The sequence below is a fragment of the Engystomops pustulosus genome, chromosome 4, assembly GCF_040894005.1.
Source record: "Engystomops pustulosus chromosome 4, aEngPut4.maternal, whole genome shotgun sequence".
In the NCBI taxonomy this organism is placed as follows: Eukaryota; Metazoa; Chordata; class Amphibia; order Anura; family Leptodactylidae; genus Engystomops; species Engystomops pustulosus.
The window spans coordinates 141,729,491-141,858,467 of record NC_092414.1 but is presented as its reverse complement, the minus strand read 5'-3'; the positions used below and the strand labels follow the sequence as shown (position 1 = coordinate 141,858,467).

The window sequence follows — 128,977 nt, the reverse complement described above, 5'->3', positions numbered from 1 at the left end:
GGGGGCCGGTGCAGTGCTCACGCAGAAGGGTTCCAATCTGTCACCTGCAGATTTTTCTCCAAGAGTTTCTCCTCCGCTGAGAGGAATTATTCCATAGGAGATCGTGAACTGTTGGCGATTAAGCTTGCCTTAGAAGAGTGGCGTTACCTCCTGGAGGGAGCTCGGTTTCCGGTCAGCATTTATACGGACCACAAGAACCTTCTCTACCTCCAATCTGCTCAGCGACTAAATCCACGTCAAGCCCGCTGGTCACTCTTCTTCGCCCGGTTCGATTTCCTCATTCATTTCCGCCCTGCCGAGAAGAACATCAAGGCTGACGCCCTTTCTCGTGCCTCGGATGTTCTTGGGGAGGAACCGGCTCCTCAGCATGTCATTCCTCCTGACTGACTGGTACTGGCTGCGCCTGTGGATCTTCGTCAACTACCCCCTGGCAAGACATACGTACAACCTGCTCTACGTAGGAAGATTCTGTCTTGGGGACATTGCTCACGTGTGGCTGGGCACCCTGGGGTGCAGCGTTCTATCGCCTTCATTTCCCGGTTTTACTGGTGGCCAGATCTGGCCAAGGACGTTCGGGATTTTGTGGGTTCCTGTGCTTCCTGTGCCCGAAATAAGCCGTCACGTCTCAAGCCTGCTGGATCTACCGCCTTCTTCTGGCAATACCGTCATCTGGGTGGTGACTGACCGATTTTCGAAGATGTCCCATTTTGTCCCTCTTCCAGGTTTACCATCTGCTCCACATCTTGCCAGCCAGTTCTTCCATCACATCTTCAGACTCCATGGACTTCCCCAGCACATCGTCTCTGACCGTGGGGTTCAGTTTGTCTCGAAATTCTGGCGTTCTCTCTGCAACCAACTTCAGGTGAAATTGGACTTCTCTTCCGCTTATCACCCCCAGTCCAATGGACAAGTGGAAAGAGTCAACCAGACCTTGGGCTGCTATCTACGCCATTTTGTTTCTGCCCGTCAGGACGATTGGTCCACTCTGTTGCCGTGGGCAGAGTTCTCCGATAACTCCTTGGACTCTTCATCCGCGGGTTCTGCCCCATTTTTTGTTAATTATGGATTGCATCCCCGCCCTCCTCTGCCCCTGCCTGTGCCATCGGAAGTGCCTGCTGTTGAGTCCCAGCTGCCGCTGCTCCTCCGTCCTCGGCCGTGCGCGTGTCCCCGGCTCCTAGGGCGCGCGCGCACCAACTTCTTCAGATTTAAAGGGCCAGCGCGCCGCTAATTGGCGCTGGCCATTTCAGGTAAACTATTTATTCCTGCCTCTTCCTGTGATCCCTGCCGGATCTTTGTGCCCTGTGCCTTGGAGAAAGCTTTGTTTATGCCATGCGCTGTTTATGTGATTTTCCGTTGTGACCCTGGTTCTGTTTTTGACTTTGATCCTTTGCCGCCTGCCTTGACCTATTGCTACGTCTCTGACTCCGATCCTGTGCTGCCCGTCCTGACCTCCTGCCTGTCCCCGACTACGAGTTTGCCTGCCGTTTCTGTACCCCGATCTTGGCTGCCATCGCGGACAAGTCACGCCTGTGGAACGACCTGGTGGTACCACGCCGCAGCAAGACCAACCTGCTTTGCGGCGGGCTCTGGTGAAAACCGGGTATCACTTAGACTCCGGTCCCAGGTTGTGGCTTGTGTTATCGTCCGCAGTGGTCCAGAGGATCCACAACCTCGAACCCTGACAGTAGGTACAGGACCTAAGATGGCATCACCCTGGTCACATGACATGAAGTGCTGAATGGTGAGAAGAAGGCAAGCCGAGCAGGCCATGCCCCTTTTACTCTAGCTCTATCTTGGTGTATGCCAGGCAAGAAAACAAAGTTGATTTTATGGGGATGTGAGGGAAATAATATTTTAGCTAAAAAAAGGGTAGTATTTAGTTAGTAGGGCTCTATGGGAACCCGTCACTAGCTGCATTTGTGAAAAATGTTGTAACAGATTCCCTTTAATTCTTGCTTGGACAATTGTGAAATACAAACAAAACATCTGTACTCTATAAGTGAACTCTATATTATTGCTTGAAGAAATAACTAACGCATAAAACTGCATACTATTTTACAATTATTATTGCGACAACACCAGCTCCTCACCTTGTGGGCATGGAGGGGGCTTGTAGGGGTGCTTCCGTTGGCAGAGTGCTCTTTCTAAAAACCTGTGACATTCACCCCTGAATGTTCGCAGGTTTTTACTCAACCGGTTAGCTGAACCCCTTAAGGACACAGCCTTTTTTCGTAAATTTTTCGCTTCCTACCTTCAAAAATCTATAACACTTTCATTTTTCCGTGTACAGAGCTGTATGAGGATTTATTTCTACGTAACGAATCACGGGGATACTAAATTTATACATGCTTTATTGTGTAATACATTTAAAAAAAATAAAACTTTGTGTATGGAAAAATTTTTTTTGTACGCTAGTAACTTTTTGATACTTTGGTGTATGGATCTGTGTGTGGTGTCATTTTTTGCAAGATGAGCTGACATTTTCATTGCTACCATTTTGAGGACTGTACGACCTTGTGATCACTTTTTGCTAAATTTTTTATATGTTTCAAAATGGCAAAAAAGTATAAAATTATATTTTGATAGACCAGGAAACAGTGATACCTTGCATGTTTATGATTTAACTTGTTTATTTATTTTTATATCAGTTCTAGGGACAGGGTGGAGATTTTTTTAGACACCCATGGAACTTTAACCCTAGGTTGTCTGATTGATCCTACTATATACTGCCATCTATTACAATATGCAAATTGTGTTCTGCCTGAACGACACAGCCATGGGTCTTTGTATGACCCAAGGCTGTGACGGCAACGGATTGCCTTTCCCCAATGACATCACAACAAAGATGGCTGCGCCCACGTGCCGCTGGCTTATAATATCTCCTGGCGACAATCAAGGCAGTAGGTGTTTGCTGCAATATGCAGAAAAACCCAAGCCTGTATGATGAGGCCCTCTTCATATATCCTTAACAGCTCCATGACTTAAAGGAGTTAAAGGAAATCTACCAACAAAATCAAGCATGATAAACATTTACTCATAGATCCAGGCACCGTGACTGTGATCTTCTTATATTTGTTATTGATGGCCTCCTTCCTTCTTGACCCTTCACGCTCTGCGGCGGATATATGCGCCACAGAGCTATGAAGGGTGTATGAAGAGGGCTCACCCCGTCAGCCAGGGTGTCTGCTTCCCACACAGCATGGAATAACAAATAACATCTGCAAGTAAAATTTGTTACGCACAAAATAAGCCCTAACACAGGTCTGTACAAGGAAAAATGAAAAAGTTATGGATTTTTGAAGGTAGAGAGCGAGAAATAAGCGAAAAAAAACCTGTGTCCTTAAGGGGTTAAATCAACTTTTTAAATGATGCTTATGACCCTTCTCGGGAGCGCTACCATAGCCTCTATGTGTTGTAGAGCCACAGGCAGTTACACTATGCAGGAGAACATCTCACCCTCCCCATTACTTCCTCAGCACTTCCTCCCTCACTCTTCTTGCTGTAAATGCATGGCAGTAGAGAAAGTTTAAGCACACAGCGGGAGAGAGAAGGTGCTCCTTACAGTGAAATAACTTGTGAAGTTGCAGCATGGAAGGACTCTAGTAACACCCCCACAGAGCCCTTCTGGCTAAATAGTATAATATTGTTGATTTTAGAAGGAAGGGGGCTATGGATAAAAGATTTAAGAAGATTACCACAGTCACAGTGCCTGGATCTATGAGTAAGTGTTTTGGTTTATCATGCCTGAATTTGATGGTAGATTTCCTTTAACATCTCTTCAGATATTGCTATCAAGAGTTTTAAAGGGAACCTGTCACTAGAAGGCAGTTACGAGATAAAAGCAAATGTCAAAGTGTATCCTATGCTGTATACCCTCTCTGACCTGCCACCATGTAGCAAAATTACTCTCGGGTTTCTTTTGTGTACAGTAATGTTGAACTTATTTCATATGCTATATCGGTAAACAGTGTCTAGGGGGTGGAACGTCGACTAAAATAGCATTTGTTATATTGATTAGTAAATTACCCAGGAATGGCTGTGAGCGATGAAAAAAAACATTGGAGGCAATGCTGTTCTATTGTTCAGTACAACTACAGGAGTTGAGTTGCTCTAAGCAGATAATTACATAACATGAACTTTACTCTCTATATGAGGAAGCTAAAATTTTATTTTATTCCCCCACTTTTTAATGCATGCAGTTGTGTCCTGAATTTTTATTAAATAATATTATTCTGTGATCTGAAAACCATTTTTATTTGTTTCTGTAAGTGATTCTTAAACTTACAAAATACCTTATGCATGTTGCCTTTATATGCACTCACACTTTGTGATAATCACTGATATTTTGCCTTTAGTTCCTTGGGCTAAAAATACTGTAGCTAGTCCTACCACTGACTGGACTATTTCCTGGCAGTGGTTTTAGCTCGAGACATCATTCTGAATCATAAGATGAGAACATGTGTAATAACAAGAGTTGTGTAAGAAGGACACACATATAACTGGTATATGTCTGCACATAATTCCCCTAGGCACAGGGCCGGATTAGGGTGGTGAAGACCCCTGAGCGCAAACTGGAAGGTGTCTTCCCTACAATATATACAGCCCCAGTAATAAATATACACAGCCCCTCAGTAATACATATATACAGCCCCCCAGTAATAAATATATATATATATATATACAGCTCCTTAGTGATAATAATATACAGCCCCCAGTAATAAATATTCTAAGCTGGTAAAATACTGGAGGGGATGTACATCTCACCCAGATTGCTCAGATGGGAGAGATAAAGGAAATTCAGAATGTCTTTTTCTCAGCAAACAACTATGTTTGCTGAGCATTGTTTATGTGCTCCCCACTTACCATTCCCACCCCCTCCAGTCCACACCTGGAATAACTCGGGTGTCTGGGATTGTCCTCCTTAGCAAGAAATAAGAAGTCTTCTAGCAGAGCAGACTATGGTAGATCTTGGCTGGAAAGCCACAAGGGTGTTTACTTCTGCTGGAGACTCTCTTGGACTGTCTGAACTATTCGTTATTATAGGTGAAAAAAACATGGGCAGGTGTTTTGTTCTATGCTTTGCTTATGTGCTGCATTTGAATACTGCCATTGGAGTGAATAAAATTCAACAATTGGACTGCTAACCTTGGAGTCTGTGTCATTGCCAATCACCAGAGCCCTCAGATCCTGACAATATATACATCTCCGACAAAATACATATATACAGCCCCCAGTAAAATATAAAAATATTCAAACATATGCACATTATACAAAAAGGATTTCATTATACAGTAACCCATAACATTTAATCATCAAACAAATTATCTTTTTTTTGGAACCCTCTCTTTGAGCCTTATACCATCGATATCTATTATCACCCTATAGTAGGGTCGCTAAAAGAAATCCTGTGATCTGTTATTACAATATATGATTCTTACAAACGTTTGGTGGAGCTGTAGATATAAACTATATTAAAAGAAAATCTAAAAAATCAACATAGGATGTGTGATACGTTCTTCTCTACTAAATATTGGGGCTGAGTACCCGACGCAAGCACCATCCGCATTTCACTAGGAGTGCGGTACCCCTGTTTCCTGGACTATTAGGTAAAAGAGGTCCTCTGTATGAAGTCAGTCAGAGGGAAGTGGTTCTTTCTTGTTGACTGGAAGGGGTTCGGGCCAGAGGAGAGGTCTTGGGAGCCCAAGGATAACATCCTGGATCGTGCCCTTTTGCAAAGGTTCCTCCAGTTCAAAAAGAGGGGGAGGCTAAAGGGGAGGTATTGTCACGGGTGCTCCTGCAACCCATATCTCAGGTCCCAGGCACACCCGTGTACCTCCGTGTGCCCCAGCCGGTAACTCACCTGTCCCAGCTCCATAGGCAATCCCGGCGATGTCCGAGCTCTGGCTCTGTAGAATTTAAAGGCCCGCGCGCCAATAATTGGCGCTGGCCTGCTGCCTGCCCTGATAAATTCCAGCCCCTTTCTATGTCCCCTGCCAGTTCTTTGTGCTTCTATGTCTGAGAGTAAGCTGTATTCCAAGCCCTCTGCGATTATCGTGATTTCCCGTTGTGACCTCGATTCCGTTCCATGCTGCCTGTCCTGATCTATCGCTATGTCCCTGACTCTGCCTGTCCCTGACCATGAGTTTGCCTTACGTTTCTGTAGTACGCCTTGGCCTTGTTTCTGATCACAATGGTTTCACTGGAAATGCATCTGCGATCAGACAAGCCCCTCTCTTGCAGCCTTTGCCTTGTGTTTCAAAACAAAACACAAATGCTGCATGTGAATGTGAACACATTTCTAAAGGAGTAAGGTTAGGTTAAATGCAGCCAGCTATAGATTTGTGCACTATACTAAGAAAACAGTGTACAAGAGCAGTATCTCACATCATTATTTGACCCTTTTATATAAACTTCACATTTCTGTGTATTTCATATTTTCATAGTGTTGGAAGATAGACTGACCACATCTGTGAGTCATAGGGTAGGTTTGCTGAGATTTCAGCAGCAGGCCGTAACATGTCCACGCCTTGCTTAATCCCTAGTACTGCTGGATTACCCTGTGAACTTTTTTAAATGCCATAACAAAGTTACGAGCTCTTAAATGGGTTCTTAATTGATGTTAACTGATTTCTTATGGTTCTATATTTTTCCAGGCATACTCACGTTTCTAAGGAGTTGCTATTCCCTCTTGACTCGTTTTCTTCTTATCTACTTAAAGTACAAAACATCAAAAACTTCTCTGCCTACTTTCTCATTTCTGTCTTGGCTTAACCAGTTTGTCAGCAGAACAGTGGACTTCAAGTCTCTGCAATAGTAATCAGTAGAGGCACATCCACACTGTATCGTTCCTCCCATTCATGGAACTCTGTCATCTGGAAATCCTTTAAAAGGTAGCCTTGGGGCCTTATTGTAATGAAGTCCAAATCTCTGTTTAAAGGTTAAAGGGTGAGAATTGGAATAACATCCTTGGATATAGCTCTAAAGCATAATAGTTAGTCTGGGTCAGTGGGCCCAAACCTGCTGATACCATGGATCCTGCTGATACTTTTAAGTTCAAAACACCAAGTCTGTTTTTTCGGACCATGAACATTGTATTTGCACATCTGGACATCTCCTAAAGTTGCAGCTCCCGTGCATCAGTATGTTTCTTGCTGTATGAGCCTGCTTCTTGTTTTGCCATGGCTTTCTGTATTGATGAAATGATGCAAAAGGAAAGACAGAGTCACTCAGTATCACCCAGTGCCACCCAGCTGTCCAAACTTATTTGCCTAGACTAGTCTAGATGGTAGGTGACAGCTTGTTTACATTACTTTCCGATTCCAAAGTGAAAACACAGTAAAAAAAAAAAAACAGTACAAACAAAAACAAAAGAATGGTTTTATAAATACAGGCCGAAACCAAGAGGACAATGCAATACAGAATCAAGAGACAAATGGCTGGTCAGAAGACCAGCAAGGGTCAAAGATCAATGAATACGGAAGTTCAGAAAATTCTAGCAAAGCAGGCTAGAGGGGAAGGAATGTGAGTGGAATAGGCACATGTCCATCACAGCTAGCTTAACTGTCTGCAAGTCAAATGTTTGTGATAGAAATCAATTAAGACTGCCATACTTTATGGGTGCTGAGGCCCAAAGGGGCACAGATGTTACAGTACCTTCCCTCTGATTGGTCCCTCATTGGACCCACCAGGTTAAGAGGGCTGCAGTACACGGAGCTTGGAGGTCCGTGCCAGAGATCCACGTTCGCGCCTCAGGACTATAGCCCTTCCAATGAACAAGATACTGGATAGAGTCCTGGACCAGACAGGAATCCATAATGTTTTCAACTTCAAATTCCAGCTCTTCCAAGGCTATTAGAGCTGGTGTATTTGACAGTGGTAGGCAATTGTAATCTGAATGGATAATGATAATTTATAGGGTATGGACAAGTGTAAAGTGGAACAAATTTCCCAGATGGAACCTTGAGGGCAGGTTCTTACTAGACAACCAAACCCGCACTCCCAAAACGTGATCAGGACCAGAAGAACATTTTTTTATTAGTCTGATATTGTCTTCTATCTTGGGATTCAGTCAGATTAAAAAAAAATCCTGGGCCCAGACTATGCACAGTCATTTATATGTTAGTTCGGCAGTGGGGTACACAAACTCTAGATCCTGGCAAGAGGAGAACCTTGGATTAAACCCACAGTTACAGAAGAACAGAAATATTTTTGTTGAGGTGTTTGTTATAAATGGTGAATTCTGCAAGAGAAAGGACCCTCTCCATTTCTCCTGAACATCAGACACAAACACACACATCTTTCCTGGATAATTGCATATGCTCACCTGAAGCACCTCAGCATTTTTTCTACATGCAAAGTCTCTCATGCCTCCAGTCCATGTCATCGTCTACACATGGTGAGCTGTGTTCAAATTTTTTCTTTCTCCCATTACACACAGGAGACAGTCAGGGAGAGACTGCTACACATTATAGGGTCACTCAGCTAGGCAGGGACTTGTAAAACAGCAGCAATTGCCCTGGCCAGGGCACTGAGGTGTATAGGACCAGGTGGTAATCTTATTAATTGCCTTTATAAGGGCACTGCAAAGAATCACATCAGTTACAGGATATTTTTACTGATTATATGTCAGGGTTCGAGATCAGTGGATCCTCTGGACCACGGCGGGAGATGGTACTAGCCGACACCTGGGACCGGAATCTAAGTGGCACCTGGTCTTCACCAGAGCCCGCCGCCAAGTGGGATGATCTTGCAGGGGCGGGGTACCACCAGATCGTTCCACAGGAGCGACTAGCCCGCAGTGGCAGCCAAGGTCGAGGTACCTTAATGGAAGACAGTCTCGTGGTCTGGTCCAGGAACAGGGTCAGAGCAGACGGCAGAGATGCAAGGTCAAGTCCAATCAGGGGTCTGCAACGGGAGGTCCACGCAGATGGGAACGGGAACACAGACACATGGGAGAGAGCAACGCAGGAACACAGCAACACGGAGGAACTCTAGTAACACAGGAACAGGAAGGAACTCTGGCAACACAGGACTCAGGAGCAGGAACACACTGGAACGTAGGAATACTCAGGAATAGTCGCAAGGAAGCTTTCTCAATGGCGTAAGCAAAAAAGATCCGGCAAGGCAGGAAGGGAGGTGCCGGATTATAAGGTGGAGGTGTTTCAGCCAGCGCACAGCAGTCCGCTGGAGAAGGTGAGTCCGGGGAAGCGTCAGCCGTGGGGCACATGGAGGGACACAGGATCCGAGACAGGGATCGCGGGAGCACCCGTGACAGTACCCCCCAGCCTCTTCCCGGGCCTGAGAAATCGCTGCAGCAGGATGTTATCCTCTGGTCCCATGATCTCTCCTCAGGACCAAATCCTTTCCGTTCTACAAGAAAGAGCCGTCTACTTCTCACCGTCTTCATATCCAGGATCTTCTTCACCTTGAAGACATCAGTAGAATCTGCCTGTGGCACTGGAGGAGGGGGGAACTTGCCAGGCAAAGCGGTTGAAGATGACTGGTTTGAGGAAGGAAATGTGGAAGGAGTTGGGTATGCGCATGCTTGAAGGCAGCCGCAATTTGTAGGCCACCGGGTTGATGCAACCTAAATTATCCTTGAAAGGAGAAACCCTAGTAAAAGTGTGTCCTGTCGCCATGTCCTTTTCTCTTTAATATCTCCTAGAGATATTCAAAAAATAGCGATGTGGATGGGAGTGGGGGGACTGCATAAACTGTTCTCTCTTTGGACTATTAACTTGTCTTTTTGAAGCATGGTTTGGCTGGTAAATTCTTGCGTCGGTCCTTACAGATTTATATTTTTCTTTGTGCACTGCTAACACCACGAAGTATCCACACCATTTACATCCATAGATTATTGTATGTGTGGTGAGATGCCCTACCTTGTTGTCATATTATTTATCTTTTTTTCCCTGGTTCAATTTGATTTTCTACTTTTCTAGTCCCACAGAAAAGTAAATCAAGGCCGATGCTCAGTCATGTTCCTTTGACCCTACAGACCAAGCTAATGAACCTTAGCATAGTATTGATCAGCTCACATCATGTCTGTAGCTCCTGTTTTTGCTCAAGGACATGACTTCATGAAAGACTTTCATTCTAAATGCCAGAGGGCAAACATTCTATTTAGGAATAAATGCATTTTTATCTAATTGCTTGAAACTAATGGTGGCCTATGCTGCCCCCACAACATACACAGTTTGCCTCTTGTACCACAAAACAAGTTTTTTAGGCTAGTTGCCTTCTACATATGATTCATAGTCTAAGGCAGGGGCGGGCAATTCATTTTCCCATGGGGCCACATGAGAAATTGGAACGGTTTTAGAGGGCCAGACTTACGGTATGTACTTAACCCAGTTCTACCCAATACCTATGTACAGTATTCAGTATATAACCTATCCATACATGTAAATAAAACATTACAATGATCCAATGAAAATATGGAAGACCTTATTATTACATGTATATTATATATAATTATGGGGAGTTTATTCTCCCGTGGGCCGGTCAGAACTAGAGTCCGGATGTGGCCTGATGTGACGCGATCTGCAGCATAATACAGTAGCACTGAAGGGAACCGAAAAAATATGCTGAGGAGACCCCTTCCAGCTGAGGATGTTTTCATCACTTATTGCTGTGGAATTCGGGTGCAGAAATCAACAATGGACATCCCCTTTAAATAATAATAAGAAATATTCGCCTGTAATAAGACTCGTCTTATGGCTGTCATATACACCTTTTTGCAGCCACTGCTACATGTGGGGATTACTGCTGCTATCATAGCGAGGTGACCCGTTGGTAGCCCCCGCTCACACACAGCAGCAGTAGCTGGGCGGATCTTTTCCGGCGGAGAACCTGACGCATCGGGCTCCTCCTTCGGCTGCCCACACACACTCACACATACAGAGACGAGCGGCGGCTCTCGCGAGACCCAGGTGCTCGCTGCGGGAGGAGACCGAGGAGGAGCTGCGGATACCGGACCTCAGGCCCGAGAGACAGGACACCGAGCCCATCGGCTGTGTCTCCCTCTCTGTGCGCACATGGACCGCTGCGCCCTTCGCCCTCTGCCTGCAGCCCTCTTGTTAGGGCTGATGCTGGTTACCTGCGGCCTTCTCCCGGGACTGGCCGACGGCGCTCAGAACGGTAAGACTGGACGCGGCGCCCATGGAGAAGGTCGAGGCTGTCGGGAGCAGTAGCAGCACATAGGTGACAGCAGTGCATGTCCGGAGCAGTCAGTCATGTGTAGATGAGGGTGTCCCTGCAGATGGCTAGGTGCATGTATGATGTCACTGTGGCTTTCCTGTGATCTGTCTATATCTGCATAGCGGCCAATCTGTATCATGTCTTCATTGTAATATGTTTCATGTACTGCCCAAGTGTGCGATGTCCCTGTACTATATACCGAGGGTGTCTGCATCTGTGGATTCCTATACGTGCACCTGTTATACGAGGAGTGCTTCATGGGAAATCCATACATACCTCCTGCCTATAATGGCTTGTGGCAATTACAGTGTGGAGGTGTCCATATGCATTTAGCAGCTCTTGGTAAAGTGATCTTTCAGCTCTCTGGTGTTGTGTAGATCACCGAAAATAAAAAATGAAATATTCATGTGTTTACGAACCTGATGCCGAACACTAATTATTTATCAAGTCTCCCTTCAACCCATAGCGGAAAGGGTCACAGTTTTTCCAATGCAGCCCTACTAGAAATAATAGATGTGACATTGGCGTATTTTCCAATAGTCTACTATATACATTTCCTCTTTGATCAAATGTTTTTTTTTTTTTTTGTTTTTAGGAACCTGCCATCAGGAAGGCGATTTTTAAATGATGACAGGTTCCGATAGCCTCTGGTGTATTAATTTCCAAAAATTTTTTTACATTTCTTTAACATTACCTGGCTCCTTGCCAGCAACCTGTGCCGTGTCCCTGGGAGAAGGGCCGGTCGAATGAGAACTGATGACAGGTTCCCTTTAAGCCTTGCGGAACGATCAGTGTTATATATCCGTATGCCTTGACTTCATTCATAGGAACATGTGTATTAATATCAAATATCCAAGCATCTCTTTATTTATGCATGGCCAGGTTTGATAATTGCAGCAATTATTGCTGTGTTTAAAGGGAACTGTCATCATAAATTGGCTTAATAAACCGCTACTAGTATGTTGTCAAGCTGCTCAACAGCTGCTACATCATGTTTCTTTCAACTTGGTGGCGTTATCCAGAAAATCATCTTTGAAGTGAGATGTTAATTGGAGGTGGAGACATTATCGCTGAAGTCAAGCTCTCCCTGCCTCTGAACACTGTCTTCGCTGTAATGCGCCGGCATCAGGAAATTTGGTCAAATAATGCCTTGGATACAGGACCATCAATTACATTGAAGGAGCGTTCGGCTTTAGTATTAAACTCTCCACCTCCATGACTTCATAAAACCAATTTACATCTCACTTCAAAGTTGATTTTCTGGATGATGCCACAACACCAGACCATGAAAGAAACCTCATCTAGAAGTTGCTCATGCTACTTGACAGCACAATTACTAGGCTAATTTTCTGATGATGGGTTCCCTTCGTGTGGTTTCCTGCTGGAGCAGATGACTGAATGGCGCTAGGTTATACCACTCCTTGTCTGACCACTGGAATCTTCACACAAAGCTACAATGACAGCATAGCCCTGGGTTTATGCTACAAATCATCTTGTAAATACAAATGGGTTGGGCAAACTGGGCATACCCTGACATGGATATTGGCCAACATTGTAGATCAGTGAAAGATCAGTCCCTGGCTTCTGTGACGACCATTGTTTCTCCAGACATCACATGCAGAATGAGCTTGAAGGCTTTACAGGTGGCCTGTCAGTGGCACTGTCACTACCCTTCTAGAGGGGTAAGTCTATCATTTTATTCAGTTGCAGCCTGGATTGGGTTTATCTGCAGAAGTGGAAAATGTCTTCCAATCTGCATGAAAATGTGTGGTGACTCCTGGTCTGTTTGATTTGGCTGCAGACCATGTGCATTTACCCATAGAAATATGATGGAAGAGAAATGATACTTTGAAGGTTGATGCCGGTGGAAGGCAGAGGGATATAAATAGCAGCATAATTAATCTTTCCTTCTGCTATCTGCAATGTCTTGCTGAACTTCCAGATTAGAATCATTAACTGCAACAAGAGTATTGAATACACTGTAGGTTTTCTTTTCTTTTTAATTTAGGTCACAGTATGGTTAGCAGCTAAAATAGCAGAAAAAAAAGATGATGGCGATATTCACAAGCAATCTACTGAAATCCCGCTATAGACTGAGCAGTGTAGTACATCCACAAGCTGTGGAAAAATGAGTCAGGACATGATCCTTGACTCATTAAACCTGGCTATTTTACAGGCCTGGACAAAAATGAGAAGCAGATTCTGCTGGTTGTCTTGGTATAGATAGCATTTCATTACACCTATCTCTTCTTTCCAGTGTACCAATGCCATAGGTGCCATTCCTTACTGTGTAGGCTCCACTTCTGGTTTTACAAATGCTGCATTCACACAAAGTGTTTGTAACGTGATTTAACGTGATTTAAACATCAGTGTGAAGGGCTTTCTGTCCGTCACACTGTAATAGTGGAAACAGTACAATGTAATATAGTCTGTAGCTCCCGCTATAGGTGACTGCTGCATAGAGTCTCTCTGCCTGCATACATTATGCTTGGCTGCAGCACAACAGGCAGGAGCCTACGGTATGTGTAGCGCTGGACTGAAGGGGAAAAAAAAAGTATTATGTGTTTTTCTGGCCAGCCATCGGGAGCTACATAAAGAAAGTTTATAACACCTAGACCTTACATTCACCTTCAGTATTTCAATTCTGTTTTGCTCTACTGTAACAGAAGGGAAATTATTGCCCTGAAAATGGATAGCTGGAGCAGTATGAGAATATATGTGTATTCACATTGCATTTTAAGTCATCCACATGTTACAAATGTGAACACGGGTGTATCTGACCTAAGCACTGCTTTTTTTTTTCCCCAATCATGGATTACTTAATTTCAGTAATGATATTACATATTCTTTAGAATGCTATTACGGTCTTCCATATCTTTCCAGGGCAGTTTATATATGTTGTACATCACATATCCATATGTTTTATGACACTGACCTGTGCTCAGGTTTTAACATTACATTTTGAAGCAACATTCTGCAGCACATTTTCTACTCCTTCATCACTGCTGATTCTGCTCCAAGGTCTTTCCTTCCAAGGTCATAGTGGTTGCAGTGATTTAAGATCCCTGAGAGGGATGTCCCTGTGTGCAGATGTGTTCCATCATAGGAAATGGCACTCTGCAGCAGTGGTTAATCATCTGATGGGATCTTATCCACCAATATCCAAATGAATTCATATAATTTACATTTGACAAATCAGATAAAGAATGGGACATGGAACTATGATGGAGCTGCAGGAGTCGGTATCTCAGTATAAGTCATAGTTCACACGTCTCAGCCATATTAACGCATATTCTGCTGTAGGAGCTTTGTGCCGTTTTGTAGCTTTTCTGCAATACGACGGAGAAAGATCTATGGAAGAAACCTCATGTTCATTATAATGGAGGTTGTTTTAGCTAGCACTGTCACGCTGTACATTAATGTTTTTTTAAAAGATCACAAATGCCCTTAATAAAAAGCAAAAAAACATACGGGGGGAGGGTAACAAAAGGCCACCTCTTTTAAGGTCTTATTCACATGACAGCTTTAGTGCTTTGTACGGTCTTAAATAAACGACATGCAGTCACTGTTAGTACTATATGGCTCTGTGCTGTGTAATAATGCTGGGCTTCCTTCAATAAAGTAAGGCCACGTACATTGCGTTTTGAAATTCATTACCATAACTGAGGTGAGGTGATTTGCCTAATTCCATTGATATTAAAATTTGCGTTTACTAAATGCAGTGTAAACGCAAATGTTAACAGTAATTTATTGGACAAATCGCCTCTCCTTAGCTGTTGTGATGCGTTTCAAAAGCACAATGTGAACACAACCCGAACGTGCCCTAAAGGTTGACCTGATAAAACAATAACCTTAGGTGATTCCAATCACTGATCGATTTTCACTTCCAGTAATCCAGAAGATCCTAGATCTATCTGCAGCTACTGTTCTGTTCATGGTTCTGTGGAGAATCGCCATCGCCATGAGATTAGCATTGTGGTTGATGGCTAGAATGAGTACCTTTTTATCATTTCTTCAGGTGGCTTTCTTATTTGCCATTAGTTTGTGGCATTTGCTAAAAGTTTTTTTCTTTCCTACAATGAATTATCCCTAAATAGGTATTATATTTTTAGAAAATTCCAGTCACGGACAGCTGTGTTGTCACCCAAGATTGAAAAGGACAGGTTTAAAGAGGTCCCTGAATGTCCACTTATTTCCTCAAAGGGCATAAACCAAATGTATTGACATACTGGTGTGCGCCCCGTCTGGCAGGATCTGCTGTTCTTTTAGCTTCTTATGCCTTTTAAAATTATGTAAATAAGGCTGAGTGGCACCGGGTTCCATAGGTGCTAATTGAACCTGGAGCCCCTCCGGCTCATTTGCATAAATAAATAAAATCCTTAAAATTTAAAACATGGGCATAAGAAGCTAAAAGAAGATCCTGCCAGATGAGACACACACCAGTATGTAGGTGTGCTTGTTTTACAATCCTTGTTCCTGGTGGCAGATGTCCATTAAGCTGAAAGCTACACCATTGGAATATTTTTCATAGTGTCTTCTTTGTGATGCACATTAACTTGCTGCAAGTGTTGTAGATGTGGGTGATGATGTGTACCCCCACGTTATTTTAAAAGTGTATTAATGGTTGACATTATGACATTTTGTTGTGATGCATCTAAATCTATACAGCAGTATTTTGATTCTGTTCAGTGTGGTGGTGTATATATCTACCTACACAGCAATGTTCACAAAACTATGACAAGCTTGCATCCCAATACAGACTTCCATGATGGAGGCGAATAACAGAAATCAAATATTCATGGTAAATTGAAGTCCTCCTTATTTTATATTTATTTTTATTTATGTATTCAACAAAGTTTTAAAGTTTTGCAACAAAGTGCCACAATGAGCCAAACACTTACATCCCCCTCCCCCACAAAGTTCCAACCCTCCCAACAAAACAAATGGACAGGAAAAAGGACAAGGGAAGAAACAACTACGCAGGGAAGAGGGGAGCGGCGCGGCGCAATATATCCTGCAGCAAAACAATGGGACCTTCAGAATTAAATAAAAATCCCAATTTACAGTCCTGCCAGAAGCTGATCTCCTAATCACACAGGGGGAAGCCAACAGTAGTGTGTCCATAGCTTTAAAAATTTGAGTCCCTCTTGTCCTATAAATAGCTTGTTAATAAATGGCACATCTACTTTATCCAGGAAGGAGGCAGAGGCTGGATCCATCTCTGTGTTTAGCCGCCTGCGGTACTAACTGCTTTTTTACTGAGACCTTCCAGCAGCACCTCCTCATACATCCCAACACACAGCAGCATATTCCTAGGGAGACGTATGGGTAAAAATCCCTGGCAATGAGATCTAAGACGAGGGCAGGTTCATATGAGACTACTCGCCGCACCGAGGATAGGTGGCATCAGGCCTGACAATGAACATCCGTTAGTACATAGGTCCTGAAGGATCCTTTCCATTGTGCTTCCATTAGTTAGAAATGAAAAATAACACACAATCTGCCACAGAGATGTTAGTACGTTTAATGGGATATTCCTATCTGAGTCAGAAAAGTGCATAGTCAATGAGTGCCCATATGAAAAGCCCTGTATGCACAACTGTTCTGTATACCCTTTTGAAAAAAAAAATGGAAACACTCTACACCAGATCTACTAAAGGCTTTGCCCCAGTTTTCTGTTGGACTCTGCACAATTACCGTATATACTCGAGTATAAGCCAACCCAAGTATAAGCTGAGGCCCCTAATTTTACCAAAAAAACCTATATTTTTTTTACTCGAGTATTAGCTGAGTTTGGGTTGGTTTTCAGCACATTTTTTTTGTGCTGAAAAACAAGATTATGCTCAAGTATATATGGTATGTTATTTAGATTTAAAAAGGCATCTAAACCCTTCTTGAAACATTCTGCTGTCCCTACTGTTATCAGTGCCTGAGGCAGGCTATTCCACAGATTGACAGGTCTCATAGTAAAAAAAAAAAAAAAGCCCTGTCGCCTCTGGTGATTAAACCTTGTTTTCTCCAGACGGAGACAGTGCCCTTTGTCTTTGATTTAATCTGGAATATCTTTCCACCATACTATTATTATGTCCTCCCCTTAGTCGTCTCTTTTCCAGACTAAATAAATCTAGTTGTTTTAATCTTTCTTCTGAAACCATCCACACCCCTTATCATTTTTGTGGCTCTTTGTTGAACCCTCTCCATCTCCAGGGAATCCTTTTTATGGACCGGTGCCCAGAACTGGACAGCATACTCCAGGTGAGGCTGTTCTTTAATTTATGATCTACTAGTACCCTAGGTCAGTGATGGCCAACCTATGACACGCGTGTCAGTGCTGACACGCATAGCCATTTTCAGTGACACGCGGCCGCTGGAGAGTTAAGTTTCATCCTCGGCTCCTACACGGCCAGGTGCAGTAGCCGGGAGGCTGAGAGATTGTCCAGCACATTGTAATAAATAGATGATGTGGAAAAACCCCATATACTGCCATACTATAGTATGGCAGTACATGGTAGGATCAATCCCACAACCTAGGATTAAGGTACCCTAGAAGTTAAATAATTATACATATTTGTTATTTAAACTATAAATATCACAAAATTCTGTTTTTTTGTCAAGGTGACACACCACCCGAGATATGCTCGGTTTTTTGGCGATTTTTGACACACCAAGCTCAAAAGGTTGCCCATCACTGCCCTAGGTCCTTATCAACAAGGGACTCTCCCAGATTTACTCCCCTAAGGACATAAGTTGCCTTAGGATTATTAGCCCCCAGGTGTATAACCTTACATTTATCCACATTGAACCGCATTTGCCAAGTGGATGACCAAATACTGTTTGTCCAAGTCACCCTGCAGCCTATGAACATCCTCCATAGACTGCATTATACTACACAGCTTGGTGTCATCTACGAATTAATTCTATTAATTCCTACCTCTATATCATTAAATATATTAAATAATAGTGGGCCAAGCACAGAACCCTGGGTTACACCACTTATAATTGGTGACCATTCTGAGTAGGAATCATTGACCACAACTCTCTGGATACGATCCTTCAGCCAGTTTTTAATCAAATTACAAATGATTCCTGCCAAACCACTTGATCTTATTTTACCAATCAGGTGTCTGAGGGACAGTGTCAAATGCCTTTGCAAAGTCCAAGAACACAATATCCACAGCTGCTCCTCCATCCAGGGATCTGCTCACCTCTTCATAGAAGCAGATCAGGTTAGTCTGACAACTTCTATCCTTAATAAACCCATGCTGGCTGTCACATATTATACTATTAGATGTCACATACTCCAGTATGTAGTCTTTTACTAACCCTTCCAATTTTCCCCACAATGGAAGTTAAGCTTACAGGCCTGTAATTGCCTGGCGAAGTTCTAGAGCCCTTTTTAAGTATTGGCACCACATTTTCCTTGCGCCAGTCACTTGGCACCACACAAGACATTAGGGAGTGCTGTTTGCACTGTTTTTAGTAATTGTGGACCTCTGTGTTTGAAGTGCTGTCAATGTCTAAACACTGATACCTTGACCTAAATATGTAGTAACTTTAAAAAATTTTTTTTTTAAATATATAAACTTTTAGTTTTTTTCCTGTTTTTCATTGATACATTGTTTTAGATGACTTTGACCACATTTTTTCAAATCTTTTTATTGAACATTGTTGTAAATACAGACAGGGCTCACATGCTGTAATGACTTTATTTTTTGTAATGCACATTTAAATGGATGAAAATCTGTTAATGTAAAAAATTGACATTAAGCTGTATGTATGCAGTGCTCATTGCATTCAGATTTGTCCTGTTGGATATTAGAAGTATAAGATTTAGTGCAATGGAGGACGCTTGAACAGAAAGAAAGAAAGAGACAGTACTCAATGAGTTTTATTTCAGTTTTTTTTTTATTCGCCAAGACCAGCCATGAGTCTGAAGACCCGCAACAAGGTGACTGCCTGTTCTGTGCACTCCATGCTTTCTCAAGTCTCTGTCATGGAGGGTGTTTATACATATTCATCCACATGCTGCATTAAAAAAAAAAACTGAAGTGAGAATTCCACTACTCATCCAAAATGGGGGAGATGTATTAATCTATGCCAAAAAATAGAGTAATCTGCACCTGTAATGCAAATGAAAAATGAAGGTTTTACACCAATTTTAGACTGTGTCCCGACTTCTTCAAAAATGGGACATGTCCTCGGTAACTTTGGGATGTCGGTGGACAAAAAATAGCCTGTGTTCTAGAAAATTCAATATTGTGGAGCAGCAAGCTAGACCAACTAATAGGAGGTAAAAAGTATGACTCCCCAGTTTGTAGATGTGTCGAATAACTGGGTCAGTCCAGTCAGGTTTCCGAAGGCTACTTAATGGCCTTGCCTTTGGATAACACACTTGTTAGTGGTAAACTTTTTCCCCCAGTATTGATGATTTGCTATGTGGACTAAAATCTGTGCAGAATGCAACTTATACTTATATTATCTTTAATTGTTGTAACGACTGAGAAAGTACAATGGTTAGACCAATACTGTTTAACAAGATTCTTATCTATACAGTAGCCTTATGCCGCTGTTCAGTGATGGTTTAAGGGCACTGCATGGCTTCATTCACTCTGGTAGCTTATCATTTCAGCTTTCTTTTGGCACACAGTACACTGAAGGTGAAAATATAGCAAATGTTGTGTTGGATTTTCAGATTAAACGCTGTAAGCACATATTATTAAAAACACCCCAACCCCCTTCACTTCTCAAGGGCAGACAAGGTGCCTGCTTTACTGTTTAGCTGGCTTTGATACAAGGGCTGGAAAGTGAAACACAGGGTATTATCCATAGCCCAGCTGGCTGCCAGAAATCCACAATCTTTTATTAACTTTTTGTGCGCTTAGAAAGAGCACGGCTTTGACTCTGAGCCGTCGTAATGAGAATCAAGTCATTTAAGCCATTTGACCTGGACTTATATTTAGCTCATACAATAGTGGGTTTTTTTGTTGTTTTTTTTTAGGGCATGGACCATAGTGTATAAACCAATCCTAATATTTGTTGCCTTAATGTTCACATTAAAAACAAGCTGAACATTGCACGTATAAAAAAACCCCAAAGAACCTCGAGGATCAAGTGTGTCCGGTCACTACTTTCCTTGATCATGTGGAAATTAACCATTCTACCCAAAAATGATTAAACTGGAATGCATACATGCTTGCAACATCTCATTTGAATATTTATAAAGCCTGGCCTGAAGACTTTCATGGAAATTATTGATCAGTTTCCAAATTTTTATCTACATCCAAGGCTATATTCACACGATGCGCCATTTCTTTGCCTTGAAAAGCTGCCGTTTTGATCCATTTTTCATGGATGAGTTATATTCTTGTGAAAAACTGTTCAGCCAGGGCATTTTTCATTAGGTAGATGCTTGGGCGTATGGTTAAGGTAATTTATGGTAGTAGACTTGTAGTTGTTTCTTACTAGGGATGGAACTAAGGATTGGTCATTCCCGCCTTCGATTCTGCTAGCTCCAGTGACAGAATGCCAGCAATTGATAGACTCCTTGGAAAAGGAATCAATGAGCGTTAAAGGTTGTATTCCCTGGTTGTAGACCACTGGTATAGTAAATGATAGTAAAGGAAAAGATGTCAAAAAAAGATAGAAAATATAAAAGTTATATTAAAGTTTACTTGTACCCAAGTCCCCCAGTGTCCCACATCCTGGGGTTGTGTCTAATGAGGAGTGGTCATCCCCCTCTTCTCTACCCTATGTGCCTGCCCCTTGTCTCCTCTTCTTGCCACCTGCGGAAGGCATTTTCTACACCTGGCAGTCGGTATTTTCAAGAGCGGGGGGGAGGGGTGGTGGTGTTGGGATGAGGGAGAAGGGCATTATTTTTTTAAACCTGGCTGAGTATGGCGTAGTTTGCCGAGGGTTGGAGGGAAACTGCTCCTCACTAGACCCACCCCCGGACGTGGGACACAGGAGGATTGTGTAAAATCCCTTTTCATAGGCAGACAGTATGGTGTTGTATTATAGGGGTATATTTTAAGGATGCTCAACCATGTTTACCTTATATCAAAGTAGTATTCACACTATTGTGCTGTGTTGAAAGTAGGAATATTAAAATTGAGGCCACCTTAAGCAATCCTAATGACAGTTACTATGGCAACCTGGGGTTTTGACAAGCTAGTCATCTTTACAGCAACCCACAGAATTGCTCTAAATATAATTTTACATGAAGTAAACAGATACTGTGTGCGTTGGAGGGTAGGCCATTAATATGTATGTTTGGTCCCCGCTTTTGCACACAAGTAGCTGGTTTGATAGTTGGATCTTTATTCATAAGAAAATCAAAATCAACAAAGTGTGACATAATGAACCCGAGTCGTGAATGTTTTGGAGCTGAACTGGAATTTCTCTGGATCTTAATATGTATTGGCAGTGAAAGAAATGGCACACCCGCTTCACCGATGACCTTTTCATATTTGCACATTAATCTGTGAAATCTTTCTTGTGTGTCTCAGTTTTGTGCAGTTTTAATGTAATTGTTGTTTTGTGCGTGTGTGTTGGGGTTGTTCCTTGCTAAACAAGTGTTGTGTGTGATCATGCTCGCTGTGCCAGCCTTTCATTACCAGATTACAACTCAGCAATCAAAGCATCAGTAAGGTTGTGCGTGAAGCTAATGGAAGGAAGCTGCTAGGCAGCTGCAGAGGATGCTGCAATGCAGGGCAGGGTGTAGCATCAGGAGGGGGAGGTCGGAGCCCACATAATTGGACTAGGGGGTTCTGCTTGAAAATCAACTGCTGTCAAGTGCTACCATTATGATGATATAGTTTATGCTAAATTGTAAAAAAGCAAACCTAGACAGCTTGAAGGGTGTATGTGCCTTTCTGTGCCAGTGACTCGCCCCTTCTAAATGAATATAGTATTGATTCTATGATTCTCTAATTATATAAAGGGTGGCTTCCCTCGTCATGTTTAGAGCTTTATAGCTTGCTGGTGTTGACATGTAAGCAATTTTCACATTTTATGGTATCCATGTTGTTTTACGTGTACGTGTGACCTTACAGTTGTGGCATATTGGTAATAATTTTGTACATAGAACTATTCAGAATAGCTACAACTTTCTAGGTGCCACTATAGGAGACATGTGTTATTAGATTGGTTATCGCAAAGCATAGAATGTAAAAACCTGCTACACTTATAAAGTCTCTGTTCTTACATATATGGCCTCTATTTTTCCCCTCTTTTTTTCTCCCACTTTAACTGCCAGTCATGCAAAAAACTATTCTATATAATCTTTTGTTTATCTGCATTCTTATTTGCTTTTTTTTATCTTTTCTTTCTTTTTCTTTCTACGCCTTATCCTTTTCTTCTCATTGGCCTATTGCTGTCTCTCTGCTAAAACCCCTCTAACCATAGCTGGGTTTGTCAAGTCGCCAATGTCAGAAACTAAGCTTACAGGGGATGCCTTTGAACTATACTGTGATGTGGCTGGGAACCCCACACCAGAGATCCAATGGTGGTATGCTGAAGTCAACCGGGTTGAGTCTTTCAAACAGCTGTGGAATGGTGTAAGGAAGCACCGAGTCACCATTAACACAGCCACAGGCACAAATTGTGTGAGTGTGTTGAGAATAACTCGTCTGACCTTGGAAGATTCTGGCACCTATGAGTGCCGGGCAAGCAACGACCCCAGAAGAAATGATCCAAGACTAAACCCAGCCATAACATGGATCCGAGCCCAGGCCACCGTAAGCGTCCTACAGAGTGAGTCCACCCTCCTCCCGTATCGTAGTGGATTTGTAGTAGCTAGATGAGCTCTAGTGAAATGTGTGTGCCCTACTTTCCTCAAACCCACCACCTGAGATCCTTGTGGACCATCATGTTGTCTCGTCTTTTTTTGACCCTCCGATTTTTTTCCACCATACGTAGTGTTTAGAAGCTTCTTTCAACTGCTGCGTTTTTATCTTAGGAATCGCAGGAGAGCGCACTTATCAAGCAGTAATATAAATGCTCCCATAATTTTGTTTTTTCTTTTCTGGTTCGTTTCCTTCTATTTTCTCATCTGCTGTCTTTACTTCTATGTTTAACAAAGTTTCCTTTAAGTTCTAACTTTTTTTCTACCCTACATTACAGCTCTTCAACTATCCAGTATCAGTATAACTAAATGTTTTTTTTTGTTTTTTTTTGAGTAGACACTATTTATAGCATTTAGAGGGTTTTTTGGTTTTGCTTCATGTTCTTTAGAATGAATATGTTAAAAGTATCGTAATTTTAGCAGCAATTCTTAGCAGTTGAGTATCTTTCTAATGAATTTATATTAGGTTAAGCTCGCTGCCCTTCTGAATATTGGGTGCAGCTGATTTCTTTATAGTACTGTTTTCATCTCTTGTTTCTGCAGGCCAATACTTCCTGCCTGCAAACTGAATGAAGGCCATCCAAATTCCCTCCCGCCTTGTTATGTTGTAATGCGACAGATTGTGTTCTCTCATCTCCATCCTTACAGAAAGGTGAACGCTAACTGTGAATGGAGTACACTGCAGGAACAAGTGGCCAGAATATTAAGAAGGTTGTTTTATGTTTTGGCAGCTTGTTCTGCTTGTGGATCTTGCAGCAATGTGTGCCAGACCCTGACTGTCGCTCCTTGTGAGGCTAAAGCAGAGATTCTGGATGCTGCCTTCAGTTAACTTTGTATACACATAGCACGAGATCCTGTAATTGCCCTTGTAAGGCAGCTCTTGTATTTTTACACTATTGATCTACTTTTGCAGAGGCACAGGACTTTTGAATGGGCTATATACATGGATTGTCACATAGATAATTATTTTGATGAAAAAAAAAATATTCGTCTAGAAAGTTTGACTCTTACCGTGGTATTAGATCTTAACTTGGAAACCCTAACATTTAAAGGGATATTTTAGTTATAAGTTATTTACTAGCCAAAGCTTGCACACTGCTGCTTAATCCAATTTATAGACAGTGAATGTAGTGATTGGCTGCTTGTTTAGGATCCCCGTTCTTGTAATCCAGATGAGGCCCCCTGGTCTTGAGTTTATTTTAGTTGAGAAAAGAATGCCCAGATCCATCCTTGAGCCGAAATGGCAAGGAGGAAAATAAAAAAGAAAAATGTGCTATACTTCCTTTGGTAGTATTTGCTAGAAAGTGGCAGCATTAAAAAAAAAAAAAAAAAATTATATCTAGGTAACACATTTTTTTGGCTGTTTTATATTAACCTCTCACCGATGCGCGCTGTAATAGTACGGCTGTGTCGGGTGCAGGTGCATGGAGAGGGCTCAGGGGCTAAGCCCTCTCCATAGCCAATAAATCTTTTTTGCATATTGCAGCAAAGACTTACCGGTAACACCCGCAATTGGTGCTAGCACTGATCGCGGGTGTTATCCCACCGATTGCCACTGGCAAAGTTGCACCCATCTTGCCGAACATTGATGCTCCCCGTGTTGTCATTGGGGTGGAGCCATCCTTTGTTATGACAGCCTCGGGTCTTCGGGCTGTCTCATTTTAACCCATTCATTACAATGTGCTAATTGCAAATTGGAATGAATGAGGAAGAAAATCCCCATATACTGCAGTATATGGTAGGATCGAACAGACAACCTAGGGTTAAAGTACCCTAGGGAGTCTGAAAAATAATAAAAATTAAAAAAAGTTTAAAAAAATATTATAATAAAAATTCATATCACACCCCGACCCTTCCCTAGAACTGATATAAACAGTGAAATTCATAAACACATTAAGTATCGCTGCATCCGAAAATGCCCGATCAAAATATAATAATGTTTTTTCACTATGTTTAACCCTGCAACGGAAAATAGCGCCCAAAGTCGAAAATGGCACTTTTTTGCCATTTGAAAAATATATATATTCAAAAAATATATAAAGTTCAATACAAAGTGATCAAACGGCTGTACGGTTCTAAAAATTATATAATTGAAAACATCATCAAAAGTCGCAAAAAATTACACCACCCACAGCTTCGTACACTGAAGTATGAAAATAGCGCCAGAGATTTTAATTTTTGTAAATGTATGAAAACTTTACAAAACCTATACAAATTTGGTATCCCCGTGATCGTACCGACCCAAAGAATAAAGTAGACATGTCATTCGGGGCCACAATGAAAGCTGTAAATTCCAAGCCCACAATAAAACGGCCCAAATGCAGTTTTTCACCATTTTCACTGCATTTGGAATTTTTTTTTCCAGCTTCCCAGTACATGGCATGGAATATTCAATACCATCACTATGAAGTGCAATTTGTTACACAGAAATCAAGCCATCACACAGCTCTTTACATGTAAAAATAAAAAAAGGGGAGTCAAAAATGGAAATAAAAAAAAGCTTGTTAAGGGGTTAAAGTGTCATCTATAGAGATGCATTTTATGCACTAGCAAGGGGTCAGCTTAGCCAGTTTTCCAAATCCAATTAACAACAATATTGTAGTTCTTCTCTAGTCCCTGTAAGTGGAAAAAACACATTTAGATTTTATTTATTTTTTTGTTGTATCAATATTCATTGCTGAAGTGTATACATGTAGGCCAAAGCTGTGACCTGCTATAGGATCATAGGTTGGATGGAGAGGTAAGTATATGTGTACATATATGTATGAGAGAGAGATTACATTTTATACAGCTATTTAGGCCAACATAATCTCAGGACTGGACCGCAGGACCCGACAATACAAAAAAATATTACCCCATTTAGCTGATAGGTGCTGATAGGTAAATCTGCTGTATTCCATAGACAGACTATAGAGTAGCGCTTTGCAGGTTGTGGGGGACATCTGCAAATAAATTAAGACATTACAGAGTAAAAACAGTCGTATGCTCACAAAAGCTTACAGTCTGTGAGGAGCCCTGGTCAGATTATTCTAGATGCTTCTAGAAACGTGTCCAGAGTTTTTTGGGTTTTGATTTTAAATTTTTGACTGCATTAGATTCATAGAAAGGAGGAGAATAAAGGCTAACAAGATTTTAAAATAGAAGGGAAACCTATTAGGAAATGGGAAATGACATTGTAGAGAGTTTTTGTGTCAAAGAGAATGTTACAAACCCATAAATTATACAAAATATATATATTTTTTTAATCCTTGGTTGTCTACCTTCACTCAGCATTTGTATGACTATGAAGACACAGAGGGGTGAATAATTGGTTAAACTAAACAGGGCTTGCAGAAAGCCATATATACCGTATATACTCAAGTATAAGCTGACCCAAGTATAAGCCAAGGCCCCTAATTTTACCACAAAAACCTGGTAAAACCTATATATATTTTTTTACTCGAGTATAAGCCGAGTTTGGGGTTTCGGCACATTTTTTTGTGCTTAAAAACTAGGTTTATACTCGAGTATATATGCTACTTGCCTTTAGAACAACCCCATCCCAATTTGATAAATTTAACATTGCAGAAAGTTGTACAAAAAAAGCTCTCTGCACATTACTTTTGCCTAAGGGTGATGTCACACATGGCGTTTTTAATTTTCAGATCGTAAAAACTGCATGCATCAAAAAAGGCATCAGTTTTTTAAAAAGCACACGTTTTTGTCCGGTTTTCCGAATTTGAGCAATTAAAAATGGACAAAAACGCATGCGTTTTCAAAAAACGGTCCTAAAACCGCCATGTGTGACATCACCCTAAGGCCTAAAACCCCCAAGCGAGTCTGATGCGACTAACTCACATCAAACTCACAGCATGTGCTCACCGCAATGTCCGACCTGAACGCTCAGAGACCGGAACTGAACTCAGCATGTCCGTTCAATTCTGGTCTCTGAGTGTGGTGGCCTATGTTGGTTCTATATACCAACAAATAGGCTGACTGTTTGTTTTTAGCAGATTTGCAGAACTTAACAGAACAGGAACATAAGCCCTTCCCTTAAAGCACTCTGCAGCCTTTGTTACTCTACAGTGATTTCATTTGGTTGTGCTTTAAAGGAAACCTACCACCACAAATCTACCTATAAAGGTAGATCGGGTGGTAGGTGAATCAATGGGACGTGAGGATAGCCCTTTTAAGGGCTAATCCTCACGTCCCCGCACTGTTTTATAAACTTTTATTACCCTAATATGTTAATTTACTTATGCGGCTACTGGGGCGTGGAGTAGCCGCATCTGAGGTTACACGAGGCGGCTACTCCACGCCCCGGTAGCCACATTACCCCTCCTACTCACCATGTTCGGCGCGCAGCTGCTCGTAGCTGCGCGCCCTCGTCCGCCGATCCTGACGTCTGCGCGTGCGCAGAACAGCAGGCCCGCGCCTGCGCAGCCCCGGCTTCAGAGCAGTGACCGCGCAGGCGCGGGCCTGCTGTTCTGCGCATGCGCAGACGTCAGGATCGGCGGACGAGGGCGCGCAGCTACGAGCAGCTGCGCGCCGAACATGGTGAGTAGGAGGAGTAATGTGGCTACCGGGGCGTGGAGTAGCCGCCTCGTGTAACCTCAGATGCGGCTACTCCACGCCCCAGTAGCCACATAAGTAAATTAACATATTAGGGTAATAAAAGTTTATAAAACAGTGCGGGGACGTGAGGATTAGCCCTTAAAAGGGCTATCCTCACGTCCCATTGATTCACCTACCACCCGATCTACCTTTATAGGTAGATTTGTGGTGGTAGGTTTCCTTTAATTGACTCATTCTGTAGTCACTCCATAGCCAAAACACTACCATGACTGTTTTTTTTTACTCTTCCATTTTATCCCAATTCTCTCAATATGTACAAGTATGTGTATTACCAATTAAGTAATTGCTCTGTTAATGAAAATTCCAGGGATACATATTGTCATTTTCTCAGAATTGCCTTGATTTGTGTCCTTGACAAGAATATGTCTAGAAGGATTATCGCACATCAGGCAGAAATTGTAAAGTGCATGGCTGCCCATTTTATGATCTCCTGGTGCATCATGTGTAACATAGAAGACTAATAGTCATCATGGTGTCTGATGAGAGTGGACAGAAGGTGGAACTGCAGGGAAATGTGCTCATACTCTGTAATCATGTGAGAACTGCAAAGAGGGAAATGTGTATTTTTCCTGGAGTGTTGTTTTTAGAAGATGAGTAAGTTGTGCTGCGGAAACAGCCCCTTCTACCTTGTAATTTTGCTTGTTTCACCAGGAACAAAAATACTTTTTCTAGTAAAATCCTTGTAATGAGAACATTATGACGTGAACCATACCTTGCTTGACCATTGCTCAGGTAAACCTACATATGCTCCCCCAGTGCCCAAGTGTATAGGTATTATCTGTGGACTCCATAGGTTGCCAATGTAAAGTTCCATTTTAATTGCTGCTTTTTAGCTTATTTCTGTCTTTTACTTGTGCACTATTGATGCATAAACGTTGAGGTAGCCAATCCTGTACTCGATAAAAAATCTTGTTTGTTTCAAACTGTAGTTGGTTTTATTTATCATCTGTCTTGGTGTCTTTTTTTATTTTTTTTATTTATTTTTTACATCTCCCTCTCGTGGTAATTGAAAATTTCAATAATTTTTAGATTGATTTATTAAATTGTCCTATATTAACTACAGCTATTATCGCTACAAGAAGGATTATAAAGGTGGGTGTATTAAATCATTTAAAAGAAAAATTTAAAAAGCTGGTACTTTTGTTTTTTCAGAGCCAAAAATCAATGCAAGCGAGGAAATAACTATAAAGAAAGACATTGGCACCGTCTTGTTGCAGTGCAACCTCACCCACAATGGCCTGGGCCCAGTTCAAAGTACTTTCTGGACCAAGAATGGTTTGGAGATTGCTGGCACAATGAAAGAGTCTCCAGCCAGCACTAACATGGAATACCGGTAAGATATTAATGACATAATATGTCTCTACTTCCAGATGCAAGCATAACATTGTACAGATTTTATGCAGTCCAGTTTACTATTTATTGTATAACAATGGATGATTTTACATCTTATTTACACCTCTGCACAGAGCACACCTCTTTTCCATATAAAACGTAGAACTCAATGAGTCAGCTCCAGAATATTGTTGCTGATCTCTTGATTGGCGTTACACAAGGTTTTGGGCAAGATTGTAGGCACTCTTTATTATGGAAAGAAAAATCCTCACTGTTGACATGTTTGTTTCAGTAAATAATAAATAGTATATTTTTTTTTAATCCTAATTGTGGTGTGTACATTCTTCTCCTTTACATTTATGAATAGACTGGGTGTTGCTATTAACCCTGTTAAAGGGAACCTGTCAGCAGAAATTGACATAAACCAGTTTGTTGTGAAGCAAACCAACACCTTCCAGATCATGTTTTCTTTATGGTCCAGTGTGGTGCTATCATCCAGAAAACCAGCTTTGAAGTGAGAACTGGCTGTATAAAGTCATGGAGGCAGAGTTCAGCAATGAAGTCAAGCTCTCCCCACCTCAAAATGCCCCCTTTGCTGTATTTGATGCCTTTATGTACATGGTAAGCACTAGCTGGCTCTCCTGAAGTCCAGTGCATGATGATCAATCACAGTACAGCAGACATTCTGATATAAGGAGACTCCATGACTTTACATACAATCAATTTACATCTCACTACAAAGTTGATTATTTTTGGCCAGTGAAATGGAAAAGGCTGCATTACATATAACAGAAGGCATGAAGTCTACTGCATACTGGATTGTTCCTCGGTTATGGTTCTCTCATTTATAACGGGAATAGAATAGTGCAGCAGACATTTCTTCTTGGCAGTCTATGGATGGAAGTCAATGGTACAGATGCTAAGCAGTAGCCCTCTTATTTACTATTTAGTTTCTGTTCAGCAATAGCGCTGATGTGAATCCTGCCTTATTTGTCATCTTATGCATTACATTCTACAATCATCTCCATCTCTTGAATATAACTTTATTATGTGTTCTGATTACAGAATCACAAAAGCAAAAGCTGATGATTCTGGAGAATATCAGTGTGTATTTACATTTGCTGGCTCTCCAACCACTGTCAATACTACTATTGAAGTGAAAGGTTAGTATCCACTACTAGCTGGTGTAATTAACCCCTTAAGGACACAGCCATTTTGCAGGTTAAGGCTCAGCCCGATTTTTTGGATTCTGACCTGCGTCGCTTTATATGGTTATAACTTTTGAACAAAACGATTCTGAGATTGTTTTTTCCCCACATGTTGTACTTCATTTTAGTGGTAAATTTTGGCTGATAAGTTTTGCGTTTATTTACAAAAAAAAAGAAAATATGATACATTTTTTGAAAAATTTGCCATTTTCGAAATTCAAAATCATTGCGTTTACAGGCAGATAGATTTACCACCTAAATAAGTTGCTGAATAACATTTCCCATTTGTCTACTTTACATTTTCATAATTTCTGAAATGTCTGGATAATTTATTTTGATGTCACGCGGCTTACAAAAAGAATATCGCTTTTCCGGATTTTCTGAATTGACTATTTTGGGGATAAATACAGTTTTGAATGAAATTTTACATATTTAGCATCAAAACCCCCTAAATAACCAACCCATTTTCAAATCTGCACCCCTCAAGCTATCAGAAACAGCTTTTACGAAGATTGTTAACCCCTTGAGATCTTCATAGTAATTGAATCAATATGGAGGTGAAATTTAGAATGGTCAAATTGTTCCCTTATACGTTCATTTAGCACTAAAATTTACACATTTCCAAAATATAAAAAGAGAAAACTCACCATACAATTTGTTCTGCAATTTCTCCTGAGTACAAAGACCCCCCACATGTGGCCGTTACTTGTTTTATGGGGGCACAGCGAGACGCAGAAGGGAAGGAGAGCCCTGCAGCTGCCAGGATTTTAGTTTCCTCATTGGCCCCTTTTGAAGGCTATAAAATTTTCGCTTTTTCGTTATTTGGGCCATGTGATGCCATTTTTTTTGCGCGATGAGATGCTTTTTCCATTGTTACCATTTTGGGGTTGGTATCACCTATTGTTGAAAATTTAGGAACTTTTTTTGAGGGCAGGAGTAGAAAAGCATCAATTCTCTACTGGTTTTTTTACTCTTTTTTTTTTTTTTTTTTTTTTTGGTGTTCACCGTATAGACTAATAATCATGTTATCTTTATTCTATGGGTTGATACGATTACGGGGATACCAGACTTGAATATATTTTTTTACGTTTTACTAAATTTGTCAAACAAAACCCTAATGTGGGGAAAAATCTATCATTTATGTATTGCCGTCTTCCAAGTGGCATAACATTGTTACTTTTTTGGCTACGGAGCTGGTTGATGGCTTGTTTTTTGCGGGATATGTTGTACTTTGCACCAGTATCATGTCGGAGTACACATGGTTTTTTGATCGCATTTTATAGCATTTTTTGTGGGATTGAATAGCTAAAAATCATAATTTTTGGAAAGTTTATAGCAGTTTTTTTTTACGGCGTTTATCGTAGGGGTTCAATAATGATTTACTTTTATTCTACGGGTTGTTACGGACGCGGTGATACTATATATGTGGGGTTTGTGTTATGATTTAGACTTTTTTTTTAGTTATATGTCTCTTTATATGTTTTGGGGGTTTTGGGCATTTTTAGTGATTTATTACTTTATTTTTTTATTGAATAACATTTTTTTTTTACTTTTTCACTTTTATACCATGGGACATGAACAAGAAATCCTCTGATTGCTTGTTCATGATAATATTCTGCAATACTCATGTATTGCAGAGTATTATCAGTGTCAGCCTATACACTTGCATAGGCTGGCACTGTGCCAGTAAGATGACGTCACAGACGCCATCTTACCGGCAATTCTTGCAGGTAACTCTGGGGTCCAGATCGGACCCCAGAGTTGCTATGGCAACGATCGGCGCCCCCCGAAAACGGTTCGGGGGGGGGGGGCGATCGTGGGGGAAAGACCCCCCAGAGGCATGTTAGATGCCGCGGTCGCGCTGACCGCGGCATTTAACGGGTTAAGCACCCGCGATCGGAGTCAACTCCGATCGCGGGTGTTACACTGGGGTGCCGGCTATCAGTCACAGCCGGCACCCCGTGTTTCCCGATGCCGGTTCGGCTCAGATCTTGAGCTGAACCGGCATGGGCTCAGCGTCCGATATATCGGACGCTGAGCGTTAACGGGTTAAAGAAGACCTGTCACCAGACTTTACCTCCCCGCCAAAAAAAAACAACAAAAAAAACAATGCCTGTTGGGTAAAATTAGCTTCCGGTGAACCACGCCTCCTTATTTTGACTGACCGCTTTGTCTCTTAAAATCACCTCCTTATTCATGATTGACAGGTCTGACTACTAGGACATGCTGCTGTATGGAACTAGTACTTTGGGACTGTCTGCCAATATTTAACTACAGATATATAAAGCTCTATTTACTTATATTGTTTAAAATTAGTAGTTTTGCATTTGCAAATTTGCTGCTGGCAAATTATTTCGGAGTTTGTATGTTCTCTCCGTGTTTGCGTGGGTTTCCTCTGGGTCCTCCGGTTTCCTTCCACACTCCAAAACATACTGGTAGGTTGATTAGATTGTGAGCCCCTTGGGGACAGGGACCGATTTTACAAGCTCTGTGCAGCGCTGCGAAATCTGTGTGCACTATATAAATACAGGAATTATTATTATTATAACCATACAGAATAATAGATGCCTTACATATTTGCCATTATAGAATTGAGTTGTATTACCATGAATTCATTTCTGCTGTAAAAAAAAGTTACATATCCTATGTTCATTCATCTGCCAGAAATGAATGGCTTATATTTCGTTTTTTTAATTTTACTGTCCAGCTATGCCAGAAATCACAGGACACAGAAAGAGCGAAAACAAGAATGAGGGACAAGAGGCTCTTCTGTATTGTAAATGTGTGGGATATCCTCACCCAGAATGGACATGGTACAAAGTGGTTGATAATGTGCTAGTCGTAAGTACAGTACATATTAATATTCACATTTATTTACTTACATGTTTCATCCAGGTGTAAACCAATATACAATGTTTCTAGGAAATCAACCATTAAAGCCAAGCATGATAAACCAGGGGCATTTACTCATAAATCCAGGCACAGTGACTGGTAATCTTGTTATAAATGTTTCCTTCCTAATAAAATCAACAAAAAGTATGCTAATAAACCAGAAGGCCATTTTAGGGCTTGGTAGAAAAAGAAAAAACAGAGGACAGCACCTTGGGTAATAATGTAAGAAATTTTTTGAGAAGATGATCAGAGGGAGCTTACTTCGAGACTTCTTTGTTAAATGCTTGTCACTGCTTTTGGTTAAAAAGGGTGGAGGTATCGTTTTTTTTGGGGTTTTTGGGCTGTGGTGCCGTAAATCGGTATTCATTAGCTCCGTACACCAAAGTATAAAAAAGTTATTGGCGCCAGAAGATGTCGAAATCCCAAAAACATTTTTTTAAATGTATGAAAACATTATAAAACCTATACAAATTTTATTATCCCTGTAATTGTACCAAACCAAAGAATAAAGTGCATTTGGGGCATACAGTGAAATCCATAAAATCCAAGCTCACAAAAATACGGCACAAATGCGTTTTTTTTTACCAATTTCACAGCATTTTGAATTTTTTCCCACAGCTCTTTACATGGAAAAATAATTGAAGGTGGGGAGTGAAATATAAAAACGCAAAAACGAAAGGGCTGCGGTGTTAAGGATAGAAAATAGCTTGTAATAGCTTTTTAAAATGCCCCATACATACAGGGTTATGTCACCCAAACTTATTGTGTGCCATGAATTTTGCCCTCCTCTGAAAGGATAGCTTCACTTTCTTTGCTGTTTCCAATAACCAAACACCCCCATGATTTTTAAATATTACAAATTTATACAGTTTTTGCCATTGGAATTATCAGACTGTCCCATAGAATAATATGCTATTCTTACTGAAAGATGAACACATAACCGAATTTGGAAACCTAGCCCATAGGAAATGGCGTAACCGTGATTCTCCTAACCCATTCAGAATTTTTATTTTTTTTTTCCCCTTCTACCCAGCTAGTACATTTTTGATGACCTAGATATAGGGCACTACTATAATCAAAGGGGAGCCAAGACTCTCCCCCCGCAGCAATCGGCTGAAATAATTTGGAGCCTCCTCAGTACACAAGAGGATGGAGCCACCTACTTCTCTTTGTCCGCTGTATAGTGTCAGCTCCACACTGATCACACACATATACAAACAACTTCCGTATTTTATTGAAAACTCTAATTTCCAGTCCTTTAAAAATAAAAATTAATTTAATTGCCTTTGATCATTGGTAAAGTTCTCTGTGTTGCAGAAATAAAGGTGCTGGTGCATATTGCTCTTAGCGTGGTCACCTTCACTGGTTAGTAGGAATTGGCCCCATCCCATTCCTTCAGGAATCCTGCTCGTGGCCATCTTTAGATGGATGTGTTGTCTAAATGCTGCCTTTTGTAATTTTGCAGGAACCAAATAATGAGAGCGGACGAATCTTTATCACCAATGAAGACAACCATACAGAATTAAAAATCATTAACCTGGACATCTCTAAAGACCCTGGTGTTTACCAGTGTAACGCTACCAATTCTGTTGGCTCTGATAGAAGCACAATCATCTTGCGTGTGCGCAGTCACTTGGCTCCGGTGTGGCCCTTCCTCGGCATTGTGGCGGAGATTGTCATCCTAGCGGTTATTATTGTGGTGTATGAAAAGCGCAAAAGACCAGATGAAGTCCCAGACGGTAAGAGCAGGATGAGGATCACATTTTCAATATTTCCTTATCATTTAATTTTATCCAAATATATGTAATTTACATGCAAGTCTAAAATTACAACAGGGTAATGTTACTCAATTTTCAGTGTATATAAGATGCTGATGCCATAGTTGCATAACATTTTTGCATTTTTCCTCATCAAGAAAGGAGGATATGGGACTTTTATGCACCAACAGATGTACATTCTAGAGCCCAAGAGAATTTTACTCAAGTTGCTTATTTCCAAGACTTATCAAGATTGCCCCCCTTTGAGTGTGTGTAGGTAGATATATGTATTCATAAACACTACCATACCATGTTCATAAAAAGTACAAGAGGTTGGTAACGTATGTTCACAACCAAATCCACCTGTTATGGCAGGAAAGTAGTACAAATGATGGATAAGTAAATCACTAAAACATAAATTCTGAAAAATATAAAAATATACTAATCGAAAATGGCAGTGAAAACAATGTGATCAAGGAAAGATCAAGTGTTGTCACTGGAAACAAACCAACAGCTAAATACTACTGTCATCCACCTTTTAGCATGTAATAAGACCTCTGAAGCCTACACCAGGTGACATCAGTCATGAGGAAAATCGCATACCTTGCATGTTATGAATCTTCCAAGACATCAATGACAAAATATACGGGTCACGTTTAGCATGTGTGCTCGGTAGTCCATCGTCCTCCACATAGAAGGTCATAGGTGAGGGAGAGGTATAGTGGGGTCACGGAAAAAGCAGTTACAGCACTCTATAGAGCGTGGAGTGTGGGGTTCCCTATTGCGCCCTAGCTGGGGCTGTGTAGGGAACCTGTTATGCTCTAAGGAGCCTCGACTTGGGGTCGCAGCCCTAAACGACTGCCACCGCGACTGAAACTTTTCCCTGATATCGGCCCACTAACCCAAACTAAGTAGGGAAGGATGGAGAAATCTGTAGGGTCACTCAAGTGTGGTGTCCTCTGTAGGCAAAGTCACGCACCCACAGAAGTCAATAGCTGCAAAAAAAAGTATAAGAGAGTGTATAAGATATTTAGGTGCAAATCAAGTATACACAGTATTGGTCTAGGTCGAAGTTCCCTAAATCCAGAACCAATCCAAAATGGGGTGCACGGCGAGTGTACAAGCCAGGGCAACACAGTGGTACTGCGGTACACGCCAGAGCAATACAATGGTACTCCGGTGGTGGTTCCAGGCTGTAGGTGCCTGGTGGTTGAGCGTCAATGAAACATCTCGTGTTACAGTAGCTTCGGATGGGTTCTGGATTCCAATCATCTGGCTTTTACCTATAACCTGGACCATCCCCCGGTGCACACTTTTTATGCTTACCGACACTTATCTGAAATTTCAATTGCAAGTCTATAAGGTCGCATTTCCCCTGATGAGCCTATATACATGGGTGAAACATGGCATGTAGGGAATTTTGACCTAGACCAATATTGTGTGTACTTGATTTGGGGATTCGCACCTATTTTCGATTTTTATATTTTTCGGAATGAATTAAAAGTTATGTTTTAGTGATTTACTTATCCACCATTTGTACTCCTTTCATACCATGTTCATAACCTGTGTACCAATAATTTACAGCTAGGAAGGCAATATGAGGGTTGTGAGAGTTAAAATTGTGTTAATTTTTATTGGAGTTGTCCTTTATCTCCTACATGGATAAAAAAAAATTTCATTAAAATTTGTTTATGCAGAAGACACAGCAACAGTTTTCACCAAAATCCAATTCAGTCTGAATATAAAAAATGCAGAGGTTTATAATGCCAAAGGTGAAATTCAGAAGTAAATCGACTTCTATTACATGGATTTCACCCCTAGCTTACTGTCCGTTATAGAAAACACTGCTAAATGTGAACACTGGTTAATATTGTGTTATTGTGGAGTAGCTTTGCTTCCGTCTGAAATTCCTTTTAATTGAAGCCTCCTTAGTAGAAGAATACTTCTATTTGCTGTGTGCAAGAATGTTGCATACATACTTAGTTAGTAGGGCAAAATGACTTTTTCTACTGCATGACAATTGTGGAAAAAAGATTTGCAAGATTGACAAATGCAAACTGGTTGGATGTGGTTTGCATCTGTAATGAAAAATGTATTTAATTTTATCCTGAATCTGAAAGGCTCATTTCAGAAGCGAGGGACATAGTCTAATAGCTCACATCATCCCCAAGTGGAAACAACAATGTATAGAGCAGAAGTCCCCAACCTCAAGGTTTATTTCTTTTGAACCAGGAACTGGTGGGAGAGTTGGGCATTTCTAATCTGAGCACTTGCCTACCAGTGTATTCAGAGATTAGATGAAGGTTTGGGACGGAGGCAACGTTTCTTATTAGAAACTTGTCTTATTGTGTTAACAAGCAGGAATAATCAGATATAAGATATAATTTTGTCTATTGATATGGTTTATTTAAAAACTTTTATTTTTTGATAATAACAATGTCACTCACAAATTTCTTCCCCTCGCCTGGTAAATCTGGTAAGTTTGTGCTGTACATGCATTTAAGTGACACATTTCTACAGAGGTAGCACAAGTATTATGTTGCCTAAGGTTTGTATAATTTTTTTTTTCTCTGTCTGAGCCACGGTACCTTCTTGCTGTGGGCATGAAACGCACTGCTGGTGGGTGCATGCTAATGACTTTTTGTAGTTAAGGAACAGAGAGTTCTACTGCTTATACTAGAACCCTAAAAAGCGGGTCCAGTTTTGTTGAATGGTACACTGCTATCTTCTGGACAATTCATGTGCTTTTTGCATTTTTTTTTTTAATAAGACTTTAGTTCAGCAGTGCATTTCATACACTCTAGCATGACCTACAGATTTTTTTTCCTGGCTCAGCATTGCTTTCCTGTCTAATACTTACATAATATTCATCTTGTATAGATTAGATTGACTAGTTTTGAAGTCCAGCTTGTACTACACAGTGACTGGGGTGCAGTGAGCTATGCTGCTCAAATCTGTCTTATTTCAAGAGCAAACTGGGCCACTGCAAGATAGAAGTGTTCAAGGCTAGCAAAAACCATCTTTTCTGAATTAAAAAAATATAATCTTGAGTACAATATTTGACGCTGAAAAATTCAACAAAGATTTGTCTTCATTTCTAGTGGATGTATGTCGGTGTACAGACTTAGGATTGTTACATTAATACTGATTTTTATCAACTTTATTTTTATGACCCTTTTTTTTAATTGATATTTAACCAAACTGTTGAATGTGATATGCAGAGCACTTTGATTCTTTATTTGATATACCTTTGCCTTTTTTCCCACATCTCTGGTATAGCTACTCTAGATCCATATTAACAAGGGTGATGATTTATGGAGTCATAATTTTCTTGATGTTAATCAGAGGCCTGAACTCTTCAGCTTTGATATCTTTATACAGAATAATGGGTGTGCGCATGGGTGTGAGAGTGTTGGGCATTTTCCTTCCACTGGACGTTTCCATCATGATGCACTGCAGTTCTTGCTGCATTTATAAAGTATTCCTTTTAGTGTGAATTCGGTGCATCCTGCTGGTAAGAGTGAGCACTCCTTGTATATAAACCTGCCCTTCCTTTCACCATTGCTTCCTATCCACTTCACATTTTGCTTGCCTCTCTTTCTCAGCAGCACAGATCGACTCGGTCACTTTGTCTTTTTATTTTTAAATAACATTTTATTTTCTTTCTGATTTTACTTTCTTTACTTTGTGGGTCGGGTGGGGGAAATCCAGGGAGGCAGCTTCTCTAATTATACTTGTCGGTTACTGTGACTTTTTTTTTTTTCCCCTTCAATTGCATCAAACCTTAAATAATATGGTGGTAAGTGCGAGTTCTGCATGCTTTTCCAGTTTGTCTAATCTCGCTTCCGTTGTTGGGATTGCTCAAGCCCATGATGTTAACACTCGGAGTTTTCCCTCATCCACTCTCACAACTAATTTTCAGTTTGTTATTGGTTTCTTGTTTGTTGTTTTCCTCTTGCTTTTAGTTTTTAAAATAAATAAAACTTTATTATCCCCACTGCAGTCTTTACGCCCCTTAAAAAAAGTCTTTCTCTACTCTTCGCATGGGCTAGAATTTCTATAAACAATATAGAAATATATATAGTATGAAATGCGCGCACACACATTTTGTATAGTTTAATTTGGAATGGTAATGTAAGGATTTTATGCTTTTTTTTGCTGATTAGTACTAGTACATATAGCATTGGTCACTATTCTACTATAGTATACCCTCTCACACCAATTTCCTTCACTCTATTTTCTGTTCCGGCAAAAAAAAAAAAACCTGATAAAGCGCAACACATGACTAAAGGGTTTGCTTGTAGTCTAGTCTATACAAAGTAGACATAGCCTGCATAGCAACTGTAGGTGCAAAATTAAAGATGCCCTATTGCCGTTACTCCCGACTCCACCCGCACTCTCAATGGGCAGAGAAGTTTGCTGCTGCCTGCTACTTCTGACATCTAGATTTATCATGGTCTAAGAGGCTCCAAACACTTAAATTCAGCAAAATTGAATAGTAGTATTGCAACTTTGTAATATTCATGTACGTTAATTATGCTGCCATACCTGGCTCGCACCATGGTAGTAGACATCTGTTCAGAATATTTAAAAGTAGTACATAATATACAGTACATGCACACAAGTGGTGAACCCCTCTATGCTGAAAAGCAGTATATTGTGGCATTCCTAAATATTCATCTTTAACTGTGCCCACGTTTTATAGCTGTTTTCTTCTAATTAATTCAATCCTCTCATAATAGAAACTCTTCCCATAAATGGACATCAAGTTATTTAACCACTAAGATGGCCCTGTTAATGCTGACCGCAGCATCAATGGTGCTTTAGAGGAATAAATACATTTATTGCCTGTTATGCAAAAGGGTCACATCCCAGTGTCAGCTTAGTCTGGCAACTAATACTTGTATACTGTGACCTTCATAGTGGTAGCCCCGGGGGGCTTTTTAAACCACATGGTCTGCGGCACCAATCTCACAAATTAAGCGCAATTGCTTTTCTGTGAATACATCCTTGTTGGAGTCCTAAATGGCGTCTAAAAGGAAAATTTTTTTTTCTCTTTTTTTTTTTAATTTTTGCACAAATTATCCAGTAGTAAATATACTGCAATATGTACAAACTATTCAGAGAAGCTGGATCACGATATGCATGCACACACCTATAATTATATAAAATTAAATGGATTTGAATACTAGAATCTAGCAGCATCCTTTTAGATAGCAAGCAGTGGACTGAAATGCTGTTGTATATTAGTCCATAAGTAGCATGGCCGTGAGTGATAGGGTGTGCTCTATACTTAAAGAGGCGTTTCCTTTCGCGGGTATTTATATGTTAGGAAAACATTTATAGGTACAGGTACCAGGAGTGAGACACAAACCTGAGGCCTTCTTGAATGTAGTGGTGGTCAGACAGACCATGAACTTTCCATTCAAGTAGCCTCAAGCAGGGAGGGAAACTGGGCCAATATACCTCTACGGCTATGTCATACATGCCTGGAGATCACTTCTTTTAAATGGCTCGATATTCTATTTACCCCTTTTGGTGAGTGTGTTGAGTAACCAGATCAAATTTGCACAAATTTCAGCCATCACAACCTTTGTGAAGTAAGATCTGAGATCTAGGAATAGAAAAATAAGATATGTCTTCAGATAAACAAAAATGGTATTGTACAAGACATACAAATAGTAGGGGTATCTTATATATGCAAATTGTAAACTGTTGTATAGATGCAAGCAAAATAAATCAACTAATGTGTTGACGATGGGCCCCAAAAAAGACTATATAGTACTGTATATACTCGAGTATAAGCAACCCGAATATAAGCCAAGGTACCCAGTTATACCACAAAAAAAACGGAAAACCTATTGACTCAAGCATAAGCCTAGGATGGGAAATGCATTGGTGCCAGCCCATGCCCCCCAGTATATAGCCAGTACCTACCCCTGGTACCACTTAAGTCAAAACTCACCTTTCTGGTACCCCCCGCAGGTCCTCTCTCCTTCTAGGGTACCAGAAAGGTGAGTTTTGACTTTATTTTTTTTGACTCAAGTATAAGCTGTGTTTGAGTTTTTCAGCTACTGTAGCTGAATAAAAATAGGCACTATGAAGGCTAAGGGAGAAATGGAGGTTGAAAATTAGAGAAAAAGTAAGAAAGGGAGTCACAATGGAGACTAATCCAGGTATTGGGGAAAGGGCAGAACTTGCAGCTTGGAGCTAGAAACTTAAGGTCTTTTATATTGGTGTTTATGAAGGTAAACTGTGCATGTCAGGAAGCCCTATGTGTGATACGTGCTATGGGGACGCTGCGGTCTTGTAGGTTTGGGTTGCCGCGGTAAAGCAACACTCCCAGGCGCTCTCACAATAGAAGTGATCGCCAACCGGAAGTACGGGTTGCTATGTCTCCAACAATTGTGTAAGATAGAAGTAATTAGTCTGTACGGTGGTAGATAATGGCATGCTTTGTGCAGCCCTGCGTAATCTGTAGGCACTATATAAATAATTATTATTATAATGGGAGTGTATATGTAGTTAAGTTGGGATGTTGTAAATGTGGGAGAATGGAGAGAATATCGAGTTGTGGAGTATTATGTCTGAACTAATATAGAGTAAAACTTGGCAAGACTATAAGGGCAGTATGTGGGACTGTATATGAAAGACAAAATGACTGCATTGTATGGGAAGGCGTAAACCCTGGGGAAAAGAAAAGGAAATTTGATCTGGTTACTATAACTGTACATATCACAGTGAAGGCTTATAACTTTTTATATTGGTGTGTCATGCTCTTCAATTGATACTACTAGAGTGAGAACCCTACATGAGCATCAACCTCTTTTGAGTGTGCTGTATACCTTGCTTCACCATTATTTTATCTAGAGCATATTTCCAGGGATGGAGTTTCTGTTCCATCATATGTTGTTGGTCATGCCCTTTGAGAAGGCCAGCCCAATTTTCAGTGTGATTTTGTATGATTGTTGCTAATAGGCTTTCTAAATAATACTGCTTTGGAGCCGTCAAGACACTGCTAGCCTTGCAACACTAGATGTCACTAGAGAATGCTTCCAGATACAGTACAGTGTAATCATACACTGTTTGGTGACTGTACCATTTATAAACTATTGTGGTACATAATGTATGTTTTTGAGTCTAACCCTCTCTTTAACATTAATAATAATGTGTATTTGCTAGTGAATGGACTGGTGTTAATTTGTTATGTGTGCGTGTGTTTGTGCGTTTTCGTTTAAGGAATTGGTTGCTGTGTTTCAGGCCCTCTGTGTAAATGTAGCTCTCTTGTGCGTTAATAAAGCACGCTGTAGTCCTACCCAGTCTGACTTTTCTGTCCCATTTCAATATGCATTTTGCCAATTTACCAGACGTATGTGGACAAAGGCTTGTTGACTGTTTTGTGCACAGTTACATATATTTATTATTTCCTCTTATTTTATGTTGAATTATCCCCCCCCCCTTTTTTTTTTTTTTTTTTACAAAAATCTTTTCTTTTTGGCTACCTGTTGACTTGTTCATGTGTTGGCAACAGGTAGAAAGGAAGTAATATAGATCCTGGGATCATATTACTCCCTGTTTTGTGCTCATGCAGGTAACGATACTTATATCAGAGATTGTTCCTCCCCCATCTTTTTGCTTCATGTGCACTAGTCTCCTTGTGGAATCCTGCTGTTATTTTTTTCTTAAAGACTTCAGTGAAACTTCACTAGTCTGTTAATATCTCAGATGTCTTTAGTTTAGTTACACTTTACACTCTATTCCACAGATAATATAAAATACTTTGATCATATTGGAAAATGTACATTGGCACTTGCAGAAAAAAAGGCCTGAAATATTTAATATGTAAAAGTAGCTGAAGTCTGATGGGGGTGGGGGGGTGGGGGGGTGATGACATTTAATTGCAGTACTAGGTGGAACAACAACATTTTATAAGCAGTATTGAGGAAAGTAGATTCAGGGACAACATACTCTGATCACAGACATGACCCCAGGTCACCCCAAAGTAAGAAAACAACCAGCAGGATTTTACAACTGAAATGTTGGGTTTGTCTTTTCATTAAATTTATTCAGTGAACCACTGGAACTAGGGGACACGTTGGTTTCGAATAAATCTCAACAATCTGTCCACTATAGTTGCAGTCCTTCATGGCCTATCAGACTTGAAATTCATTGTTAAGAACATAACCAGTCATTTACAATAACAAGATGCCTTAAGATGCAACTGACTGAAAAATGTCCACAAAGAGGGGACATCAGTCACTCCATTAACATACATGCAAATGGGATTCTGTTCTTTACTAATGTGTTTTATTTTTTTTTCTATTTTGCTTTCCTTCCTTCCTTTCTTACAATGTCTTGGATGTTCGGTGCAGATGATGAACCAGCTGGACCCATGTAAGTAATGTGCATACGTAACCCTCGCTGTACACACATCATTGTATGTTTATTTAATTTCTTATGCCACCTTTTCCTGACACTGCCCTACTATCAAAGCCCCATTAACCCCTTCCCACTGATGCCATTTTTCATTGTGTTTCCGTATTTTTTCAGTTTTTCTTCCTCCTAGGGTACTTAAACCCTAATGGATTAGATTGGTTCTACCGTATACTGCAATACTACTGTATTGCAGTATATGGCAGTTTCGCTATGCATCTGTATCAATATGCCACCAGTTTAACAATGGATATCTTTCTATCTGTGGTTAAAAAAACCAACCAGATATCATATTAAGGCCCCTTTCACACATGCATATACGTCCCCATAGAGCATGCTATATCTTTTTCCCATGCATGGTATGGTACCACATGTGTATTGCAGTCTATCTTTCCCTGTGTTTACACCGTGTGCCGTTCATCGCTATGGAAAGGGGAGGGGCGAGCCCATCAGTGGTCGGTGTGAATACGTTGGGTGTGAAAGCAACCTAGAGGGGAACTTATCTTTTAAACTGACACCAGATCTGTGTGCCAGGTATCAGAAAATGAAGCCAGAATATAAAAGGAGCTACAGGTAGTCGGAGCTTACAGTTTACAAGTACATGCACGTTATGTAGTCATGAAAGCCTAGGAATCTAGTTCTTGTGACATGTGGGACTTTAGTTGTAAATGTTGCCAGCAGCATAAAGAAGATGGCTTATTATAGAAATTAGTTTTCCACCTAAAGATCTGTTTTTCTGTACAACAATTATAAAGCTCCTGATACTCATGTTCTATCATCCTTTCAGGAAGAGTAACTCTACAAACAACCACAAAGATAAGAACCTGAGGCAAAGAAACACAAGTTAAATAAATCTGGTACGTAGGAACATTTTACAGTGAAAAATAAAAATCACCTTCAACTATTCCTACAACTGCTTAATGTATGGAACAGTGCCGGCAAAAAACTACTAAGCAATGCTAGTTTTACCAGCATTAATATCAGTAAATTGAGGAAACAAATAGCAAACAGTTGATGAGATTGTGCAACCACATTCCTTGGTCAAACCAGTTGATTGCCATAAATAATTGCACTTTTTTTATAGCTCAAAACAAGCTACCAGTCGAAAGTTTGAACTGTTATACCTGTACATGACCTATAGTTTCATATGTGTTTGTGTGGGACCTCCTACACATGTGTTCTATGGACCTCCATAGAAAATTAAATATGTCCACAAATGTTCTTAGGTCTTAAATATATTGGGGTCCTTATAATAATAGTTCAACATGTATATTTATTATATGTATAAAAGGAGGCATCTGATATCTTGTGTATTTTGATGATACAATTTTTATCTGTTTTTACTATCTACATACTACTGAATTACAACCTAGGATTCCATAAGGATTGCAGAACCTTTGGGATAAGATATCTGTAGTAAACACAAAATGAATAAGCATGGCACCATCATATTTGGTTCAAAAGTTCAGGTCAATGTTTTTACTGTATTTGAAAGATTGGATCACAAATTTTTGCAAGACGGTCAGTCCCTTTGCCGTTCTGCTGTTAGCAACACACAACGCACAGACCTAGATGGCTCTGTATACGGTCCGAGCACTAATAAATGTGTCCCCGGAGGTTGAAATATATGGCTGCTTTCTTCCAACTACATTGGCACACCTGACCATGCTTTTTACCGATATTCTAGTTCAGATACAACAGAAGGTAGAACTGAGAGGACAATATAGGTGACCAATATCAGTTCACTATGTCAATGAAAATGATCAAAATTCACCAGCCAAACAACAAAAAGGAAGGGTGAAATCAGGCCCAATAACTGCTCTGTCCCTGCTCCCCAAAACAACTCCTGTCCTTACAAGGACAGTCCCAAGGAGTCCCTAGACACTTAGAAGTCCCTAGGATTGCCTTCAAATGCATTCCCAATGCATTTCCAGACCCGCTTACCAGGTGGATCTTTCATCAGGGGAAATAAGACAAGGTGCATGAATAATATCAGGCTGGTCACGCCACAGACTGTGGTCTATAGTGGTGTATATTGGTGGCTGCCATGCCAGTGTCAGATGGTGGTTTTAAACCATCCACCCGCATCTATGGCCCCGCCCATCCAATATGTAGGCCTATCAACATTCAGGGATGGCTACAGTGGGCGGAGAGCTGCATATATGAGGGTGTACCTACATTATAATAAACAAACAATCGCACTGGCGCTCTGCCTCTATATTATGTGGCTATCAATGTGAAAAAAAACAAGTGGGCGCACACACACGCATAACTCGCCACATGCGATCTCACCCACGGATTTGCGCCAGAAAGCGTCACCTGACCAGCACACAGAGCCGCGCGAGGGAATCCGCCCCTCTGCTGTGGGTAGGGGTTGTGGCCAAAGAGGAGAGCGGCGCCGCCATAGGTTAGCATCCCATCAGTCCCGGCCACTTTAAAGCACAGAGTACATTTGTGCTTGTGCACAGTGTTCCTAAGATATTCAGATAAAGAAGAGGTGAGCTATTTAATCCCACAATCGACCAAATCTTATCATAAACTGAAGTGAGGGGGTAGAGAGGTTAATTCATAGCACCCTGCATAAGCAACTGTGTGTGTGTACACTCAAAATAACAAAAATTGGCTTAAGGTAGTGAGATCAGGAAAAACCTGAAATAAAGATAGTATTTATCAGCTATAGTTAAATATTTTCTCACTTTCTGCAATGGCACCATTGAAATATTGTGTCAAATGAGGTGGATGTGATCACATGCGTCACGATAACCTAGGCTAGGGCAAGATAAGTGATGTATATGGAAGAGAATACCAACTCTGGTAGTGCCATCATACGGAAGCAAGGTCCTTTAACCCAACACTCTAGACAAAACATGTAAATGTCACCTCCTCGTTTAATCTCTTGGGAGTAACTGTATTGCAGGAAAAAATACATAAATTATAAAAAATTATAATATAAAATTATAAAAATATAATTCCCTCTGGAAAATGGATCTATCACAGTACCCTCCCTGGGGGTTTGAATGAACAGACTCAATACCCATGAAGTGTATAGCTTTTAAATCACCGCCATGGTATAAATTCATGTGGCAGGCAACAGAAGTGTCCCTGTTGTTTTTTATATCGCCCCGATTCTGCACCTCAACCCCAACCTAGTCTTCCCAGTGTACTCCAAAACGCAATCACAAACGGCTTGGTAAATCGCATCACATGTTCTACAGTTAATAAAGGAATTGATGTTGTGTCTCTTACCAGTAACATTGGCGACAAAAAAGGTTCCAGTCTGCATTACTCGGCATGCAACACAGCCACTATACCTAAAACTACCACATATGTCATGTTGAAGCCACATAGTTTGAGGTGGAGCAGTGTAGTGGCTGTGGACCAGCCTGTCCTGCAAAGAGCGGCTCCTTCTGAACGTAATCTGAGGCATCAATCCAACCACATCTGTTATATCAGGGTCCTTTTTATGGCCCTCTGAAAAGCATTCCATAATACCGAATCAGAGAAACCCTTCTCACAAAATCTCATTCGTAAGTCTGCGGCCTGTCTCTGAAACTCAACATCATTAGTGCAGTTTCGTCTTAGCCTTAGATACTGCCCTACAGGAATCCCACGGCGTAAATGGAGAGGATGACTGCTTTCTCAATTTAGCAAAGCATTATTGGCCGTGGCCTTCTTGTATACTGTAGTCTCAATCAGACCATCAGGAGATTTTTTTTTAATGGATACATCCAAGAAGGGGAACTCTGATTCATTTATTTCAAAAGTTAAACAAAGTCCAATGGTGTTATTATTACATTTCATTATTATCATTATTACAGTATTTCATTATTCATTATTATCTCAACAAATTGAACAAATTCAGATTTCGATCCATTGTAAATAACAAAGACCTTGTCAATAAATCTAGCCCACATCTCTGTATGCATAGTACTATGCTGTTTTGAATCACAAAAGACACATTTCTTCCCACCAGCAAGTTGGCATAGGTTGGCGCACAAGGCAAACCCATTGCCATGCCCCTGAGCTGGTGGTAGAACCTGCGGTCAAACAGAAATTATGAGTAAGTGAAAATTCAAGACTGAGCAGAAAATTAAGGTGAAATTGAAACAGTTCTACTGAATTCTGCAATGGTCGTTTTTTTTTTTTTTTTTTTTTTTTTTTTAAATCAGATTCATACTTTCTTGTGACCTTAAGTCGTGACTCAAGTTTAGAAAGAACAACCCTTTCTCTCCTCCTCCAAGGAGTTTTGTCTAGAGTCTTGGGTTAAAAGACCTTGCTTCCGTATGATGGAAGCATCGATCTCTGTTGGTATTACTGCCATACTACAGCATGGCAGTATATGGGGATTTTCCCAATTATCTATTACTATGTAACCGATCTATTACAATGTGTGATTTGCACAATCAGACAGGTGTGGAAATGCTTAGTAACCTGTGAACTTTGTCATGAAAGTTCACAGGTTATAGCGAGGGTGCCGGTGCCGATGTCTGCTTCTCCCTCATGCCCTCTTGGCATGGAGAAGGAGCAAAATAATCGCAATGTCTGGAGATCTGCAAGGCGTTGCGATTATTTCAGGGCTTGTACACAAAACTGACACACAAGCCCTGATGACTGTCTTCTACCATACAGTGCACTGACCTTGCTATATGATGAGAGTGGTTGTCCCTTGCCCCTGCTGTGGAGATGGTCAGTGTAGAGGTGGCAGCTGCTGGGACATCACACAAGGCAGCAGCGATGTGACCTCTGACTGTGCTGCCATCTTCCCCCCACCACAACTATCAGGAGCTGCAGAGGAGCCTGAGTGTATGGCCGGGTCACCTCTCCTGCTGTGCCCCATGCTGATACCTGTGCTGACTGGAGACACTAGGCACAGCTCACACATGGGGACGGGCTGGCAGCTCAGCGCAATCTCTCAGCCTCCCGGCTACTGCACCTGGTCATGTAGGATGAAACTTAACTCTCAGGCAGCCGTGTGTCATCACTGCCCTAGGTTGTCGTGACGCAAGTCGCCACATCCACCTCATTTGACATGATATTTCAATGGTGCCATTTCAGAATGTGAGTATTAACCGGTTCCGATGCATGGAGAGGGCTCGCGGGTCGAGCCCTCTCCATAGCCGGTAAGTCTCTGCTGCATATTGCAGCAAAGGCTTACCGATAACACCCGCGATCGGTGCCGGCACCGATCGCAAATGTTTTCTTGCTGATCGCTGCCGGCGGCTTCAAACAGATGGCGGCACATGGGCGCCGCCATCTTTCCGAGGTTCGCCGCTCCCCGTGACGTCATCGGGGAACGGCGATCCGTCGCCATGGTAGCTTCGGGTCTCACGAAGACCCGAAGCTACTTCGGGTTAACCCATTCATTACAATGTGCTATCAGCACATTGTAATGTATGAGGAGTACAATCCCCATATACTGCCATACTGTAGTATGGCAGTATATGGTAGGATCGATCAGACAACCTAGGGTTAAAGTACCCTAGGGAGTCTAAAAAATAGTAAAAATAAAAAAGTTAAAAAAAAAATAATAAAAAAAAAAAAAAAAAATTCAAATCACCCCCCTTTCCCTAGAACTGATATAAATATAAATAAACAGTAAAAATCATAAACACATTAGGTATGGCCGCGTCCGAAAATGCCTGATCTATCAAAATATAATAACGGGTTTTCACTGCGTTTAACCCCGTAACGGAAATCGCGTCCAAAGTCAAAACTGGCACTTTTTTACCATTTAAAAAAAAATTTAAAAATTCTATAAAAAAATGATCAAAAGGTCGTACAGTCCTAAAAATAATATAATTGAAAACATCATCAAAAGACGCAAAAGATGACACCACCCTCAACTCCATACAACAAAGTATGGAAAAGTTATAAGCACAAAACGGCAAAATAAAATAAAAAATTTTGTTCATGAGGTTTTAATTTTTGTATGTATGAAAACATTATAAAACCTATACAAATTTGGTATCCCTGTAATCGTAATGACCCAAAGAATAAATTAGATGCGTCATTTGTGGCGTGAAGTGAAAGCCGTAATATCCAAGCCCACAAGAATATGACACAAATGCGTTTTTTCACCATTTTCACTGCATTTGGAATTTTTTTCCCGCTTCCCAGTACACGGCATGGAATATTCAATGCGATCACTATGAAGTGCAATTTGTTACGCAAAAAACGAGCCGTCACATAGCTTTTTACGTGTAAAAATAAAAAAGTTATAGATTTTTGAAGGTGGGGAGTGAAAAATGGAAATGAAAAAACGGGAAAGGGCCCGGTCCTTAACCGGTTAAACTATTGCTGATAAATACTATCTTTATTTCAGTTTTCTCCTAAACTTACTGCCTTAAGCCAATTTTTGTTATTTTGAGTGTACATACACACAGTTGTTTTTGCAGGGTGCTATGAATTAACCTCTCTCCCCCCTCACTTCAGTTTATGATATTTGGTCGTTTGTGGAATTAAATAGCTCACCTTTATCTGAATATCTTATGAACACTATGCGCAAGCACATATGTGTTTTAGAGTGGGTGGGACTGACGGGTTGCTAAGCAAGCTATGGTGCCGCCACTCTCCTCTTCAGTCCTCCCACCTGCAGCAGAGGCTCTGTGGGCTGGTCAGGTGACTTCTGGCGAACGAGTACCTGACCCGCGCCGCTTTCTGACGCAAATCTGTGAGCAAGATTGCATGTGCTGAGTTATGTGTGTGCGCGCCCACTTGTTTTTTCACACTAATAGCCACATAATAGGGAGGCAGAGCACCACTGTGATTGTTTGTGAATTATAATGTAGGTACACCCTTGTATATGCAGCTCTCCGCCCACTGTAGCCATCCCTGAGTGTTGATAGGCCTACATATTGGATGGGTGGGTGGATGGTTTAAAACGACCATCTGATACTCTGGCATGGCTGCCACCAATATACACCACCGTGTTTACTTATGTACCACTGTCTGTGGCGTGACCAGCCTGATATTATTCATGCACCTTGTCTTATTTCCCCTGATGAAAGATCCACCTGGTAAGCGGATCTGGAAATGCATTTGAAGGCAATCCTAGGGACTTCTAAGTGTCTAGGGACTCCTTGGGACTGTCCTTGTAAGGACAGGAGTTGTTTTGGGGAGCAGGGACAGAGCAGTTATAGGGAGACTTGGATGCAGTACCCTAATCTACTCCTGGTCTGGGCCCCCCTGTGGCAACAGCAGCTCCATACTCCTGCTCATCACCTCGGCTCCTGCCTCCTTGACAGGGGTGAGATCTTTCTGGTTTATGTTTATTATTATTATTGCTTATCAGATCCTCCCTCTGTGCATTTGCGCATCATGTTTGCTTAACTATTTCTCTCCATCTGTATGGTGTCACCAGATGGAGTGTGGCTTTGATCTGAAGTAATTTAGGACTTTTTTTTAATTGAATATATTAAAAGCTATGTTTTATTGGGCCTGATTTCACCTTCACTATTTGTAGTTCAGATACAAAGAGATATATTGAGGTTAACTATAATGGTCAGGAGAGAAGTTATTAGTAGAAAGCAGCCATATTTTTAACCTCTCGAAAACACTTTAATGCAGTACTGCTCTCGTTCAAATGGAGCTGAGTTTGCAGTTGCAACTTACAGCCGCTACATGGAGCATGCAGCCATTTGTTTCCAGTGCTATGCACTGTTTTTGCTGGCCTGAAACGACTTGTAGTTATAGTGGTTATGAGGCCCTCCTGTGCATAGGCCATACAGTAAAAACATGTAAATGCCTAAATCATGTGCAGCATAAAATAATAAATTTGTTTTTGTCTTTATTGTTTCTTTTTGATTGATGGTCTTTTTATTACCTTTTAGAGCTTTGTGGATTTGAACCGACAACAAATTATCCTTCTAAAGAGCTGACGTAGCTATGAAAACAATCTTCAAGTGATCTTCAGACTACTTCAATATTCCTTTTTTGTGTGTTAATCTTTTTTTTTTTTCATGTGACTGAGGGTACAAAAATATTTTTTTAAAGCATGCCTTATATAGCCTCCATGGAGACTAAATACTGATTGGGTATTAAGGAGCTTCTGGAATAGAGTGCAATGCAGCTTTGTGTGCTGTGGCTTTTTTTTTTCATTTAAGATATTATATATACATATAAATATAGAAAATATAAGCCTTCTACAGGAATAGCAGAGATCAGGAAGCAGGTTTCTTTTTTTTTTCTTCCCTTTTGTATATTTGGCATGTAATATATCTCTGTTTAATCAAACAACATCCATCTGTGGTAACAAAAGTTTCATTTTATTCTTTAAAGCTTGGTATGGGATGGCTATGAATGTTACAACCGCCATGTGACGGGCAGTCACATGATACATTTTCATGACCCTGTAAGTTCCATCCACGACAACTCCTACAAACAAGAGGTTTCCTAAAATGGCAATATAAAATTGCACAAATGTTGCTTAAAGTGATGCCACAACAGTTCCGATACACATACATCAATGTTCACTGTGTTTTGTACTGGAATATCATACTTTCCATCTCTAAATATCCAGTACTTTTATATTAAAGGAATGTTCTCCGAGGGCATGTTTTTGCTGTGTAGGGTAAAGTATCATAATGGATTATTCTCCAGGAGGTTAAATATTTCATGTAAATGTGATAAGCATTCACAGAAGTCCTTTGAGTCTATAGTATGGTTACTGGAGGATAAACTGGTATGATTTGTTAGTGCACATATTTAATATACCCAGCTACAGTTAAGAAACTATATAAATATATATATTAGGTGGGATGCTTTATAAGCGAATATTGGTTCAATCATGTATATTTTTAAACTCCTTTTGCACTGTTACGTCAAATTGTACATTCATGCAGGCAGACTTTTTATAAGTTATATATTTTTTTTTTCTTTGGGAGTTTGTTTAATTTCACTTTGGTTGTTTTTTTTTTTTGTTATTTTTAAAAGATTTTACATTTGTTCTTTTAAAGCATGGTTCTATTCTATGCAACTAGATGTAAATGTGTCAGTATATCAAAAATGTAATATCTTTTATTGGGCAGAGTGGTGGGGGGAATGTTCTAGTTGCATGAGCCCATGGATTGTGCAATTGAAGTGTAATAATGTGTGTGGCAAATACACTTGTTGATATAAACAAACTAAAACAGGAATGTATTCTGGTGTAAATTATTATTTCACGTACTTAGTTTTTAATGAGTTTGTACAACTCCTTCTCCACTGCTTCAACAAATCCGGGAAAGTTCTGGTCCAAGAGACACAATCTGAGAAAGGAACAAAGTTCTTCATTTAAAGGATGGTACACATTGATTGTATCTGCTCCATTCACTTGTTTGCTTACTATACCCTGTAAATACAAAAAAAAAAGTTTTACTTTCAAATCGTATTCATGCAAGAGGCATTTTTCATACAGTCAAATGAGTCTCCCATGAATTTAGTTCCAACTACTGAAATAATCTAGCAACCACTTGATAAATCTGCCAAAAGTGTCTGCTGCTGTAGTATAAGATTTTCTAGTCCAACTTCAACCTCCTATTTGTTGGCTTAGTTTACAACAGACTATGGCAGGCTTTGGTGCACTTTCTTTTTACCCTATGGAGAAGTCTATAAAATGTCATATATACAGCATGGTTGTGATAATATAATACTGGGTTCAAAAATGCACCAGAAGGGGGAGTGGCACAAGAAAAAAAAATGTTTAAAATTTTTCTCTAAAACCCCTAAGTGACCACCCATGTGGATCTCTCTGTTGGACACTAAGGGACCTTTGGTTAAGTCGATAATGCAGTGACCCAGTGATGCCATTGCGGAGGCAGTCATGTGGCTGCTCGATCCAGCCCCTGCCACTCAGATCTGTTATACTAATGCACTACAATAGTATGCAAAGTGATCAGATGATCACCTGTCTGTACAGCATTATAGTAGAAATTAAAAGTTAAAAAAAAACACAAAAATGTGTGTATTTAAAAAATTTTTCCTTCGCTTGACTGATATGGTTTTGTGTGTGTTAGGGGCTTTTGGGACATATTTGTTATCACGGTGTCCCAAAATTCCCAATCTATAATAATAATATAAACACCGTTATTCCCGACGGTATAGTCTGTAACAGAAAAACACACCCAAATGTCCGAATCACCACTTTGCCATTTAGCAACACGTAACAGTTGAATAAAAAGTGATTAAAAGGTCACACTGCCCCCAAAATGGTAGCAATTAAAACGTCAGCTCATCCCGGAAAAAATTACACCCATTTACGGCACTGTAATCCCAAGTATGAATACGGCAAAAGGAGACAATTTTTGTTTTCTGTATAAAAGGTTTTAATTTTTAAAAATCTAATAAAACCTACTAAAACCTATGTACCATATATATACGAGTATAAGCCAACCCGAGTATAAGCCGAGACCCCTAATTTTTACACCAAAAACTGGGAAAACCTACTGACTCGAGTATAAGCCGAGGGTGAGAAATGCATTGGTCACAGACCCCCCCCCCAGTATATAGCCAGCCCCCAGTAGTATACAGCCAGTCCAGCACTAAAAGAAAAACAAAAATAAACTTATGTACTCACCCACCGGCGGCTCAGATGCGCAGCGCTGCTCCCCCGATGTCATTGCGGCTCCTCTTCTGTCTTCCGCGCCTGTCTTATTTCTTCTTTATCAGGCTGCAGGGCGCGGTCATGTTTTTTCCTGGGTGGCAAGCGCATACTATGACCCTGCAGGCTGATACAGAAGAAAGACAGAAGAGAAGCCGCGCTGACATCTGGGGAGCAGCACTGCGCATCGGGGCCACCGGAGGGGGAGTAGATAAGTTTGTGTTTTTTTATATTAAATACTGGGCTCGTGTGTTGACTCGTGTATAAGCCGAGTTGAGGATTTTCATCACATTTTTTGAGCTGAAAAACTCCGCTTATACACGAGTATATACAGTAAATTTGGTATTCCTGTGATTGTACCGACCCAAAGAATAAATTACAGATGTAATTTAGGGTGGACAAAAAAGATTTAAAAACAGAGCCCACAAGAAAATGGTGCAAATGCGGGTTCTTGTCAATTTTACCCCATTTTGCATTTTATTTCCACTTCCCAATTTTTCGCATTCTTTATATGGTTTATATGGTTACAACTTTTGAACACTGTTACTTATCAGAGCGATACTGAGATTTGTTTTTTCCCCACATGTTGTACTTCATTTTAGTGGTAAATTTTGGCTGATAAGTTTTGCGTTTATTTACCAAAAAAAAAAAAAAAGGAAAAAAAAAATGATGATGAATTTTTTGAAAAATTTGCCATTTTCGAAATTCAAAATCATTGCGTTTTCAGGCAGATCGATTTACCACCTAAATAAATTGCTGAATATCATTTCCCATATGTCTACTTTACATTTTCATAATTTTTGAAATGTCTGGATAATTTATTTTGATGTCATGCGGCTTACAAATCGAATATCGATTTTCCGTATTTTTCAGAATTGACATTTTTGGGGATAAATACAGTTTTGATTGAAATTTTACATATTTAGCATCAAAACCCCCTATATAACCAACCCATTTTCAAATCTGCACCCCTCAAACTATCAGAAACAGCTTTTAGGAAGATTGTTTAAGGGCTATTCCAGGAATCAGCATAATTCATATACAAATGGGCACTCAAAATATAAGCTAATATGTAATTAGTTGTTATTTAAAATTTTGCATCCCTTAGCAGAAAATGCTGGTGACATGCACCGTGATGGAGAATTAAAATGCTACTGGCCCTTTAATCAGTCTGTTAATTTCCTCCGCGCGGTCCGTTGCAGGACAGAAGATCACATGTCACATGTCCACATCACATGTCCTGCACCTGCCTGGGCAGGTCATGTGATCACCACTATGTTTTGCTGTAGTGGGTTGGTTGCAGTGCATCCAGTATGGTCAGTGTTATGGAGATGGCAGTTACACATCATTACTATGGTAATGAAAGTCTGTTATATCATCACTGTTAGCAGAGCATAAGTGGTAGGAGGAGTTACTGAGATCATGGAACTTGTAGTTTCCAGTGGCGGCCATCTTAGAGATAACTCCACCTACTTTAGGGAGGCCATAAACTTTGTAAATCAAAAAATCTAATTATTTAAGCTTCGTTTTGTGACTAATGACATTGAGTATTGTTGTATTCATTTAGTTATATCATCATGGGTTTTTGTGTCAGACGTTCATATAACCGGAATATCCCTTTAACCCCTTGAGATCTTCATAGTAATTGAATCAAAATGGAGGTGAAATTTAGAATGGTCAAATTGTGTCGGTTATACGTTCATTTAGCCCTAAAATTTACACATTTCCAAAAGCTAAAAATAGAAAACCCACCATACAATTTGTTCTCTAATTTCTCCTGAGTACAGAGACCCCCCACATGTGGCCGTTACTTGTTTTATGGGCGCACGGCGAGGCGCAGAAGGAAAGGAGGGCCCTGCAGCTGCCAGGATTTTAGTTTCCTCATTGGTCGATACGATTACGGGGATACCATATATGAATGTTTTTTTCTTACGTTTTACTAAATTTGTCAAATAAAACCCTAATGTGGGGAAAAAATTGATCATTTTTGTATTGCTTCTTCCAAGTGACATAACATTTTTATTTTTTTGGCAACGGAGCTGGTTGATGGCTTGTTTTTTGCGGGACATATTGTACTTTGCAACAGTATCATTCTGAAGTACATATGTTTTCTTGATCACTTTTTATAGCATTTTTTGTGGGATTGAATAGGTAAAAATCATAATTTTTGAGGGTTTATAACTGTTTTTTTTACGACGTTTATTGTACGGGTTCAATAATTATTTTCTGTTATTCTACGGGTTGTTACGGACGCGGTGATACTATATATGTGGGGTTTGTGTTATGATTTAGATCTTGCAGATCGGGTCCCAGCACTGCCTTAACAATGATCGGTGCCCCCCGAAAACGGTTCCGGGGGGGGGAGAGACCCCCTAGAGCAGTGATGGCTAACCTATGGCACTCAGAGCCCTTTCTGTGGGCACTCAGGCCATCGCCAGAGATAACTCCAAGTATCTTCCTGCAGTCCCAGACAGCCCAGGACTTGCTGTGCACAGAGCTATTTTAAAGTGACAGCGCTACCTGGGACTATTTTCTGCTTTATTGGTGTCCTCAGGGGCTGGTATCAATGAAAACTGTGACAGAGAAGGGAGTATAAATCATAAATTAAATTTCTGTGTTGGCACTTTGCGATAAATAAGCGGGTCTATGTTGTAGTTTGGGCACTCGGTCTCTAAAAGGTTTGCCATCACTGCCCTAGAGGCATGTTAGATGTATATCGGACGCAGAGCGGGAAGGGGTTAAAAGTGGTTTTTCATACGTTGAGGGGTGTAGTTTCCATAATGGGGTATTTACGAGTCTAGCTATTATTTAGGCCTCTCACAGTCAATTAGAAGTTAAGCAGGTCCATCTAAATATGAATTTTGGTGAGTTTCCAAAACATGTGAAAAATAGTACCTAACCTTATAACATTCTAGTAAAATATGTGGAATCTTAAAAAAAAAAACAAAAAAAAAAAAAACATGCCAACACAAATTTATGAATTTATTTGGGTGCTATGACTATCTGCATCAAAAGTAGAGAAAAAAAAAAAAAAAAAAAGAATTTTTCCAAAAATTTTTTTCTTTTTTTTTAAAACTAAACACAAAAGATATCTTTTTTTTTTTTTTTTTTTTTTTTTACGGATGTGAGAAGGTTTAAAGTTTTAGTAGTAACTAAAGTAGCAACTGAGGATTTGAAAAATGCTACATTTTTGTTGAAGAATTCTGTTTGGAAGTGCCCTATAAAGGCTTATGTACTTTAACCCCTTAGCGATCTGCGACGTAGCCGTACTGCGCTGAGTCCCGCGAATAGCGCTCAGCGCAGTACAGCTACTGCGCAGAGACGATGCCGGTTCAGCGATGCATAGCAGCCGAATCGGCATAGTTAGCCGCGGGATTTCAACGGTAATCTACCGCTGACATCCCCGGCTTACACCCGCGGTCGGAGTGGGGTCAACGCGACCGCGGCATTTAACATGCCTACCCCACGATTGCCCCCCCCCCCCCCCGCCGGGGGGGGGGAGTTAGGCGATCGCTTCTATGGCACTTCTGGGGTCCGATAAAAAAATTCCTAAATTTTCAACAATAGGTGATACCAACCCCAAAATGGTAACACTGGAAAAAGCATCTCATCGCGCAAAAAAAATGCCGTCACATGGCCCACATAACGGAAAAGCGAAAATTTTATAGCCTTCAAAAGGGGGCAACGAGAAAACTAAAATCCTGGCAGCTGCAGGGTGCTCCTTCCGATCTGCGCCTCGCTGTGCCCCCATTACACACAAGTAATGTCCACATGTGGGGGGTCGCTGCACTCAGGAGAAATTGTAGAACAAATTTTATGGTGGGTTTTCTCTTTTTATCTTTTGGAAATGTGTAAATTTTAGGGCTAAATGAACGTATAACCGACAAAATTTGACCATTCTAAATTTCACCGCCATTTTGATTCAATTACTATGAAGATCTCAAGGGGTTAAAAATCTTTGTAAATGCTGTTTCTGATAGTTTGTGGGGTGCAGATTTGAAAATGGGTTGGTTATAAAAGGGGTTTTTGATGCTAAATATGTAAAATTTAATTTCAAACAGTATTTATCCCCAAAATAGTCAATTCTGAAAATACGGAAAATCGCTATTCGATTTGTAGGCCGCGTGACGTCAAAATAAATGTAAAGTAGACAAATATGAAATGTTATTCTGCAAGTTATTTAGGTGGTAAATCTATCTGCCTGAAAACGCTGTGACTTTGAATTTTGAAAATGGCAAATTTTTCTAAAAATTCATCATTTTTTTCTTTTTTTTTTTTGTAAATAAATGCAAAACTTATCAACCAAAATTTACCACTAAAATGAAGTACAACATGTGGGGAAAAAACAATCTCAGAATCGCTTTGATAAGTAAAAGTGTTCAAAAGTTATATCCATATAAAGAGACGCAGGTCAGAATCCAAAAAATGGGACTGAGCCTTAAACTGTAAAATGGCTGCGTCCTTAAGGGGATAAACCCCCACAAGTAACATCATTTTATGAACTTAACAACTCTAGCTATTCAAATCAACATTTGAGAAGTCTGTTAACCCTATAATTCTTTCTCTGGAAGCAAACAAAAATGGTTTGGAAATTTTAATTTTTGAATAAGATTATTCTCATTTAGCCTTAAAAAGGAAAAATTCAGAAGGAATGCAAGGTAAATATACATCCCAACATTTTTGCCCTGCTTCTTCTGAGTCCAGCAATACCAGACATGTGGATGTCAACTTCTGTTTTGCCGCACAGAGATGTCCAGAACAGAGTTAGTGCTATTTGGTTGAAGAGCCCCTAAAGTACCAGTACAATAGAAAACCTCCAAAGATGTCACCATTTAAGAAACTAGACCCCTCAAAGAATTTATCGGGGGTTGTGGTGAGCATTTTAACCCAACATGCTGGCCAAAATCTAATGCAAAGTAAATGATGCAGAGTAAATGTGTTTATCTCAAAAATGCCATTATAGTGCCAAATATATTGTGCCCAACCCATACCACTTTAGACAAACACCCCAAAATCATTCTGTGGGTTGTCCCAAGTACGGTAGGCTTCCAGACCTACTAGCACTCCCACCTTCCCGGTCTCCAAAATTCAAATGCTTAAATGGAACCTGTCACCACAATTGCACATATACAGCCAGTGACAGGTTCCTATAGAGCTCATTTCCCTTGACCCCTTCTTTTAGCTAAAATTTGTTTTTTTACATCTACTCCTCCCAATGCCCTATGCCTCCTTACTGGTCACAGTTCATGTCATGTGACCAGAGTGACACCATCTCGGGTCCTTTAGACTCTTAATCGCAAGCTGTACCCCATGCATGTATGTGACCACATGAAGTCACAGCAGCCTCCATGTAATCACATACATGGTGTACAGTTTGCTATCCTTAGAAGTCTGAAGCACCTGCGATTCTGTCACTCGTCACATGTCATGAATGTAACACAAGGCTCTGTGTAAAAAAATTTACACAATATTTCCCATCTGTACATAGAGCTTTATATGTCTGTAGTTGAATATTAGCAGACAGTCCCCAAGTACGAGGTGACAGAGCAGTGATTTGAAGAGACACAGAGCTGTCAGTCAGAATAAGGGTGTGTGTTTTACTGATATCTCTGACTCTTCTCCTCTCTCAGATGAGTCAGAAAAGCTTATTTGCAGATAATAAAAATATCTGGAATTAAGGTACAGGGCCTCACTGGCAGCTAATTTGTCAGTCAGGGGGTCAAAATCTGGTGACATGTCCTCTGATCTGCATGTCAATGTAGCACGTAAGCATTATACAGTGCCATCTGCATGATATGCACGATTAGCTTCCTGTACCTCGCCCACGATTTCCATATGGCATTATATGCCTGGAGTACTTGGTCCAACAAGTCAACCCCTTCCATGTACCTATTGTAATCCAAAAGGCAGTCAGGCTTGGGGGTTTCTGTACTGGTACCTCGTACAGAGGCAGGGGTGCTGGTGTACCCACCTTTCTCTTGTCCTTGTACTTAACACATAATACTGAGTTGCTGCATAGTGCCCTGCTCTCGTGCCTTCTGAGCTTTTCCCCTAGCAGCGACTTCAGGAGACCTCTCTGATTCCTACTAACAGTGCCGCATGCCACAGTTTTTCTGGAAGCGAGGCTCTTGAACAGGGTAGTGCTAGTAGCGTCCAGTATATCGGACGCTGAGTACCAAGTCACTGCGATCAGCGCCCCGAAATATCGGACGCGGAGCGGGAAGGGTTTTAATGTCTTATGGGTAATCCCCACACTTGTCTACCAATGTATAGCTGTTCGTATAGCTCAATAAGACTTTCTAACCCCTCAGGCTATTGTGTAGGTATTACAGGCAGTCCCCGGGTTACATACAAGATAGGGTCTGTAGGTCTGTTCTTAAGTTGAATTTGTACGTAAGTCGGAACTGTATATTTTATCATTGTAATCCTAGCCAGAACTTTTTCGGTGACTATTGCATTTTAAAAATGTTGGATTGTCATAAGAACCAGGATTAACAATAAATCTACATTGTACACCTCTGATAACTCTTAGAGCTGATCATTGTAGCCTAGGACTAAAGTACAATAAATTACCAACATCCAGAAGTCCGTTTATAACTAGGGGTCGTATGTAAGTCGAGTGTTCTTAAGTAGGGGACCACCTGTATAGGACATCTGACTCTTTTGGTACAAACCATCTGCTTTTAATCAGCTCCAGCAGTAGTCTGATTAGATAGAAAGCTAAAAATTTTAGGAACTATCCTTGTTCTTTATCAGTAGACACCATCACATGGATGGTCTCTGTAGGTATTTACAACTTAACCCCTTTAGGACAGAGGGTTTTTTCGCTCATTTCTCGCTCTCCAACTTCAAAAATCCATAATTGTCATTTTTTTGTGTACAGAGCTGTGTGAGGGCTTGTTCTCTGCGCAGCACGTTCAACTTCCCAGTGATGTTATTTATTATTCCATGCTGTGTTCTGGGAAGCTAGAAATGTGGTGAAATTGGACAAAAAAACGCATTTGCGTCACTTTCTAGTGGGCTCAGTTTTTATGACTTTCACTGTGCGCTCCAAATAACATCTGCTTTATTCTTTGGTTCGGTACAATCACAGTGATACCAAGGAAATATAGTATTTATTGTATTTTAATACATTTAAAAGAAAAAAGTTTGCCATCTTCTGATGCTAACAACTTTTTAATACTATGGTGTACGGAGCTGTGTGAGGCATTTTGATCACTTTTTATTAAATTTTTTATGTGATGTAAAATTGCGTTTTGGACATTTGGGCACTATTTTACGTTATGTGTTTCACCACAGGCAATAACCGTCTTTATATTTTGATAGACGGGGCATTTTGAGACGCGGTGATACCTATCATGTTCATGTTTTTTTACTGTTTATTATGTTTTATATCAGTTCTATGGAAAGGGGGGTGATTTCAACTTTTAGATTTTTTAGATTTTTTTTAATTATTATTCTTTCAACCCTCTAGCATACATTAAGGGGGTATTCCAGGAATCAGTATAATTTATATACAAATGGGCCCTTAAAATATAAGCTAATATGTGATTAGTTGTTTTTTAAAATTTGCTCCCCTTAGCAGAAAAGTACTGTGGACATTCACTGTAATGGAGAATTAAAATGCTACTGGCTCTTTCATCAGTCTGTTGATTTTCTCAACACATAGCAAACGCAGCCCAAAAGATGGCAGCTGGTCGCATGTCCACATCACATGTCCTGCACCTACCTGGGAAGGTTATGTAATCATCACTATGTTTGGCTGTAGTCAGCTGGATGCAGTGCAAGAGTATGACCAGTGTTGTGGTGTGACATCACCTCAGTGAGGTAATGTGCAGTGATGGCAGTTACACACATCATTCTATGGTAACAGAGCATGAAAGTCTGTTACATCATCACTGGGAGCAGAGCATAAGAGGGAGGAGGAGTTACTGAGAACTAAAGTATCATGGGACTTGTAGTTTCCAGTGACGGCCATCTTGGTGATAACTCTTCCTGCCCATAGTATTTTGTGAATCATAGAATCAAATCAAAGGTTTATGCTCTATGTTGTGACTAATGACATTGAGTTTTGTAACTTTCATTTATTTATAGCAAAATCTTTTTTGTATCTGATCGTTCCTAGCATATACTGCAATACTACAGTATTGCTGTATATATCATTTGTGTACAGGATTCATTACAATGAGCCACTGGCTCATTGTAACGAATGTGCAGAAACCAGACAGCCTCAGGTCTGCCGAAGACCAGAGGCTGTCATGGCAACTGATCGCCGCCCTCCTAGGGCGTTCAGGGGAGCGACGATGGGAACCACAATGGCAGCGTCCACATGCCGCGGTCTTTTAAATGCTTCCGGCAGCAACTGAATGGTTAATGACGGGTATTAGCGCTGGGTGTTTGCTGCAATATGCAGCAAACCCCACCTCTGTATGAAGAGAGCTCAGCCCAGAGCGTGAAGGGGATTAAAGAAAATCTACCATCTGTTTTACCATCTACGATCTGTGTTGTGCTCAACTGGTAAAGTAATCAATCGCTGCACCATCCCCAGGTAAATGAGTCATCCATCCCCGGTTGATTAGTCCTATCTGAACAGTTCAGGAAACTCCATGTAATGTGTTTATGAACGGCAGTCAGCATGCAACCCAGCTTTCCCAAGGTCCTGAATCTTATAATTGCTTTTTTGAGCAAAACCAATCGGATTAGAGATTAAACAATATATATTTCTGCATTAGTGTAGCTCCAGCATTCTCAAGGTATATTTGGTTTACAATGCATGAAATCAATAATTCTGTGATATAAAATACATTATTTTAAATGCATATAAACTTGGTTCCACTTGGTCTATTAGTGTCAAATTCAAAATATATTTTCTATATATCTCAGACGAGTCTGTACATGACTGTACATTGGTAGTTTATAGTTGCGACTAAACATGATTCGGGTCACCTGCCTCAAATAGAGTTTATTCTACACAACATTAGGGGATTGCGAGGGCCCTGCTACTACCTCATTGATGTGATGGTCTTTTAACACATATTTGTCAGCTAGTTATGATTCATTGACCCAATATTGCCCAGGCTTGGGTTAACAATTGCAAAATAAAAAGCTAAAAATGTACCTGTGCCATTTGTTTCATAGTGATCCGGTGACCCTGCTCTGAAATGCCCTGTGATGACTCTTGAACTGATTCATTCTGAAGTAATTGTAGAAAACAAAAATAAGTTGTAACATTCACAGTTTATAACCTTTTTAGTTATATGATTTTCATTGGGTAAGGACTTTCAGACCTGGATATGCAAGAAATTATTTATCTTTTGAAAGCAAATGTCACATTTTTCTTGGGCTTTATCCTTGGAGTCACCAGCAAACTGAACTCTGAAGACACGGAATTCTTCCTACATGAAGAAGTAAACACAAAATGCAATAAACTTATTTTCTGTCCATGATTAAATGCTTGAAATTCAAAAAACATGGAAGTTTTCAGCACTTAAAGGGGTATTCCCATCCGGCCATTTACATTTAATTTAATTCATTTGCCATATGAAAACATTTCTTCAATTGGATGTTATTAAAAAAAATGTTCCTGTGTGAAGATATTCGGGCACATTTACTTACCCGGTTCCGTCACGATCTCCGCTGTGCCTTCACCTTCTTTTCCTGGTGCATGTAAGTGTATGTCTTGCGACACAATTTAAATGTTAATTTCCGCGCTCAGTCTGAATCCGCCGTTGTGTGCCTGCAGACTGTACAGACATGCATCTGCCGGCCAGGTACCCAAAGACGTGCTGCAGGAAGAAGAGGACGCCGGGGTACTTACTAACTTTATTTTTTTTATGGGGCACTCTGCTGGGTATTATACTTATAGGGGCACTCAGCTGGACATTATATTAGAGGGGCTGCTGTGGACATTTTGGTGATGAGGGGAGACTGCTAGACATTTTATTACAGAGTAGCATCTGCATTTCCCACCCTAGGCTTATATTCAAGTCAATAAGTTTTCCCAGTTTTGTGTGGGAAAATTAGGTGGGTCGGCTTATACTCGAGTATATATTGCTATTTTCACTCTTATTACTCAGTGATGGTCAGTGTAAGATTCAGCAGTGTGGCCAGCGCTAACTGGGCAGACACTTCATGATTTATCTGTGCTATGAGATGCTGTGTGCTGACAATGTGCTTAAATTATCAGGGTCCAGGGTTTAGCTACACTTATATTTAGCTTCTGAAGATTCTGTCAATATCTGACACAGAAAAAGAGAGATGAGACAGATTAGAGTCATGAGATGGATAAAAGACATAATGACACACTCAACTCCTACACCCCCCCCCCCCCCCACACCTCCCCTCAGATCAACACCTTATCTTGTCTGTAGTTTGTAAAGGAGGTCTCTGCACCCTGAGAAAGTGTAGAAGCACAGTGCTGCTTGACAAGGAAGTGCCTGTGTCTATAGTGCTCTCTGCCTCTTGTTCCTTCAAGGTTTGATACCCAATTTGTTCTGGTTATACCAATATCACATATGTGGTGGTAAACTGCAGCATGGTTATGCGGCAGAGAATTCAATTCATTGTAGAGCAGATTTGCATTGGCACATTGTACAGGCTATAAACTTTCTTTTTGGTAATGTGGTGATATAAAGGCTTACTTCTCACAGGATCTAATGCACTTTTCAGATACAGACAGTCCCCAGGTTACATACAAGATAGGTTGTGTAGGTTTGTTTTTAAGTTGAATTTGTATGCAAGTCCGAATTTTATAATTGTAACCCCAGCCACATTTTTTTGGTCTCTGTAAGAATTGGATTTTAAAAATGTTAGATTGTCATAAGAACCAGGATTAACAATAAAGCTTATTTGCAGACGCCTGTGATAACTGTTACAGCTGATCATTGTAACCTGGGGCTAAAGTAGAGTAAAACACCAACATCCAGAGGTCCGTTTGTAACTAGGGGTCATCTGTAAGATAGGTTTTCTTAAGAAGGGGACCGCCTGTACTTCATTTTGGGGTATCTGTAGGTAATCTGTAATGAGATTTTATTAATTCCTGCTAGGTGGAAGAAAATAATATTAATGCTGCTTTAGGATTTGTAGATTATTTTTTTGGGCCGCTCATCGTAACATGAAAATAATTATATATACACTCTATTTTTTTTGCCTAATTTTACTCAAAAACTGGATATTGGATATTTTCTCATTTTCTCACCATCTTTTTAGGGGCATAACTTTTTTTTTTTTCTCAAATGTTCCCCATGCAGGTACAATAATGATTCAGATTTATTATGCAGAGTGTTATGGACACAGTAATACCACATTTGTCTGTGTGTGTGTGTGTGTAAGGGGGGGGTGTTATACTTTATTATAATATATACTTTATTATCATATGCTGTTTATTTAGCGTTATAAAAATATTTTTTTTTACAGTGAGCACAATATGTTCTCACTAGAGATGAGCCAACATACTCGTTCGAGCAACGAACATCAAGCACCATTTCGCCAGCTCGAGAAAATGGCATTTCCCGCCGTTTTGATTTTTGGCGGCCAGAAACAGAGCCAATCACAAGCCAGGAGACTCTGCAGTACACCCAGCATCAGATGGTACACTTAAATGTCGATAGCAGTGGTTGGCTGGCCTGATCAGGTGACCCTGGAATATACTAGCCACTGCCGCGGTGCTCGGATCATTCTCTGTCTGGATGCCGTTAGGGATAGAACTGCTGCTGGTCAGGGAAAGCGTTAGGGTGTTCTATAAGATTACTGTTAGGGAGGAGTGATTCTACAAGAACCCAACAGCCCTTGTTAGGGCTACAATAGCGTTTTTTTTAAATTGCTTGTGGCTGGGCTTGCTGGCACTAGTAGTGCAGCTACTACCATATTGTGCCGAATTTGCAGGGAGATTTGCGAACGTTATTTTTGGCTCTTAGTGACATAAATATCCATTTCAAACAGCTAAGTGGGACAATTTATTGGGGGTTGTATTGAATTAGGCACATTCTGACGATTTTTTTCTTTTTTCAAAAGTGAAAGTCACAGCACAAAATCTTTTTGTGTGCTGTCAGTGGTGCAAATGCAATTTCATCTAGCTTAGTCTGCCTGCTACTGTTTAGCAAGCCAGTCTCCAGAAATCCCAATCCACATTCCCTCTGCCGGTGAAGCGTACTGTACGTCACGTGTTCACATTAGCACCGGGATATTCAGCAATCCGCATTTCAGTTTGCTTTCTGATTTCTTCTGCGTGTTTCATTCATAAAGAAATTTAAAAAAAAAAAAGTTATAAAAAAGAAAAAAAAAATTTCTCTTTTAATTTTTTTTGGGGGGTTGGAAACCTCCGTTATAGCAATCAAATTTTGTTTACTGTAGTTGAACGGTTGTGCCTGCTACTGTTTAGCAAGCTAGAAAATCCCAATCCACATCCTCTCTGCCGGTGAAGCGTACTGTAACCTGGTGGCGGCTCTGCAACTCGGCAGACTGACACATGTGCCATGCCTGGCCCATGTGTTCAATCTGATAGTTCAGCGGTTCCTCAAGACATACCCCAATCTGTCTGATTTTGCTCACGAAGGTGCGCCGCATCTGTGCGCATTTCAGAAAGTCGACCGCAGATGCTCCCACTCTCAGGGCAGCGCCGCTTCCAACTGCCCGCTCATCAACTGTTGTGCGACGTGCCCACGAGATGGAATTCCACATTAACCATGTTATCCAGCGTTTACCAGCCGAGTAACTTTGAGGAGTCAACACAGATGGTCACTGGCGATGCCGCCATCATCAGCCTCACCATACCGCTGCTTGGCCTGTTGAAAAACTCTCTGGTCAGCATGAAGTTGGAAGCTTTGCGCTGGTCACAAGAGATGGGGGAAGAAGATTCCCTTGTTGATAGCTAGAGCACCCTCCAGTCTGTTTCTCAGCACGTATCGGAGGAGGTGGAAAAGGATGAGGAGGAAGAGGAGGAGACTGTTGGCGAGACGGAAGAGGGGAGCATTGCTCAGACCTTCACTGTTCAGCGTGTATGGGCAGAAGAAGAGGAGTTGGAGGAGGAGGAAATGGAGAGTCAGGTCAGTGAGGGGAGTGAATTCTTGCGCGTTGGGACTCTGGCGCATATGGCAGATTTCATGCTAGGCTGCCTATCCCGTGACCCTCGCGTTCAAAGAATTTATTCCAGCACCGATTACTGGGTATTCACTCTCCTGGACCCACGGTACAAGCAAAATCTTTCCACTCTCATCCCTGTAGAGGAAAGGAGTGTGAGAATGCATGAATACCAGCAGGCCCTGGTGCACAAGCTGAAACAGTCTTTCCCATCTGGCAGAGGGCTTACTTCTGCTGGATAAGTAGCGAGGGAGTGTAGACGAGCAGGCAGCTTGTCCAGCACTGGCAGGAGTACGCTTTACAAGGCCTTTGCCAGTTTTATGTGACCCCAGCAAGACACTGTCACCTGTCCCCAGTCTCGGCAGAGTAGCGCTGATCTTTACAGAAAGATGGTTAGGGAGTACGTAGCTGACCATACCATCGTCCTAAATGATCACACAGCTCCCTACAACTACTGGGTTTCAAAGCTGGATATCTGGCCCCAACTGGCGCTGTACGCCTTGGAGGTTCTTGCCTGCCCTGCCGCTAGCGTGTTGTCAGAGCGGGATTTCAGTGCAGCTGGTGGCATCATCACCAATAAGCGTACACGCCTGTCGACTGACAGCGCTGACAGGCTGACGCTTATCAAGATGAATCAAGCATGGATTTCTCATGATTTCCATTCTCCACCAGGTGAAAGCAGCTCAACCTGGATAATTCTCATGTATGCACTCCTCCTCCTGATTCTCCTCCTTCTCCTCCTCTTTGTACACTAAGGCAGAGGCAACTGGCTATTTTTTGCCAGGGCCAACTGGCTCTAGCTATAGAACTGTATGTATTACATTTTTATGGAGGGTCACATTCGCGGTCCTCAGTATTGCAAGTGTTTTGGGAGTGCCACATACAGGTACTCTCTGTATTTTAGTTTTCTGGAGGGCCACCTACCCGGTCCTCTGTTTTGAAAACATTTTTGGAATTTTCAGGTGTTTCACCAGATACGTAATTGAACTCGGCCCATCTGTCGCCGCCATGCTGGAGACCTGAAGTATCAATCATAGCGGTGCAATATGGATGCCCCATACCGTCGCTCTTAATCATGGAACCATTTCCAAAAGAAAAAAAAAAATAGAACCGCAATGCTATTCCATTATTCGTAGATGAAGTATTCAAACGACCCCGCCTGCTATGAAAATGAGAATTTTTTCAAAGTAAAAGCTTTGGGCCCCAGGTCCATTTTGGGTGGGGAGGAGCCAAGAGGCAGGGGCTTGGACAGGCGAAAGCTCGCCTGGCAGCGGACCGCCAGCTCCATCCCAAGATCCAACTAACATCGTATTAACTGCAGCAACTTTAATACTACTACTATAACCTTTTACCTCTAAAATATATCTTTTCACTCCTCTTTTCTCACTTCCTTACGTTGACCTCGGGTGCCATAACCGTCCCCACTGCCTCTACACGTCGTCTACATATCAGCCTCCACACGTTGTCCCCTTAGCAGGCAAGCTGTGTCAGGCTCATTTTTCGGGTGTTTCACCAGATACGTTATGGAACTTGGTCACTCTGTTGCCGCCATTCTGTGTTATCGACTAAATATACCGTCAACCTTTTGTTCACATAGGAAATAATTTCAGCGCTTCTTGTTCACCTCCTTTGGTTCCTCTCTGCCGCCATAACTAGGCCAAATACTGATACGTACAGTGCTACACGTTATCCTCGCCAAAAGGAATTTTTTAAATTGGTTTGAAGCCTGAGTACATTTGGGGTATGTCGCCATGCCACTTTCTAGCCTGCCGCTGCTGCTGCCTCCGCATGCCCTCCCCTATAGTGTAAGGGTCAATTATTGGGTGGCTTAGATGCTATCTCACCTCACTCGGTCACTCTGTCATGGCCATGCTGTTGCCCATAATTTTGGCATATTGGTGCAATTAAGCAGCCTCAGAGGCATCCATGCATGCTGCCCCTGCTGTTTCCTGTCCATTTTGCCTCCAGGATCCTCCACAGCTTCCACCAATGTCTCATTTCAACTCTCTATACCCCAGACGCTGGAGCACAAGAGGATATGCAGCACATAATCCCCTTATCAAACTAGCTGTGTCAGGCAGAATTTTCAGGTGTTTCACCAGATACATAGTGGAACTCGGCCCATCTGTCGCCGCCATGCTGGAGACCTGAAGTTGCAATCATAGCAGCGCAATATGAATGCCCCATACTGTCGCTCTTAATCATGGAAGTCGTCTCCATGGCTGCCTCCACATGTCGTCCCCTTATCAAAAGAGCTGTGTCAGGCTCATTTTTCGGGTGTTTCACCAGATACGTTATGGAACTTGGTCACTATGTCGACACCATGCTGTGTTATCGACTAAATATACCGTCAACCTTTTGTTTCCATCATATTCTGAAGTTTCCAAGTTTTTTGGCCAAGCTTCCCTGTGCAGAGCCTTGGTCCCCTTGAAGAATGCTTGAGTCTCCCATTTACTTCAATGGGGTTCGTTATTCGAAACGAGCACTTGAGCATCGGGAAAAGTTCGACTCGAATAACGAGCACTCGAGCATTTTAGTGCTCGCTCATCTCTAGTTCTCACCATACCATGCCATCGCCGCAGTTTCCTATGAAGGGGGGAGGAGTGAGCAGTGCTCATCCCTCCTCCTCTCCAGCGTGTTGACGTGTGCACGCCCGGGCTACGACCAGATGAGTACATGTTCGTCTGAATGTAGCCTTAACCTGTTAAATTTCCTCTAAAGAAGCTAACCCCTTTAAAGTGCATTTTAAACATTGTCTATTTTGCACTATAATTAGTGGGTTCTATGGTTCAATGTTTTCGAGAAAGTACTCTCCCAAAGCATAATTAGCAATCCAGGCATATTATTTAAAAACCTGCTTTGTGTCAGAACCACTTTGATTTATCAAGCTGAACTTCTGGTAAATTGATAAAGGCTTTTAAGTAATGATTAAGACTTAGTCTACGATACTGTAATGCATCCAAAACCAAAAACTGCTCACAGGGCTTCAGATAAGATATATTTGTTCCTGTGTTGTATCCAGGGAATGGTAAAAGCCAGTTATCATGGGATAGATTAAGATTTGTTAAATGACGTATAGACCTTTGCAGATAGCATAAAACCACATTGCCACAAGAAGTGAACTAATATAAGCAGTAGGCAAACATTCCTGTTAACAGCTAAACAAGTTATTCATCCACTTCTGAATGGGCACCAATTCATTTCTGGAATTTTCCAACGAGGGGAACAAAAATAAATAAGAAAACAAAACGCACCCACTGTAAACAAAAAACAAGAAAAATTCTTATTCAACATTATGGCAAAGGAATTTAGCGACCATATACAAATCTAGACCATACAAGGTTAGATTTAACTTTATCTGAACCATAAAGCAAAGATCCACATTTGCATTGCTTTTGATAGGACATACACTACTTTTAAGGCAATCACCTGCATTTTACATCTTTTAGGACACAGATTTGAAATAAAAGAACCTATTCGCATTTCCATTTTCTGCCTAGCTGGAATCCATTGCAGTTCTTTCAAGAATGAAACGGTCATTGAAAATCAGCTGGAATTGTTTGATAATGAGAGATGTTATGAGTGAATGGTAGATTCTAGGCACACAGTCTTGTCTGTTCAAAGCATGAACATGTATTCTTTCCCCTTTTTATATTTTTACTTTATAAGTGACAGTGTAATGCTTCCTATTAATAATACACTAATAGCACAAAATAGGAAAAGGAAATTTTATATAAGAAAAGCGGTGTATAGGAATATTTCAGTCACAGGCACATTTCATTTTCTACTTTGAAAGCTTTTTTTTCATACTTTAAATATATGACTTAAATATATGATTAAATGGGTTTTATACGCCCAAAACTCTTGTCTCCGTGTGTTCATTAGGATTGCTTTGTGTCTCCCAAATATCTATGAGGCAAACCTACTCATGGAGGAAAAAAAAAACAACTGCCTGCAAATAGAAAATCCCTGCCACAATCCTGTGGGTGGACATAGAGTTAGACCGGTAACAGAAAACGTTTTTATCCCAGGGGAATAGAATCCATATGATGGTCCCATCGATCTTACAGTACCAGTGCTGCTGTTCAGCCAGCAGACTGTGAATCCTTGCATCATAGTGATATATGATGCATGGAATCCCATTTTGTGCAATGTGATCAGTCTGTGGGAATGGACCAATTTATGGGTCCGTTTCAACAAGCTGACCGGACTTGTCTGCAACTGGCCTTAAAGTTTATTCAAAAACAGGTTGTAATATCTAGTTTGACATCATCCTTGGTCTGCAGAATGTGGCTAAGAAATCATTAATGTCTGTTTGCGTTTCCTGTGTGTGAACTGTGGTCTAGACTTTTGTTTATCTTGCCACACCCAGTGTCCTGTCCAGCGAAGGGTTACTGGTGTGATGAACAGCTCCTCCACTCTACTGCAAGAGGTGTGTCCGGGAGTTCCTTTATATACTTGTCACTTCCATTAGAGCTTGCTGGTAATACTTTATACCTCAGCTCAGTTTCCATAAGTGTGTTCTATTGGTTATCTATTACGTATTCTGGTTAGCGGCTATTTTACCCTTGACTATCCCTTTCTGGACTCCGATTCTGTACTGTACCTGCTATCTTGTTATGGACGGACGGCGAATCTTCTGTGTTATTTGTTTGTTTGCCTTGTTCTGTGTCTGCACAGTGGCTAAGGGAGGAATCGTCCTCGTTGTTGTCCTATGCCAGCCTTAAGGCACGTGAGGCAAGTAAGTAGGTGACAGCTTTGGGGAGCTCAGCTTAGGGCTCACTGTCGTCCATGTCATCCTGCGCTCCCATGCCACCCTCCCCATGGGTTTTTGATGCAGTTTTGATACAACATATTAAAAGTTTTTTGAAATGACGGTTACACTTTAAATACCAATGCTCAATAAAATAGCTTACCTTAATTCCTGAACCGAAGAGTAGCCAGTCGAACTTCTTTTCAATCTTCAGCCATGATTTTGCAGATATTAAAGAGAAACCTTCCTAAAATCACATAAAGTTAAACATTTCAGTCTCAAAATAAGAGAGAAAGCACAAACTCCTGTATATAAATGTGCAGAATATACCACATAGTAAAATATAGTAAGCTTTTGAGTTGAATTGTGTTAAATAATGTTACATTGATACCGCAGCTTAGTACAAGTGCAATATTTTTCTCCTTTTTAGTACTTTTTGTGTATGGACACATAGCAGATAATTGAAGTTGCATTGCAGTGTAAATTTCTATTGTCACTTTGTACAGGCCATTAAATCTTTCTTTTTGTGGCAATGTGGACATATGAAGGGCATATTTTTTGTGGGATGAGATGCACTTTACAGATACTTCATTGTGGGGCGTTTCATGAGATTTTATTACTCTTTCTAGTTGGAAAGCAGGATTGTAATTTTAAATTTTTGAGTATACAAGGAAATGGAGTGCTAAGCAGCAAGATATGTTGTTAAAAAAGGTTAACAAATAAACAAATCAATATTAACCCCTTAATGACATGGCCTGACAAGGCTCTAGTGATCGGGCATTTTTAGCAAATTTTAGCAGATTTTTAAAAAATCTATAACCTTTTTTTATTTTTGCACGTAAAGAGCTGTGTGATGGCTTGTTTTCTGCGTAATAAATTATACTTCATAGTGATGAAACTGAATTTTCCATGCCATGTACTGGGAAGCAGGCAAAAAATTTTAAATGCAGTGAAAATGGTAACGCATTTGTGCCGTTTTCTTCTGAGCTTGGATTTTACGCCTTTCACTGGGCACCCCAAGTGGGATCTCTACTTTGTTCTTTGGGTCGGTACGATCATGGAGTTACCAAATTTGTATAGGTTTTATAATGTTTTCATACATTTACAAAAATTAAAAGCTCCTGTACAAAATTTTTTTTTTTTATTTTGACATCTTCTGGCACTAATAACTTTTTCACGAATCACTTTTCATTGAATTTTTAATTTTTTTCAAAATGGCAAAAAAGGGCCATTTTCGACTTTGGGCACTATTTTCCGTTACAAGGTTAGGCTGCATTCACACTACAGTATGGGGGACGTATATACGGCCGACGTATATACGGCCGATATACGTCCCCCATACACTCCTATGGGCTCACGGCCCTGTACGGGAGCGGTACGGTGCAGCACACGTGCGGCACCGTACCGCTCCGTAGCCCGGGGAAAGATAGGACATGTCCTATCTTTCCCCGTATTACGGCGCCGTGCGCCATTAGTTTCTATGGAGAGGGGCGGGGGTGAGCTGCGCTCACCTCCTCCTCCTCTCCCCGCGCTGCCGTGTGCCCGCCGTACTACGGTGCGGCGGGCTCACGGCAGTGTGAATTTAGCCTTAAACGTAGGGAAAAAATGTTATTATATTTTGATAGATCTGGCATTTTCAGATGAATTTTAAGGTTTTTGTATTTTAATTTTAAACTTTTTTATATTTTTACTATTTTTCAGTCTTTAGGGTACTTTAACCCTAGGTTGTCTGATCGATCCTACCATATACTGCCATTCTACAGTATGGCAGTATATGGGGATTTTCCACCTCATTCATTACAATGCGCAAATCGCACATTGTAATGAATTGGTTAAAACGAGAAGACGACCAGGCTGTCATGGCGACCGATTGCTGCTCCTTGGTGACGCAGCTTTGCCGGCGGCGATTGTGGGGATAACCTGATTGCAGGTGTTACCACTAAGTCTTTGCTTCAATATGCAGCAAAGACATACCGGCTATAGGGAGGGCTCAGCCCGTGAGGCCTCTCCATGTACCCATACCCGTCGCGTACTCTATGGCGTGCATCGCTAGGGGGGTTAAAGGCCATAACTTTAAAAAAAAGAAAAAAAGAAAAAAATTTCAAATTATTCATTAATGAATTCCCTATTTTGTTTTGGTCGTTTTTTGGGGGATTTATTTAACTATAGTCGGAAATGTGAATGTATTTTTATGAATATTTGTTCATATATATGAATCACATAACCACCAAGTCTATAGAGCCAGCTGCAGTGCCGGCTCTGCTCCTCTGTGCATCGTGCTACTTCAACACGATGCTGTAAGGGGTAGAGAAGGTAAAAGCGATAATAGACGGCAAATCCCTTCTCCCTAATAATCTCCGGGTGTCTCTGACACCTGGAGACCCTGTCCTGCCCCGCCTCCAGACCTGCACCCACTGACGTCTAAAGTCAGCAGGCGGATGGAGACGAGTTAGTGCATCCAGTGAACAATGTCTATTAACAGTACATATACACACACATACGAATCACAATACCTGTAGTACATGAAATAAGGTGAAGAACGATGCCCAGCTGGTCACTACGAATAATTAATAATTCTTTATTTATACAGTGTACACAGATTACGCAGCGCTGCACAAAGCATGACAAATTGGTCCCTGTTCCCATGGGGCTCACAATCTAAACAACCTACCAGTATGTTTTAGAGTGTGGGAGGGAACCGGAGTACCCAGAGGAAACCCACGCAAACACTGAGAGTACATACAAACTCTTTGCAGATGTTGACCTGGGTGGGACTAGAACCCAGGAGTCCAGTGCTGCAAGGCAGAAGTGCTACCCACTCAGCCACCGTGCTGCCCTAGAAAGCTGCATAAGTCCCCTATACTTCTCCTATTATGGGCCTCTCAGAGGAGTTCAAAACCTAAAAGGAAAGACCTTATGGTTTGGCTCCTTACAGCATCCAATAATTTGTTCTCAGTTCTATGGTGCTCCAACACCATGCCCACACTGTGCTGCGGACCATGCCACTCAGGTGGCATTCAGAGGCCTCTTTGTGGTCACACACAAAGCACATAGCTCACCTGAAAGCTGGCTGAGCAGGGAACAATAAGTTACTGTATAAATTGTTGTGTTGGCACTTGGCAATAATTTTGTCTCTGCTACCCCACTAGAGTTCTCCCCCAACCCCCATTACCTTCTCCCTGCTCTGTTCTTAGGTACTCGAGGAACGGGTCACATTGGACATTCTACTGCTGCAATATTATTACAGATGCTTTCATGGACTGTTTTTCCAGTTCAGCTAACCTGCATTTATTCTATATTTTCTTTCTAGTCATTTTCATTCGATTGTTACAGGTTACCTTCTTGTTAATACAAATTCTGGATTAAAAAATAACGCAAGGCCTTGTTCTTGTTGTTTTTTTCATTTCTAATTGCGAGTACAGATGGTAAAAGTCTATAATGAGGTGTAGATGATACACACAAGGCACAGGATGTGAGATAGCATTCCTTGGCATGTGACAGGATTTATCCTACTGCATGATTAAGGCAGTGATGCACTTCTATTCTATCCTGCTAGAGGTGTTGATATAATACAGAATCCCCCACTGCCATTACACCAAGTGATTAAGAGGCATATCATTGTAAAAGCAGTCCTGTCCATTCTTGTCTTTTCTGCGTTTTAATTCACTGGTTGCAAATACAACTGGGACTGAAAGTGTCATGTCTGTGAGAGAACTGTCAGGGTAACTGAGTGCTTATTAACACATCTATAGAAGCTAGCCCCGGCCTTTTCATTAAGTGTAGGCAGACATGTATGGTCAAATATTGGTGTCCTATTAAACACGTCTTTACACTAAATATACTTTCTTAGAGCAATATTCATTTCATACTTGCACATCTTTTGCAATAAAATGAACAGTCAGAATGCACCAAATGACAGATAATGGTTTAATGCTGGAACTGTGTAGGAAAGTAAAAATATATTAACAATTGCTCAGAAATTACTTCTAAGGGCCAGAAGATGGTGTGGTGTCTAATAAAAAACATAAAGGCAAGAGAAAATTTTAAGGATAAGGCCGTCTGCACACGAAAGAGCTCAGTCAATGGAAAAGGACCCGTGTGCTGGTCAGATCCCAAGGACTGAGCACAATGCACTGTATGGGAGTCCTTGCATCTTAGTGAAATATGATGTAAGGCTTCCAGTTTTCCAGGCCAAACAGCAGTGCCAACAACTATAATTTTTTGGTTTTTGGTCAGAAGAAAGGGACTCTGTACCATATAGATATATATCACTAGGATGCAAGTACCGGTATACCTTTTCTATGGGATCTAACTAGAACATGGATCCGCTTCCACATACTGAGCCTGATAACTGTACAACTTCTGGGGCACAGATTAGGAACAAAAGACTGTTAAATTCCCTGTAAATGTACAGTAATTTCTTTAACCTCTTTACCATAGATAACTTATTAGTTTACACTTATTAGTATAAAGGGGTTCTACCAAGCCTCACAAGACAGGATAGGGCATAAGAAGCTACCATAGCCTCTAGTAACTACGGCTCAGGACAATACAATGTACGAAACGCATCAGATGGATTGATGCTTCTCTGTTTTTCCATAGTGTATGTCATTTTACAGATTTTAAATCAATATGAAATATATTTTTGGATTTTTATACTTTAAGTTTGGTGCTGGAACTATCACTATAAACAATTCTCTCATAAGAATGGTAATACATTGGCCTTGCAAGGAGGTGGCATGGTCGAGAATAATAGCCCTTTCTTGCAGTGCACAAGAAATTGTGATTATTTTAGTACTACTACGCAAGAAAACTGGGTGGAAACACAGATAAATGTACCCCATTGTTTTCATTTGTGTTAACGTTGTGTAATGGAGTATACAATAATATATCTGTGCGAAGCTCAGTGTAATTTTATGCAAAAATAGTTTGGTGCACCCAGTGGGTTTACTATTCCCCTTACTGTGTATTTTGGTGAATGTACACATGTGGGGTATGTAATTTACTGTACTGATCTCCTCACATCTTAATGTTTTAGGAAAATACAATTTCTTTATATAAGTAGTCTGAATTTGTACAAATTTTAGTGGAAATTTTAATTTTCTGTGAATTTTTTGCATTTGTTCACATTTTGTTGCAAAGATGCATGACGATGGTTTTCTGTCTTAATTAAAAATGAATTTTTGTATTGTTATTCAAGACAAATGTAATCGCCAGGTTGTCTGCTTTCAGAGCAGATTTTTGGCTGTTTCAGTTTTAATGATTTTCTCATAATAATAGCTTACCACTATGGTGACTATACATTTGTCCGTTGTAAAAGGCCTGTTTTCAAAATATAGTGAATAAAGTGAACATTTTTGCATCAGAACTAGAAGTGCTGAGAATATTTTTTTTTATTCTAGTTTTTATCAAACTTAACCCTGCGATACACTTTTTCATAAAGTGTTCCTCTGGGTGTTACTAGTGCCCCTGCGGGTGAAGGGCTCCTTCAGAATTTAACAGCCTGTGAATATGAAGAAAGAAGGGACTCCAATAACAGCCCATAGCCTTATCATAATTTTAAAAAGTTTTAGAATTGATTTCAGATGGAAGGAGGCCATGGATAACAAATATAAGAAGATTTATCATTCATGATTTTAATGTTAGATTTCCATTACCCCCTACGGGACTCAGCCTCTTTTGGCCTTAACCCCTTCCCGACATTTGACGTAATAGTACTGCATGGCGGGAGGTGCGTTCCCGCAAAATGCAGTATTATTACGTCAAGCTTCTGGCGCCGGCTCCTGAACGGAGCCGGCGCCAGAAGCTGCAGGTGCCGGCTATATATTATAGCCGACACCTGCCTCTAACACCCGCGATCGGAGATTTCTCCGATCGCGGGTGTTAACCCCTAACACGCCGCGGTCGCGCTGACCGCGGCGTGTCAGAGGCATTTAAATCTAATATAAGTTGAATCGGACCCCCCCGCGGCGCTTACCGGGGGGGTCCGCTGCTCCGATCGCAGCCCCGGGACTGCCGGTGCCCAGGGCTGCGAGATCTTGATCCGGAAGCCGGGTCCGTGCCTCCTGGCAGGACCCGGCTGTAAGACACTGGGCATGCGCAGCATGCTCAGTGTCTTACATTACACAGTGCAATACATCTGTATTGCACTGTGTAACCTGTAAAATAGCTTGAACAAGTGATCAGAAGATCACTTGTTCAAGCTTAGATGCCATTAACTGTAAAAAAAAGTTAAAACAATAAATAAAGGTTTTTTAAAATAAAAATAAATAATAAAATAAAGTGAAAGTCCCCCCAAACACCACATTTCCCTGTACACAAGCAATAAAGTATAAAAAACACTAAATCACAAAAAAAACCCCACTTATTTGGTATCGCCGCGTCCGTAACAATCTGTACAATAAATCCTAATCATAATTGGACCCTCTAGGTGAACGTGGTAAAAAAAAAAAACTTGCCAAAAATTAAAACTTTTTATCAAATTGCTTTACAAAAAATGTTCTAAAAAGTGATCCGAAAAAGTTACAAGCGCCAAAATGATACCACTGAAAAGAACAACTTGTCACGCAAAAAATAAGCTCACAACCAGCTACGTCAACCAAAAAATACTATAGTTATGCTGCTATAAAAATGGCAATACTAAAACAAATGCAATTTTTTCTATTCTAGTTTTCCTTCAATAAAATTGGACAAATATAAATAAAACTATATAAATCGTAGTGATCCGTAGAATAAACTATATAAATCGTAGTGATCCGTAGAATAAAGATAATATATTATTGTTATGCTACAGTGAACACCCCCCCAAAAAAATGCTAAAAATCCAAAACAAGAATTGATGATTTTATTTTCCTCCACACGAAAAAAGTTAATAAAATTGCTTCGATAAGCTAAACACCCTCTAAAATAAAGGTTTTTTTACAGTGCATCTCGTCTCGCAAAAAATAACCCCTTATTTGTCTAAATTGCTTAAAAAATAAAGATTGTATAGCCTATTCCCAACGAGCGTTGTAATAGAACGGTGCGGCGGGTAGTGACTTGCCAACACAATTCAGACACATTGATCGGGGCAAGATGGCGGCTGATCCTGAAAGCCATCCATCCTGCCCCATTGAACAGAATGGTTACGTCCCCCCGCACCTCCCCCAGTTCATGATCGGTGCTATTGGCTCATCAATGCAGACCAGCCAATAGCAGCGAATTTACTTATGGCGTCAGTAATACCGGTCACCATGTCTGTAGACACGGTGATCGGGGCAGGGTGGTGGCTGTTCCTGACAGCCACCAATTGTGCCTTGTGGTTCAGAAGGGTTTTGTAGCCCCCCTCTGTCCATGTTTGCTTCTATTGGCTGGTCGATTTGGTCTAGCCAAAAGCAGCAATATTCGTCACAATGGGCATCGCTAGGGTGAATAAGAGAAACACTTGGCGATAATTTCCCTACGAAAAACGAAGATATGGTACAAAAGCGCTGGCTGTGTACATTGTTCAGATGATGCTGTACAACTCTTACGTGCTGTTCCAATGTGCAGGTCCTGCCATATCATTTCTCCGTTTTCAAGAGGAAGATATTAGGAAACTAATATTGGGAAAAGAAGGACGCGGCCCCAGTACCTCTGGTTTAGATGTTCCTGTGTTTTGCCAGGACAGCATTTTCCCGGTGAATTCTGCTGCTTCTAATGGTAGGACTCAATAAAGAGTCTGTTCCAAAAGAGGAGTTAGGATGGACACTACATACTACTAAGAGACCTGCGACAACTCCAGAGTGACAAAAGTTTAGTTGGTCCCTTGATATATTCCACCTCCTTATACGCAACACATTCACAATTGACACCCAACCTGTTGTGAATTAATTTAGGTAACATGAATAATTTTAACAACTGTTATGTCCCGTTGCTCCCTATACCCCTCCATTATTTCATAAGGGGCGCCACATAACGGGCACTGAACTTTCCAGAAATAATTGCAATTTGCATCTTGGACTCCATTGCACATCGTATTTGGAAACCACCTGTATGTTCAAATGCTCATTTCACCACGTGTATTACACTACACCACATATTACACCTTGCTAAATTCCCCAAGGGGTGTACATTCAACAATTAGGGTCACTTTTCGGGTTTTCCTCTGCTTTGGTACCACTACGGCTCTCCAGATGCATCCTGACACATGTGAAGGATTTCTGTAAAATTTGGCCTCTAAAAGACAAACACCCCTCTTTTCCTCTACTGTGCGCCCATAAAGCATTTTATATGCACATGTGGGGTACTTCTACACTCGGGAGAAATAGTTTTACACCTTTTTCGGGGTTATTTAATATATTATCCCTTGTGGCTTACAAAAATTAGGAGTAAAGTGACATTTATAGGAAAATTTTCACCTTTTTAATGTTTAGGGCCTAATTGGATCATTCACCTATAGGGGCAAATACATATATAACACATTGCAAAATTCTCTAAGGGGTGTGCATTCCAAAATTAGGGTCACTTTTCGGATTCTTCTCTGTTTTATACCGCTAGGGTTCTCCAAATGCATGTCAAACATTTCTTTCAAATTTGGCTTCTAAAAGGCAAACCTCCCCCTTTCCTTTTACTGTGCGCCCATAAAACATTTTATATACACATGTGGGGTACTTCTACACTCGAGAGAAATAGCTTTACACATTTTGGGGGGTTATTACATTTTTTTTATCCCTTGTGGCTATAAAAAATTAGGGGTACAATGACCTTTATAAGAAAATGTTCACCTTTGTTCAATTTAAGCCCTAATTAAATCAAACACCTTTATGGACAAATACACATATTACACCTTGCTAAATTCTCTAAAGGGTGTGCTTTCCAAAATGTTGACACTTATTGGGGTTCCCCTCTGTTTTGGTACCACTACGGCTCTCCAAATGCATCCTGACACATGTAAAGGATGTTTGTCAAATTTGGCTTCTAAAAGGCCAACGCCCCTCTTTCCCTTCTGAGCTTCACTGCGTACCCATACAACATTTTATTTGCATGTGTGGGGCAATTTTATACTCGGGAGATATGCTAGTACACATTTTTTGGGGTTGTTTAATCTTTAATGCCGCATGGGATACAAAAATTAGCCGTAAAAGTGACTTTTTTGGGAAAATGTTCATCTTTTTCCTTTTAGGGACCTAATTGAAGCAAACACCTGTGGGGGAAAATACACATATTACACCTTGCTAAATTCTCCAAAGGGTGCACTTTCCAAAATGGTGACAATTGTTGGGGTTCCCCTCTGTTTTGGTACCACTAGGGCTCTCCAAATGCATCCTGACACTTGTAAAGGATGATTGTCAAATCTGGCTTCTAAAAGGCCAAAGCCCCTCTTTCCCTTCTGAGCCCTACTGTGTACCCATACAACACTTTATATGCAAAAGTGGTGCAGTTCTGTGCTTAGGAGAAATAGTTTTACACATTTATGGGGTTGTTTCATCTTTTATCCCTTGTGGCTTACAAAAATTTGGGGTAAAAGTGACTTTTTTGAGAACATTTTCACCTTTTTTCCCTTTTGGGGCCTAATTGAATCAAACACCTGTTGGGGCAAATACACAAATTACACCTTGCTAAACTCTCCAAGGGGTGTACTTTCCAGAATGGTGTCTCATGTTGGGGCTTTCCTCTGTTTTGGTACCACTATGGCTCTCCAAATGCATCCTGACACATGAAAACTTTTTCAGCCATATTTGCCCTGCAAAAACGAAACAACGCTCTTTCCATTCCAAGTGCCCCCCTGTGCCCGTACAGCAGGGTACAGTGACAAAATGGGTATTGGCATACTCAGGAGGAATTGCCCTCAACATTGTAAAATGCATTTTCCTTTTTAACCCATTGTGAAGGTGCAAATTTTAGTGTTCAATGAATCTATAGTAAGATAAAATTACATTTCTGTAATTTCACTTTCATTTATCTTTCACCCTCATGAAACGCTCATAGGGTTAACAAAATTCCCAAAGGTTGTTTTGAATATTTTGAGGGGTGTAGTTTCTAAAATGGTGTCATTTGTGGGGGTTTTCTGTCATGTAGGCCTTATAAAGTCACTTCTAACTAAACTGACCCTCCAAAAGTAGGTTTTGATGAATTTCGTGAAAATCTGAAAAATTGCACCAAAAGTTATAAGCCTCCTAACATCCTAAAAAAAGGAAAAGATGTTTGAAAAATGTTGCCAAGTTAAAGCAGACATATGGAAAATGTTAGTTATCAAGTTATTTTAGTGATATGACCAACTTTCCAAAAAGTAGAAAATTTTGAATTTGGAAAACATTGTTTTTTTCAAAATTTTGGGCAAATTTCCATTTATTTCATAAATAAATACTAAATATATTGATTAAATTTCTCGACCAACATGAAGTACAATGTGTCACAAAAAAACAATCTCAAAATCAACTGGATATGTTAAGCGTTCCAAAGTTATAACCACTTAGATAAACACATGTCAGATTTTAAAAAATGGGCCGTGTCAGGAAGGTGAAAAGTGGCTTCAGCGTTAAGGGGTTAAAGGGGTTATCCGGGTTTAAATTTTTTTTTATGGCCGGACTGGGGAGGGCTCTTTAAACATAATAAACATGTACTTACCTCCTCCGGTGCTGCCGATGTCCCGCGCCGCGGCCCGTCTTCTCCGTGCGCCGGTTTCAGTAGAAGGGCGCACAGGGAGCTTCCGGCCGGCCGGATGCTCCCATGCGCACCATCTCCCAGCGCTTACAACGCTGAGAGATAGGGACGGATGGGAGGAGCCATCCACAACGCGGACCGGAAGCTCCCTGTGCGCGGCTTCTGTGCCCCTGTTTGTTTACAGGGGCACGGATCGAAGTGACCGCGGCGCGGGGCATCGGCGGCGCCGGAGGAGGTAAGTCCATGTTTATTATGTTTAACTATGCCTCCCCAGCCCGGCCATAAAAAAAAATTTAAACCCGGATAACCCCTTTAAGGACGCGGCCCCAATTTTCAAATCTGCCCTGTGTCACTATAAGTGGTTATAGCTTTGGAACGCTAGGAGATATCCAGGGGATTTTGAGATTGTTTTCTCGTGACACATTGTACTTCAAATTAGTTTAAAAATTTGGATGAAATCTTTTGCGTTTAGTTATGAAAAAAAAAAAAAATTTAGCAAAAATTTGGAATTTTTTTTATTTTCAACGTTCTAAATTCTCTACTTTTGATGCAGATAGTCATAACACCCAAATAAATTCATAACCCAAATGTCTGCTTTATGTTGGAATGACTTTTTAAGATTCCACATATTTTACTAGAATGTTATGAGGCTCAGAATTTAGGTATCATTTTTCACATTTTTTTGGCTAATCACCAAAATCCGTATTTAGATGGACCTGCTCAACTTCTAATTGACACTGAGAGGCCTAAATAATAGTGAGACTCATAAATTACCCCATTGTGGAAACTACACACCTCAACATATGAAAAACCACTTTTAAGAGGTTTGTTAACCCTTTAGGTGTTTTATAGGGGTTAAAACAAAATGGAGGTGCAGTCTGCAAATTGTAATATTTTTTCACAATACACTCATTTTGGGTGGAAAATTAAACATTTGCAATGGATTAAATAAAAAAAAGGCTCCACAAAGTTTGATACCCAATTCCTCCCGAGTACACCGATACCCCATGTGTGGTGGTAACCTGTTGTATGGCCGCACGGCCATACGGCATAGGATTGAAGGAGGCGCCATCCAGATCAGATTTGCTATGTCACATTGTACAGGATATACTTTTTTTCTTTTATTAATGTGGACCTATAGGGGCTTATTTCTTTTGCCACATGAGATGCACTTTTCTGGTACGTAATTTTGGGGCATCTATAGCTAATTGGTGAGATTTTATTAACTCTTTGTTGGTGGAGGAAATGAAAATCATCAATTTTTAGGAAAATTTTTATGTTTTTTTTTGGGTCGTTAACCATACCATAAAAATAATATTTTATTTTTATTCTATGGGTCGCCACGTTTACGAAAAGACCTCATTTCTATAGATTTTTTATTTTTTTCCCATTTTTACTGAATAAAAAGTAATTTGGCAAAAATGTTGTTAATCACGGTTTTAACACTTTTAGAGCAGGAGAGGCTTCGGCGATGCGCGTGACATCTCCGCTATTTCCCATGTAGGTGCGCGCACGCAGCACCGAAGCCTCTCCTGCTCTAAAGTTTAAAAAGTGTTAAAACCGCGATACCGCGGTTTATAACACTAACGAAAGTAAGTACCGGCACCAGCTCACCCTGAGCTGGTGCTCGGTGCTTACAGCTTACCCCTGCCATTCTAAGGTTTCCTTTAAGGGCTTATTTTTTGCGAGAAGGATTGTTCTTTTTAGTGATCTTATTTAAGAGTGTATAACATTTAAATCACTTTTTAGAGCATTTTTTATAGGGTATTAAATGAAAATTATCTTTTTTTGGAGCTTTTTTGGGTTTTTTTTAACGGGGTTCACTTTGCGGTTCTAATAATGATTCTGTTTTATTATGCAGATTGTTACGGACGCAGGGATACCAAATATGTGGGGAAGATTTGAAGAAAATCTTGTTCATTTTAGCATCACCATCTTTTCATATGCATTACTTTTTTTTATTTTTCGGCTGACAAATCTGGTCAGGGGCTTTTTTGCGAGAAGAGTTGCTCTTTTGAGTGGGCTTATTTTAGAGTGCATAACATTTTTTAAATCACTTTTTAGAGCATTTTTTATAGGGTATTAATTAAAAAGGTATTTCTTTTTTTCTCTGGCGTTTACCTTGCGGGTCCAGTAACGATTCTGTTTTATTATACAGATTGTTACGGACGCGGCAATACCAAATATGCAGGGTTTTTTTGTGTTTTTTATACTTTAAGTGTTTTTATGGGAAAGTGACATTTTAGGGGCTTATATTTTAATGTATTTATTTTTTAAGTGTTTTTCACTTTTTTTTTACTTATACATACTTGAACCAGCGATGCTTTGATCACTGGTTCAAGTTCAATACACTGCTCTACAATACTATTTTATTGTAGAGCATCGTAATCTGTCTGACTGCCAGGGAGACCGGGCAGCTCCGGGGCACATGCCAGTCCTCAGAGCTGCCCAGAAGTGAATCAGATCCCCCGGTAAGCGGCGCAAACACCCTTACAAGGTGTTATAAGGGGTCCTCGGAGTCGGCTCCGATTGCGGGTGTTAGCGCAGGCTGTCAACTGTGATAGACAGCTGACAGCCGTTGCTTCTGGTGCCGGCTCCGTTCGTGAGCCGGTGCCAGAAGCAGGACGTTATAGCACGTCCCCGTGCACTAAACATGTAGCGCCGGGGACGTACTATAATGTCCTAGTGCGCCTAGGGGTTAAAGGAAATCAACTGCTCAAAATACCAAAAAAAACCCTATAAACGCTCACCTTCGCTCCTCTTCATCTTGATCCTGGTGCTGTCCGCTGCTAGTTTTGACACGCCGGGATCACATAGAAAAGAAAGTTATAGCAGCACAGAGCACAGGGACAGGGTGTCCAGTGCTCCAGACTGCTAGTTATGCACACACCTCCCTCTCCTATGCATGAATTCACACCTCTCATGTGACATCACCTCCCTCCCCTGGGGCGTGCATAATTAGCATCCCGGGCACCAGATATCTTTTTTTTGCACTTTGTGTGTCAATACTAGCACCGTGTCATCAAGATGAAGAGCATTGGTTTATTTCCTTTAAATGTGAGGTGAGACTTGTTTAGACCGGTTTTCTGGCAGAGACTGTAGTAAATGAGGAGAGCATGGGCTATCAAAATTGGGAAATAATAATAATTCTATATTTATATAGCGCCTACAGATTATGCAGCGCCACACAGAGCTTGCCAAATCAGTCCCCATGGGGCTCACAATCTAATCAACTTACCAGTATGTTTTGGAGTGTAGGAGGAAAGCCAAGCAAACACAGAGAGAGCATACAAACTCTTTGCAGATGTTGACCTGGGTGGGACTTGAACCCAGGACCCCAGCGCTGCAAGGCAGAAGTGCTACCCACTCAACCACCATGCTGCCTTAAGGGTTGTGAATGCTTTTGCAGCCTACTGTAAGTATACTCTCTTTTTAATCTGTATTTTTCTTTGATTGGACATTTTAATTTTACTGGTTGGATTTGTCTTAATTAGTTTTAAAAGAAGTTACAAACCACTTACTGATATCATGACCCAAATGTTAATAACTTCTATGAAACACCTGTGGTCTTATTGCTGATATGGTGATCCCCAATGGTTGGATCAACTCCTTGCCAGTGGGTAAAGATGCTACAATACTTTAAAATGTGCCATACCCTGAGAAAAAGAGCCATAGCTCTCTTGTCCATAGCCATAGCTCCCCAAGCTGTATTGCCCTATCCCTCTACCTGGACCTATAGAAACGTCACTGGTACTTCCACACTACAGCACGCTAAAGCCCGCTGGCCGTGGCTTTACTACATTCACCTTCTTTCATTCACTAATTGGATAAGATACACAGGGCACATTTTTAAGTATTGTAGCATGTTCGATCACCCAGCAAGGAGTCAATCCAACCATTGGGGATTTCCAATCATACAGCAGTCTGCTGTTCCATAGGAACGGACCTCACAAGTCGCAGGTTAGTTATACATGTATCCCAATGTACTATATATCCAATACCATCTATAAAGTTTTAAATACATAAAACAGCCTGGGTATCCATTTATATTCTATATATTTGTAACAAGTTCCATACGAGAAAGGGCCTCATACTATACCAGCGAAAAGAGATTTTCTCCACTGGCTTACTTATTTATTGGCATCAATCCACACAGTTTGTTATTAAAGCAAACTATTTAAGCTCCATTTTGTGATTAATGACATTGAGTTTTGTTGTATTAATCTATTTATAGCATTTTTGTATCAGACATTCATATTCCCAGAATACCGCTTTAACATTTGTGGTTGAGGGGAACCTACATAGTGGTTCATTTACAGTAATCTCCACTATCAAGACTTATCACAGTGTATGTGTGTATTCCCTATATCATGAAAGGGGGAGGATCAACTTCTGGCACCATACCCCACCACATACACCATAGTGACACCATACAGCCTTTACATGAATTATGAAAAGATAAATAAATAATGAAAAGATGACATTCCTACATCATGTGAAGCAGAATAGCTCTATCAAGAATGTAGCTAGGTGAAAAAAGATTGGTAAGCATACTTTTTCTTTACAATTCAGAGATTATTAATATATCACATCTACTGTGAGACTGGGACCAACAATGTTAAAAAAAAAAAAAAGTAAAAGATTTAATAATTTTTACAACAGTACATATTCTTCTAAGAGCAGAACATGACTCTCCTGTCATCTCTTTTAATATAAATGCTGGTCACGTAAACCTTTATTTCTAAAGCAACATTGCCATGGCAAAGCTTGATCTTTTACAACTAGGGGGAGACAAAGGAGCTGCCTGCTGCTATTTTTTATCTTCCTCAGAGAACAAAAATCAGTAGAATGCATCTTTACTGTGACATGGCATAGTTTGTTGAATAAGTGTGTTGGCAGCATGGGGTAGAGAATAACATGGGTTCCTGCCTGAAGGGTTACTGTAGCAACCATGTGACTACTACCTATTATCACTATAAATAGCAGGTATGTGATTTGGTCAATGGTTGTGTTGAAATATCTCTATAAAAATGTAAACTAACTTTAAAATGCTACATAATACAAAATCCCATGTGCAGACTTTTTTCAGCTCTGTCATATTTGTTCATATTTTTGGACAGTGAAAGCTGATAAAGGAGGGAACCCAAGAAGAAAACAAAATATACCTTATCTACCATTATTGTGTTCTTTTCACAATGCTGACAACTAAGGGTTATTCCTACAGGTATTCAGTTGAATAAACATATTTTTTATTATTCTGGACGCCAGGTATTACTGCCATAATCTTTATGTAAATGTGAAAATTGGTGACAGCAAATTCAGATTAGGGAGAAAAATAAAAGAAGCAATTTACCAATAACAGGACCCCAAGTCAATCCTTAAAAAAGAAACAAACATGGTGCCTCATGCGTGCAATTATTTTTTAGAAAGAATAGATTGTTAATTTATAAATCCTCACGTTACATTATGGAAGGCAGAGGTCGCACTAACATTTTTCCAGAAGGGTAACAATACTCCTCTCACCATTTTTGAGGAGTATTTTTAGCCGAGCAAGAGTAGGGAATTTTCAGTAATACAAATCTATAACTCCAAGTTGTATAAATTGTTAATAGCCAGCCCCAAACCCCCTATCTCCCCACGCTGAGCAGCCTGGGGCTGCCACCTCTAAATTTATTTCATTTATTTTTGGGGGGTTGAGGACATAACACATTTTTTTTTACACTTATTTTTTACTAGATAGTCCTTCCCAAAAACATAAGCCTTCTGACCTATGCACTTGCGTTCAATAACTAACAAGATGTGTTTGGCCGCGATAAAGTTGCTACTTACTAAGCACAAGTGTTTTGGTTCATGGAGGATTTTTTTTCAATAAAATGAGTTTCAATACAATGTGAAAACATTGGGGTCTTTGGGGTATTTATTTATTTTATCCCTTACTTGAAATGTCTGGATCATTGGACAAGCACTGTCACTGCCAGTGCCCCTCCTCCTAATAGATTGTAAGCTCTTGTGACCATTGTATAAGCACTGTCATCTCCTCTGTTTCCTCCTCCTCATAGATTGTAAGCTCTTGTGACTATTGTACAAGCACTGTCACCTCCTGTGCCCCCTCCTCCTAATAGGTTGTAAGCTCTTGTGACCATTGGACAAGCACTGTCACCTCCTGTGTCACCTCCTCCTCATAGATTGTAAGCTCTTGTGACCATTGTACGATCACTGTCACCTCCTTTTTCCCATGTAGTCCACCCATGCATAGAATCTCAATCATAACTATTTTGTACTTTATTGAATACATCTTATGTCAGGCTCAGGTAACCACTATTAATCAATTGAACTGCCTGGGAATAGGTCAGTCACACAAACCTGTGAGGCACAGCACTCCCCACAGCAGGCACAGGACCCCCCACAGCAGGCACAGGACCCCCACCACAGATGACAACAAACACTTTTGGAATCAAAGGCTCCTCCACTCTCCTTCTAGCTCTCAGACTTTGCCGAGTCTTCTAGTGCGCATGTGCAGCGGTATATATTAGAACTAGAGAGACGGGGAGGAGCAGAGACCCCAGTAAAGGTCACATGTGCTGTCCTTCTGCTTGTGCTTGCCCCGCCCCTTTTTAGTGTAATGTGATTCCCCTGCTGCTCCCTATATGTGACATGACATGGGACAGAGAGCAGCCTGGAGAAGACAGTGACCTGCAGCAGTGAGTGCTCAGGGGGCTTGGCTTTAGCTTCCCTTCTGCCGGCAGAAGCAGAGACATGTCTGCAGTGTAGTAGGGTCGGGGTGCACGTGACTGCTCTGTGTCTGAGCTCCGCTGTCGGCTCTGCTTCTTACACACTAGCAGGCGGCAGCTGCACATCACTACTGCGGAGAGCCAGCGCTTTTACAAGAAAATCACCAAGCGTATTTATACGCTTGGTGTTTTTTTGGAAGAGTAAATCAGCCTCTACATGCGTCATAGACGCTTGTAGAGGCGTTATTGCGATCTCTGATGGAAGCAGTCACGTTAGGAGGAGTTCATAGCTAGAATTCATTTACCACCAGGATCAAGTATTGTAAACCAAGCAGACTTACATCCTGGTGTTTTCCCCCTCTGGCAGGGTCCGCTATTCTGTTATGTTCTTATAAAGTTTTTTTACGAACAAAGGCTTTAAATATTATGCAAATCAGTCTGAGAGGCTCTGGGCTCCATAGGTGTTAATGGAGTCCAGAGCCCCTCAGGCTCATTTGTACAGGAAGCCTCTTTTTTGTAAAAACAATGGCATAGGCTGTGATCAAACTCTGATCCTGCAACCCCAGAAATAGCTCTCCTATCGACGGTCCCTTTCTGCAATGCGCCAGATCATTTTCAGACTTTGGAAGTCGAAAAGTCCCACTCGCATCCAATGGGTTGAGGCCTTAATTCACATCATGCGTATGGAGAATATGAGGACCAAGGACCTTATGGTAGATCTACAGATATTTCAAGAATACACTGGGATACACTGGTTGCCTTGGATTGACTTCTAGAGCTCTGAGGACTTTCGGTCCTAGATGGTTGGTTGACCCCCTCCAGGATTCCCTTTGACAAGAAGCTAGCTCTTTTATTGTTGTTAGTCTTGACCTCTTGTACTTTTATGTACTTCTTTGCTCTCCTGACTGTGTTCTCCCCTTGTGTCTGTCTTTTCTCTGTACACCCTCTCCTAGTGTGACCTCCTGTGTTTCCTCTTGTGTGCGTGTTGTGTACTATTACCACATACTGTGTTACATGTGGATTTATTCTCCGGTCCCGTTTTACCTGTTTGGAACTGGGTCACCCCTTTTACTATGAATAGCTGTCCATGTTCTATGAATCAACACTTTGTGGCACCTTGCGTTTATCAGATGTGACTGTGTTTATTCATATACTATTTCGATGTAAGATGGACAACTCGTATCTTGTTTCTATTGTTCTTTTGTATTACGATTTTGACATAATAAGATGCAAATAAAATTCTTATTAAACAGAAAAACAATGCCATAAGAACCTATAAGAAGAGCGCAACCTGCCGGAGGGGGCACACCAGCATGTATGTGTGCTTGGTTTACAATCCTTGATTCTTACAATCCTTGGTATTCTTTTAAATGCTGTCCACAAAAGTTTTTAACAAGTGAAAGGAGGAATTGGTCCACTGCAGGTTTCAGGTCCTCAGAATGTTTCAAGGGGCATAATTCAAACTTAGCAAGGCAAATAAAAATAAATTGTGACATAAAACCATGTGGAATCACTGTAGCATGTCTGCTGAGGTCACGGAGGTTGAGGCAGCAGACCCATGACCTCCAGCCGGAGAACACGGCCAAACGCCATACTGGAACTAGGAGCCAGAGCAGGTTAAGTAAATTTCAGCTTTCATTGAGTTCTCCAGAATTCGTGAAAAATATCCTTTAATGGTTTGGCTTGATTTAGATTTATGTCAATTACATCTTTTACTTCTATGTTACTACAAATGTCCTATGGTACCTGCAAAGAAGCAGGTGTGCAGGTGGATTGGTAGTGCCTAACCCCTGGCTTTACTTTGTATCGTCTCAGCTGTAACATGCTAAGGGGTGGGGTAGCAGACACAAGTCTGGGAGTGCAGGAAGATTGGTTTGTCACTGGTCGGGATACCCCGCTCTGCTGAATACCCTGGAGGCTGGGTTTACTAAACTTAACCACACCACGCTGCCTACCCTCACACCGTTGACGCCCATTTGGGATTCCTTTAACCCCTTAATGGAGTTGTCCACTTTCAGCAAATATTTTATATGATTTGTGTATGGAAAAGTTATACAATTTTCCAATATACTTTCTGTATCAATTCCTCGCGGTTTTCTAGATCTCTGCTTGCTGTCCTTCTATTTTTACTTCCAGTGGATAGAAATGTGATAGAGGTGGAGGTGCACACGCCGTTTGTATCACACAACTCCTATTACTCTGTGATAGAGTAATAGTGCCATGTTGTGTTAGCATTGCCCCTGGGTACCACTACAATAGAAACCCAGAGAAGTGACACCATTTTGGAAACTACACCCCTCAATGAATTTACCAAGGGCCGTAGTGAGCATTTTAACCCCGAGATGCTGGCTAAAATGTAATTCATATTAAAATTACATTTTTTTTCTCGAAGTTCTTCCAAATTCCTCTTATGGAGCACACTGTGCACTTTTTTGTGTCCTTCCCTTCTTGGCAGTTTGGGGTACTTCTCCTGGAAAGTGCTGCCCTGGTACAATACATGTTGTGGCCTCGCTTCCAGAACTGGAATTGCCCACTTCCTGGTCTCTAAAAAGAAAATGCTTAATGACCAACTCTTGAATGCAAGTTCCCCTGCATATTGATGTAACAGGTAATCATTATACAATGCCATCTGCATGATGTGCACAACCAACTTTTTGTGCCACACCCTCGATTTCTGCATGGCGTTGTATGGCTGAAGCACCTGGTCCAACAAGCCAACCCCTACTGTGTACTTATTATAGTCCAATATGCAGTCAGGTTTGGGGGTTTCTATACTAGTACCTCGTACTGGGACAGGGGTGCTGGTGTGGCCATGTATTGTGGTTAATACAAGGACGTCTCCCTTATCCTTGTACTTAACACACAATACAGAGTCGCAGCATAGTGCGACTCTGGGTTGGTACTGTGTGTTGTCAGCATAATGCAAAAACCCGTGGATGGCTTCAAAGTAGGGTTGCACAATGCATCAAAATATTGGTGCTTGTGCGTTACGGTTCAATACTGGGTTTCTGTTACTTGTGGTACTGAATGACTTCTACTGTTCTAAAGACTCATTGTATCTGTCTGTAGGGAGGAGACATCGGGCAGGGAATCCTTTGAATAGATGTGTCAAGTTAGCGACAGAGCAGGGAAAACCTTATCAAGGAAATATCACCATCTGTCCATATATGGTGTCTCTACATCTCCCAGGGCTTCCCCAAACACAAGGTCTCTATTTTATTTAATTAAATAGTTTTAGCTTCACTGTTGCACAGGCTTAATGCACTGGTATATAGAGATGGATCTTCTCAGACATCTTTCTATAGATCACTACATTATTATTATTTAACCCCTTCCCGACGTGCGCCGTACTAGTACGGCACGCGCCGGGTCCCGGTGCATGGAGAGGGTTCGCGGGGCGAGCCCTCTCCATAACTGGTAAGTCTTTGCTGCTTTCACCTCGATCGCCGCCACCATAAGCGCCGCCAATCGTCGCTCCCCGATGACGTCACGGGGAGCGGTGATCCGTCGCCATGGTAGCCTCGGGTGTTACCTTCATTTTAACCCATTCATTACAATGTGCTAATTGCACATTGTAATGAATGGGGAGTAAAATCCACATATACTGCCATAATGTAGTATGGCAGTATATGATAGGATGAATCAGACTACCTAGGGTTAGAGTACCCTAGGGAGTCTGAAAAATAGTAAAAGTAAAAATAAAATAAAGTTTAAAAAAAAAATTATAATAAAAAAACCTAAAAATTCAAATCACCCCCCTTTCCCTAGAACTGATATAAATATAAATAAACAGTAAAAATCATAAACACATTAGGTATCGCCGCATCCGAAAATGCCCGATCTATCAAAATATAATAACTTTTTTTTTATTGCGTTTAACCCCGTAACGGAAAATACTGTCCAAAGTCGAAAATGGCATTTTTTTGCCATTTTGAAAAATATAAAAAAATTTATAAAAAGCGATCAAAAGGTCAGAAAGTCCCAAAAATTATAGCAATGAAAACGCCATCAAAATTCGCAAAAAATTACACTACCCACAGCTCCGTACACCAAAGTATGAAAAAGTTATTGGCGCCAGAAGATGGCAAAATCAAAAAACTAATTTTGTACAGGAGGTTTTATTTTTTTTTAAAGTATGAAAAAATTATAAACCCTGTACAAATTTGGTATCCACGTGATCATAGCGACCCAAAGAATAAAGTAGACATGTCATTTGGGATGCAGAGTGAAAGCTGTAAAATCCAAGCCCACAAGAAAACAACGCAAATGTGTTTTTTCACCATTTTCACTGCATTTGGAATTTTTTTCCCGCTTCCCAGTACACGCCATGGAATATTAAATACCGTCACTATGAAATGCAATTTATTATGCAGAAGATAAGCCATCACAAAGCTCTTTATGTGTAAAAATAAAAAAGTTATAGATTTTTGAAGGTGGTGAGTGTAAAATGGAAGTGAAAAAACTAAAAAAGGCCAAGTCATTAAGGGGTTAATATAATATTATTAAACATAATAGTTACATATTAATAAAAATCTGTAAGACAAAAAAATACAGGCTTATACAGATGGGCGTGTCTACTGTGTACAGGCAGTCCCCGGGTTACATACAAGATAGGGTCTGTAGGTTTGTTCTTAAGTTGAGTTTGTATGTAAGTCGGAACTGTATATTTTATCATTGTAGCCCCAGCCAGAACTTTTTTGGTCTCTGTGACAATTGGATTTTAAAAATGTTGGGTTGTCATAAGAATCAGGATTAACAATAAAGCTTCATTACAGACGCCTGTGATAACTGTTATAGCTGTTTATTGTAGCCTAAGGATAAAGTACAATAAATTACCAATATCCAGAGGTCCATTTGTAACTAGGGGTCGTATGTAAGTTGAGTGTTCTTAAGTAGGGGACCGCCTGTATAGGCAAAAAAATGGGGACCTGATGTCTGTGTTCAGTATATATTGTATCCGTTTTTTTTTCACATATGCAATAAAAACTGATGGGTTTCTAATCTACTTCTTGACCTGCCCAATTGGTTGAAATAGTCTGCATGCAAATTGTCATTCATGTGCCATCCATTTTTTTTGTGGATCCATTGACTTCTATGGATGTATGTGGTCCGCATGCGAGACAAAATAAAGCATTCTGCAAATGGACATGTGAGCAGACCCATAGGTAACAATCGCTCCGTTTGCAAACCGCAAAAAAAGGATAGTATGCGGACATCAAAAAAGCCTGTCTTAATGAGCCCTAAATTACACTATTTAGTATACTATTTTATATTAACATTACTAGGACAATCTTTGTAATACATATACTATACTGTCATAAAACACTAAAGCTCTCCTCACAAATCACTGGTTGACCGTTACTGATCGCATGTTTTTAGATGGAAACGCATATGCAATTAGGCTGAGCTCCCAGATGTTCACATTGCATTTCTAAACACAATGTAAACGCCCGATGTGGCGACACTCTAAACATTCTGATAATACTGTTTCTTGTTTTCTTGAAAGTATCGCATCGGTATTGAGTATCATGATTTTTTTCTGGGTATCGTATCGCAGTCAAAATTCTGTTATCGGTGCAAACCCAAAGCCCATCCTGCTCATCGTCATGCAGAACATAAGGGTGTGGTACAGAATATCTGGGTTTCAGTAGTCCCTGACTGATGGCTTCTTTACTAGCCCCATAAGAAGTATTATGCCCCAATACTTATTACTTATCTATCTCTGCTGCAGTGACAGGAGTCCGCCTATAGGGTTGTGCATAAATGAAGTGGGGATTTGGGCAATATTCTGTGCAGCATAGAGATTTGTCTGGACTACACTTAAATTTAATAGCTCCTCATTTTCACTAAAGAATGCTGGGCATTCTAAATGCTGGACTCCCACCAGTCTAAAACCTATGGATAGGTCATGAATATCATAAATCTGAAAAGTACTGGAAAAATGTACAATCTGAAAAATAGAGGTACTGTGCTATTCAAAAACTGCAATCTTTTTTTAGCTACAACATAAATATCTCTTTGAATTATCAGTGAATCTCACATTATGCTGAGAGAATGTAAAAGAGTCAGAGATGTGCACCATGTGATCTGGTATGTGCAGATTGAATACATAAGCAGAGTATTCCCAAGGTGTCTTATCTGGTAATAGAAACAGACTCAGAGGTCAAACTGCATCACTCAAGAAACATGCAGCCATTTTCTCATCTGCTTCATAAATAAAGGGATGATAACAAGAAACAATGAATCAATTAAAACACAGCAGAGGAAATAATAAGAGATTATGATATATTCTAATGAAATCAGAATTAGAATAGCCGGACAACTTTCATAGATCCACTTGTACTTGTCATCATTTATTAATGTCAGCATATACAGTATGACTCCAGGCTATGCATCCAAGATTTTATATACATTTCAAGTAACGGAGGCTTTATTTACACATACATATGTCTTATATACATACATCCATAGTGTGAACAAAGGCGTTAAAGGAACCTTGGTCATGTGCCTTATTGCCCCAGGTTGAAGTCACTAGCTACAAAAGTTTAAATGCAACCTGTCACCAGGTTTACCCCACTAAACTTCTAGTCCTCGCAGGTAGTGATTGAAATGTCATTTCTAGAATTCCCTTTGTTTTGTGAATTCTCTCCTATTTACCTATAAGAAATCTCCCACAAAGTCAGGCAAATATGACTCTTCATATGACTCCATTTTCACATGAGACGAGTCAAGTTTAGATGCTGCAGGTGGAGTGTCACCTCAGAAGCTTCAAAATTTGGTTCCATAGTACCTAGAAACAAGATTTTTGTGTCATATTAACCCCTTTCCGACATTGGACGTAGTACTACTTCCAGATTCTGGCACCGGCTTTTGAACGATGTCGGTGGCAGCGGTCGGTAGCTGCGGGTGTCAGCTGTATATTATAGCCGACAACCGCTGCTAACACCCGTGATAACCCCTTGCAAAGGTCTTCTGTACTAGATCGGACCAGTTCCCCGGGACTGCGCCATCCTGTCTAGGAGCCGGGTCCAATAAAAAGTGACAATGCATAATATGCACTGAATGGCGCAGCTTCCCTTCAATGCCCTGGTGTGCGCCCATACAGCAGGTTACCACCACAAATGGGGTGAAATTGGGTATCAAACTTTGTAGACCGTTTTGGTATTTTATCCACTGAGAATGTGCCCATTTTTTGAAAAACACATTAATGAATTGAAAATTTCAAATTTACACTCGATTTTGTTTAATCCCCTGTAAAACAATTAAAAGGTCAACAAACTTCAATAAATTTGTTTTAATAATAATAATAATAATAATTCTTTATTTATATAGCGCACACAGATTACGCAGCGCTGCACAAGCATGTCAAATTGGTCATATATATGTTAAGAGGTGTAGTTTCTATGATGGGGTAATTTATGGAGTTTTACTTTTATATAGGCCTCTTAACTCTTTACGTTATAGCTTAAGTTTATAGCTTAAGGCTCAGACCCATTTTTTGTATTCTGACATGCGTCGTCTTATATGGTTATAACTTTTGAACACTGTTACTTATCAAAACGATCATGAGAATGTTTTTTCCCCACATGTTGTACTTCATTTTAGTGGTAAATGCTGGCTGATAAGTTTTGCGTTTATTTAAAAAAAATGAAATTTTTTTTGTGCACCGCTGCTGCGATACACAAAGATTGTGCGCCTGAGATCCTACATCTGTCACTTCTCCGCTCAGGTCTGCCGGAGTTCACCTTCTACTTCCCGGTGCATGTAAGTGCTTGGTATTGTGACACAATTTAAATGTTAAGTCCCGCGCAACGCCCGAATCCGTCGGATCGTTCAACGGCCCGCCTCCCCATTTGTGTCGCGTGAAAGCCGACGCGATTATGACACAAAACAATTGTGTGCGACACTATCCCCGGCGCGATCCCCGTTGGAAAGCCCGACGAAAATGCAGCTGCAGGACCTTAGTAAATAAGTCCCAGTGTCTTTCTGGAATACATATGTTTTTTGATCACTTTTTTTGGCATTTTTTGTGGAATTCAATAGGCAAAAATCATAATTTTTGGCAGGTTTTTACCAGTTTTTTAACGGCGTTCATCGTGCGGGTTCAATAATTATTTACTTTTATTCTACAGTTTGTTACGGACGTAGTGATACTATATATATGGGGTTGCAGAAAGACAACAAGTGAAGCAGCACTCCAAATGGTTAAAGTGAAGAAGTGTTTATTCCACCATGGATAAGGATGCAACGTTTCGTCTTGCTCTATGAAGACATTATCAAGCATAGTGTGTCAGCGGTCAGCTGACTTAAATAGTCAGGTGAGATAATCACCGGCATCTGTGACATCAGTTGTATAAATACAGAGTATACAATAATATAAAAATTTTTTAAAAATTTTTTAGTGCACCGTAGTACAATATTGTTTTAGTACACAAACATACAGGTGAACCAAAGGTATAAGACATTCAAGGCAAAAGTTTGTGCGTTACTATGGAAACCGGCATGACGCCCAGTTTAAAGGGAGAGCCGGGAACTTGTGCTGTCCGTACGTGTATAACAATAAAGTGTTTCGTGCAAAAGAAAGTGAATATAAACATGAAGATTGAAGATTGAGCATGTGTCCCAAGGTAAGTCAAGCTGGGAGGTGTAGTCCGACTATTAACATGAAAAAATTCCAAATTAAAGTCATATAACTTGAGTCCAGCGATCATCGGAAGGGACATGCGCAGAAGGCGCTATCACACAATAAGGTCATCGTACTTAGGGGAATGCCCACACTATGCAGCCTTAATCTGGTGATGGGACTAGAGTGCTTTAACCGGGACTTGCAGTGGGAAACTACGGGAAACGGTAAGTGGTCCGTAGGTAAGCAGGTACCGCTGGGTACAGACGTCATATTAAGCCAAACGGCTAGAGAGGTCTCCGCCAGCAGAATGTGTCCCGTCCGGGATCGCTGCCTCCTTCTGAGGGTCCACAACCGCATAGTTATCCCGATCGCCCTGGAGTCACCGTCTGTTAGGCATTCAAAGTTGTCCACATCAAAGTCCAGAGGTTGCTGTGGGAAACAGAGATATGTACGTAAGACCAATGTGAAAATCATATATGCATGCTCAACATGATAAAGCAATGATTGATGTCAAAATCAACAGACAGAGCATTGTGAATAGATTCAAGACCCCCAGTACATATGCTCTAGACAAATAATAGTCATTAGACAAAAACATTTAGAGGAAGATCTCTGTTGAGACCATGAGGGCTTAAGGATCCCAATTTATGGATCCACTGTACCTCTCTACGTTTTAATAGAAGTTCCCTGTTACCACCTCTCTTTAACGGGGGGATCCTGTCTATAATGGAGAATCGAAGGTCCTCTACCCTGTGTCCAGCTTCATGGAAATGATGTGGTACTGGGAGATCAGTCTTTTTCGTGCGTATACTCGATTTATGATTATTGAGACGTAGTCTACATTACTACGTCTCAATAATCATAAATCGAGTATACGCACGAAAAAGACTGATCTCCCAGTACCACATCATTTCCATGAAGCTGGACACAGGGTAGAGGACCTTCGATTCTCCATTATAGACAGGATCCCCCCGTTAAAGAGAGGTGGTAACAGGGAACTTCTATTAAAACGTAGAGAGGTACAGTGGATCCATAAATTGGGATCCTTAAGCCCTCATGGTCTCAACAGAGATCTTCCTCTAAATGTTTTTGTCTAATGACTATTATTTGTCTAGAGCATATGTACTGGGGGTCTTGAATCTATTCACAATGCTCTGTCTGTTGATTTTGACATCAATCATTGCTTTATCATGTTGAGCATGCATATATGATTTTCACATTGGTCTTACGTACATATCTCTGTTTCCCACAGCAACCTCTGGACTTTGATGTGGACAACTTTGAATGCCTAACAGACGGTGACTCCAGGGCGATCGGGATAACTATGCGGTTGTGGACCCTCAGAAGGAGGCAGCGATCCCGGACGGGACACATTCTGCTGGCGGAGACCTCTCTAGCCGTTTGGCTTAATATGACGTCTGTACCCAGCGGTACCTGCTTACCTACGGACCACTTACCGTTTCCCGTAGTTTCCCACTGCAAGTCCCGGTTAAAGCACTCTAGTCCCATCACCAGATTAAGGCTGCATAGTGTGGGCATTCCCCTAAGTACGATGACCTTATTGTGTGATAGCGCCTTCTGCGCATGTCCCTTCCGATGATCGCTGGACTCAAGTTATATGACTTTAATTTGGAATTTTTTCATGTTAATAGTCGGACTACACCTCCCAGCTTGACTTACCTTGGGACACATGCTCAATCTTCAATCTTCATGTTTATATTCACTTTCTTTTGCACGAAACACTTTATTGTTATACACGTACGGACAGCACAAGTTCCCGGCTCTCCCTTTAAACTGGGCGTCATGCCGGTTTCCATAGTAACGCACAAACTTTTGCCTTGAATGTCTTATACCTTTGGTTCACCTGTATGTTTGTGTACTAAAACAATATTGTACTACGGTGCACTAAAAAATTTTTAAAAAATTTTTATATTATTGTATACTCTGTATTTATACAACTGATGTCACAGATGCCGGTGATTATCTCACCTGACTATTTAAGTCAGCTGACCGCTGACACACTATGCTTGATAATGTCTTCATAGAGCAAGACGAAACGTTGCATCCTTATCCATGGTGGAATAAACACTTCTTCACTTTAACCATTTGGAGTGCTGCTTCACTTGTTGTCTTTCTGCTACGACTAACGGGGTTGTCGGACCCCGACGAAGACCTGCACCCTCGAATTTTTTTACACGGTGCCGCTCCACCTTCTTCTTTCTCCATATATATGGGGTTTGTGTTATGATTTGGACTTTTATATGTCTCTTTATATGTTATAGGGCAGTGGTGGCGAACCTATGGCACTGGTGCCAGAGGTGGCACTCGGAGCCCTCTCTGTGGGCACCCAGGCCTTCACCCGAGCATGAAGTTCACCAGACAGCACTCAAAGAATCTTCCTACAGAATCTTCCTACAACAATAGGCCAATTTGCCCTACTCCTTTCAACTGCGTTGGTGTCTTTAGGAGGCTGAGCGATTGAAAGTTGTCAAAGAACAAGGAGAAATAAATTACTGCTTAAATTGCTGCGCTGGCACTTTGCAATAAACAAATGGTTTTTGGTTGAAGTTTGGGCACTCGGGCTCTAAAAGGTTCGCCATCACTGTTATAGGGCGTATGGGCATTTTTATTGATTTATTACTTTATTTTTTAATGAAAAACCTTTTTGTTAATTAGTTTTTGTACTATTTCCACCATGGGACATGAACAAGCAATCATCTGATTGCTTGTTCATGATAATACCGTGCATTACTGATGTATTATTGCACACCACTTATAGTGACACAGGGCAGATTTGAAAAAATGGGCTGTGTCTGGAAGGTGAAAAGTGGCTTTGGCGTTAAGGGGTTAAAGATAAGAATCTCATCTTTCAGATCACAACAAACAAACAGGTGGGAACTGGATTTTTATCTGCAGCTTGCATTTCGAACTATGGGGCAGATTTATTTACCCGTCCCGGCACGATCCCCGAGGTGCATTCCCCGACTCCAATGCACATCTGCCGCTATTCCCTAAGATCGTGCACCTGATTTCCTGCATCTGTCACTTCCCCGATAAGGTCCGCCGGAGATCACCTTCTTCTTCCCAGTGTATGTAAGTGCTTGGCTTGCGACACAATTTAAATGTTAAATCCCATGCTCAGTCCGAATCAGTTGGATCGTCCACTGCAGCCCCCCCCCCCCGATTTGTGTCGCATGAAAGCCGGCCCTTAGTAAATGAGCCCCTATGTGTTTAGCTGCCTGTAATGCCATAAACCAGATGTGATCTGAAAGATGAGATTCTTTTCTTAAATAAGACACAAAAAGCCTTTTTTCTAGATTCTAGAGAACCAATGTTTTAAAGTGACCACTAAAATTGCCAGACTATAATGGGTTAAGAAGAGTCATATTGGCCCAACTTTGGGAGAAATATTTTATAGATAAACAGGTGTGATTTGACATAAAAGTTTGAATTCTAGAAAGGATATTTCACATGTTATCTGAGGGTACAAGTACAGGCAGTCCCCGGGTTACATACAAGATAGGGTCTGTAGGTTTGTTCTTAAGTTGAGTTTGTATGTAAGTCGGAACTGTATATTTTATCATTGTAATCCCAGCCAGAACATTTTTGGTCTCTGCGACAATTGGATTTTAAAAATGTTGGGTTGTCATAAGAATCAATATTAACACTAAAGCTTCATTACAGACACATTTGATAACTGTTACAGCTGATCATTGTAGCCTAGGACTAAAGTACAATAAATTACCAATATCCAGAGGTCCGTTTGTAACTATGAGTCGTATGTAAGTCGAGTGTTCTTAAGTAGGGGACCGCCTGTAATTTAGTGGAGTAAAACCTGTTGAGATATTCTCTTTAACCACTTTCTCACTAGGCCTTAAAAAGTTTTAATGACCGTGGCATTTTTTCATACTTATTGATTTAATGGTTAGAACTTCCTTTTTTGAACAGTATCGTAATACTCTTTGCTACATTTTTTTTCTCCTTTTTTGGAGGGTTAAAGTTACAAAAAACTGGAGAAAAATATTTTTTATATGTGTAATATATTTTTTTTCAGTTTTCAAATTAACTCAAAATGACCGTTATAAATTAACCCCCTAGGGTATGACGGTCATTTTGATATATAATATGTATTAGTATTGCACCAATACCAGAATTTTGAGTGCAATATGATAACTAGATACTCGATAACGATATAATATTTTTCATGAAAAGAAAAAGGACTGAATTCAAAATTTTTTTTTCTTTTGGTGTTCACCGTATAGCCTAATAAACATGTTACATTCATTATATGAGTCAATAGAATTAAAGTGATACCCCATTCCTATATTTTTATAGATATTAAATTAAAACATAATGGCCCACATTTATTAAAAACAGTGCAATGCTTGTGTAGTGTGCAGGATGCGCCAGATTTAGGATCTGTAGCACTGGTTCATCAAGAATCTGAAGCTCCCTGCACTGCTCCGACAGAGTTCACCAACTTGTTTTTTGGTGCATCTTTAACAATTCTGTTGAACTCTATATCATAAATAAGTGTCGCATGGCACGACTGTGCACCGTAATTTCCCTTCATGTGCAGAAATTTGTGTTGTGTTGGGTATAGTGCAACCGCAACACATATGTGGTGTAGACATTTCTTTACCCCTTCCCGACATTGGACGTAATAATACGTCACGGACATCAGGGACTTCCTGCAATGTAACGTCCCGCTTTTGGCACCAGCTCCTAAACAAAGTTGGTACCAGAAGCTGTGGGTGTCAGCTATATATTACACCTGACAGGAAAAAGCGGTAATAAACCATTTTTGCCTTTTCCCTATGTTCTCCATCTCAGACAGTCGGAGACCCGATCCTGGTCCTGTGATTAGCGTGGGAGCAAAAGAAAGCTATAGCGACATCAAAAGACGTAGACTGGAGACATGCCTGCTGACGTCTAATGTCAGTGAGTGGTCGGGGACAAGTTAAAGGAAAAATGTGGACTTTTATGAGGTCACTTATGAGTATACAGATTGAAATCTGCCAGCATTCAGCATGGAAAATGCTCAACAATGCAGCATGTGGATAAGGTTTTGTTACATTTTCACCACTACAGTATGGTGGTCTTGGTTCAGAATATGATTGCCGAACTGCAGAGGTTATGGGGGTCATTTATTCTTTTTGTTGCATGGTTCTTTTTTTTGAGCACAAGAACTGTACACTCTGTACCCCCATCTTGACGGAAAAAAACTGAAATGTAGATATTTTTGCTAAATTATTAAACAAGAAAAACTGAAATATCACAAGGTCATAAGTCCACAACCTGGACGTCCAGCCAAACTAAGCAATCGTGGGAGACAAGCCTTGGTGAGAGAAGAACCCCAAGATCACTGTGGCTGAGCCGCAAAGATGCAGTAGGGCGATAAGTTCCACAACACAAGTCAACTATAACTGCAGCCCTCCACCAGTCAGGGCTTTATGGTAAAATGTGCCAACGGAAGCCTCTCCTCAGTGCAAGACATATGAAAGCCGCAAACAGATTGCAAAAAAACAAATAAAGGACCCGTAGACCATGAGAAATAAGATTTTCTTGTCTGATGAATCAAAGATTGAACTTTTTGGTTTTATTGCTCACCACCTGCCAAATATAATTACAACAGTTAAACATAGTTGTGGCAGCATTATGCTATGGGGGTGTTTTCAGCTGTAAGGGCAGGATGACTGGTTGCAATTGAAGGAAAGATAAACGCGGCAAAGATAACTGGGCCAAAGGTTCACCTTCCAACAAGACAATGACCCTAAGCACACAGCTAAAATAACAAAGCAGTGGCTTCAGAACAACGCTGTGGCCATTTTTGACTGGCCCAGCCAGAGCCCTGATCTAATAATGTCATCCACCAATGTTCACCATCCAACCTGAGGGAACTGGAGAGGATCTGCTAGGAAGAATGGCACAGGATCCCCAAATCCAGGAGTAAAAAACTTGTTCCATCATTCCCAAGAAGACTCATGGCTGAACTAGTTCAAAAGGTGCTTCTACTCAATACTGAGAAATACTTATGACCATATGATATAATAAATTAAAGGAAACCTACCACTTGTAGTGGCAGGTTTCCGATGGCAATACCGAGCACCAGCTCAGGGTGAGCTGGTGCCGGAGCTTATTTTCGTTAGTGTTTTAAACCGCGGTATTGCGGTTTAAAACACTTTTTAAACTTTATAGCCGGCGCAGGCAGGTACGGGCGGCTACATAGGAAGTGAATGAGAGCCGAGCGCATGGTAAGCGCCGAGCGCGTACCTGCCTGCGCCGGCTATAAAGTTTAAAAAGTGTTTTAAACCGCGATACAGCGGTTTAAAACACTAACGAAAATAAGCTCCGGCACCAGCTCACCCTGAGCTGGTGCTCGGTATTGCCATCGGAAACCTGCCACTTCAAGTGGTAGGTTTCCTTTAACGAAAGTATCCACATTTCTGTTTTTCTTTTCGGTCAAGATGGGGAGCAGAGTGTACATTAATGAGCAAAAAAAATAACTTTTTGATCTTACCACTTGGCTGCAATGAAACAAAGAGTGAAAAATTGAAAGGGGTCTGAATGCCTTCAGTACCCACTGTATGTAGTGAATGGATAGTTTAGTTCATGTAATAACTTAGGTGTATGATACCACATCATTAATATCTTATATTGGTTTTCTTTGTATAGAATGGAGATGGAACTCTTAAGGGCTGTAGTCCATATACAGGCGTTCCCCTACTTAAGGACACCCGACTTACAGACAACTCATAGTTACAGACAGACCCCTCTGACCTCTGGTGAAGCTTTCTGAATGCTTTACTATATAGTCCCAGATTGCAATAATCAGCTGTAAAGTGTCTGTAATGAAGGTTTATTGATAATCCTTGGTCCCATTACAGCAAAAAATTATTTAACTCCAATTGTCACTGGGGCCAAAATTTTTTTCGTCTGGATCTACAATTATAAAATATACAGTTTCGACTTACATACAAATTCAACTTGAGAACAAACCTTCGGACCCTATCTTGTACGTGACCCGGGGACTGCCTGTAATCTTCTAGAAATAGGTGGGAATATCGCTTGCTAGCCATTTATCCAACTGTATAATATAGTAATGCTTCTCAGATTCAGATAGTAGCGAATAGAGGAGAAGACTGTAGTTATCTGAGATAAGGCTCTTATGGACCGAGAAGACAAACGTTCAAATACAGAGATGTTAGGGACTTCATTAGAGCCTAACACAGATGCACAGTAACAGATAATGTGGGTCTAAGTAGAGGCAGCAGGAGCAAAATTCTCTGAAGCTGACCTCAAGTTGTGGAGACGTCTGGCAGTAGCATGGGCCTGGTCCTTAATTTGGAAACTGACAAAAGAAGAGGTACTGCTCCGGGGGAAAATCTTGTGTGTGTGTGTGTGTGGGGGGGGGGGGGGGCACAGATTACAGCAGATTGTAGATGTATCTGGGCCAACCAGAGCTTTAAATTTAAGTCTATCGATTATAGGCATTTAGAGAGAACTAAGAGACAATGTGGCAAGGTTGGCCACGTAGTAGCAGAGTGATATTTTGAAGAGAGAAATTTTAAGGTTAGGCTTAGTAGGTTTCTTGTGTACACAAAATACATTTATTAACCTTTCATCATGTGATCAGATAACGGTCTACAACTACTGTGAAATTACTCTGCTCTAAAGATGGCATCTGTATCTGAAGACTACTCCCAAAGATTGCGGCTGCGCCTGAGACAGCACCCAAAATTAGTGTCAGCATCTGAGATAAGACTGGAATGTGCCCACCCTGAAGCCTTGGTCATTTTGGATCTTTCTATCACGAAGAGACCCAAAACAAAGTTGGCAACACCTACTCTTGTTTCAATGCAAGTTTGTGTACTTACTTGAATAAAGCAGAATTGCCTTTGCCTTTACCAAGAGGAAATTATACCGGTATAATTTTTCTTTTGTCTGGTGTAATCCTTACGCATGCACTTGGTATAAATCAATTTGGACAGAAGCAACAAGTCATATAAAAAGGGTTTATAAAACTAAACCACGCTGTGTAGTAGGAGCTGTAAATTTTTGGTTTTAGGGATCCTATGCCTCTCTCTTTGTGGGCCAAACATAATCCAAGAACATAGTCCGTAAGGCTATTATCGGAACTTGGACTGGTAAAGTCTTGAAGAGGTGTATGCAGGGCCGCCATCATGGGAGTCTAGTGGGACTGTTTTCAAGGGTCTGCCTGTTTTCCTATCAAAAGGAAGAGTGAAGGACTCACAGTACCCACTAAACCCCCGTGCCTGTGCCCTATATGAGGAAAAAAAAATAAAAAATCTGTACTCAGCTTCCGGCTTCATCTCCCTGGCCCCGCGGCTTCGTCTTCTGCTCTTCCGGCCTGGGCGCATCAGTATGACGCAGCAGTCTCGCGAATGCGTGACGTTACATTACATGCGCCACGTTGGGCCTTATACTATGACATCAAGCTGCCGCAACACCACCGCTTCTTAGTGATGCACCCGGGCCGGAATAGCAGAAGACGGAACCACGGTGCAGGGGATGAAAGGTCAGTATAAAGGGGGCGTTTGGTCGGACATTTCATTAAGGGGGGCATCTGATGTGAACTGGGGAGCAGATTGTGGACTATTAGGGCTATCTTTATATTGAGTGGGCACATGCCGGGGCTAGCTATATACTGAGTGGGCTCGTACCGGGGCTAGCTATATACTGAGTGGGCTCGTACCGGGGCTATCTGTATACTGAGTGAGGATGTGCAGTATCTATATACTGAGTGGGGACGTGCAGTCGAGTAGGGTCCCGTCTAGCTTGTCATGGCTCAAAAATGTTTTGCTAAAAAAAAATTGTGTATAATGTTATGTATCAATGCAGGAATAGACACCGGTGGGGGGGCCACAAAAATCTTCCAGTCAGGGGCCCCAAAATTCCTAGTGGCGGCCCTGGGTATATGAACTGGGTGAGAACTGCCATTATGTGCAATAAGCATCTAATGGATCTCTCATCTCTGATCTGTCTCATCTCTTTTTCTGTCAGATGCTAGTACAATGCTCAGAAGGTAAATGAAAGTGTTTATCAGAGAACTAGATGGATAATAATGTGTCTGCTTAGAGAGTCCCCACCCACATCATGGAATTTTGCACTGACCAGCCTAGGGAGTGATAGGAGCTAAAACAGCAATAAAACTGAGTAAAATTGTGAAGTAAAGGGTTACAAATTATCTTTATAGTGTTCACATCACTAGGAGATTGAAATTTGAGAATTTCATGGGAAAACACCTTTAACCCCTGAACAACCTGGGCCTTTTTTGTTTTTTCATTTCCATTTTTCACTCCCCACCTTCAAAAATCTATAATTTTCTTTTTTGTAAACGTGAAGAGCTCGGTGATGGCTCGTTTTCTTCGTAACAAATTGTACTTCATAATGACGGTATTTAATATTCCATACCGTGTACTGGGGAGGACGAAAAAAATTCCAAATGTTGTGAACACGGTGAAAAAATGCATTTACGCCATAGGGACTCAAGTAGTCTCGGGTTCACGTTAAGAGGCAAAGATTCACACTTGGTCTGATTTAGTTCCCTGACAGCCGACTAAGTATCAAAATCAACATGGAAGTTAGGGAGAGAGATAAGCAGGTCAGTCAGGGTAGGGGGGGGCATTGTCCGCAAACAATGACATTTCTAAAGATTTGTCTCCTACCAAAATGCATTTTATGTCAGGGTCTACCTACAGCATTTCCTACCTACCTACAGCATTGTACAGATATAAGTCCAACATGTCTCTATCAGTTCTGGTGTAAACAATTAGGATCAGGGAAGCCACCTTGCTTTTCTGTCTGACGGCCGTGAAGCTGAGATTTCGGTCTTTCCCTGCTTGCTGCCTCTAGCCCTTCCCCTTGCACCCCAGGACGGAGCTGACACTCAAACATTGAGTTCCTGCCGGCAAAGCTACAGGCACATATGTTCTTTATCTGGGGGGGGGGGGCACAGTAGATTTAGCAGTGAGTTGTGGAATAGCAGAGATGTAAGAGAGCTAACTGTCATTGTGTGTAACAGGAATCTCATGGATCTCATCATCTCATCTCTGATCTGTATCATCTCTCTTTCTATTTTTCAGATGTTCAGAAGGTAAATGAAAGTGTATATAAACTTGTACCCTGTTAATCTAACCACATTTTCAGCTCACTGAACTAGATGGATCATAATGTGTCTGTCAAGAGAAACTTGTTAAATGTATAGGCAGCAACCCCCGAATAACCAATGTGTCCACCATTAGAAGTTGATAGCGTTGGCTTATACTGTAGAGTGGAACAAGTGGTAAAGCCATGAGATTAGGGCTAATAGGGATCATGGGATCCAAAGGAACAAGAGGTGATGGGAGAGCTTACAGCTCCAGGAGTAGGGATAGCAGGGCTTAGAGACCGGGGATAGAGAAAGTGCAGGTGACCAAGTGCCTTGAGGGGATGATCCTAGTTCCATAAGAGATCAGGAGGGAGGCTGGGTACCAAATATTATTGTGGACTATGAATGCTTTACAGGAGTAGCTGCTGATGCAAGTCTGCATGTTTGACCAAGGCATGTAAGGGGTTAACACTCGCGATGGGGCTCCGTTGGTGAGCCGATGCTAGAAGCTGGAAGTAATAGCATGTCCCGATGTTACTTCCATGTGCGTGAAGGGGTTAAAGGCCGATGAAGCCTGGGGACTGTGGACACCCCATCTAAACCTTCTGCTCTCCTCTGCATCCTGGCCTACACCTTATTCCGTGTATCAGTAAAATTACGGCAATACCGAATATGCAGGAGGTTTTTTATAATTTAATGCTATTGCACAAAAATACATTTTTTAAAAAAATCAGTTTTTTTTTTAAATTTTTGGCATTTCATTGTACATATGACTTGCCCCAGTGACAATTGTATTTTCAAAAAAAAAGTTTTGCTGGAATCCTTCCCCCAGTCCCTTTCTCCCTAGCCATTTTTTTTTATTTATGTCCAGTAAATTCATTTAAACCGATCTGACCTCTTGATAAATAAGAGGTCGGATCGTGTATCCGGCGCGCTGGCAGTCGGCAGTATTCATTAGGGGGCATGCCGACCCCCAGCACGCCCCTGCCAGCGGTCACATTATAGGAGAAGCCGGCAGCATCGATCGCATCGCTGCCGCTGTAAATAAGCCGGCTGTTATTGCGGTGTGGGCGCACTGGGGAGAGCCAATGTGACCGCTATTTAGTAAGAGGTCGGATCGGTTTAAATAAATTTACTGGACATAAATTAAAAAAAAAAGGCTAGGGAGAAAGGGGCTTGGGGGAGGATTATGGGGGACACATTTGGTGGGTGGGTTTTCCAGGGTGACAGGTCCTCTTTAAGTAGGGGACCGCCTGTATGTTTATATATATACCGCGAGTCAGGAGGGCCACTGTACCACGGTTCCAGCCAGCACCAGGCAGTTTAAGCACCAGTACCTGGAAAAAGTGGAGCTACGGGCAGTGTCTCTTTTGCCAAACCAATAGCAGCACACCACAGTTTCACCCCAATCACTGTTAGCGCCGTTATGGAACCCCTATGTAGTACCCCCTATGCATGTCTGTCTAGCTTGTGTCTACTTGTTAATGTCACTATTGTATTTTGTACTTGTTAACCTGTACTGTCCTGTAACGGTTTGTTTGCAACTTAGAAACTATCAACATGTAAGAACAGGCCTCTCGTAGTGTATGTATGTAACATTAAGCTTGTCAATCGGATGACAGAGAGAACATTTTTCCCTTCTGGTTAGATGCTGTGGTCACTACTGACTGTGGCCTCTTAGTGATCAGGGGGTATTCTGGGATTTACTTGGTATTGCAGCTCAGTCCTTTATACTTAAATAGTGTCAGCAGCAAACAGGACACAAATACCTGGCTGTTACCAGTTGTGTATTGTATTCTTAAATTTTCAAATCATCCTTTATTTTTATTATGGAATCCTAGATTACGTGTCATCATAAGATACGTGTGAATAAAAAAAAATTTGAAAAAAACTCTACAAAATATATGCCTGTTTTTATAGCACTAAGGCACATGCACATTAATCTCCTTTTGTCCCCCAGCAGATGGTCTGTTGCACAACTAAAGCATTTTCAAATGGGCTCTGTAATGTGATTTTTTTTTTAATACTGAACGCGTTTTAAAGTCCGTCTCCCAACCAGGAAATAAGGCTTAAATCTCCAAATGCACTGCCACTAATTCATAGAAAGGAATTAAAATGAGGGACATAATGGGATAGAAGTGTCCCAGATAAAACTGTAGCAGAGCGCATTCTAGACCCATATCTTCTCATCCTTGTACATCAATCTAGTGTTTTGTCTGAGAGGAAGCTGTAACAGATTAAAAAAGGGAGGGGAGTAATCAGGAGACAGTAGTATAATATGAGCCACTGCCTAAGAGACTTCATATTTATCCATTATGAGAAAACTTACAAATTATGTTTCAGCACACACAGGCTTATTCCCTTATAGAAATATGCCATGACATAGATGCCCTGCACAACATTTATTGGTAGTTTAGACACTTTTCATGACTTGTCCAACAAGGTGACATGTACTAAACTATTCAAGCCCACATGCGTGTACCTACAACCTCCGATATCAGTAGCCTGTTCTTCTGCCCGCACTTCTGTGCAAAGTACTAGCTGTTGTATCAGAGGGCCAGAACATAATGCTGCTGCCCAACCAGCATTGCAGGAACCCACTGTTTGGGGGTAACTAAGGATGCATCAGCTGGTGAGTTTGTGTCCATAGTAACCCACAACCAGTGGCTTGTACATTTTCTTGTGCTTCTGTACAGTACTACTGTCTTCAGAGGTTGAGGGATAAGCAGGAAACTCACCAGCTAAATGCATCCTCAGTTACCACATTCTGTTCTGGGTACATAATCCTTGAGCAGGCAGTGGAACAAGGTTGCTACTGGTATTAACCCCTTAAGGACGCAGGGTTTTTCGGCTCATTTCTCGCTCTCCAACTTCAAAAATCCATAACTTTTTCATTTTTACGTGTACAGACCTGTGTGAGGGCTTATTTTGTGCGTAACAAATTTTACTTTCCCGTGATGTTATTTATTTTAACATGCCATGTACTGCGAAGCTGAAAAAAAATTCCAAATGTGGAAAAATTGAAAAAAAACGCACTGGGCTCAGTTTTTACGACTTTCACTCTTCGCTCCAAATAACACGCCTACTTTATTCTTTGGTTCGGTGCGATCGCGGTGATACCAAATTCATATAGGTTTTATTGTGTTTTAATACATTTTCAAAAATTAAACGAATGTGTACAAAAAAGAAAAAAAAAATTTTGCCATCTTCTGACGCTAATAACTTTTTCATACTTTGGCTCACGGAGCTGTGTAAGGTGTCATTTTTTGCGAAATGAGGCGACGTTTTCATTGCTACCATTTTGAGGTCTGTGCGACATTTTGATCATTTTTTATTTCATTTTATATGTTATGTAAAAAGGTGTAAAAGTCGCATTTCGGACATCTGGGCGCCATTTCCCGCCTTGGAGGTCACCGCCGCCCGTAACCGTGTTTATATTTTGATAGATCGGGCATTTTGGGACACGGCGATACCTAATATGTTTGTGATTTTTACTGTTTATTATGTTTTATATCAGTTCTAGGGAAAGGGGGGTGATTTGAACTTTTAATGTTTTATTAATTTTTTTTATTTTTTAAACTTTTTTTTTTTTCACTATTTTTTAGACCATCTAGGGTACATTAACCCTAGATAGTCAGATCGCTCCTACCATATACTGCAATACTTCTGTATTGCAATATATGGCATTTTTGCAGCACATTCAATACAATGAGCCACTGGCTCATTGTAACGAATCTGCAGATGCCAGATAGTCTCTGCAGACACATCTTCCATTCTCCAGTAATCTTGATTCTAGTATCATACATAGGAATATAGGGGCTATAATATTCAAACAGCCCAAGGGCTATGGCAGTCTAAATCCACCCCTGCCAGGGGCCATTGATAAGCTATGGAAGAAAGTGAGGAGCCTTCTAGCAATAAAGGGATACATAGAACAGACTCCTGTATGGCCCAATGTGATCTATCTGAAGCTTAAAAACTTAAGTTTAGATAGCGGCTGGACAAAGGTGTGAAGTATTACCCAACATTTTGAGAGTGACTCCCTGAAATAATTTGACCAACTACATAGTGAATTTGAGCTTCCATACACATTGGGTTATAACCTTTCCCAATAGTTACAAATTAGTTATTGGTGCTAAGTAAATGGGAACCTGATGTGCTAGAAACCACACTCAAAATGGTTCATTTATCAGAGCTTGTACGCCAGGATACTGAAATAGTCGTAATTCCTCGCAAACCACCAAGCATTGTGATTATTATACACTTTACACCTTGGCATGGAGGGGAATAAAAGGGGGCATGGCCAGCAATGGAGTAGGCTGCAGCCCGACCCTGCGTACTTGCTACAACTAGCGGCAGTACAAGTTAAACGGGTGCTAGTTAATTAAAATTAGATTTGTACTCTGTACAGTCCTACCATGATCGCCAGCGTATGATAAATGTCCCCCAATGTCTCAGTGAATCTCACTTGGGAAGATGTTTTAAAGTGTCAGTCTTTAGACCAGTGCAGAGTAGAACTAGACCGTTCTCTACTGCACCTGATTAACCACGGAGTCTGATGCTGGATGATTAATTTGGTGCAGCATAAGACTGGAGAGTCATACTTTGAACCTCTATTAATTGGTCTAATTTGCTGTACCACAATATTGAATTTTCTGGCGCACATGCTATTTGTGTCCTTAATAACCAGGGGGCCACACAGAAGTTTGCCTCGCTAATGTGAACTTTTTTTCTTGGTGCTCTTTGCTTTATGGTGTTCCAAAACAATTGTGACGCCCTTTAGGTGCACGGTTTTCAAAAGTGTTGGAAAAAAATGCAATCGCGAAGCAAAATTGGTGCAAACACTTCATAAATACATGTACTAGTTCCAAAGACACTTTTTTTTTCTTGCAAATTAAGTTCGATCCAAAAAAAAAAAAAAATGGGATTGTACTGGGCTTAAGATAATTTCTATTGGGTTTCATAAATTTCAGAATACAATAAATATTTAATAGTAGAAACTAAAACACAGCAAGGGAAAAGAGATACCAAATGGTAGATATTAAAACTCTGAGCAAGGAAAGGCAGAAAAGGTGCTGCACTTACCAGTAATGTTTGACCTTGGTAGATGAAAAAATGTCCCGTATTTAGTATAGTTAGGGTAATACTACCAGATTCTCCATTTGACTCGTATACCTATAAAGATGTAATAATTTTTTTTTTAGGTGCAGTTTCTTATATTAACAGGCAAGACACATGTATTTAACAAGTTTCAGTCACAAAAACTGCACCAATAATTAAGTCAAAAAAGAATGTAGTGCTTTATGATGTGGGTGAGATGCAGTTTAACCTGAAAATCATGAATACATGAAATGCCAAAACTTAAACCAGGGCCCGCGCCAGTACTGGGCATACCCTGTGCAAGTTCCGGGGCTCAGCTGCTTGGGGGAGGAGGGGGTCCCACATAAGGCTGTACATAATAAAATCCACGGGGATGAGAGGGGCTGTATCTAATGAATCCATAGGGTGTGAGAGGGCTTATATAAAATAACCATTAGAGGGTTGTTTGGTATGATAAACTAGGGAATATTTTAGGGAACAGGAGACTTTTCTAGTTTCTGAATTTTGAATGTTGCTTTGTGAGTTCACTGCGAAGGGGCCCACTGAGTCTCTGTCGCCCAGGGGCCTACTGAAACAGTCATGAAGCGTTAACATACATGTTTGATTCCTGTAATATTACCGTATTTTCCGGGCCATTAGGCGCACCGGAATATAAGGCGCATTAGTCCGATGAGCCTTATATATGTAATAATTCCATATATAAGGCGCATCGGACTATAAGGCGCGGGGTCCGGGGGCGTGTCGGAGGTCCGGGGGCGGAGCGGAGACGCGACGGGACGCGACGCAGAGAAGAGACGCGACCCGAAGACGAGACCCGACGAGACGCGGCGACGCGGGGAAGGTGAGTGGGGAAGGTGAGGGGGAGGTGGAGGAGGGCAGCGGACCATACTTACATAGGTCCCCGCTACCGGAGACAGCAGATCTCCAGCGGGAACTGCAGACCACGTGGCAGAAGTTGTTCGTGCCCCGTGGTCTGCAGTTCCCGCTGGAGATCTGCTGTCTCCGGTAGCGGGGACCTATGTAAGTATGGTCCGCTGCCCAGCGCCATACATAGGGCGCACCGGACTATAAGGCGCACTTTGGATTTCCAAGGAAATCCAAGGCTTTTAAGTGCGCCTTATAGTCCGGAAAATACGGTAGAAAGAATGTATCATGAGAAACACTGAATTGTCTTTATTTATAGTAAATCTATTTCTCATTGATTCACAAGATTACAATATTCTATCATGTGGTCTCCTGAGAGAAAAATGTTAAAGGACACCTGTCATTAGGTCTTTGTCACTTGTCCTGTCACTATTACCTGTTGGAGCAGCTCACAAGGATCCCAGCCCAGCCTTTATCTAGTCAATTCATACATTAATCATTATAAAATTATCTTTTCTATATTATTTATATGAGGCTGGTCACATGGTCAGAGGCAGTGATGTCACCCATTACCCTTCCCCTCTCCTTCCCCTGCTCATCTCTGTGTGTAATGTATAGTAAAGCATGGCTAGTGTGTGTGCTGCATCTGCTGACATCAGCTACACAAGTGCCTGCTATAACATGGCTGCCTGGAGCTGTTGTATCTCTCCTATACACACACAGGCTGCAGGGGGTGTGGCCGGCAGCACCAGAAAGCACATTATTATACAGCCTCACATCATTATACAGGCTGTCAGTCAAGTACTGGGGGTGTGGCTATGCCTCCCACTCATGAATAGAGTGGACAGCTTGAATATGCTAATGCTTCATTGGACATCTCACAGGTCATTTGCATACAGCTTTAGGACATCATTCCTTAAGTTTACAGGCATGTAGAGGGACAATGAAGGGATAGAGACAATGCTCTCTAATGGCAGTTTATGAAAATATATTTAGTTTAGGGGGGTTATTTTGCCTGACGGGTTCACTATAAACAGAGGCCATAAGCGCCTGTGGATGAATGGGACATGAGGAGAGCCCTTTTTTGGGCTAATCCTCACGTCCCGGCTATCCTTTAGTAAACTTAATCCGTGGGTATGCAAATTTTTTTAAGCGGCTACTGGGGCGTGGAGTAGCCGGACATGAGGCTACCGTCGCGGCTACTCCACGCCCCAGTAGCCTCTTTCCTCCACCTACCATGTCATCTTCGTCCAAATAACCGGCATTCTGTGCATGCGCAGTAGCTCCGGCCTCGGAGCTGTGGCCCCGCACCCGCAGACCTGCGTTCTACGCATGTGCAGAACACCGGGTATTCGCGTAGCTGCGCGCCGAAGATGACATGGTAGGCGGAGGAAAGAGGCTACTGGGGCGTAGAGTAGCCGCGACGGTAGCCTCATGTCCGGCTACTCCACGCCCCAGTAGCCACTTAAAAAAATTTGCATACCCATGGATTAAAGTTTACTAAAGGATAGCCGGGACGTGAGGATTAGCCCAAAAAAGGGCTATCCTCATGTCCCATTCATCCACCTACCACCCGTTCTACCTTTATAGGTAGAATCGTGGTGGTAGGTGCCCTTTAACATTCATCACTAGTCTTTGTAAAACAGATACAAAGCTTCTTAGGGCAGAGAGGAAACAACTGGTATCCGAGGAGGTAAAACATGAAAATCATATGGACTCAGAGATCCCTCTAACATTTTTTCAGAAGAATAATAATACCCTCACCATTTTTGAACAAAGGAGGAGGAGTATGGAATTTTCAGTAATACAAATAAATAACCACTAGGTATATTTAGTGTTAATAGACAGCAAGAAAATAATTACAGTCCATGTTTCAGTGCTTAAAGGACACCTGTCATCAGGTCTGTGTCACTTGTCCTGTCACCTCTACCTGTTGGAGCAGCTTACAAGGATCCCATCCCAGCCTTTATCTAGTTATGTCATACATTATTCCTTGTAAAATCATCTATTTTTTATCATGTAAATGAGGCTGGTCACATGGTCAGAGGCAGTGATGTCACCCCTGTTACCCCTCCCCTCTCCTCCCCCTGCTCATGTCTGTGTGTAATGTATAGTAATCTATTCTCATATTCCTTGCATTTCTGCAAGGAAAAAGAAGGTCCTTAGACCCAATTTAAAACTTAACTTTTAATGTTCCTTATTGTTATGAACAAATTGTATTTTATATAATATTTATACAGAAAATTTGGTGCTAGCCTATATTAACGTGAGTTAAAATCGTGTCGTGGTGGGGGTGGGTACTGGATTCTGCTGTAATTAGGAGATAGGAATTTTGGATACTAGTCAGAGTAGATTTGTATATGTGCCCTGGTGTGTGTAGCCCAGGTGGTATGGTATATGTATCCCTTCAAAAAAGGTAGCAGTTCCTTTAAATGAAAGGCTCCTTGGAGGCTCTCTTGTACTAGAAAATGGTCTGCTCTCTTGTCATATGGGTGATGAGGTCGCCGCTATTGCTAAGCTACTCTAATAGATCGTAATTCCTATAGATTCTCTCCTGATTTAATCACTAGTTGTAGTGTGTCGCTGCAGATCGGCACACTGCTAGGTAGTGTTTGTACCCCTACTTTCCACCACTTCTTTAAAAGTATAGGGGTTCATACAGCCCCCCCGACATGTTTCGCCATATCTATGGCGTCCTCAGGGGGTATCGGGGCTGAACTGACGCGTTCGGCGTGTTTCCATTCCTTATATAACCTTGTGACGTGACGTCATTAGTGGGTGCGTTCGAAGGACCCAATCGCCTGCCAATAGGATTTCGTAATCCGTCAGCTGTTCCACTTGCCTACCATACTTAGTTTCTAATTGGTTGTTTGTTCTTACCTCATCGTTAAGGGACTCGTATTGTCATGGTTACCAAGGGGGTTGAGGATTCTTGCGCATGCGTGCCGACTTGGAGAGATCTCGGTGCCGATCCCTCCATGTAGTTGCGTCGGCAAAAAGGTATATCCACGCATGCGTGCCGACTTGTAATTCTTTCGGCGTAAAAAGATGTGAGCATGTGCGCAGACTTAGAAGTTATCGGCTCAGATGAATGTACGCATGCGTGCCGACTTAGAGTTTTTCTGTGCAGTTGTATATGTGCATGTATGTCGACTTAAAGTTTCTCAGCACAAGTAAGTATACGCATGCGTGCCGACTTAGAATATTTCGGCACAGGTAAGTATATGTATGTGTACCGACTTGGAATTTCACCATGGGTGAGTAGAATTGTAAGTCCCTATTGTTGATTTGACAATTCGTTGTCAATTGCAATTGATGTATTAATCCTAAAGAAGGGCTGTTGTAAGCTTAGTGGATGTAAATCAACATACTTTTTAGCTCCAGTTGGAGTCTATATCTCGGCGAAGGTTTATGAAAGTATATAATTGTATAGGTTATTTTATGGAGGTTTATAGAAAGATTATAACGTCCACATCTATAGGTTAAGAATTCAAGGAGAAATAGTACAGTTATAAACGTAGTAATTGCTAGCACCTATATTACATTTTAATATTTTCGAGTGTGTAAGTAATGTACTTGGTACAAGATTGCTACAGTGTAGTTTCACTGTGGGTTTTAGTACGATGGAAGTTATAAAGTTTGGTGGTCCTAGATGAAGGGGGTGAAGGTGAAACCTTCGTTCAGTCCATGTGGGCTCAGACTTTTAAGTTGATAGATCCATTTGGCCTCTAGTTGCATCAGTTGGCGATCTAAATTGCCTTTTCTTGGGCCAATTTTCAGGGTATCAATTCCCCAGAATCTTAGATGTTCCATATCGCCATTATGTTTAAGGCGTATATGTCTAGCTAGAGAAGTATCTTTGCCAGTTCGAGTGGCACTGAGATGTGAGGATATTCTTCTTCTCAATTCTTGGGTTGTCTTCCCTACGTACAATTTCGGGCAGTTGCATTTGGCGACATAAACCACGTTGGTGGTTTATTGAGAAGAAGAATATCCTCACATCTCAGTGCCACTCGAACTGGCAAAGATACTTCTCTAGCTAGACATATACGCCTTAAACATAATGGCGATATGGAACATCTAAGATTCTGGGGAATTGATACCCTGAAAATTGGCCCAAGAAAAGGCAATTTAGATCGCCAACTGATGCAACTAGAGGCCAAATGGATCTATCAACTTAAAAGTCTGAGCCCACATGGACTGAACGAAGGTTTCACCTTCACCCCCTTCATCTAGGACCACCAAACTTTATAACTTCCAACGTACTAAAACCCACAGTGAAACTACACTGTAGCAATCTTGTACCAAGTACATTACTTACACACTCGAAAATATTAAAATGTAATATAGGTGCTAGCAATTACTACGTTTATAACTGTACTATTTCTCCTTGAATTCTTAACCTATAGATGTGGACGTTATAATCTTTCTATAAACCTCCATAAAATAACCTATACAATTATATACTTTCATAAACCTTCGCCGAGATATAGACTCCAACTGGAGCTAAAAAGTATGTTGATTTACATCCACTAAGCTTACAACAGCCCTTCTTTAGGATTAATACATCAATTGCAATTGACAACGAATTGTCAAATCAACAATAGGGACTTACAATTCTACTCACCCATGGTGAAATTCCAAGTCGGTACACATACATATACTTACCTGTGCCGAAATATTCTAAGTCGGCACGCATGCGTATACTTACTTGTGCTGAGAAACTTTAAGTCGACATACATGCACATATACAACTGCACAGAAAAACTCTAAGTCGGCACGCATGCGTACATTCATCTGAGCCGATAACTTCTAAGTCGGCGCACATGCTCACATCTTTTTACGCCGAAAGAATTACAAGTCGGCACGCATGCGTGGATATACCTTTTTGCCGACGCAACTACATGGAGGGATCGGCACCGAGATCTCTCCAAGTCGGCACGCATGCGCAAGAATCCTCAACCCCCTTGGTAACCATGACAATACGAGTCCCTTAACGATGAGGTAAGAACAAACAACCAATTAGAAACTAAGTATGGTAGGCAAGTGGAACAGCTGACGGATTACGAAATCCTATTGGCAGGCGATTGGGTCCTTCGAACGCACCCACTAATGACGTCACGTCACAAGGTTATATAAGGAATGGAAACACGCCGAACGCGTCAGTTCAGCCCCGATACCCCCTGAGGACGCCATAGATATGGCGAAACATGTCGGGGGGGCTGTATGAACGCCTATACTTTTAAAGAAGTGGTGGAAAGTAGGGGTACAAACACTACCTAGCAGTGTGCCGATCTGCAGCGACACACTACAACTAGTGATTAAATCAGGAGAGAATCTATAGGAATTACGATCTATTAGAGTAGCTTAGCAATAGCGGCGACCTCATCACCCATATGACAAGAGAGCAGACCATTTTCTAGTACAAGAGAGCCTCCAAGGAGCCTTTCATTTAAAGGAACTGCTACCTTTTTTGAAGGGATACATATACCATACCACCTGGGCTACACACACCAGGGCGCATATACAAATCTACTCTGACTAGTATCCAAAATTCCTATCTCCTAATTACAGCAGAATCCAGTACCCACCCCCACCACGACACGATTTTAACTCACGTTAATATAGGCTAGCACCAAATTTTCTGTATAAATATTATATAAAATACAATTTGTTCATAACAATAAGGAACATTAAAAGTTAAGTTTTAAATTGGGTCTAAGGACCTTCTTTTTCCTTGCAGAAATGCAAGGAATATGAGAATAGATTTTGAATATAGGTCCCGACCACAATAACTAAAAATATCTCCAGATCTTATCTCTTCCCTTCAGAGATTGTCATAGATTTAGAATTGGGTAAACCCCCCCAAAGAGGAGATCGGATTACGTTTAAAGTTATAATTTTTTGGTTTGACTATTTAAAACTAAATGGCGAGCTTTCTCTCACAAAAAGTTGAATTTAATCCTATCACGATAGGGGCATCCCAAGTTTTCTCTAGGGAATCTCTCCCCATCAGTCAATCTAACATACAAGTTGCATTCAAAGAACTCACAAAAACTTACAAACAGTACATACGCTCCAATTGGGAGCTATTAAGCTTGGAAACATACCTACAGCAAAAGATAGTTCATAGAGGGCTACGTATCAACCTTTTTCCCAACGCACATCAAGAGGACAACAATTTTATTAAAGGTTGGCAACAAATCCTCACGGAGAGCTCCCTACGGCTTATGAGCTATTTATGTGAATACGAAAAGAGCTTCATGCAAAAAACCGGAGAACAACTAGAAAAGGAAATTAGGGATATACAAATCTTTAGAACACATACAGAATTTAAAAACTGGGAAGATAAGTTACAAAAGAATATCAATACTCTCACAAGCGAAATAAAAGAAAGAAAACACAGAAAATACATCCGCGATAAAAACGACTTCGAGACAGGTCAAATCTATACACGTAGACAACAACATCAGTCATACACGAAATCAAATAACGTCTCACAAAACACAGAGGTATCCGAAACAGAAACCTCTGGTACGGATGACACTGCCTCCGTATCTTCATTGAGGGGAGGCACCAAACGAAAAGGCAGAAATAGAAATAACCAACAATCAAAAAGAACGCCTCAGAACAGACATACACCAAGATGGCAATCAGAAAATCCCTCAATGTACAGAAATTACTCATCGCAGCCACAATCTTTTGTTACTTCCCAAACAAGTGTAAATATCCCCAGGCCGGGCGTTACTCAATCCCAAACGACCTCACTCTTGTGTCCACCAGCGATAAACACGGAGAGCCAAACACAAACTATGCCAAATATTACAGCCACGGGTACCCTACTCCCGTTAGTTGTAGCAGAGAGTACAATCGCACCACCAAGGACTCCTTTTTTAGGAGGAGGGACACAGTACCCAATCCCGAAAGAAAGAAACAAGTGGGGTTTCAACGTGAATTAGAGCAAGACAACACGGACATCTTTACATTAAATGATGAAGATAAACTTGTTATCAACTTATCTTCACATACCCTAACTTTAGAACAACTAAAGGTTTTGAGGAGAGGTCTATCCTTTACACCAATCCCACATTTCAACAAGTTTCTTTGGATTAAAGACATCAACCTCTTTGCCCGTAAGCTGGCGTTACATAAAAATTATATTACATTAGACAAAGATCAAGAAAATATAGAGAAGAATGATAACATAGTCCTCAATACCTTACAACAATTAGAAGAAGAAAACATCGTAACCCCCGAGTCAATCCAACCACCACTTACCAACTTAAAACCTAAGTCCAGAACCACGCTGGCTTTTTCCCAATACCCAAACATCCAAACTTTTGTGGATACAGCCACCCAAATGTTGGAAGATTTACATCTATCCAAAACAGGAGCTACATCAAATTTGAATAAAGCCGAACAAAAAGCCTTGGATGAGCTAAGGGCTCTAGACCAAGTAATAATAAAACCCTCTGATAAGGGTGGCAATACAGTACTTATGAATCGTGTGGACTATATCCTAATGGCAAAAAAGATACTAAATGACCGAGAAACTTATGAAATCCTTCAATCTGACCCAACCTCTAACTACCTAACTGAGCTGACTTTAATACTGGAAGAAGCGAAAGAACATCAACTAATTACCCCAGATGAATATAAATACATGCTAAATCTCAAACCAACAGTGGCTACCTTTTATGCTCTCCCCAAAATTCACAAGGCAGTAAGACCAGTCCCGGGGAGACCAATCGTCTCTGGCAACGAAAACCTCACTCAGGGTATAAGTATCTATGTTGACAAAATATTACAACCATTTGTTTGGTCCCTACCATCATTTCTCAAAGATACGAAGGATCTGATAACCAAATTACATGACATCACAGTCACCTCAGAGACCCACATAGCCAGTTTGGATGTAGAGACACTGTACAGCAGTATTCAGCACGAATTGGGCTTGAAAGCAGTTCAATTCTATTTGAACACAAAAAGCACCCAGTTTCACCAGCACAATCAATTCACCATTTCACTTCTCACTTTTTTACTGACTCACAATTATTTTCTCTTTGGCGGTACCCTTTACCATCAATTGAAGGGTACCGCCATGGGCACCACCTGCGCACCAACATATGCTAACCTTTTTCTTGGATGGTGGGAGGACCAGCACGTCTTCATAGAAGAATTTACCCCCTATACCAAACACATACTATTCTGGGGAAGGTATATAGATGACGTGCTGGTCCTCTGGGAGGGAGATATCCCCACCTTCCAAGAATTCGTTCACAAGCTAAATCAAAACACCATTGCCATGAGGTTCACCTCAGAAATCAACAAAAATAGCATTAATTTTTTGGATCTCACAATCAGCAAAGATCACACAGGTCACTTACACACAACAATATACCGGAAGGAAACTGCCACAAATAATCTTTTAAACTGGGAGAGCTGGCATCCACACTCTCTAAAAAGCGGTATACCGGTGGGCCAATATCTCAGAGCAAGGCGCAATTGCTCCAGAGATGGAGATTTTGAAAGAGAATGCTCCAATCTCTATTCCAGATTTAGAGAAAGGGGCTATCCAAAAAAAACATTACACAAAGCCTATCACAGAGCCAAAACTACAAAAAGAGAGGACCTCCTTGTAAATAGACATAAAAAGACTGATACACATCTGGTTAGATGCATTGGAACATATGATGTCCACTCACAAGAAGTCTTGGGGGTCCTAAAAACGCTATGGCCCATCCTCAGCAATGACAAAGAATTAAAAAACATCCTACCGAAGGGGAAAGAATTTAAGAGATCTATTAGTACACAGTCATCTCTCATATAAAGTATCTAAAGGCAGCGACTGGCTACAACATTCATTAAAAGGATCCTACTCGTGTGGAACTTGCTCCTTCTGTAAATATATGGCAAAAACCAAAACTTTTATAAATCCACCAGATCAAAAAACATATGAAATCCGCAAATTCATTAACTGTAAAACCACCAACGTGGTTTATGTCGCCAAATGCAACTGCCCGAAATTGTACGTAGGGAAGACAACCCAAGAATTGAGAAGAAGAATATCCTCACATCTCAGTGCCACTCGAACTGGCAAAGATACTTCTCTAGCTAGACATATACGCCTTAAACATAATGGCGATATGGAACATCTAAGATTCTGGGGAATTGATACCCTGAAAATTGGCCCAAGAAAAGGCAATTTAGATCGCCAACTGATGCAACTAGAGGCCAAATGGATCTATCAACTTAAAAGTCTGAGCCCACATGGACTGAACGAAGGTTTCACCTTCACCCCCTTCATCTAGGACCACCAAACTTTATAACTTCCATCGTACTAAAACCCACAGTGAAACTACACTGTAGCAATCTTGTACCAAGTACATTACTTACACACTCGAAAATATTAAAATGTAATATAGGTGCTAGCAATTACTACGTTTATAACTGTACTATTTCTCCTTGAATTCTTAACCTATAGATGTGGACGTTATAATCTTTCTATAAACCTCCATAAAATAACCTATACAATTATATACTTTCATAAACCTTCGCCGAGATATAGACTCCAACTGGAGCTAAAAAGTATGTTGATTTACATCCACTAAGCTTACAACAGCCCTTCTTTAGGATTAATACATCAATTGCAATTGACAACGAATTGTCAAATCAACAATAGGGACTTACAATTCTACTCACCCATGGTGAAATTCCAAGTCGGTACACATACATATACTTACCTGTGCCGAAATATTCTAAGTCGGCACGCATGCGTATACTTACTTGTGCTGAGAAACTTTAAGTCGACATACATGCACATATACAACTGCACAGAAAAACTCTAAGTCGGCACGCATGCGTACATTCATCTGAGCCGATAACTTCTAAGTCTGCGCACATGCTCACATCTTTTTACGCCGAAAGAATTACAAGTCGGCACGCATGCGTGGATATACCTTTTTGCCGACGCAACTACATGGAGGGATCGGCACCGAGATCTCTCCAAGTCGGCACGCATGCGCAAGAATCCTCAACCCCCTTGGTAACCATGACAATACGAGTCCCTTAACGATGAGGTAAGAACAAACAACCAATTAGAAACTAAGTATGGTAGGCAAGTGGAACAGCTGACGGATTACGAAATCCTATTGGCAGGCGATTGGGTCCTTCGAACGCACCCACTAATGACGTCACGTCACAAGGTTATATAAGGAAAGGAAACACGCCGAACGCGTCAGTTCAGCCCCGATACCCCCTGAGGACGCCATAGATATGGCGAAACATGTCGGGGGGGCTGTATGAACGCCTATACTTTTAAAGAAGTGGTGGAAAGTAGGGGTACAAACACTACCTAGCAGTGTGCCGATCTGCAGCGACACACTGCAACTAGTGATTAAATCAGGAGAGAATCTATAGGAATTACGATCTATTAGAGTAGCTTAGCAATAGCGGCGACCTCATCACCCATATGACAAGAGAGCAGACCATTTTCTAGTACAAGAGAGCCTCCAAGGAGCCTTTCATTTAAAGGAACTGCTACCTTTTTTGAAGGGATACATATACCATACCAACTGGGCTACACACACCAGGGCGCATATACAAATCTACTCTGACTAGTATCCAAAATTCCTATCTCCTAATTACAGCAGAATCCAGTACCCACCCCCACCACGACACGATTTTAACTCACGTTAATATAGGCTAGCACCAAATTTTCTGTATAAATATTATATAAAATACAATTTGTTCATAACAATAAGGAACATTAAAAGTTAAGTTTTAAATTGGGTCTAAGGACCTTCTTTTTCCTTGCAGAAATGCAAGGAATATGAGAATAGATTTTGAATATAGGTCCCGACCACAATAACTAAAAATATCTCCAGATCTTATCTCTTCCCTTCAGAGATTGTCATTAATGTATAGTAAAGCATGGCTAGTGTGTGTGCTGCATCTGCTGACATGCTGCATCTTCCTAATATACAGGTGAGAGACACAGACATCAGCTACACATGAATCTGACATGTTCTGCTGTAACATGGCTGCCTGGAGCTGTTGGATCTCTCCTATACACACACACAGGCTGCAGGGGGTGTAGCCACCAGCACCAGGAAGCACATCATTATACAGCCTCACATCATTATACAGGCTGTCAGTCAAGCACTGGGGGTGTGGCTGTGCCTCCCACTCATGAATAAGCTGGACAGCTTGAATATGCTAATGACTCATTGGACATTTCACAGGTCATTTGCATACAGCTTTAGGACCTCATTGCTTAGGTTTACAGGCATGTAGAGGAACAATGAAGGGATAGAGGCAATGCTCTCTAATGGCAGTTTATGAAAATATATTTAGTTTATATTTAGTTTATTTTGCCTGACGGGTTCTCTTTAAATGACCAATTGAGACAATTATAGTAATAAAGGGTGCCCAACCTTTTTGTTGTCTACTCAGAAATTTCAACCTACAGAGAAGACTATGGCAGACACCCCATCCAGACTATGACTGATGCAGGACCCAGACCAAACTATGGCAGACACCACAGACCCCCCCCCCCCCCACGGCCCATTCATTCCAGTCTATGGATGACGCCTCAGATCCTCCCAATCATGACATGGCTTATTCCCTAGACCCCCTTCCCCTGTCCAGACTATGGCTGAGCCCCTCCCAGTTCCATCTAGATTATGTTTCAAAACGCAAAACGTAAATGCATCCTGAAAACGTTTCTTTTCTGCTCTCTGTTAAAGTGGAGCCTAATCTTTGGGAATGTCTTTCTATCTTTTTGAAGGAAACTTTAACTTCTGACTGTCTCAACAATATTTTCAAGGCTTATCCTTATAGGTCATCCTCCTAGAAGGGAAGATCCCTTAATAGTGGGATCAAATCTACCAGGTCTTGAAGCTAAGGTCTCTGATGTGGTGCTCTGATGTAGCGGCCTACACTTTTATCAGAAGCCATATACCTAAATTGGTTTTCCAGACTCATTACAGTTTACTTCTATAAACTTCTCAGTTTTCAGAATGGACTTACCGTATATACTCGTGTATAAGATCATGACTAAGACGCGATAGCGCCGAAACGCGTTGATCTTAGGCGCTTGTGTGTAATTCCTGATGTGCACATGTTTTATTGAATAAAGGATTTTTTGCCATTAAAACATCGTACGTACGTGGGATTTGGAGTGCTGCCGCTTACCTTAGTTTTTGTTGCTAAATCCAAGATTTTCCCTGTCAAGAATCCGGTGGTGGGCACCACCACAAGGACGTTTTGGAGGAGGAAATTCAGGTGACTGGGTGAGCGAATCTAATTTCTATTTTTTCCATATGATTTTATTTGTTTGTTATTATATCAGTTCTAGGGAAAGGGAGGTGATTTGAAGTTTTAGGTTTTTGCTACCACCGATCACAGGTGTTACCAGCGGGTGTTTGCTGCAGTATGCTTGTGTAGGCGATGTGCAACGTACATCACACTTTGGTAAGGGGTTAAAAAACACACCAAGTAAAAAGCGCCTATTCTGTCAAAATATTTATTTTCTGAAATTACAGCCTTCCATGTATAGAAAAATAACTTTTTAATTAATACACAACCACCTTCATGCAACTTTGTGTAAAAAGTGACAAAATGAAAACATTACATGAAAATTCAAAAATTCTACTAAAATTTGTACAAATCCAGAATACATGTAAAAAATATGAGAATACCCCATCCCCTTGATGTCTGCAGGTGACGCAGAGTCAAAGGACTGAGAACTGCCGCCTCCTGCTTCCTCAGCCATTACACTGCAAAGGCGGGAAATGCTCTGTGAGGGGATTGTGTGTGTAAGCTGAGCAGAGCGCATGCATGTGACGGAGAGCTACCCCTGCTGGAAAATGTGCGGCACGGTATGTGTGTACTTGTGCCCTAGCTTGAGTCTGTCAGAATGAGATCTGTGTAAAATGATGGCCACTTCTAGGAGGGCAGAGACGTGTTCCATAAGGTGTATAGGTTTTATTCAGTGTAGTGTTTTTCAGAAAGAAGGTTGCAATGTATTGTTGTCGTCAGTAGTTTCCACTGCCAATGGTATCTACTGGATTGTGTGCTTAATCCATTAACGCCAATGCCCTTTACTATTTTTGCATTTCCATTTTTACTCCCTACCTTTCTTTTTATTTTTTCACTTAACTGAGTTTTCTGCAAAACAAATTGTACTTTCATGTGGAACCATTTTAGAATGAAGAAAGCCAGGATAACCAATATAAGAAGATTACCACAGCCATGGTACCTAAATATATGAGTAAGTTTCCCTGGTTTATCCATGCTTATTTTGATGGTATATTTCGTTTAAGAATATGTAATTTACTCTAAAGACTCCTCCTGCTTGATCACAAGCGCATGCGCAGTCTGGCACTGAATGCAATGCACTGATGGTGAAAAAGACAGCACACGAGAAAGACTTCAGACCAACCAGGAGGAGAGTAAACCTGCAATAGATAGACAGTCTGGGGCATGCACTGGCAAGATCTAAAGTGCTTTGGGGGTGGAACCTGGAGGGGATTTGGTAATGCCCCCTAAATCACTTCAGAGTCATCTGCATATTATTAAAGGAACTCTACCATCAAAATCAAGCATGGATAAACCAGGGGCACTTACTCATAGATCCTGGCACTGTGACTGTTTTGATCTTCTTATATTGTTGTTCATGACCACCTTCCTTCTAAAATCAAATTTTAAAGGGGTACTAATGAGCCTAAAAGGCTACTAGGGCAATTCCCAGAGCCACTCCATGCTGCACATTAGCAGACTGTCACAGTGTGGTGGAGCACTTCCCCCTCTCACTGTGTGCTGAAACTTTTGTGCTGCAGTGATATTGGAGCAGGCAGAGGAGGGTGGGAAGTGCTGAGAGAGAAGTTAGAGATAGTGTAACTGCCCAAGCCAGAAGGGGCTCTGGGGGACGCTCCAGCAGACTTTCAGGCTCATTAGTATAATTATAAAATTTTATTTTAGAAGGATTGAGGTCATGGGTAAAAATATAAGAAGGTTGCCACAGTCTCTGTGCCTGAATCTTTCTGAAGTTTATCAGCAGTGCCTCAGGTAAAACTGTTCCAGTTGTCCATGAAAACCAATCTGAGGTCATCTTTAGTTTCATAAAAAGCTGTGGGAAAAAGAAAGCTGCGCTCTGATTGGTTGCAATACAGTCTTGTTCTCGGACACTTCTTATAAATCTCTCGATTTCCTTTGAAAATTTGGTGCACTCGCCAATGGAAAAAAGCTGCATTACACACAGGCCTGGACTACTGAGGAATTGAGCTACCAGTAGGTACAGTAAGTTGAGAGGCTTGCTTGTAATGACAGATTACCTTTAAGAATATGAGGGACACATTAAAAAAAAAAACCTTTAGTAAGGTCCAGATATATAACCTCTCAATCAGGACCATGTAAGCAATGATGTACGTCCAAACCATGTCTATATTTGTCACTGAGAAGTGGTCTGCATCTATCCAGATATGTGTGACACCTCAGAGACTACTGCAGGCTGTACACTGTATAATGGAGTCCCAGTATGTGCTTACACTCTGTATACAGTCATGCTACACTATGGGAAGCTAGCACTGCACTTTATTCCAAGCCATGACACTAATATAACTTATTATCTTACCCGTTTTTGTGGCTGGTGCTTATCTTTGTCCCTTGGCCTCCCGACTCTTCCATACTTTTTGAGAATCCAGCTTTCTCCTTGTTCTATCCCCCTTAAGTCTGTAGGTGTCGCAGGGTCACAAGACTGAGAAGTGCCGCCTCCTGCTGCCTCAGCCATTACACCGCAAAGGCGGGAAAGTCTCTGTGAGGGGGCTGTGTGTGTAAGCTGAGCAGAGCGCATGGATGTGACGGAGAGCTCCCCCTGCTGGTAAATGTGCGGCACAGGAAGTTGTGAGGAGACTATTGAGCAATGACTAATCCTGAGTAATTGTGCCCTCACTCTTCTGTCAGGATGACATCTGTGTAACATGACAGCCACTTCTAGGAGGGCAGACATGTGGTGTATATGAATACATGTGCTTTGTTCAGTGTTGTTACTTTTCAGAATGAAGGTTGCAATGTATTGTTGTAGTCAGTAGTTTCCACTGCCGATGGCATCTACTGGATTGTGTGCTTAACAAATTAACGCTAATGCCCTCTATTTTTTGTTTCTATTTTTACTCCCTACCTTTCTTATTTTCCTGTTTACTGAGTTTTGAGTGTTATACTTTCATAAAGAACCATTA

General features: G+C 41.0%; 2 protein-coding genes across 6 annotated transcripts; one reads left to right on the top strand and one right to left on the bottom strand.

Moving 5' to 3' along the window:
• Window positions 1-10,867: 10,867 nt before the first annotated feature.
• Window positions 10,868-52,411, top strand: NPTN (neuroplastin). The gene is made up of 9 exons (XM_072147827.1): window positions 10,868-11,139; window positions 22,603-22,950; window positions 28,808-28,988; window positions 30,053-30,150; window positions 32,903-33,036; window positions 34,553-34,826; window positions 43,217-43,238; window positions 44,065-44,134; window positions 51,107-52,411. The coding sequence occupies exons 1-8, from the start codon at window positions 11,037-11,039 to the stop codon at window positions 44,123-44,125; spliced, it is 1,221 nt and encodes a 406-aa protein (XP_072003928.1). The 5' UTR covers window positions 10,868-11,036; the 3' UTR covers window positions 44,126-44,134; window positions 51,107-52,411.
• Window positions 35,734-128,617, bottom strand: REC114 (REC114 meiotic recombination protein). 5 transcript variants are annotated; one of them, XM_072147833.1, is made up of 7 exons: window positions 128,374-128,617; window positions 112,860-112,949; window positions 71,847-71,930; window positions 63,141-63,248; window positions 62,972-63,046; window positions 52,444-52,522; window positions 35,734-36,498 (listed from the first exon to the last, which is right to left on the bottom strand). In XM_072147833.1, the coding sequence occupies exons 1-6, from the start codon at window positions 128,590-128,592 to the stop codon at window positions 52,484-52,486; spliced, it is 615 nt and encodes a 204-aa protein (XP_072003934.1). In that variant the 5' UTR covers window positions 128,593-128,617; the 3' UTR covers window positions 35,734-36,498; window positions 52,444-52,483. The 5 variants fall into 5 exon arrangements, with proteins under 5 accessions (XP_072003934.1, XP_072003933.1, XP_072003930.1 ...); XM_072147832.1 differs by having other exon boundaries at window positions 35,734-40,458; window positions 128,374-128,616; XM_072147829.1 differs by having other exon boundaries at window positions 35,734-40,458; window positions 52,444-52,605; window positions 128,374-128,614.
• Window positions 128,618-128,977: the final 360 nt, after the last annotated feature.

Excerpts from the sequence above, each read along its gene's own strand:
- NPTN (XM_072147827.1), top strand. The coding sequence starts at position 11,037 with ATGGACCGCTGCGCCCTTCGCCCTCTGCCTGCAGCCCTCTTGTTAGGG. Across the intron at positions 22,951-28,807 it reads CACCGTAAGCGTCCTACAGA|AGCCAAAAATCAATGCAAGC; the intron begins GTGAGTCCACCC and ends TTGTTTTTTCAG. Across the intron at positions 33,037-34,552 it reads TGGTTGATAATGTGCTAGTC|GAACCAAATAATGAGAGCGG; the intron begins GTAAGTACAGTA and ends GTAATTTTGCAG.
- REC114 (XM_072147829.1), bottom strand. The coding sequence starts at position 128,592 with ATGCGCTCTGCTCAGCTTACACACACAGCCCCCTCACAGAGACTTTCC. Across the intron at positions 63,249-71,846 it reads TCTTCGGTTCAGGAATTAAG|GAAGAATTCCGTGTCTTCAG; the intron begins GTAAGCTATTTT and ends TTCTTCATGTAG. Across the intron at positions 52,606-62,971 it reads CTATGAAACAAATGGCACAG|GGTATAGTAAGCAAACAAGT; the intron begins GTACATTTTTAG and ends TTGTATTTACAG.